Here is a 106,901-nt window from a genome sequence, read left to right as displayed (position 1 = left end):
GGCCTCATGTTTTCTGGTGCTGGTGACAACCCCCTTTTTTTTCCATTTGCCAAAATTAATAGATCGTATTAATGGTGCAGCATGTTAAAATACTGACTGCCACACACAAAGTGATGGATGTTTCATCGCCAGACCACACCCGGCACTTTGCGGCGGACAGACAGTGTCAGGCTGTTGGCAAAGCAATCAACATGCTAAATTACACTGGCTGCATTAGTCACCTAATTTATGACAATCAGACTTTCTGTTCTTAGTTACCTTTCATCCTGACTGGAATTTCCCGAATTTCTAGATAAATTAAAAATGTTTCCTTGGCAAGGATTCAAACCCGAATGTTTAACATTTACTATCAACATTATTACTGACTGAGCTACCTAGGTATGACTCAACTTCACAGCTTTAATTGTGCTAGTATCTATCTATTTATTCTGACTTCATAGTCTGCTACTTGCCGCCTCATTTCATTTAACAGTAGTATTTGGTCCTTCAAATGCCTAAGAAACTGACTTTGTGCTCCCTCTATCTTTGCCTTTAGTTTACACACATCTTCATTTTATGCAGTCTTCCTTTAAGTCAACTACTCATCTTGCAAGAACCTTGGGATTTTCAAATTTATGCAGAATCTCTGGAACAGCTGGCAATACTTCAGTTTATATGGTAGATTCCGAATTTGCTCATACTGTTACACAATCCACGAGAAAAATGAAAGCTTTCTAGCTACTCTACTCTGAATATTGGGGCAATACCACTGATGATGTATAACAGTGGCATCTGAAATAAAAGAACTATTTTGTTCTTTTTAGAATGGACGGGTGATGTACTTATGTTTCTATACACAAATTACTATCACTGGTCATTTAATTTATACTACTGTATAATGGCTGCACCATTGGCTATCCAACTCTGAAGACCTACCTTGTCAATAATTGTTACAAAAAATGACAAAACACAACTCCTTAGGTTTTTTGCCCTTCTGTATCATTCTGTCTTACAACGTGTGTTCCATTCTCACACATACTGGTGCATCTGACACACAGAAAAAAAGATGTAACTGTCATGAATTGGAAGGTTGGTTTGAACACCACAGTGCTTTACGAAGTACTGGACCTATTGGAGGAGGTATGTGCTTGCTTGACCTTTGCATTGACTTAATTAGTTAAAGGTAGACTACAAACCACGGAGGCATTTTTCATATTAATAAACCATTGCCAGAGTTGAAAGAAGCAGCAAGTGACAGAAGAAATGTTAGATCTGACAGAGGACTGAACCCCAGGTTTTTCAATCTGTAGTCCAACATTCACTCTCTCAGTCACCCATCTACACTTATGCCCCCTTTCCTCATAACTGTGCAATATTTCAGCTGTGTATTTCTCGAGTGACCTTGGAATATTACAAACTCATCTGAAGAACAATTCCTGTACATCCAGTCACATTAGGTAGTCTAGTATCGTAGACAAAACTGTATACACTCTAAGACATCCCCCCCTCCCTCCCCTCCCCCCCAAAAAAAAGTGCACCATGGAGGAGTTATGCAAATTAGTAACAAATTGATATTCATACAGGTATTGACAGATAATGCAAAATTACAGTAAAAGTGAGAGACACACCATTCATACATACACCTCACGAACACATGACCGTCAACTCCAGCATCTCTGGCCAAAATGCAACAGTCTGGAGGAGGCAGGGAAGGGGAAGGGATAGACGTGAACTGGTGGAGAGAGAGAGAGAGAGAGAGAGAGAGAGAGAGAGAGAGAGACTATCTGATGGAACGGGCAAGGACTGTAATGCCAACAGGTGCACTGTCACAAGGTTGTGGGGAAAAGGGGGCAAAAAAGGAGAGGCGCGGGGAAAGATGGGCGGATCTGTTAGCAGAGGGCGGCAAGTATACAGGGTGGGAGATGAGAATGGGGAGGAGGTAATAGGACAGAGGGGTGTGAAAACTGCTGGGTGGAGGGTGTGGCAACAGTAGTTATCGTAGCTTAAGGCCAGGATATTCCTACCTGGAGTTTCCATTGTTTAAATTATAACCATTGGCGGACAGTGGATGAATGTGTGATGCTGCAGTGCAATTTCACCATGCTGCTGGAAAGGATAGTAAATAGGGGACATGTCAATACCAGGGCATAAATTCTTTGTGAATTTCATTCAGTGTACTCATACAATGAAAACTCCAGGTAGGAATATCAACAGTGTAGGAAAAGACAGGTTGCTACTTACCATAAAGAAGATAACATTAAGTTCCAGACAGGAACACTTAAAAAAAAAACTTGCATAAAGCTTCTGGCCACGGCTGTCATCAGGAAAAGAGAAACACAGACCATTCACACATACCTCATGCACACGACCATCAAAGCCAGCATCTTGGGCATTTCAGGCTGGCCCGAGATGCTGGAGTTAGCAGTCATGTGTGCATGAGGTATTCTTGCTTGTGTGTCTTTTACTGATGAATGCTGTGGCCAAAACTTTATGCAAGTGTCTTAATTCCGTATACTCAGTTGGACAGTAACTATGTCTTGCAGACAGCTGCATGGACAGTTTACGCAGATGTCAGCATTTGAGAGGGGACGTGTAGTTGACCTCAAAGAAGCTGGTTGGAGTAATCAGCATATCGCTCAACATTTGACTAGGAGTGATGCCATATTCGATGATGCTGGCAGGAATGGGTGAACCATGGCTGAACTTAGTGTCAAGATGGAAGCAGTTTACCTAGAGAGACCACACAACGTAAGGACTGAGCGATCACCAGAGAAGCGCTCGGAGACCCAGATTCATCTTTATCATAGATTTGACATGCAACTGGTGCTTAAGTGACCACAAGGACCATTAATAGGAATCTTACAGAAAAGGGGGGGGGGGCTGAGCTCAAGCACACCCTGCACTAATTATCATTGACCTCTGCTCACCAAGCCCATTTGCAGTGGTGTCAGGCACATTTGATCTGGAGTTGAACTATCTTCCGTAATGAGTCCTGCTTCAAACTGAGCCCTGATGACCAGCAAACATGTGTCTGGAGACATCCCAGATAACAGTGGAGTGTCCGATGGCCATACGGCCCAGCAGCCACGTGTGATGGCGTAGGGTACCATTTCATTTCACAGCAGGACCCCTTTGGTTGTCATCCACGGCCAGTATACCAATGACATTTTGCACCCTGTTTTGTTGCCCATTGTGGCAGACCATCTGGAGCTTACATTTCAGCAAGATACCTGCCCCCCCCTCTCCTCCTCCTCCTCCTCCTCTGGTGAGAGTTTCTACTGCCTGCCTAACCCAGCAAGGTCACCAGACTCTCGCCAACTGAGTTACGTTTGGATCGTTATGGGCATGGCTCTTCAACCAGCTCGGGATTTTGATGATTTAACACTCATATTGGATAGAATTTAGCATTCAGTGCCAAGTCAAATAACTGCTTGCATAAAGGCCAGAGGTGAACCAATGCATTATTGACTTGCTCCATTTGTGAAAATCTTTCTGTTGAATAAATTATTCAATTTTTCTGAAATTGTAATCATTTGTTTGTCTCTACATGTATATCATATCTACTGATTTCTGTTCCATTTGGAAAATTCCTTCACAGTGAGATTTTTGTCTTAGAGCACATTTACTGTCTCAACCCATCTAGTTCAAAGTACCCGCTTTATCAATGTTGTCACTGAAATGTTTTCTGGGTTGTCCTAATTTTAAGCAGAATCTTTATTTTGTTCTGAGTAACTTTGTCCTTCCTTAATTTGATATTCGACATCTTTTTTCATACCATTCCACATTTAGTACTTGGACAGGGTGGTAGTCTTTCAGCAACTTGGCTGCTGCTTTCAACTTTTTTGAACAGTTACACAAGACTTAAAAATGCCAGATTTGCAACCATACTTTTAAGTCTTCATTTAAAATATGTTGTTTCTTTACTACTGGGCATGTTATTTGTAGGTTTTAATCATTTTATGTACATATCATATGGGGAACGGTGGTGGAATCTTGCTTTATAAAATCCTAGCTGTCACTGGCTTGTCAACACTTGGTGGTGGTGGGTAAGTCATCACACAGTGGCTACAAGCACGGGCTTTTCATGTGATCAGTAGAGCCTGAATTTTTATATAATTACCTATTGGTTTCCTTTGCTCTGACATACATAAATAGTGTAAACATTCATGAATTACACCACCACATTGATATATTTCACTTCATCATTACATATTGTCATGTCATAGTAAAAATCAAGTTCAAATCTGAGAACACAATTGTCTATGAAGTACAACACTTAGCACTGAGAGATAAAAGATATCAACATACTGCCAGTACAAAACGGAACTCTTGCACGAAGAGTGTTGCTATTTATACAAACACAGAATATTCAAAAATATGCGTGTGTTACAAACATAAGAAGTTTTGGGAACCTTCCAGAAATGATAAATACTCAGTAACAAATACATGCTAGTGATGGGGTGTGGCTACCCACAGCATGCCAGCCAGCAACACTAACCAGTACGCCCCCTTTCCTGATGATGTCAGACTCCCTATTTGGGTATATAGGTTCATCTTGTTTATTCGAGCTCCCATTACTTCTTTTTCTGTCAGATTAGTTGCTGTCCACTCCCCTAGATATTTGAGTCTCTCTGAATTCTAATTTTTCCTCCCTCTACTGTCACTCATCCACAAACTGTCTTTATTTTCATCATCACAGAGTCTTCTGGACAGAGATCTGTAGATCTGCTTCAGCTGCTTGTGTGTATAGTTGTGTGGTTTGATTAGCCTCCTGTTCTAATTATTCCAACAATATCACAGTCATCTATGAATATCAGACATTTTAATTGTACTCCTCTTTTCTAGCCTCCCATTGTATTCTAACTGTCTCCCACTGCATTCCAACCATTCCTTTGATTTCTTTTCACCATTATGATCACTTTATCAAGGATACAACAAAAAAGCCAAAGTGGGAGTCCATCCCCCAATCCGGCTCCAGTTTTGCTCTTGAAAGACTCTGGAAGCTTTCCTCTGAAATTGACATTGGATGCTTAAGGTATCTTCAACCAATTCACTGGATTTTCCATCCAAACTCGGTGTTGTTTTTCTATCTTGAAGCCTACAAATGTGAGGATGAAATTCATTCTTCTCTGTTTCTGATATGCAATTACCAGCTCCTGATTAAAGGTTTGTTGTGCACACCATCTGCCTTTCCTGAAGCCTCCTCGGTCCTCTCCAGTTTGTGGCTTTAGTTATTTTTCCACTCTCTTCAGTAACGTTTCTGAGAATATCTTTTATGAGGTGCAGTCAAGCAGTATAAGGCATTTTAATTTTTTGCAATTAGTTTCATTTATTCATCTACATAAATGTTACCTCTTTCAAAGTAGTCCCTATTAGACATTACAAGCTTATACCAGTATTTCTTCCAATCCCCAAAATGCGCTCGTGCACGCTTCCTTTTCTGAAGAAGTCTTTGGCCAAATGTGTAGGGTAGCAATTTAGCCTTTTACTTATACCACTGATATTCCAACCTGGTGTTTTTATTCTTTGAAAATGTCAAGAAATATTTTTAAAAAATGACTGGTAAACCTAGAGCATGTTTCTGAAAAATTTTACAAATCCTACAAATGGGACTAAGGTAACTATAAATTTAAAAACAAGAAATGAAGTCAAATTGCAACTTTCACTTTGTTCCATAATTTTCTGAATACAATACCAGCTTAAGTACATTTTTTTAATAATTAAAATACATGTACAATGGAAAATATTCACCAGTGACGAACATTTCGAAATTCCTTACTGAATTTACTTCTGTTATATTCCAATCAAATTTAGTTTTCCCTAAAACATGTAAAATTAAGCTAATGACACCCTTGCTATCAAGTGAGATGCTATAAATACTGTTAAATCTTCTCCAATAATACTGTATAACTTGCCTGTGAAGTTATATTTCTTGAAGTACCAATTCTTAGCTGCCATAAACAAAGTACTTTCTATTAGAAAAGCCTTTACACTGTGTTACAGTTTTGATATGTCAGATTACTTACACATACAGAAAATTATTTTTATTTTATAAAGGTCACATAGTCAGAATTTGATAATATTTTTCTCTGTATATAATTACACCTTTCAATTTGAAAGTATTCTCTGTTTGTCAGTGCACGAATTTTAAGATTGGTAGCTGACAGAATACTATTAATATGTTGCAGTCTCTAAGTGTACTTCCTGTTCAGGTGAAAAGGTAAGAATATTAGTATATCAACATAAAGGCACATGGCACCATCACCAAATTTTCATTGTGGCAAGACACTGATGGAAAAAAATTATTCTGTTCTCTTTGCTTTCAGTATTCCTAATGAAACACAAACTTACTTACATATTAAAACAAATACTGAACACTTCAAACTTAATAAACAAGCCTTTTGATGTATTAAAAACAAGCCAGTCAGTCTCCAGGAGGAGAATTGCGCAATGGAAACATAAGCAATTTTGATTGCATGAAAGAAAGATCAGGGAAAGCATTCAGCACAGCAACTGCATCTTGTGAAAGACCCTCATGTCTATTATGAGAAGAGGGCACAGGTCCAAGTGGCGCAGAAGTCAACAGGTCTTGCATTAACTGTCTTGGTGCACTTGTCATTTCTTCTTGTGTTGAACGATGACAATTTTCAGTCACACTATTTGGCTCAGCTGCTAAACCTGAAAAGGAAGAGAATAATTACAACTTAAGTTTTAATAAACTGATAATGAGATTTAGAGATAATTCCTACAGTGTTCACCAGTCAAGGTAGCCATCTGAAACTTAAAACTAGGTTTTGGTGCAGGCATGCAATGTACCTGGGGCTTTTGCAGCATTCTGTTTTTCCTCTTTTATAAATAGTGGAATAATAATCACACAGACAAATTTATGTTTTACCATGATAAAATGTACTGACCTGTATTATATACACAGGGATTTGCACAATCACTATATCTTTAAAGAAAATGCGCTTTACTTTGGTGGAGCTCTGTTTATTACTATTCTTATTATTTTTACCAGCAATATAAAAACCAAAGGCAACAAATATTCAACATATGCATGTTGCACCTTCTCCAAGTGACTCAGTGTCTGCAAATGTTGTATGAAATGAATGGAGGATACAAATTTTTGCTGCTAATATAAATATTTTTGATACTTACGTGAAATGCTACATAAAGTTACTTTTTTTAAACAGTCATGAACATTATCTCTGTCTTGTTACAACTTACATACATTATTTTTATTTCTTCTAGACACAATCACAGTAACACACTTAATTATGACTGTTTTGGCCATATATTGGCCATAAGCAGCAAACTGCAAAGAATATTTACAAAAAAATGCACTGTCATAACAATTGTAGACACAATAAAAAAAAGACAAAAAATTCACCACTTAAGTATCAGCTGTATGAAACCAAATAATGTTACTATCAAATAAAAAAAGTAACCAAAACAGTGGCAACTATTTGAAAGTCTACATCTTTGCACATGTGTGGAAACAATATGCTTCTGTGTAATATGCAGTTAGTGTGTCACTCCACCCTACATATTGCAACAATCTGGGATCCTACTCGGAGTGCTGCCTACAAGGCGGTCAAGACACTGCTGCTCAAGCCTGTCCTCCAATAGTGGCCCTCCTGTAGTCATCAAGTGTGTGAGAGGGATGCCACAAGGAGCAGAAAATTCCAACAAGTCCCAAGCATGTTCAGTCAGGTTCATCGCAGCAAGTATTGCTGTCCATTCCCTTTGGTTGTTTTATGCCACCTGAAGGAAGGTGTTCAAGAGGGGAGTGCCGTCATTCTTGTATATTACCATCTTAAAAGACAAACTCATCACCAAAATACGGACATTAGAGCTGGTCAATAGGTAGGAGGATCCTGCAGATGCACAAGTTGACATAATTAAAGTAGCTGATATAGTAGACTGTAACATCACTACAACAATAATCTCCACTGTGTTTGACACTGAAACACACAGGCTTGTTTACTTCGTGTGTCTAATCTTCTATGATGTTATATTTTGAGGCAACTCTGTTTACCCACCAAGAATATTCTCAGACTGACCTGTGGTGTCAAGTTTGCAACCTCTGCATAGGCCGTTGTTCAGACATCTCAGAATACTAATTCTGCCAACCCTACACATATGTTCAACTGCGGAATTATTTGTTGACATTACCGACTTGTTGAAAACAGACTGCAATATTTGTTCAGTGAAAGTGACTGTATGCCTGAGATGTGCATCAGTATGTTACTGCCTCCATTCTCATCAACGAAGAGGATCCACTGCTCCAATTTTCATTCCAGATGTTTCCTTGCTCATGACATTTGCATACCACTGAGCAGGGGGCTTTGTACCATAGCTCAAAGGAAGCAGAGATGCAAAACTGATCGTAAGCAGAATGTTGTGTTCTGTTTGGGTCAACCTTGTCGTCCTAGTTTCCTCCTAAAATGAATTGTCCACCACTGGGTACCCACAAGCCATAATTGAAGATAGTAATCACTAGCAGCTGGTGTTGTTGACCACAGATGATCACCCTGATGCACATTTTGTGCCTCATGAGAATGACTGAATGTCCAAATGATATCACTGTGGCATGTGTCAACTTGGTGATCGATTTCCATTGCTGAAAACCCTTTTTGCCATAAAGTAATGCAGTGTACACAAACTAAGCTAAAGTTATCCTTTGAAGTATGTTGACAAACTTAACAGTGTACTCAGGCCACTTTGTCCCTTTCTTCATTGGAAACATTGTCCTCTACTGAACTACACTGAGACTGCAGGTTACTTTTATCTCCATTACACGAGTGTCGGTGCATAGAAATATTCTGTACTTAAAAAGAGTGTTCAGAAAATCAATCTATGCGAATCATGAGTGTGGTGCAAAACTTTTTTTCTGAGCAGTCTCTAACGAAAGGATGGGTGATTATATAAACAAAAAATGGAATTAAGTCCCAAGCCATAGATCTAAACAAATGTTGAATAAACAACTCATTAAATGTTGTGCTTTAGCAACGGAGGTGGAACATAAGAAATAGCAACTCTGACACAGTACATGTCCCATTAAAAACTGATTTAAACTTCATCGGGTAGTTAGAGAGAGTACTATTAATATTTAATAAAAGTAACTGGGAAGCCATTGCATGTGGTGATTTCAACACTGATTGGATTTTGAATAGTGTTACATGGCAACACAGAGCTACCAAAGAAGGGACAGGCACAGTAAATTATCATCTTCAGTATTAATAAACAGCATCAGCTGTATTTCGTCCTTTATTTTTAAGTCGCTACCTGTTTCATGGCACTAAAAGTCACATCTTCAGGTGAATGTCTGCATAACAATAAACCAAGAAGGAATAACAACCCTGAGGCATACATTGATACAATAATTTTCTTAAATTATTTTAAGATATTTAAAATTAAAATACTATTAAAAACTTTTACATGAAAAAATTAAAATATTTGTACTCACTTAACTAAAACATTAGAGCCTAAAGGCTCAGAACTTTGTACCCAATATTCATTGCCTGTCAGAACAAAATAACAGAGATCAACAAACTAATCTATCATTGATTGGTCATTTCACTGATGTCATAGGACAATCCTTTCTCTAAAAATAATGTTTCTTTCTCATTTTAAGTAATATCAGAAAGGGTGTGCACTCTAGGACAAAACTCAAAACAGGAATCAGTGACATCCTGATGAATAATCTGGTGGATGAGTTGAATGGCTTACTCAAGAACATTCATTCAATTTACTACTCAGAACAATGAGGAGGGGACATTACCATATCTGGATCTTCAGATCACCTCATGCACCACTAAAGCCACATTTGATATTTGCAGAAACGCAAACACCACTGATTCATAACCTCCAACCACCCTATCAAGAAAAGGTCAGCCTTTAGATTGCTGTTACAGGAAGCCTTCAATAGAGATTTTCGAATTATATAGTACACAGCCTACAAAAATGGTGATAGCAGTGAGTTCATCAATGGTATTAACAGGGGTATCCCTCTGCTAAGTCCTCAAAGTTTCGTCTTGAACTTGCGTGAATCCACAACAAGTAATCAGCAGGATGATGAGATCCACGATTCGGAATCACATCACAACCACTTAGCCCAGATACAATTAGCAGCGGGCACTGTACGATGCGACCAGACTTGTCAGCAATCACCTCAATGGCAGTCTCAGTAAGACTGCATTTGCATTGCACACTCCCAACTTCAGAAATCTCAATATACGGAGGGAAGGGGAGTTTATTCCTGGTTTCTATTTTCCTTGATCTACCTGCTTCATGCAGTGGTATGCAAGTTTTTCTGCAATCTCCTTCTTACTTCAAATGGGATTTTTCTCACAACCACTTATGTTTTGTTTCAATATAGAATTAACTCCTTGGAGCTCACCCATCTAGTGATGTTTCTTTCTGATTCTTCCTTTACTCATTGATCTGCTGTCCACTCTGTTTTGTGTAATTCTAAAGTTTTGCAATCAGAGTAGATAGCATAATTTGTGTCCTTCGTATGTCTGGCCACCAACTCAACCATAATTGTCCAGCATCATGCTGGTGATCTCAACTGTATTGTCCAGCATCATGCCAGTGTCAACCCGAGCAACCATTCATTTTCTTATCATTTTTCTGTTTTAAATGCATAAATTCATTCTCAAATCGTTTTATAACCTCGGTGCTTATGTGCCATGAGTAATTTTTACACACTGTTTCAATAAATATTATTTTACCAGATCAAACTATTATTCAGTGACCATTTAAGTAAATTATTCAACTGAAATGTCCAGGTGCTCCTGCCAATGAGCAATGGGCGAGGTCCCTGACAAGTTCTGGAACTTATCAAACAACATTTTCCAATGTGCATGGCAGCTGATTTTTCAAGTAGCCTATTAGCTTCATGGGGGTAATCTATCGTTTATATTATCTGGGGTGACAGATTCAGCATCAGTCTAAACTGCACACCCATGGAACACCTGAAAAGCAAGAGGTTAAGTTCATAGCACACACGGTTCCTGGCACAGCTTTGAACAAAGAAGTACCTGGAGGAATGATTCTTCTTTGAGACACATGATCAAGTATATTTTAATGCCCAGGAAAGAATGAAAATATTTGTACAAAATGTAAAATACATAATATTATGAAAGAAATAAAGCAATATCAGAGAGAACAAAAAAAGAAAAAGTAGGCTGGACGGCAAATGAGAGAATAACTGAAACCAAACACCAATATGTATAAAAAAGGAAATTATGCTTGGGAAGCCTTAAGAAGAGGTGACTAGACCAATTCTGTCACAGCTCACTCAAATACACATGAAACATTTTGAGTCCTCTGCTTCTGTATTTTAACACACACTAAATACTGACAAAAATCAATTGCAACAAGAGGAAAGAATGTACAGGGTGACCCAAAAGTCCAATAACATTTGAAAATTCAATACTTCAATGAATAATGAAGGTAGAGGAGTAAAAATTGACGCACATACTTGAAATGACAGGAGGTTTTACTGAAACCAAAAACTGTACAAAATGGCCAACATATGGTACTTCGTATGATACAAAACAACAAATGCTCAACATACCTGTAGTCTATATATACGAAGACAGTAATTTTTTCTCGAAAGAACAGTTACTGTTGATGATCGTGCAGCTTTTCCCTGAAATAAATGATAACTAAATGAAAACCTCAGCTGCTGAGAGGTGTTGTTGATGTACCTCGATGTGGACAGCTGAAAATGTGTGCCCCGACGGACTCGAACCCGGGATCTCCTGCTTACATGGCAGATGCTCTATCCATCTGAGCCACCGAGGACACAGATGAATAGCGCGACTGCAGGGACTTATACCATGCACGTTTCCCGTGAGACTCACATTCCCAACTGTCCACAATTCTACATATGTATTGTACCTTATAGACATTTGCCCAACCACTCATTACTCATGCACGCTTTGGCGATTCCCGTAAGAGTTTTGGCAACCTGTGCGCATTCGCACAGACGAAGGTCAACGGCTAGGTAGCCTTTAACTATATATACGAAGACAATAACTTGTTCTCGAAAGAACAGTTACTGTTGATGACCGTGCAGCTTTTCCCTGGAATAAATGATAACTAACTGAAAACCTCAGCTGCTGAGAGGTGGTGTTGATATACCTCGATGTGGACAGCTGAAAATGTGTGCCTGTAGTCAATGGACAATGTTGTGAACAGCACTGTACAGCATACCAGTAGGTATGGTGAGGCATTCCCATTGGACATTGTCTTTTAGCATCCGTAATGAGGTTGGGCAACTGAGGTAGACTTTTAACTTGTGGCTAACCCACCACCTATTGACCAGTTTTTGCAATCTTTTGGTTTCAGTAAAACCCCATATAATTTCATGCATCTTGAACTTTACCTGTCTGTCTACATTATTCCATTAATTAGTGCATTTTCAAATGTTAATGAATTTTTGGGTCACCCTACATATAAGGTCAGTAGTGGCTAACCGAGGAGTGTCAATTAAAAGAAAATTAAGTGGTAAGTTATTTACATACACTGAATAACTAATTCAAAGTGAGTCATATAGATAATGTACAAGAAAACTGCCATACAAATTGGTGATTGCAAGACTGTGATTGTAGAGCAAAATGCAGAAGATAGATATCTAAGAAACTGGCAAGAGATTTTGTTCAGACACTGCTCCATTTCAGGCAGTGCATTTGAAGAATGTTACCGGTTCCTTTAATCGAATACTAATAAATTCATGAAGAACGGACAAGGATACCTCACAAGAAAGTGTACCGAAATACTGAAAAATTTCAACCGGGGGCACTAAGAGCAACGCCTAATATATCGACGCAATATACCTATAAAATTTCAGGAACTCGTTTCCAGAGGATTTACGAATAATCTTCAACTCACTGTTTATTTCTTCCATAAAGATTTAGTCTAATAATAGCTTGTACAATGCACATTTTCCATTTCTCAGGAATGGTACAAGGGAAGAGCCTCAGTGTATATCACAATGTAAGCTCTCCCCTCTACCGAGCAGTGAAAGAGTGGATTGCAGTGTGTAAACATATACTAAGAGTGCACGTCTCTCGCACAGGCCCAGACGAACAATTCAACTGTATCAGTAGCGAAGAAGGTGACACGGTGGGATCGACAGAAGAGAGAATTCTTCACTCACGAGTAAATATAACTACTGCCTTCCACAGTGACTACTGAAGACTGACACCATTAGTCCCCACCGAATAATCTTACAAAGTGTTAAGCCTACTGAACCGGACGACGGAAAACTTTCTGACACGAAAATGAGCATAGGATGTAAAAAAACAATACTGAAAGCCTCTCCTATGTGGATGTGAATCAGAGTCGAAAGACACGAGTTAAGAATAATTGTACAGAAAAGAACATCCTTCGGCAGATAAACAAAAACAAAATATTCGAGTGCAGGCTTTCTCGGCGAATTTTGTAGGTTGTCAGCCGAGAACTCTGGAGACCGGCCACACAAAGAAAGAAGACAGGCCGGATGAAGACTGGGCGACGGGCTATGCGTTCTGGCCACACGCAGCTCCTCCGACAGCCAACATCATCAGAATTCTCCACAAACATCAAGTGAAGACCGTTTTCCGCGCAGTGGGAATAATCGGAGACCTTCTCAGTTCAACGGAGGATCCACTAGTTCTGACGGCACTCGGCGTGTACGAGATCGGGTGCGAATGTGGGACGCGATATATATAGGCATCTTGCGGCGCCGCAACGAACTCGTCGGGCACGTACGCTCGGGTCGGACCGCCAAATCTGCCGTGGCGGAACGTAGTATTGACGAGAAGCGCACCTTTGATTTTGTGGACATGAAGAAAATATGCAGTACGGACAGATTTCGGGACTCGGTAATCGAAGAGTCCGTAGAAATACGGTTACACTACAATCTCATCGACTGCGACAGTGGCTACCGTCTCGGCACGGCCCGGGAGCCTGCGGACGGGAAAATCGGAGAAGGACATTCCGTCCCACCGAGGGCTGAGGACGGAGCGGATGGGGACAGACGCCGGAACGCTAACCCCGCACACGTGTCCCCCCCACCACCAGCCACTCCGAGCGCATCGGGCAATTCTGTGGGTGCGTGATTGGCCGGTGGCAGGAAGCGGAGAGTGGTCCAGCAGAGATATCGGCCCGTGAGCGACGGTATCCCAACACTTCACCTGAAGGTGGAGAAGCGTTCCGTCGAAACGCTGCTACGAGACGACGACGCTACTCGGCTGACGACCCGTGAAGACTTCATATATGAAAAACGAAATAGCAATATTACCTTCCTATCATAAATCTGCCTACTAAATGCAAAGAGTCCGTAAAACGTGGAAATGAAATGGAAAAAAGAATGATTAAATTGTTTCAAAAAGCTACAAAAAGGGTACTGCTTTAGTCGTACAGAAACATAAAAGCAGCAAGAAATGATGTGACAAATATAAACAACAAAAATGTTTATTTTTTATCAGATATAGAATATTTTAGTGATATACATTACCAAGTGAAATAGAATGGAGACAAATAACTATGTGTGGTTGTTTTTGCAATGGCATTCTGAAATATTCAGATAAGAAAATCGTACATGATACACATACATTATACAAGATGATGCTTGCAAAGATGAAAACAGCAACCAGTCACTGTCAATAACACTGTTTATTTACACAAACAACACTGTTACCAGTTGCATGCTGAGATGTTCATCTTCAGGCGGCTGTTCACGTTTAGATTACATTTGTTGTTATTTACATTAGTAGTTGGCTGTTTCCCCGTGTTACAGCAAAAGTTTCGACAAACTAGCATACATATATGCGGTATGTGGTTAATAAAAGTAAAGATCTAATTTATTTACTATTTTATACTACAATCGACCTTCTACTGTCAGATCAATTTCTTTATTTGACAAGTTGATGCATTAATAAGTATGAACACAAGTCGCAACCTTAATATTCTACTTTTATGTCTAATTATTAGAAAACAACTTCTGCAATACCACCAATAATTACTGCAGTCTAGTCTCATTTCCATAACACAATCTCTCTTTTTACCATCTCATCACACTAATTTAACAGGATCATCATACTCTCAATTGCCTACTTCCACTATAGAATCCTTCGGATGTAGATCAGTGTAAATATGGAACACATAAAACACTTCTTTTAATCTCCTGCATTCCAAGACAGAATTAAAAGCTGATTTTACATGCTGCATTAAAGAATCATGCATGGACATAACAGGAAGATCAAACAGGGTCATTGCAGTAAGCAAGCAGAACATAGCTGAAACACCAATACTCACTGCAGAACTCCCAAAGAGTGTCAGATGTGGAGGATGTTGTTAAGCTATCAAATGTGTTGAGACAGTCGAGGTCAAGCAGGGCTGACTGGCAGCCTGCTTCCATGACCAATTTAGTCAGCATAAACACAAGACAGACATCATTACCACACAATTATGGTAATAAACAAGGACAACCACTACAAATTGTTAAGATATGTTATATCTCTTACATGCAGTTCTTTATTTTTTAATGGAGCAAGAGACATACAAATCAAGCTCTAAAATTTATCAAGAGAATCACACTGCAAAGTAATTACAATTTTATGAATTTTAGCCATTCAACATAAATGATGAAAGAAGAGTGGGAAGGGGGGGAGGAAGCAGGACAATGGCAGAACAGTGCATCCTCTCCTTGCTGATTGAATTTTGCCTGTCTATAGATCACTGAGTTTTGATGCAAATGAGTACTAAATTTTCAGAAACAGACTGGACACAACAATATGGACGCAAGTTATTACACAACAACACTTATAGACAATGTTTTGAGTATGGAAACAGATTTGGGGGGGGGGTGCAAGAGGAGGGGGGAGAAACAGAGGGGAGGGTGAGGACTTCACTGAGCATACAGGATTAACAGCACAATCCAGAAGTTACACAGGATAAACTTCTCAATTACAGACAAATTAACTGACAGATTTGTAACGCGTGAATTTTTGCACACACAAGCTAAAGATGTAGGAATTTCAATACTACGTGCCCTGAGTACTATGGATCATCAGAAAGTAGTAGTTCCTTGTTGGCTTTCGATGGTCACCTTATAATTTAAAAAATTTGTATATCAAAAAACAGTGGATCCAAGCCTATGATCTTGAGAAAATGAATAATTTTCAAAATAAAATAAAGAAACCATCTATAATCATAAAGCAGTAACAGAACGGAAATCTAAACACAAAATTTATAATGTGGTTTTATTTGGCATCCTCAAATTGATGGATTGTGTGTGCACATGCACATTAAATAGGTTTCCTGCCTTTGACACCTGTGTGGCCAATACAAAAAGTGTGCAACACAGGAGAAAAATAGCATGATGGAACAAATTATGAAATGGATAGCAAATAACGCAGGAATATCCTTGCGTGGAGAGTATTTTTAACAATGGATGAAAATATAAAAAATTTCAGGCACAAGAGAAAGAACATAGATGAATTCATACAAAAAGTACCCATTTTTGCAAATGCTCCTAACTAAACTATTACATAAACTGGAGAGGGTAAAATAAAACCTCAATTTCACCACCTGAATTCAACTCCCACCAAGTTCAAAGGGCCTTATAACACCTACTCACAAATTACCCACAGCTGTGTGTCCCTGTCTTTGCAGCTCACAAGTTCGCATGCACTTGTTAGAAAATTAACTTTTCAAATTTCAATATAACAATAGACAAAAGCATCACAGCTTTATAACTTCATGAAATAATTGCTATTTGAAATTAGAAATGTCAACTGATTTTATACAAACAATGTCCATCAATATCATCATACTCAGCCATGACAAGACGATCTTCCTCTTAGTCTTTTCCCATGGACATTGTTATCATAATGTTCTTGACAGGTCCTACAGTGAGTCACTCTCTTCATATGACCAAACTGCCATATTTTCTATGGGTTGAGATTTACCCGCATGCTTTTTTCTAATGTGACAGTAGTCACATAATCTCATTCTTCATTTTATATTTCTTGTCCTTTTGAGCAAGACATTAGGAACTCCATTACTGTTTACTTGTTTGCTGCAGTAACTACAGCTGCTTCTTGACCATACATCAGTACAGATACGAGGTATTCTTTTGATGAAATATTTCAACTAGTTTCCTACTTATCTTCTTTGCCAGAAGGTAATCAGTAGGGCACTTGCCAACATGTTGCATCAAATGGTGCCTTTACTCAACTGCTAACCCAAGAACATACCATGAGTCAAATTCACAGGGAAAGGTGTCTAGTGGAGCGTGCAGAGACTAGACTGCAGACAGGAGCAGAGTCAGGAGGTTGTAGGGCAGGGAGGTGAGGGAAAAAGGAACAAACAAGGAGACGAGTAGGTAAAGATGGGCAGATGCATTGGCAGAGGGCTGCAAATAAACATATCGGAGATGAGAATGGGGAGGAGATGATAGGACAGAGGGAGTGAAAACTGTTGGGTGGAGGGTGTGGAGACAGTATGTTACCGTATGTTGAGGACAGGATAATTACGGGAGTGGAAAATGTGTTGTAAGCATAATTTCCACCTGCACAGTTCAGAAACACTGGTGGTGAACAGAAGGATCCAGATGACTTGGGTAGTGAAGTAGCAACTGAAATAGAGTGTGTTACGTTCAGCTGCACACTGTGCCACAAGGTTGTATACTTTGCTCCAGGTCACAGTTTGGCTGTGGTCATTTATACTGGCGGACAGCTGGTTGGTAGTCATACCAACATAAAAAGCTGTGAAATGATGGCAGAAGAGCTGGCAAATGACATGGAAGCTTTCACAGGTGGCCCGGCCCCTGATGGTGTCTGACAAACCTGTGACAGGACTGGAATAGGAAGTACTGGTTGTGTGGATTGGGTAGATTTTGCATCTGGATCTTCTAATTCTTATGGTAGGATGCTGTGGCTCCATCCACCCCTCTGTCCACATTGAACTCTGCAACCACCAACAGTACCTACATTTTGACAACTGTCATCCCTTTCACACCCAAAAATCCCTCCCATACAGCCTGGCTATTTGAGGACAGCATACCTGCAGTGGAAACAAAAACACCATTGCTCAGTATGCTGAGGGTCTCACCAAGGCCTTTACATACAGGCACTATCACGCAGACCTAGTCCGCAAACAGATCTCCTTGTCATTTCCCCTCACACCCCCAATCCTCCCACCACCAAAAAACAGCCACAAAGGAGTGTCCCCTTCATCACCCAGTACTATCCCAGACTGGAACAACTGAACCACACCCTTCGCCAGGGCTCTGATTACCTATCATCGTGTCCCAAAACAATGGACATCCTACCAGAGATATACTTCCCACCCCTCCTAAAGTGGTGTTCCATCACCCAACCAACCTCCACAACATCATATGCCATCCCTATGCCACTGCCAATTCCAATCCCTTGCCACAAGGATCACATCCCTGTGGAAGATCCAAAGCAAAACCAGCCCATTCCACCCAACTGGCACTTTCTATTCCAGTCCTGTCACAGATTTATCCTACCCGTCAGCGACTATGCCATCTGTGAAAGCAGCCTGTCATTTACCAGCTCTGCTGCAATCATTGCACAGCCTTTTATACTGGTATGACTACCAACCAGCTGCTCACCAGGATGAACGGCCACCTCCAAACTGTGGCCAAGAGCAAAGTATACCACACTGTGGCACAGCATGCAGCTGAACATAACACACTTTATTTCAATGGCTGCTTCACTATCCAAGCCATCCGGATACTTCCCTCTACCAATAGCTTTTCTGAATTGTGCAGATGAGAATGATTCTTCTCCACTCCTGTAATTATCCTGCCCTCAACATACAGTAACATACTGTCTCTGCACCTTCCACCCAACAGTTTCCACTCCTTCTGCTCTATCATCTCCTCCCCATTTTCTTCTGCCACACTTTATTTGCAGCCTTCTGACAGTGCATCCGCATATCTTTATCCATTCCTCTCTTTAATTATTCCTTTTGCCCACCTCCCCGCCCGACTATCTCCTGACACTGCGGTCTTCTTTATGGTAAGTAGCAAACCATCTTTTCTTACACTGTTCATATTTCTACCTGGAGTTTCCATTGTTTGATTTTTGCCGAATGCCTTTCTTCCATCCTAAAACCCTTTTATGTTTTCCTTAGTTACTCTTCTCTATAGCATTACTCGTCTCAGTGTCCATTCTCTCGGGTCTTTCCTGTGTTTATTTACCACTGCATCTACTCCCAAGCCACACTGTATCAACAACTGTCCACAAACAACACAGACTTCATGACCATGCAGATTGCTGATGCAGCATCTAATGTCCCACATTCTTTCCTCTGATAGTTAATTACATTTATTCCTATTGATCCCACTTCATCCCTCATCCTGGCATACTTTTAGAGTTTTGTTTTACACACATGCCAGGTGCCACATGAACTTTTAATCCTCGATTAAACCTCCCTCCCTCTCTCTTTGCTTATTGTGATATACACTACCATACTTCATCGTTCCTTTTCACCCACGTTTCTGTACGTTTTTAATGTATTTTTGTATAGTTTCATGTGGTTTCTTGCAGTTTCACATATTTTCACATATTTATGAATATTTTGACGTATCTGAGTATTTTGCATAGCTGTGCATGTTTCTGTGTTCTTTATGTATTTTTTACACATCTCTATGCAACTTTTAGCTTATCCAGTTCCTCTCACAACCATCAACATCTACATCTACAGAGTCCGCCAGAAAAATGTATACACACTGTCTGGCTCTATCGAGATATCAATATTGTCATTTGATTTGAGTTACGAGTGTGTTGTTGTATGGTCTTTGGTTCAACAGATGTTAGTACTTTCATCTCGGTATTGAGAAAACAAGATGGCTGTAGCACGTTTGACATCCAAGTAATGAAAATGTATTGTGAAGTGGCTTTTCAAGTTTGATAATGCCATTGAAGTGCAAAGTCAGTGGAAGTGAGAGTTTGAAACAGAACCACCTACCCGCCGAGCAATTAGTCCGCCGCTCGTGGTCTCGCTGTAGCATTCTCGCTTCCCGAGCACGGGGTCCCGGGTTCGATTCCCGGCGGGGTCAGGGATTTTCACCTGCCTTGAGATGACTGGGTGTTTGTGTTGTCCTCATCATTTCATCATCATCCAGAAACGTGGCGCAATTGGACTGAGCAAAGATTGGGTAATTGTACGGGCACTGATAACCACGCTGTTGAGCGCCCCACAAACCAAACATCATCATCATCATCATCATCATCATCATCATCATCATCATCGCAATTAAATGCATCATTGACAATTTACGTTGCTTGGAATGATTTGTGATATTCACAACGGAATATCAGGAAGACAGTATACAGCTACTAGTCCCTCTTCATCAGCTCTCATGTTAGAAACGTTTCTTAATCATCCACAGAAGTCTGCTATGCAATGTGCATGTGAAGTGGGAGTTAGCAGTAAAAGTGTATGAAGAATTCTGAAAGCTGCAAAGTGGAAAGTTTACATTCCACAAATACTGCACATGATTAATGATGATGATCCTGATTTTCGAATGCAATTTTGCAAATGTTATCAGCAAATGACAACTGATGACAAATAATTTGTGACGAAGGTAGTGTGGAGTGACGAGGCACAGTTTACACTTAACGGAACTGTGAATCGGCATTACAGTGTGTACTGGGCACCAGAAAATCTGCATGTTTATGTGGATGTAGTGGTCAATCCAACAGGGGTTCATGTGTGGTGTGGATTATCATCTAAGGGCTTCTTTGATGCTACTGTCACTGGAGAAGTGGACCTGGAAATGTTATGCACATCAATTTTACCAGGTATACATGCACTTTTTGGAGGTGATGAAGAGGTCTTCTACCAACAGGAGAGGAGGCCACCATACTACCACCTAACCGTACGAGCTTTCCTGGATGACAGTTTTCCGGGGCATTGGATTGGACAAAAAGAGGGCCCACTGAGTTCCCTCCATGGTCGCCAATCTAACACCTATGGACTTTTACTTGTGCGAAACTGTGAAAGATAACATCTACCAATGTAAGCCATGCACACTGGAGTAACTTCGCCAGGAGATTACGGCCAATGTGCAGCGATCTCCACTGTAACACTGACTGACTTAGATGCAGAAACTGCTTGCCTTTCTGTTATTTGTATAGCCACCAATGGTGAACATTTTGAACATTGAAAGTAACAATGTGCTAAACTGAAGGTTGTACAACAAGTGTGATCAATTATTAAATGTAAAATAAACAAATAAGTAATACTTTTCATTCCTTATAGTGTGTTTACATTTTTCTGTCGGACCCTATTTTGCCCATTTCTGTGTCATTCCCATTTCCTTTGCACCATTCCTGGCACAATGGACCCTTGCCCCATCTTTCTGCACCAGTCTAGAAAAATATCATTTTCTCTGACTGAAACCAAGTCCCACATCCTGTTTCCCAAATGCTCACTAAACCATGGAATCCCCCCAAATGCCCTAACTGTAAAGAGTCCTTTCTCTGGATCCCACCCCTCTTTCACCTTTTCAGATTCTGCCAATCTCTGCCCTGGCTCTCACGAACCTGGTACTGCAACCCATGGCACAGGCATCTCAGAACCGCCTCTGCTCCCTCCGCAAGATACTACTACTCTGTAATCCCCACTCCATACATCAATCTCTGAAACTGAATCCCTTGCTCTCCAGCACCTGGAAGAGCATTCCAGACACCACCTCCAAAAATTATCCAAGTTGCTGACATCCTGCTGCCGCCTCAGGGCATCACTATCCAACGTCTATCATATCCACAGTGTTCCTCCTTGTCCACCCCTCATAGCAGCTAACACCTGCCTTACTGACCTTTTCAACTTGCCACATCCCCTGAAACTCCCTAACAACCACCCACCAAATCCAGAGCCAACACAATCCCGTAACAGTGTTGTTAACCTTTCCATCAAAATCCCCAGCTCTACAAAAGTTACAATTCCATCCAGCGGCTTTACTTTTAGCCCTACACCCAAATTTAACCACGCTGGACTTGACGAAGGCCTACTTTCCTTCTCCTGATTCCTGCAATGTAAGCACTTCTTTGCCACCAACCCCTCCAGCCAAAACCACCCTAATTCCAACACTGAACCCTGCCTCTTGCAGTTTGTACCACCAGACAGTCACGATCCTCCCCCCCACCTCCCTTCCACCTTACCACCCACTGGTCACTTCCAGAAATTTCTTACCCCAAATTAGCCTCACCATCCTTCACCAGGTTCCTTCCTCAAAACACCAACCTTTCGGTAGAAAAAAGTACAGCTGTACACAACCTCAAACCAAATCCTGACCTAATCATCCTACCTGCAGACAAACGTTTTACAACTGTTGTTATGAACTGCCGGGACTATCTGGCAGAAGGCCTTCACCAATTGTCCAATTCCTCCACCTATAAACTTTGCCAGAATGATCCCATCCCATAAATCCAACACAAACTGCAACCCCTGCTTAAAGCCTTAGGCCTTTCCCAGAACATCATCCCTGAATCCATTTCCCTCATCATGCCTATGACGCCCCCAAAATCCACAAACCCAACAATCCTGGATGTCTCATTGTAGCTGGTTATTGTGTCCCAACTGAAAGAATTTCACCAGTGATTGACCAACACCTCCAATCAGTTCCCTGTGGTCTAGCCTACCACATCAAAGTCACCAACCACTTCCTTCACTGACTCTCCACCATCGGCACCCCTCTACCTCCTGGATCCCTACTCATCACTGTTGACACCACCTCCTTACACATCAACATCCCTTGTGCCCATGGTCTTACCGCTATTAACACTATCTTTCTCAACGTCCTTCAAACTCCAAACCCACTACAACATTCCTCAAACACCTTGCTAACTTCATCCTAACGTACAACTACTTCTCATTTGAAGGGAATGTATACAAAGAAATCTGCGGCACAGCCCACTGGCACCTGCATGGCATGCTCCTATGTCAACCTTTTTATGGGCCACCTAGACAAGACCTCCCTAGCCTCCCAAAACACCAAAACCTAGTCTGGTTCAGGTTCACTGATGATATCTTCATGATCTGGACTAGGGCCAAGCACCCCATCTTCGTTCCTTCACAACATCATCATCCGCTCTCACATTCGCTTCATGTGGTTCTCATCAACCCAGTCATGGTGTGTACGCGGACAAGGAAAAAAAATTCCCAGGTTTCTCTCGATTTCCCGGTTAAAAATACACTTTCTCCTGGGTGGAAACATAGTTTTTCCCTGTTAATTGACAGTATATTTTCTCTCAGAACTGTATAACTTATCAATGGTTATGGTTTTATACATGGATGTAGAATTTTCCGGCGCTTTAGAAAACGAAACTCAGAGGAAAAAACACCGTTTGGAAAGATGTTTGATGTGCAGTAACATGTACGCTGCATATTTTCGTATTACAATTTCCACCAAACACCGCATGTTACTTTTCGAACCATTGAAATTGAGATTACGATGCGTATTTGTAAGTCAATCATAGCTCATGTCACCTGATCTCGCCAGACGATGAGAGCAGATATTCAGAGCTTCGGACACGTGGTGTAATCAGCCAATAGCAACATCACTGTTAAGTACCGCGAACACACGAGCAGGAAAAGTTAATGGTTTAAATTAATATATATAATGTTGCTACAAGAAAAAGCTTTCACATATAATGTTGGTCTTTTATGTACGTATTACATTTCAAGATATATCACACAAATGTGCCAGTAAATTTTTTAATAACGACATAAAAGTGTGATCCTCTGGGATATAAATTATTCTACATTGCTCATCATCAAAGAGCTGATTTTTAAATGAGTCCCAGATTCCCAGTGAAGTAGGCATCAACCTGATATTAAGCTTTTCAATGTGGTTTCGGGATATAAATTTCCTTGGGTACCAGTACTTTATCTCATGTCTGTTTCTTTGTTATGGCATAATGCCATACGTGCTAGAAGATGAAAACGTACACTTGAAATGCACCGAACAGTTGAAACTAGTCAATAGTTTGAAATTACACCCTTTTTTTCAAATATATTGACTGCCTCAGCAGAAAAGATTAATAAAAGTCTTCACCAAACCGATAAAAAAAAACTTCATTGTTCTGTATGGCAATTAATGCTTGACTGTCAGAAAGGTGGAAATAAAATAAAATCTGAAAATAATAACATATTTTAGCCTTCCGTAATTATGTGAATGTATTTTAATTCACATGATAGCTCCCGGCCAAAGAAATCAATTTTGTTTTCATTTGACGTGAGTGCAGTAGACAAAGAGGAAACAGCAAAATCACTAAATGTAAACACGGGTACATGGAGACTATCCGCTTCCCGCTTCAAACTGCTCTGTGCATCAGATCCGTATCTACGGTATTTCCGAACCAGGGCAATAGTAGATAGTGGCGTCCCTCGAGCGTTTTGAGATAGGACGTCAAAAATTGAAAAAAAATCGAATTTTCAAAAATATGTTAATTTTGTAGCACAAATCTTTCTGAAGAGTCTGATACATAAAACACACATGTCCGAGGAATTGTAAGACATGTTATTTGATCTTAAGTGTGACAAAGTGCAGCGCCACACCTCTTCACACAGCATTCTTCTATTGCACATCACTGTATTTCGGTCTGTGGAATTGAAACATGTATATTTTGTACTGGTTGCCATCAAACTATATTCAGGACAGTTGAAATTTAAAAAAAAAAACTCTTCAGAAAATTTGCACTCTTTATCCCCTATTAGCTAACAACTTGATGCTTTGTGTGACATAAAATTAAGTATAGGATACATAAAACCAGTAAAGAGAAGAGACAAGCAAGAGAGTACACATTTCTTCAATCCTTGGCTCCTAGAATTTTTTTCTCTCTAATCTTGCTACAGCTTTACATGGTGTGCTTTCCTTTCTGCGAAAGGATCTGTTACCTCATCACAGTTCGTCAAACATTTTGCTACATGAAGAATCTAAATGTCGCTGTCTAATTCTGAAAAAGCTGTAATTACAAATAAGCCCAAGACTGGTGTGGTTTCTCGACCTGATTACCTGTATTTTGTCACTGTCTGCAAGATAAAACAAAACAGGCCTTTATAATACTGCAGCAATTGTAACAAACGCCAAATAAACGAGACTGTTTTGGCAAAATGGTCATTTTTATAACACGACAGAATATAATTCACAAAGTACCAATATCAAATGCCTATTAGGCCAACTACAATCAAAAAGCTTTACGTTAGGAAATAGTTTTACACTTCATTCATACGCTCCAGTTTCTCAAGCACGAGATCGAAAAGTAGTAGTGCGAAATTTTTATATAAATTTGGAATCGTCATATTCTTCCATAATTTAAGTGATGTCACCATTTCTTCTCCTTCCTCGTTCTAACAAACAATGTTGTCATCACTAAGTCTATATCTATTCCTGCCAGTGTCAAAGCTTATTCACCGGTTAACTTGACTAACTCTGCCAGAATCACCAGTTTAGTTATCCCGCGATTATTCTCCAGTTAGGCGTTATTACGTGTTCATACAACGCGTTTTCCGCACTACTTCGAGAATAGACCTTAAAGCGGCTGCTAGATGGAGACTGTACAACTGGCCCTTGCTAGTATATCGATCTGGCCAAAAATTTTCTGTCAAAATTTCATTTTCTTGGATACACCAAGAAGATAATGCATAATCTTTCTTACCTGTTATTCCTGCTATCCGTTTATTCGCACTCTGGTAGTCTGAATCTATGGATTTCGCTGGTAATCATAACAACGCTCATCATTTGCAAACCCAATCAGCCACATAATCGGACAGTAGTTGGCTTTCTTTCGTTCGGCTATACTCTGTTCAGCTCGTATAGCTCCTTTTGTCTGCAGGAAAGTTTACTTCTAGATGTGATGAGGATTCCACTGACAGAGACATCAGATAAACTATGCACGCATTCACAAATCAACTTATGATTCATTCAAAAATCAACTTAGAATGTGTTCAACAACGTTCAAAAACTGACAGGGACATGTTTCAAAGTCATACAAATAATCGATAGACCAACGTGCGCTGGATGCTAGGTGCTTTGTGAAACAAGGTTTTCTCCTCAGGAATATGAATTGCCCCCCCCCCCCCCCCACACACACACACACACATGCCTAGATCTAGGGCTGCTGCGCAATCTGGCAGCTTGGCCGCGCCAGTAAAATTCTTCCCGGTAGCACCTAGCTGTCCCCCCCCTTTTTTTTTTGTGGCTGCTTACACAGCCAACAGCCATGTTTCTATAGCCACAAGCGGAAGAAGATACTACTCAACTGCGCATGCGCATGATCCCACTTGTAACTGCTATACCAAATCTAATGTTAACAGTTGTGACACCATGCTCATCGGAGGCAATTCGTTGTTACGGAGCATTGCACAGTCTTCCTAAAGCCTTTGGTACATTTTGCTGTTGGCAGACGCTTGTATGAGCACTGTGTTTCGTTGCTGTATATGGCGCATTTCCTTTGCAATTTAAGTTTTACTTCAGTTTTTTCTCTTGTTCATGTTTTATTGCTGCAGTATTATTCTGCAGTAGCAGGATACAGTAATATCCTTTGTTAAGAGTATTGGTTCTTACCAGTCAAAATTACAAAAATTTATCTGAGAACAAAAACAATGAAAAATTCCCGGAATTCAAAAAAATTCCCAGGTTTTTCGCGATTTTCTCCCGGATGAAAAAATTCCCGGGTTTTTCCCGGTTGTCCCGGGTCGTAGACGCCCTGCCAGTGTGCCACTTTCCTAAATGTTGACCACCTCTTCTCTAATGGCTCCATCTGCACCTCTGTCCACATTAAACCCACCAACCTCCAACGGTAGCTGCATTTTGACAGCTATCATCCCTTTCTGGTGTGAAAGTCCCTCCCATAAAGCCTGGCTACATGGAGATAACATATCTGCAATGACAAAAACTCCTTTACTCATCATGCTGTGGGTCTCATCAAGGCCTTCACAGATAGGCACTATCATGCAGACCTAGTTTGCAAACAGATCTCCTTACCATTTCCCCTCACAACCCCAATCTTCCCATCTCCACCTAAAACCAGTCACAAAGAAGTGTCCCTTTCATCACCAAAAGTACCATCCCGGAGTGGAACAATGGAACCACAAGCTTCAACAGGACTTTGTCAAAGCATCGTGCCCTGAAATGAGGGCCATCATAACCAATGTACTTCCCACCCCTCCTTAAGGTGGTGTTCTGTAGCCCACCCCACCTCCATAACATCATAGGCCAACCCTATGCCACTCCCAATTCCAACCCCTTGTCACAAGGATCACATCCCTGTGGAAGATCCAGGTGCAAATCCTGCCCAATCCACCCACCCAGCACTTTCATTTCCAGTCCTGTCACAGATTTATTCCACCCCATCAGGAACTATGTCACCTGTGAAAGCAACCATGTCATTTACCAACTCTGCTGCAATCGTTACACAGCCTTTTATACTGGTATGACTACCAACCAGCTGCTCACCAGGATGAATGGCCACTGCCAAACTGTGGCCAAGAGCAAAGTATACCACCCTGTGGCACAGCATGCAGCTGAACATAACACACTTTATTTGAATGGCTGCTTCATTACCCAAGCCATCTAGATCCTTCCCTCCACCACTAGCTTTTCTGAACTGCACACATGGGAATGATTCTTACAATACATTCTCCACTCCTGTAATTATACTGCCCTCAACCTACGGTAACATACTGTGTCCACACCCTCAACCCAACAGTTTCCACCCCTTCTGCCCTATCATCTCCTTCCCTTTTTCTTCTCCCACCCTGTTTATTTGCAGCCTTCTGACAATGCATCCACATATCTTTATCTATTCCTCTCTTCGTTTGTTCCTTTCCCCCCACCTCCCTGCCCCACAATCTCCTGACGCTGCGCCAGTCAGCAGTCTAGTACCTGCCTGCACATTCCGCCAGACAGTGATTGTCTCTCTTCCCACCTGTACACTACTATCCCTTCCCTTCCCCACCCCTTCCAGAGTGTTGCTGCTTGCATCTCACATGGTGATGCATTCCAGCCTGAGATGCTGGAGTTGGTAGTCATGTGTGCGTGACGTGTGCTTGTTTGTTTGTTTGTTTGTTTGTGTGTGTGTGTGTGTGTGTGTGTGTGTGTGTGTGTGTGTGTGTGTGTGTGTGTATATGTGTGTGTGTTTACTGTAAACACAAAGGCTGTAGCCGACAGCTATATGTGAGTGCCTTTTAAAAAATTGGGCCTGTCTCAAACTTGATATGTCTTCTTTACGGTAACTAGCAATCTTATCTTCTCCTACATTGTTGATATTCCTACCTAGCATTTCCACAGCTTGATTACAGGGAAAGGTGATACTCTCATAAAGTTATGAAGTAGGTTTTATACAGACTGATCTACGAGGCTCAAAGTGTCTGAGATAATACATGATAGGATTATAAGCTCTTTGTATTTTCTTGTTAAACTCTTAATACACAGTATTATTAAATTAATCAATGCTATGCAAGTACTGGAAGCTGGTCAAAATATCTATATATTTGTAAGAGGGATGGCTAGAGTGTTCTAAACCAAGACCAAACCAACTGTTTCAGTTCATTTTTTACAAATTCTTCAAGCCAAAGAGCTAATTAGTTTCTCTATTTACATCTTACATCACAGGCACAAGACTTTGACTTTTTTAAATCTTTATGCATTATTATGACAAGGATGAAGAGATGTGGCAATATACAACTTCTTTGGTGGAATCCACTCTTCAATTCTAATCAATCTGGTACTCCATTCTGGGATTGTACATTGTTCCTGGTGTTCTTGAGTAACTCTTACTGTGGTGTTATGAAACCTTCTTACACAAATTCCTAATGGAAAGAAGCAGGGGATTCTAGGGTTGAATACAGTGTGTGTTCCATAACCATGATAGTAGTCACAAAGAATCTATTTTAACCTCGAAAAGTTACAGTAAATGGGTTCTATGTTACACATCAGCTCAGCAGTGGTGGCTAAAAACTCAATTTGAAGATGGATTACTAGACCTGTTGCTAAGCACTCTTCAAATAGCTACACAGAAAATATTTACAGAGCAAAGTCAGTGAAGAACAAGCTACATACAAATTAGTAAACCTGAAACTATCCTAATGACAGACGGCATAAAATTATCACTCATATAAGTTTCTTTAAAAAGTCACAATGTTTGTTAACCAATAATACTATGAATTTGATATGATAAGTAAATACTTACCGTCAAGGGGGTTAACCAGTCCACTACTTGTCCAGTCAAACTGAGCTGCAGGAACAGCATCCTGTAAAATATTACATAAATGTTTGACTGTCAGTAACTTGACACAGGCAACACTGATATATGGGTTGTCAAACAGTTTTTAATACAATAAATCATATTAGTGAATCAGAAGTTACTGTGCCTACCTCTGATTCCATTCCTAAGATTGTTATCTGTATACATATCTGATACCTCTGTGTGTGTCTTGATACTCCAATTGTGATTAAGCATCTATCCAAATGTCTTCAAATGCAACATACACCACAAGCTTCTTTTAAGCTTCTCTCTAGTCCCCACTTTTTTTCCTTTCTTGGTTCTGTTTTGATGCAGTCTGCCATGTTTTCCCCTCCTGTGCTAATTGCTTCATCTGAGAGACACATTGCTAACACCAGAGAAACTCCTCTGGCACTGCACTGCTACTTGTTCCTACTTCTCTGTGAAACTTTCATCTTCCATGTTCACCTCACCTGTTTCACAGAAGACTACTACATATCACAGTTGGACCACAGTGCCTGGAGAATATTGTGTGCAACCCCCACCCCCTCCAAATTTTAAAGATATCTACTGTGTTTAACGTATTGTTGAAGGTTAGTCTTCACTCACCTTTTAAACTCCAGTTAGAGTAATAAAATAGGCCTACTGGTGTGAACAAAAGAAATTAAGGACAAACAGAGTCTTAGAAGCAGGTGGACTTCTATATCATTTTCTCTCTTTTTTTTTAATTATGAATGAAATTCAGAACTAAGATATATTACTGATGACAATACAATAAGGCCACAGTATTTGCTGTGTCTGAGGTTAGTCTCAACAGAATGTACAATACAATATTAATTTCTGGAGGGGGCCAACAAAAGAATATGCTCTCACATTGAAACACAAGCAAGTAACTAGAATGTTTTGAAAGGAAAAGGGCGTTTTGTTGGTTGTTTGGGACAGATAAGGAATAAAACAGTGGGGTCATCATGGGACCCTCTATCAGGAATTAATGACCTCAGCCACAATTTTGATCAATTTGAAAGATGATGTAGGAGTAGTAAAATACAGGTGCTGAAAGCAATATTAATGCCAGTGATGAGGAATAATTGAATGAGGAGTAAAAGCATGTGAGTAGGATCAATCTACAGGCTACAAAGCAGACAAGCCCCCTCCCTCAGCTCATTGCAGCAACAGGCACCTTATCCACGTTTGACACCTCGCTGAACCAATGCAGAGCTAAGATGACAATGGAATAAATAATTCCTTCTAGTTAGATGGAGCAGATATGCATACAGTAAAAATTGAATAGCTAGAAACATAATGAACATCAGTAGGACCAGTAATACTAAAACAAGGCGAGAGAAATACTCACATCACATTCAGTCTAGTGTCCCCTCTGGGCTTAGCATTTGTTGGAATGTGTCCCACCCCCGATCCATTATTGTCAAACAGTTAAAGACGGGAATAGAACTCACTCTCTCTCAGAGGAAGTATAAAAACCTGTTCCTTCATCGTCAGCTATTATCAAAGATAAGGAATCCTTAAGGTTGTGCCTCTGTTGGAGTGCAATAATGAAGGGGCACTCTTAGAAAAATAAAACAGGTTGCAACAGAAGAAAAGGCTAACTGCATCTTAAAGTAATTATACAAAGAGTAAAAGACGGTGGTTGCTGGAGGGGGTATGGTTGATGGCCATCTGGGCCCAGCTTGTGGAAGGAGACATTCCAATCCCAACCACACAGACTTCACCCTGCAAGCAGTTTAAAACATTAGATGCAAGAATAAAACTAATCTCTCAGAGCAAATAAAAAACCAGTTCAAGTGTCTCTATATTGTTCACCACCATTACGCAAAGAATGTGGAGACCATGTTTGGCAAGGAGAGCACAATGAGAGGGCATTCCACCAGAATGTGAGCTACTGTCTATAAGGCTTCACAACCACAAATAGGGGGTGGTTCATTACATGAAATAAAACTGTGGCTCAGTCTGGTATAACTGATGCTAAGGTGACAGGGCAGTGAACTCCTTCCGGAAGGAATGGAAGGAGGAGTGCAAAGTAGCTGATGTTTCCTTGATAGTGCAGAGTTTTCTTTAGAGGGGACATTTGCAAGTATAGGTCTCACCTGCACCCATAAGCAACCTCAAATCATTGCCTGTGATCATCAAAGTGAATGTTGGGTGAGTAATCATTTCTCTAGCCAAATGGCTAACCAGTTCATTTCCAGTATACTCACATGTGTTGGGACCCAGTGGAAGACAACCGAACATCTAGTATGACAAAGGACATATGGAAAATTGTGAATTCCAGATATAAGAGGATGACAAGAATAACACTGATCAATAGCCTGCTGATCTCTCATTGTGTAACAACACATTAAAACTAGTTTGAGTTGGGTCTGTTTAACAAGATGTAGGACACTTTTAATGTCTCTTATCTTCACCAAAAAATCTACATCTTCCCTGTAAGAATGCTGTTGCTAACAGATGAGAGATATAAAAGCATACCCAGTCCTATCAACAACATGCAAGGACTGCGTATCCAAACACAGTTCTTGGACAGGATGAACAGCACTATGGCAACAGAAACGCGTGACTTGCATTTTCACTGGAGAAAACTAGACGCCATGGGAAAGAGTCCAAGTGGAAGTCTCCAGATAGCTCCTTGGAGAAGGTATTCAGCCAAGGCTACAGACAGAGCAATACCAAATAGAGAGGTCGTTGACATACTACTCAGGGGTAACCACTGGTCCATTACAGGTCATTAGCCCATGGACGGCAATAAGGAAAACACTTGCATGGAGCTCTGGCCAATGCTGTTCTCTTGGACTAGTGAGAACAGAGTGATGTATCCATTCCAACTCAAAACAAGTGATGCAATAAAAACTGATGAATAAAATTTGGTAGGGGGACTAGAAAGTCCCAGTCGTGGAGGAGGTGTACAATATGATGACATCAAGTGGTGGTCTTACACCTTATGAATGTCAAAAAAAACTGCAAAGAGATGCTGACATTTAGAAAAAGCCTGTAGGATTACTGTTTCCAACTTTAGCCATATAGGTGGTTGATTGCTCCCCCTGAAACCACACTGATAGGCAGCCAGAGGCTCCCACAATTCGATACCCCAGCATAATTGTCGAGCTATTATCCATTCAAGGAATTTTTGGAGGTTAATCAGTTCGTAGCTATTGATGGACATAAGCTTTTTAACTGATTTAAGTATCAGGATGATGGCAGTTTGCCTACACTGCAAACAGAAAACATCTTTGAGCCAAATGTGACTGAAGACCCTGAGTATATGGAGTCTGTGAGCCACATTCAAATGTTTGATCATCTAATTATGAAACAAATTAGGGCTTGGGGCCATATTGAATAATGAGTTGAAAGCCTGAACCAATTCCCAGTTCATTATAAAGTTCAGGGTTATGGCGGCAAGAGGGAAAGGATGCAGGGATGACTTCAACTTGTCATTTGTGTGTTAAAAGCATAGCCAGGTAAGAAGTGGACACTTATGTTGTTGGAAAGAGGGTTGTGAGGTGTTCAGCAAGAACTGATGCAGCAGTAGAAATACCACCATGAAGGAGGAGACCAGGAACAGTTGCTGATATTTTGTAGCCAAGTAGACCTTGGAGTTTGGCACTGGGGTGAAGAGAGACACTTTTCTAAGGAAGAGATGTAGCACTCCATGGATTCCTTCTTACGCATTTAATTCCATAGCGAGTCTTTGCAGAGAGTTGCTTAAAAGTGATTAGGGCAGCTTGAGGAGGATGTTGCTTGAGACATTGCAGGGTCCTTCAACAGTCCTGAACAGCTGTTGCAATGTTTTTAGCCCACTATTGTATCAGCTGCCAATGGCTGGGGCTCCCAGAAATGGGGATAAGTGTTCCAGTGCTATGAGTGACGGCACTGGAGATATCTCCAACAACCTTGTTGATACATTCTAATGAAGCTAACAGTAGATGTATACAACTACCAGTTGGCCCTTTGGACAGCCCAACAAGGCAACAGGTCTGGCAGGCAGTGACAGGATACTGGAGAGTGATCACTATCCTGAAGAAGTTGATTAATCAGAAGACTTCTACCAGATGACAGGGTAGTTCCCCATAGGATGGTGTACACTATAGTCCCCAAGTAGGAGAATGGGGGAGGGGGAATGGGGGGGGGGGGGGGACAGAATTATCAAATTAAAGTGGCCATCTCAAAGTACACTTATCCGTTGTAGGGATAGGAGCTGAAGAATATGGGCAACCTTGGGATGAGCAGTTCATGGCTCATTTAACCAATGGCTGGTGTTGGGTCACTGGTCTGTAGATTTCTAGGAAGCCGTTTCCATATGTGAGTACCACAAGTCAATACCAAAACTCGAGCTGCTGCCAATGACCTGGCCACAGAAGTGGCACTTCACTTCATTAAATGCACTATTTACAATGTTGCAATTGTACGCATGTGTTTTCTGCCACATAACACAAAACTTTTAGAATTTTGTTTCCCATTACTCAACCCACATCAAACTGCCAATAAATCTAAAATACAAACTGTTCATCTGTAACTTACATAACTGAAAACTTGAACATACCTCAGACAAAGAATTAACAGTCTCCACTGCAGATGTCTGTGGATCTGGCTTCGCAGATGGTGATACAGGTGAGCTGATACTGGAAGCTCGCACTGGCTCCAGTGGGCTGAATCCCAAATTAGCAGCAAATCTTGGTACAGAAGCATTCCAGCGTGGGCCAAAGAGCTGCAAAGATAAATAAGTCACTATTAAGACACACAAGACCTGGACATAATTTCATGTCCATATTGTTGTGTGTACTCCTATTACATCAAGTCCCCCTGTGGCCAAAATTTGCCTTGGTCAACTCCAACCATCACTTTTGCCACAGCAAATTTTTTTGAATGCTATCTTTCACTACCGCACTTAACACAAATTCAGAAAATCTGTTAATGGACATTTATAATGAAACAGTACATAATAACCTATAAACTACTTGTACAAGAGAACAGAACAACAGAATATATGAAAAAAGAAAAGAATCTAAATTCTGGCTATGAAGACATTTCTAGCAGAAATCTTTTGCTGACTTGATAGGATTATGATTAAGCTATATTTGTAAGTAATCAATGACTTGGGGCACATAGCCTGGCAGACTTAAGCATGCTTTAGTAACATGAGTCTATGAAACTGGAAATAAGCAAACTGCCTCTATAATAGACCTTGCTCACTCCTTCCACTCTTTCCACATGTGTTTGAGCGAGTTGCTTGTAACAGAATACTGACTGATTTAGCCAAAAAGAATTTGTTAACTCGCTCTGGTACTGGCTTCTGTAAAAGATTATCCACAGGGAAAGCAATACAAGACCTCACAAACAAAGCATTAGCAGAACTCGGCAAGAAAAGTTATACAGTTGGTGTATTTTGTGACCTTATCAAAGTATTTCATTGTGTTGATCACAAGATTCTACTTAGCACACTGAAGTGCCACAATATTAATGGTATCTGTCTTGCAGAGATGGAGCTTATCTTCATAACAGAATGCAGAGGATCTAATTGACAGGCTATGTCACAGTTATGAAACTAACCCGTAATGGGGGAATATAACATGTGAGGTCCCCCAAGGATTGGTACAAGGCCCACTGTTCTTGACCTACATAAATGATCCAGAATGAGATTTTCACTCTGCAGCAGTGTGTGTGTTGATATGAAACTTCCTGGTAGATTAAAACTGTATGCCGGTCCGAGACTCGAACTCAGGACCTTTGCCTTTCGCGGGCAAGTGCTCTACCAACTGAGCTACCCAAGCACGACTCGCACCCCGTCCTCACAGCTTTACTTCCGCCAGTACCTTGTCTCCTACCTTCCAAACTTAACAGAAGTTCTCCTGCGAACCTTGCAGAACTAGCACCCCTGAAAGAAAGGATATTGCGGAGACATGGCTTAGCCACAGCCTGGGGGATGTTTCCAGAATGAGGTCCCGAGTTCGAGTCTCGGTCTGGCACACAGTTTTAATCTGCCAGGAAGTTTCTATCAGCGCACAGGAAGTTTCATATCAGCGCACAGGAAGTTTCATATCAGAGCACACTCCGCTGCAGAGTGAAAATCTTATTCTGGAAACATCCCCCAGGCTGTGGCTAAGCCATGTCTCTGCAATATCCTTTCTTTCAGGAGTGCTAATTCTGCAAGGTTCGCAGGAGAACTTCTGTTAAGTTTGGAAGGTAGGAGACAAGGTACTGGCGGAAGTAAAGCTGTGAGGGCGGAGTGTGAGTCGTGCTTGGGTAGCTCAGTTGGTAGAGCACTCGCCCGCGAAAGGCAAAGGTCCTGAGTTCGAGTCTCGGACCGGCATACAGTTTTAATCTGCCAGGAAGTTTTACATAAATGATCTCCCAATGAATTTAAAGGGTGATTCATAAAACTGTAATGCTTTCTGATGACACAGAGACACTAAGACGTGACAAGATTTGTACCATGCAATTCAAACTAGCAATAATAGCCTGTTATCACCCAAAGTAGACATCAATGGTCATCCCATTAATAAAACATCATATGTAAAATTTCTTGGGGTGCAGTTGGATAATTAGTTAAAGTGGAGAGAACACAAAAATAACCAGAAGCACAGTTCAATTTACTGGTTCTTAGAAGCACCTCTCATGGTGCTGATCTAAAGACAAACAGTGCTTGTTTATTTTGCATATTTTACTAGCTGTAACCTTACAGAATTATCTTCTAGGGCACTATACCTAAAATTCATAAAATGCTTTTTCAGTAGAAGCCAACAGCAAAAGTACTTCTTGCCAGAGCCTTTTTGAGGATCTTTGAAATCTTACACTCACTTCCTAGTACATTTACTCTGCACTGGTTTTTGTTTCTGAAAAAACAATTTGTTTCAGCTAAACTGTGATATACACAATTGTAATTACAAACACAAACTTCTTTTCCTGTTGAATTTGTCTCCTCCTTTAGGATTCAGAATGGAGTTATATTTTCTTATGGGAACATATTCAACAATCTCCCATCTAACATAAAGCAGGAAATTGGCAGTCCTTACCGACTAAAAAGAAAATTAAAAATTTTATCTCACCAGCCAGTCATTGTACTAAATATCTGAAAATTTAGATTCAGCAATTGGATAGTTCTCTTAGCTATGTGGAAAGCATTAGTGTTTGTCATAATGCTGCATGACAAATAGAAATTTGCTATAAACAGGATCTAAATTTACAGATTTAGGTAAATATTTTCTTTGAAAAATACCGTTACAATCAAGTAAATATTAGCTGCCAAAAGCAGGTGAACAACAATTATTTTTTTTTATAACAGAGTATAACATTTTTTTTCTTTCTAATTTACTTGATTAAAGTTGGCAGCCCTATGAGTTCCTTGTCTCTTGTTAACATATATGCTGACACACTCCACCCCCCACCCTCTTGTAGGTTCTCCATTTTGATGGGCTCGATGGATGGATGAGTTTAAAGGCTACATTCAAATTATTCACCCTTGTTCATTCATTATTGTGACTAACCGTATCACAAAAATAAAAGTATGAAAAAGACAAGATGATATTTATGATTACTTAATAAAGTATGTAGTTATTAGCACTAACAGTCAGTGTTAAATCAGTTATACTAAGAGCAATGTTAAAAATCTATAGAACAGTGTACTTTCAAACGGAACAGTTTCATCAGTGTTGCTTTTTTGATTAGTTAAATAGTGCACTGCAATAAGCCATTTGTAAATATTGAATGATCATGTCAGACATGGTCACTGAAAATAAAATGATAACTTTGGGACTTCTTAAAACCTTCAAATATTTTTGCATTAGCCAATGAATAATTAAACTACAGAGAAAAGTTTCTCATCTACCTGAATGACTGAGACAAATATAGAGGAAAAGTTTGCTCCAAAAATTTTGATCTCTGGGTTCACAGGAGAAAATTCAAGCCACAATACACTCTGGACTTTATATCAAATCTCTCGGAACACAGTGTGTTCCCTCAGAAACTTTCTAGAGACATAAGTGATTACTGGGAAACCTCTGTTCTCAAATTGATACTTTTCAATCGTACAACAAATTTATGATCATATTCATGAGATACCAAGCAGGTGAAAACAAGACATACAGAACAAACAACATAAATCACTGTCATTAAAGATACAAGTGTTTAAATTATTTCTGTATTGAAATCCATTCAAAAACTGTTCTTAAGAATGAAATAAATTTTTAAAACCATTTGCGCTAAAATATCACATATCTGAATATGCTTATGTGTAAACATACATTTCTAAGTACAACATAGGACATACAGCAAAAAGAAAGCAAAGTGTGACAAAAATAGGAAAAAACATCCTGCAGATAGATATGACTAATTGCTTGTCAACTGAATGGATGAATGATCACTTGGATACAAATTAAAATTTGAAGAGCTTATATGCTTGTGCATAAGCTACATTTCTTCATTACTGGAATCACTAACTTTTTTGGTTCCACTACCTCTAATGAATATTGCAATCAATCTACAGTATTACTCTACATTCCAATAATTTAATTAGTTCATTCCCAGCAACAAGTGAAAATAATCCAATGAAATGCATAAAACTTTCGCTGTTATATATACTGCAGAAAAAGATGCTAACAGACAAGATCAACAGAAGTACAAGTGTCTCAGTCCTGATTACAGACAACAAATGGTTCTGAGTAATGACAGGAGATAGTAAATGGGGCCAACAGAAAATGTCTAAACAAGAAAGTGAATTGCAGTCATCATTAAAGAAAGTCGACAAATACATATTATCACCCTGTTAATGACATAGTCATTAGAGACAGACAGACTATAGTAAGAGGTGAAGAAGGAGGAAGCTGTGATGACTAAATTATAGGATTAGGTTTCTGCTGCTTTTGCAAAATGCAACTTCTTTTTAATTCCTATGACTATAGCCACAAACCAAAAACTGATTATGATGAACAACAGAAAAGAAACAAAGGCAGAAAAGTGTGAAAATAAGAGTAAGAAGAAAAATAGTGAAAACAAAAAACAATATTAATTCTATAAATCACTCGCCAACAGAGAGACAAAGCATGTATTACGAATCAAAATTAGAAAGGCTTCTGCTCGTTACTTTTTTTTAGAAAAGATAATTGACAAACTGTATTAGTGTCATGTCAAAACGTGGCAGTGACAGACGTATCAATTTAAACTTTAAGTCAGGTGAGGATTTTTGTCACAGCAAATAACTATTTGCTTGAACTGTCTATGGTATCACCAAAAAAAAAAAAAAATTATCATATCTACAGGGTTATTACAAATGATTGAAGCGATTTCACAGCTCTACAATAACTTTACTATTTGAGATATTTTCACAATGCTTTGCACACACATACAAAAACTCAAAAAGTTTTTTTAGGCATTCACAAATTTTCGATATGTGCCCCTTTAGTGATTCGGCAGACATCAAGCCGATAATCAAGTTCCTCCCACACTTGGCGCAGCATGTCCCCATCAATGAGTTCGAAATCATCGTTGATGCGAGCTCGCAGTTCTGGCACATTTCTTGGTAGAGGAGGTTTAAACACTGAATCTTTCACATAACCCCACAGAAAGAAATCGCATGGGGTTAAGTTGGGAGAGCGTGGAGGCCATGACATGAATTGCTGATCATGATCTCCACCACGACCGATCCATCGGTTTTCCAATCTCCTGTTTAAGAAATGCTGAACATCATGATGGAAGTGCGGTGGAGCACCATCCTGTTGAAAGATGAAGTCGGCGCTGTCGGTCTCCAGTTGTGGCATGAGCCAATTTTCCAGCATGTCCAGATACACGTGTCCTGTAACGTTTTTTTCGCAGAAGAAAAAGGGGTCAACCGTTTCTTCGCTCACTGCAGGCCAACCCGTTGATTTCCCCTTACAGAGGCATCCAGAAGCTTTAAACTGCGCATACCATCGCCGAATGGAGTTAGCAGTTGATGGATCTTTGTTGAACTTCGTCCTGAAGTGTCGTTGCACTGTTATGACTGACTGATGTGAGTGCATTTCAAGCACGACATACGCTTTCTCGACTCCTGTCGCCAATTTGTCTTACTGCGCTCTCGAGCGTTCTGGCGGCAGAAACTTGAAGTGCGGCTTCAGCCGAACTAAACTTTATGAGTTTTTCTACGTATCTATAGTGTGTCGTGACCATATGTCAATGAATGGAGCTACAGTGATTTTATGAAATCGCTTCAATCATTTGTAATAGCCCTGTACATCTACATGATTACTCTGCAAGTTACATCTGAATGTTCATCAGAAGGTGCACTGAACCACTTTTAGGCTCTTTCTCAGCTGTTCCACTATCTAACAACACAAGGAAAAAATGAAAAATTAAATCTTTCTGTATGGACTGTCATTTATCTTATTTTATCATGATGGTCAATTCTATTATTTTTAGAGCATTTCTCATGGAGAAACATCAGTCTGGCTGAAAGTACTTTAAAAAATGGATTAAAAACAGTCTTGGTTGCAATAAAACACTATACAATACAATGTTTACTGATTTTGATCAGAATGTTACCATCTTCAGGCCCTTTATACCATGATGGTAGGTGGTGGCAATGAATGGAGCAAGTATTATGACTCGATGAATGTTGACACCCGCTCCATTCACCACCACCACTACCTACCATCATGGTATAAACGGCCTGAAAATGATTACATTCTGACCACAACTGGTAACCATTGTAAATAAATGTTTTATTGTCATTATGACTATATTTAATCCACTTTTATAGTCATTTCTTCCTATGTAGGTGGGAGTTGACAAAATTTTTGGTATTTGGAGGAGAAATTTGGTGAACAACATTTTGTGAAAAGATTTCACCATAATGAAGAATATGATTGTTTTAATTATTACAACCCCAATTTGCTCACCATATCAAAAACACTGGATCCCCTACTTCATGACAATATAAAATGAGTTGTCCTCCTTTGAAGTTTTCTCAACGTTCTCTGTCAATCCTCCGTCCTTCATAATCATGGTATATGTATGGTGAATTTCTTGTACAAGATGAGTTTTTTATATATACACTGTTACACATTGTTTTATATGTCCAAGTAATGTATTAAACTTATATTAACAGAATCTTCCGTCGGTTCTTGGTAGAACAACATTATAATAATAAATGAAAAGCACCAGTTTGCTTTTGTTCTACAATATATTGTAGAACAAAAGCAAACTGGTATTAAACTTACTTTGTAAGTCCAGTTGTTAGCAGCATTTGGTCTTATTCTAACCTAAACGATCACATCTTCATCACTAGCATATCATTTCCTAATGATCCAATAGTATCAATATGTAACTAGTTATAATTTTCCTAAGACAGATTTTGAATGACAACATTGCTTAGAGTAAAGCTGCACACACTAAACAGCTTTGCTAATGGTCTTGTTCATCTGTTTGTGTTGAATCACTACCTCCCATCCACCACATAGCACACATAAAAAAGTACTTCCTATTGGAGCATTCCTCCAGTTTTACAATAAAACACCATGACCTGATCTCTGTAATGACACTGTTGTAATCTTGTAAAAATTCACTCACGAGTCTTGTACAAAGTTACTCGTGAAAGAACCTGTACTATTTTGACAGTCTACGTACAATTGTTCTTCGGCAAGATACCAGAACTCTAAATGGACATGTAACCTACTTCAAATGTATAACTCAATGGATACCTACTGTATTGCTATACTTCATTGGTTGGAATCATCTGAAAATGAATTACGTACAACAACAATGGATATCCTGCCTTCAAACACACGCAACAAATGTACAAAATGTTTATTACAACAATAGACACAGTGGTGACTCACCAACCATATCTATCAGTTTTATCTTCTGAAATTTCAGAAATCTATGGCCAAGCTATTTACAATGCCTGATTCTTTTACATACATGAACCGGAATAATTATAAGTGCTGAAACAACTATAGTTTCTTCTAAGTGCTAGCTGTAACATTTTCTAACTCTTGTTGCCCCATCTGATCCCTCTATATAATCCACCAAAAACTCTTTTATTGCTGCTTTTCCTTTCTCCCTGGTGAATACAAATTAGGCACAATGTTGTCACCTTTCCTCAATTTTCTGTATTTACTCCCACTTGCTAATTTGCTGATTCTCTTTCAAAAGCACCGAGAAAAACATTGTTTTGACCTTCGAATGACTTACTTCTCTGAGGTATCTGTACGTCAAATTCCAGGTGCAACCTGACTTTTAATAATATATTTCAACAGGAACCAACACTTTTCCTTTCTGTTTTAATTAATAATGCTCCTAAAGTCTCCATAAATACTATGTTTTGTATTTATTATCATAATCAACAACCTGATTAATCAGCAAAGAAACTACTATTTTCAGACAGTTAACAAACCAGTGATTGCAGTACAGTATTTTCAAAACATTATTTTTGGCAGCTGTAAGGACATTCTTCTCACTACTTAGTGATCTGACAATTTTATAAGAACAAACCTTAAAATTTTATGAATACTTGTGCCATTACCACTGTGAACTACCATTGATGAAACCTGAATAACGATCTATTTTACAGATTGCACACTTAAATAAATACATCACAACACTAACCACTTTGATTATAACTTCCACATATAACTGCATTCTGTCATCTTCTTATATCTGTTGATGTGTGCCAACAAACTTAATGCTGCACTTATAGGAAACTGAAAAGGCTTCTTATGAAACAGTCCAGTTGTGCGCAGACTAAGAATCACCATTCCACTATTTCAACCATGATCAAGCTGGGGTTCTGGGCCTTCAAGCGCATTATGCTGCAATGGAAGAAAATCAGGGACTGTAGATGCTTTTTGGTTTTAAGATCGCCAGATTGACTAAAATAAATGAATTATAGCTATCCCATATTGTATTACAGTAGTTTATCTTGGAAACCTGTGGTAGGAAATAATAGATTTGGAGCAAATGAGCTCTATTACAATGTGAAAGAGTTCTGATGATATCAATGAACCTACAAAAACTGAAGTGTGCAAAGAAAAACTGCGACCATGGCAAGCTAGAGCCTGTGATTCTACAATGAAAATGAACTATTTCTCTGTTGGGCCCAAAACTTGTATAAGATCACTATATTACATATTCTTTATACTTTTGACAAAATTAGCTGCAGATTGTTCATTTCTTGTTGATTACCTAAGTTCACGACAAGCATGTTTTGGCATATGTATCATCATCAAATGTTTCTGTTGGTATTATATTTATACATCATTTTATTCTACATCTACGTAATAGTACTATGAGGTTTTACATTATGTTATAATTATGTCTAGATAGGGTGATGTCCATAAATCATCTTGCAACATAAGTAATATGTTGTTATCGTATGTCATCCATTTGCTTTCTACTGAAGAATAATAGTGAAACTTTGTGTTATTTTTTGACAGTAGTAAAATGACAGATTGTTGTAGTGATGCTTTATGTTTATCAGTAAATTATATCTCAGGTAGTCGGAGATGTTTTTTGCCAGAGATATTGTTCTTTATGTAGATTGGTGATCTTAATGTGGTCTATTGTTTTTTGTATATCACGTTGTGTTTATTGCTCTTCTTTTTCTATTATGTCAAAATTATCTGGAAAACTTTATTGACATAAAAGAAACCAAATGAGAAAAAAAACCACCATGATAAACAAAAAACAACACACAACATTACAACTGTATATCTACATAATGCACAATATCTCTCACATAAAAACTCTTCTGAATACCTAAGATATAATTTATTTTTAAATATAAAGCATCACTAGAACGATATATCATTTTACAACTGCCAAAAATTTACTCATAATTTCACTAATATTCTTCTATAGAAAGTAAATACATGACTTATGTCAACAATACAGTACATAAAAGGGCTTATGTTTCATGATGATTTATGGACCTTACACCATCTAGATGTAGGTATAATAAAAGACAAAATTTCATAAAACTACTTCATAGTTGTAGAATAAAATGGTATATACACATAATGCCGACAGGAACACTTGATAATGGCACATATGACAATAGGAGCTTGTCGTGAACTTATGTAATCATCAAGAAATAAACACCTTTTAGCTAATTTTGTCAAAAGTTTAAAGAAAATTAAAATTAAGTTTTTTACACTGCTGACACATCACAAAACAAGCATTACTTTATGCTGTTTTGTGTTTCGTTATGCCACACACATATTTTTATGTTGAAAGCTCATTTTTAATTTTTGCTAGCCCAGTATGCTTACAATGAAATGACAAACACTCATGAAAGGACAAATGTAGAGGTCGTATGATACTGATACATGCTCCAGCTCAGCAACCTAAACTGGAAAGGCATTCTTTATTCACACCCATTAGCCACCTTTCATTTGTAAAGTGTGAGTGTTGTTTTCTAGTTTAAGTGGTGATGAGTGTGTGTAAAGCATACTATCACGTTTGTGTTCTTGATGGTGATGAGAGAGAAGGGAGAGGGGTAAAAGTGGTGCTGGCACAAAAGCTACCCCTCTCAAATAATGCCAAGAGAATCACCCAGTTTAATTTTGCCATCCAACACGTAGATAACCATAAAGTTCCATGTGCCACCATGAGACACATCAAAGATATTTGGAATTTAATCCAGAAGACAGGTGCAAAGTCTAGAGAACATAAATTTTATGCCACTACTTCTCCTACTCGTGCTGACTAAATACTAGCAGTGAAAACTACTTCTTTTATGAGGATTTAAAACACCTATGTGCACTTCAGGCAACACTGCACAAGGATACATTAGCAATCTCTGCCGCCCGCGAAGTGAAAAACAAATGATAATTCCAATTATTTTCACTGCAAAGGCACTATTTAGTAATTCCATATAATTCTCCTGAAAATAGGCCAAAATGCGAATGCGCAGTTCAAAAGTAGTAGTACGTACTTCTCAGCAGTGTTGCTAGCACACAGCAACTAAATGCAATTGATGGTCTACATTATCATAATAGATGATTTTTGTGTTTGTTCAGTACTGAACTTTGATAAAATCTATAAATTGATATTATGAATTAAAGTAATTCAAAAACAAAATAAGAGATGACAAGGGTACAAGTGCACTTTAAAACTGACTAAATACCAAACAAGCTAACCATACTGTAATATATGGTAATGTTGGTCTTCACAGAAAAAACATCTCAACCATTAGTCTGCTAATGAATAAATAACTAAAACAAATGAGGTGAATGCGCCTAAAGAACACCTCAACCATTAGTCTGCTAGTGAATAAATAACTAAACAAATAAGGTGAATGTATGATATGCAGCTCAAGATTTTGGATGTGAACAACAACCACCAACATGTCCATTCCTGAGAAAGGTTGATATTTGACTGACAAGTACTCTCAGTGTCAATATATTTTTTTATGTTATCATTATAACATTTTTAAGATTGTTGCAAGAAATTTTCATTACTGTGTTACTCAAAATTATTTCAGTACTTTGAAATATTATAGAAATATTGTACTTATGTACACAAGTAGTACAGCAACAGGCTGACTGTGACATCTGTTGCAGAAAATTATTTATATTACACAGGCTCATTGCCAATATTTTCCAGTACAAGACAGATTAGCGTGACATTGGTCATGCACATATGTAATACATAAAATAGTCTCACAGAAACTGAGTTCGTAAAATGCATGTCCTCACAACCAAGATTTTTTTAACAGGAAAAAAAAGTCAACCAATAAATTTCTTGTTAACCACATTGCAAAAAAAAAAAAAAAAAAAAAAAAAAAAAAAGCCATAATCAATAAAAGTATATTAATAAGATTGCAGATATGTAAACATATATAACAGAAGTAACTCTGGTAAGCACAGACATGAAAGTTTTGACTTATGCTTACTTCAAGTAAAGATCTTGCTGTAAGAAGGAAGGTTACACTTAACATTTCGTTAGTGCTTGATATGGTCATTAAATATTAAGTGCTACATCAGACTGAATCCAAGTGGAGCTAATATATTTTGGTCTTTCCAAGAAACCACCTTGCATTCATCTGTGACAATTTAAAAAAACCTCATAATGAGGGGGGTCTGATTCCTTCTCTCTCTGAAAGCACATATTAAACACTGAACTTCTGAAATAATTCATTCTGCACATGAATAAAAAACACAAGAAGTCTTGAGTAACTGACTAAAGGAAAAGCATACTCAATGTCAGAAGTCCAAAACTGCTCAATACATAAGAGAACATGGAATATGTTTGCTTCCCTACACCCTACACATTTATGTTGAAAACACTATTCTAAAATCTCCTGATTGTTTATTCATTTATCACTGTGCCTATAGGCCAAATATTGGTGTAAATGTCTGTGAAACAATACCTGGTGTTAGAAAGTGGACACCTATTAAAGTTATAGCATGAAAAAGAGACAGGAAGCAATACACTTAACACTGAAATTAAAATCAGCAATAACAAGCAATTATAAAATGCACAGTACTTCAACGCAGAATGCAAATGAAGAACCAATGGTGATTTTTTTATAAGAGCATTTAGGCCATGGTCTAAAGCATATTTCTGTGTTGAATAATGCTTCTAATGCTGGCAACAATGTCAGATTCTATAAAGAGGCAAATAGTTAACTTTCAGACTGAAACAATCTCAACGAAGTGCTCAACAGTCAGGTCGTGATGTCATTTCATCACTGCCTGAGATCATGGAGTTGAGTGTTATGGAGTTTTTAGCAAAGAAAAGTTGGCACTGTTTGTTTTGTTTAGTACTATACTTCAGTTAAAATAACAGTTTGATTGACATTTCAGTGAGTTGAGTTATGGGGGCAACGCATCAGCCAATTACAGCTGTTTCTTGGGCTCCATAGCTTTTCTATGTTGCCTGCCCACAGACATTAGCAGCAGTGCCTTGCCAGCAACACAGGCTCCAAGGTTCAAATGATTCAAATGGCTCTGAGCACTATGGGATTTAACATCTATGGTCATCAGTCCCCTAGAACTTAGAACTACTTAAACCTAACTAACCTAAGGACAGCACACAACACCCAGTCATCACGAGGCAGAGAAAATCCCTGACCCCGCCGGGAATCGAACCCGGGAACCCGGGCGTGGGAAGCGAGAACGCTACCGCCCGACCACGAGCTGCGGACCAGGCTCCAAGGGATGGGAAGGACCCAGACAAGACAGATGAGGGACCACATTTTTGATGGAAATCACTGATAAAGGATTGTTATTCCTTTAGTCAACTGGATGCCTCTGGAGCAAGCAGGCTCGTACCAGATGCATTCAAATGCAAACCAAGTGACGAAGTGAAGAGTAATACATTATTACATTTGTGTGTTAATTTTCCTCTCCCCTGAGAAATTCTCCAATCTCTGCTCTAACACATTTGACAGAACACTTCTTCCATGATATCCATCACAGGAACGTGCTTTCAAAATCTTCTGATCAAGGTTACTTAATGCTATCAAGACAAAATATCATGAGGCGTTATTGCTCCACAACTGCACATACACAGACGCTGCTTCTTTGGCCTACCAGATATTTCCCTTCCCCACATTCTCCTCAATGGCACTTAGTAACTTATTCCTTCTTCGTTGGATGAAGAAACCATTGTTTGGCAGGCATTTCCAGCACAAGATGATGATAAATGTGAACACTTTCTCGAACAGCCTAAATGCTGATACCTACAACCAAGTTCTGCGCTGACTCAGCCACCACTGAGAATAACATGTGTCATTTTGAACGGTGAATATGCGCAGAAGGAACTACACATCACCAGTTTCATGGTCACAGATTGATTTCTTGAGGTGATAATTAAAACTTTATGATAACAGCTAGTGGCATCTGTTAGATTCTTAAGATGCAGAAGAAAATTGTTAGATACATGTGTACTGCTCGGCTAAAAGTATCTTGTTACCCATGATTTCAACAGAAATTTAAACCTGACTTATCCATATACAGATATGCAACTATAATCTTCTTACACAACGTATAAATTATTTTGGTCACATGTACAACTCAAAAAGAACGATAATTTAATGCTTCCCACATACCTACTGAAACTGTATGCTTAGACATCTAACTACAAGGGGACAAATTTTATAATAAACCAACACGCCAAACCTTACCCAGTAGAAACTATAGGGAATTTTGTGGAACAAATTCTAATATTCACTAGCAGAATTCATGCAAGATGAACTGATAATTTGAGCAAAGTGTACCTTGGTACTAGAATTAATGATTAACCTTTTTGGCCCTAATAGGAGATTATATTAAAATTAGGCTAACGTTAGCATTTCTTATACTCTGAGTGTGGTAAAACTATAACACAAATTTTAGATGGGTCTCTTGTACCTGAAATTAATGATTTAAAAATATTTATAATGTGAATAATAAATCATAATTCACAACTCTTCAACATTTGTTCATCAAATATGTCCAGACATATTTCTATTTTGCACTTCCTTTTTTTATACCGTGTTCTTACAGATAATTATTTTAACTGATTCGAATCGTAAATTTGACCAGAACTATGAATCAGAGCTTTTGTAGGCAATGCTCTGCTGGCCAAGGAGGACTCAAAGTGACTTCAAGCTCAAATTTACCATTTCCCCCTATAATTTTCCAACCCCACAAAGAAACTCTAGGACTAAAAAGCCATCAACTCTAGAGGTGCGTTTAGATGGTCTGCATTTAATGGCAATATTTGGCCGCAATAGTGTTGCCAGCAACAATGCTGAAATGTGACTGCAATAGATGGTAATCATGCAGTATGGCTTCGCTATACTGCTGATGCTGCAGGCTGTTGCCAACATATTGCTGAGGGATTGCCAGTGCTGTCCAGCAAGAGTGGAGAGTATTTCATATTGCAAGGCAATATCTATCTCTGTCCTTTTGTGTAAATGCTTCTCTCTCACTTTCACCTTTGATTCCCACTTCTCTCACAATCTAGTGTCTCAATGAAAACAAAATTGTTTCACTTTTCTTCGATTATTTGTGCATGTACATATAGCCACATATTTTGTAGCTGTTCATTGTCAGGAATTTGTTATAGACAGCAAGGGAACAAATGAGAGAACTATAAATTTTTGCAAATGAGATTTATCTCTGACTCACACTTGATGAAAGATATAAAAAATTCTGAAGACCTCGAATCTGTGCCAAATGCAAGGCAACGAAGTTACATAGGAAGTGCGGAAGCACTTGTGGTCTGCATTTGATGTCATGAGTTTCAGATTATTTCAAGAGGTACCTGAAGTAGGAATTGATAGTGTTAAACAGTAGTGTATGCCAGTTAACAAAAATAAAATAAAACTATTTTTATTTAAAACTTCCTATGGTAAAATCTTTCAGGCCTTCTATCAAAGCATTGCATGTTTCTTGTACCATGAGACTTATTGACAAATAGTGAAGTTTAAAGAGGTATATTATACTCCTGTCAGAATCACCAGTTGCTAAAACCTGAAGGCTGATCACCAACCAGGTTGTAACTGATAATATATACTCTCTCATATTTGTATTGGTTTTAGCCATTCTTGGACCAATTGTTTGTATTAGATATTCAAAATGGTGTTTTGACATTCTAGTAAAATTTGGAACAGGCATGTATCCAGTATCAGTTCACTAGTTAAACTTTCTGAAGCACTGAGCTTACTTACAAAAAGTATGCATCCCCGAAGCCAAATTTATCTTGTTACATCTAACTTGATTCCTTGTGTGACAGAAATGCAGTGGATCCACACTTATTTCCACTAGATTATATGCATACCTTTTATGAAAATATGCAATAGTGTGGCCACTTGTAAACATTTCTGGGCTGCTGCCAGGCAGTAGTGACTGGCAGTTTAGTACACGTGCCTGCAATTCGTGTGGCCACGATATTGCCTTATATAAATCTGATGTTTATTTTATGAGTGAAAATTAATTTACAATTCTTTTTCCTTATAGATTGCAATAGCGTCTAACAGGACTCAAACTCTTGTAATTGTTGGTGTGAGGCATATTTGCTCTTGATGGTTCAAATATATTTGGCTGTTACTCATCAAATAATTATTTTGATTTACATGTTTTCATTTTGCTGGTAACACATTTATTGAAAATAAATTGTGTTTTAACCTACTATACCGTTTCATTACATAGCGTTGCTGCATTTTCTGTGTTTGAGAATAAGGGGGTAACAGCTTAGGCTTGATGTTTGGTTTTACATCATTAGTCCACATCACACTGGAAATGTCGATTTCTTTAAAAATTGTGGTGAGCTGCAACTGCATTGCCAAACATAACAGGAATTTACAGTATAACAGAGTCATAATGACATAACAATGAGTTTGCAGAATCAGCAGAAACTACCAACAGGACACCCCCCCCCATACCCCCCCCCCTGTCCCCCCCACAAACTTGTAATTTTTGAAACATGTCAATAAAATTGCTTTGATTTTAACTATAAATAGATTTTAGTGTTAAAATAGTAGTACTGTGAAGACTGATTGCATGTTGTAATGGGTAGGGTAATGTGTCAACATGCAGTGGTTCTTTGGTTCGAATCACTTAGGTTCTTTAAACTTTTTTTATTTTTTAATCTTTATTGAAATGACTCATCATTATTTGTACCCAGTTAATTGGTTTCAATGTAATTTCCTATTTCTATTCCTTAGTCACATTGTTTTAAACATTGTACGAACTTCTTTAATTGTTCTCCTTTTTTCTTTACATCATTGTTTCTCCACTAAGAATTTTCATAAATGTGAATTTTATTACATTTAAATATAAGAAAATGTCAATCTATTGGTAAAAATAAAAGCCAAAATGATCTATTTATATCAACTTTGCAACGGTGTCAAAAATGTATTTTTCATTACAATAAGTGTATTTTTCTGGATGGTAATCATCGTACAAAGATTTACAACATAGCCTAAATTCCTATTGATGTTGTTGTGGTCTTCAGTCCTGAGACTGGTTTGATGCAGCTCTCCGTGCTACTCTATCCTGGGCAAGCTTCTTCAACTCCCAGTACTTACTGCAACCTACATCCTTATGAATCTGCTTAGTGTATTCATCTCTTGGTCTCCCTCCACGATTTTTACCCTCCACGCTGCCTTCCAATGCTAAATTTGTGATCCCTTGATGCCTCAAAACATGTCCCACCAACCGGTCCCTTCTTCTTGTCAAGTTGTGCCACATACTCCTCTTCTCCCCAATTCTATTCAATACCTCCTCATTAGTTACGTGATCTACCCATCTAATCTTCAGCATTCTTCTGTAGCACCACATTTTGAAAGCTTCTATTCTCTTCTTGTCCAAACTATTTATCGTCCATTTTTCACTCCCATACATGGCTACACTCCATACAAATACTTTCAGAAACGACTTCCTGACACTTAAATCTATACTTGATGTTAGCAAATTTCTCTTCTTCAAAAACACTTTCCTTGCCATTGCCAGTCTACATTTTATATCCTCTATACTTCAACCATTATCAATTATTTTGTTCCCCAAATAGCAAAACTCATTTACTACTTCAAGTAACTCATTTCCTAATCTAATTCCCTCAGCATCTCCCGACTTAATTCAACTACATTCCATTATCCTCGTTTTGCTTTTGTTGATGTTCATCTTATATCCTCCTTTAAAGACACTGTCCATTCCGTTCAACTGCTCTTCCAAGTCCTCTGCTGTGTCTGAGAGAATTACAATGTCATCGGCGAACCTCAAAGTTTTTATTTCTTCTCCATGGATTTTAATACCTACTCTGAATTTTTCTTTTGTTTCCTTTACTGCTTGCTCAAAAAAATTCCTATTGTAGTACAGACAAAATAACGCAGATGAATATTCAAACAAAAGAAGAGGTTATAAGCAAAATAAAATTAAAGCAAAACAAAGAATAGAAATAGCAAATGCAACAACATGGGTAAAAAAATAGGATAAAAATATCAAAATTAATACATAAAATTAATTAAAAGCACGTGAACAAAGACTTCAAGCAGAAAAAGAATGACAGAAAGAAAAATGAGAGCAAATGAAGTTTATATGATGATTAAAATTATGTGACAAGAAATACAAATAAAAATACATTTAATTCAATTCATTGAATAAAATAAGATGAAAGTATTTTGATAAAGATTTACAAATAAAAAAATTTAAAGCACCTGATGAGATTCGAAGCCATGACTTTCTGCACGTCAAAGTCTTACTCTATCCATTACACCATGCAACCAATCCATACAATAAAACTTTTAAAGGTTATTTTTGAGCATCATGCAAAATATCGATTTTTTTTTCCATCAATTAATCGAACAAAACCCCATCAGGGTAAATGGCTGCAGGGTTTGATGCCTGAGATCTTAATCTACATCATCTTATAGATGGTTTCAAAAAGTTGATCCCACTTTTGGGTACTTCTCCTTTTTAGTTAACCAAATTTCTGTCCGAGAAATTCTTGACTATGTTAGTTTATGCTTTGACCTTCCAGCCTCTAGCAAATGTGTCCATTTCACACAGTCAACAGCAATTAATCCGAAACTTCAGGACAGATTAAAACAAACTCTTTGCCTCCAATGCAGAACCTCACCTTTCACAACTGGAGCTGTGAGAGCATACTGAGGGTCATGCCTGCACAGCTCAGGAGTTTATAGCATTATCTGCAGGTTCGAGTATTTTCTGACACATGGTTTTAATCTACTGGGAAGTTTCAGATGGACTACTATTCATACTGGAATGGCACATAGTTTTAATCTATCAGGAAGTTTCAAAAACCCCATACTCAATGGTAGAGTGAAAGACTCATTCTGGAACAATTTATTCTAGTAATAACAGTATCATAAATGATTACCTAATTGGGTGCAGTAATCAAACTTTGTATTAATGTATATATGTGGTGTCTGTTTTTTTTTTTTTTTTTTTTTTTGACATGTCCAAAAGAACAGACACCATTTTGATCCAGCAGCCACTATGAATTAAGACGCAAAGGCAATACAGTCAATGGCCTCTTCAGTGCAGACACACACCAGGGTCAAACTCTTGTGGGAATTGGCAAAATACCAAGGGTAATGAGGATAATGCACAAGGGGCACTACATTTGTAGTGTGTGGATAAGTTGAGAATTTCACAGTTGCGATGACCACTGTGTCCGGATGGTGCGTCTACCTAGTAAGCAGAAGACATGCATTCGAAGTGCAGTCCAGCACAAATTTTCAACTTTCACCACTGATTTAAAGTAATCCCTTTCCCACCCAGTGTCTGTAATTCCTTTGGGTCTTTGTACTAATGCCTGAAATATGTTGAAACAACTGTGTAAAAAGCCTATAGAAAACAAGATATTTATACTAACTTGCAGGAAAAGGGATGAGTCAGCTTGATGTCCCATTAGTAGCACACTATCGGGATATTACTGTAACTGCACACTAGATAAGAACAAGTGAAATGAGTAGCTGCTGGAGCAATCACCTAACATTCACCTGATGTGAACTAAGGTAGTTTAAATAATTATCACCTATAGCATTTGAGTACTAGTGTTCCCAAATAAAAGTTTAGTGTCTCAACTGCTGCTACCACATAAATGTGTTCTATTCTATATGCTGTGAACCACAAGTGGCAATGGAACATATGTGAGTGTATTGTATCCCCACTAATGAGAGAAGCACAAGATAAAAAAGAAAGCGCTACAAATTTACTTAGAAGTAGCATTACTGTTTGTTGTTGTTGTTGTTGTTGTGGTCTTCAGTCCTGAGACTGGTTTGATGCAGCTCTCCATGCTACTCTATCCTGTGCAAGCTACTTCAACTCCCAGTACCTACTGCAACATACATCCTTCTGAATCTGCTTAGTGTATTCATCTCTTGGTCTCCCTCTACGATTTTTACCCTCCACGCTGCCCTCCAATACTAAATTGGTGATCCCTTGATGCCTCAGAACATGTCCTACCAACCGATCCCTTCTTCTGGTCAAGTTGTGCCACAAACTTCTCTTCTCCCCAATCCTATTCAATACTTCCTCATTAGTTACGTGATCTACCCATCTAATCTTCAGCATTCTTCTGTAGCACCACATTTCGAAAGCTTTTATTCTCTTCTTGTCCAAACTATTTACCGTCCATGTTTCGCTTCCATACATGGCTACACTCCATACAAATACTTTCAGAAATGACTTCCTGACACTTAAATCTATACTCGATGTTAACAAATTTCTCTTCTTCAGAAACGCTTTCCTTGCCATTGCCAGTCTACATTTTATATCCTCTCTACTTCGACCATCATCAGTTATTTTGCCCCAAATAGCAAAACTCCTTTACTACTTTAAGTGTCATTTCCTAATCTAATACCCTCAACATCACCCAACTTAATTCGACTACATTCCATTATCCTCGTTTTGCTTTTGTTGATGTTCATCTTATATCCTCCCTTCAAGACACCATCCATTCCGTTCAACTGCTCTTCCAAGTCCTTTGCTGTCTCTGACAGAATTACAATGTCATTGGCGAACCTCAAAGTTTTTATTTCTTCTCCATGGATTTTAATACCTACTCCGAATTTTTGCTTTGTTTCCTTTACTGCTTGCTCAATATAAAGTATGAATAACATCGGGGAGAGGCTACAACCCTGTCTTACTCCCTTCCCAACCACTGCTATCCTTTCATGTCCCTCGACTCTTATAACTGCCATCTGGTTTCTGTACAAATTGTAAATAGCCTTTCGCTCCCTGTATTTTACCCCTGCCACCTTTAGAATTTGATAGAGAGCTTTCCAGTCAACATTGTCAAAAGCTTTCTCTAAGTCTACAAATGCTAGAAACGTAGGTTTGCCTTTCCTTAATCTTTCTTCTAAGACAAGTCGTAAGGTCAGTATTGCCTCACGTGTTCCAGTATTTCTACGGAATCCAAACTGATCTTCCCTGAGGTCGGCTTCTACTAGTTTTTCCATTCGTCTGTAAAGAATTCGTGTTAGTATTTTGCAGCTGTGGCTTATTAAACTGATTGTTCGGTAATTTTCACATCTGTCAACATCTGCTTTCTTTGGGATTGGAATTATTATATTCTTCTTGAAGTCTGAGGGTATTTCGCCGGTTTCATACATCTTGCTCACCAGATGGTAGAGTTTTGTCAGGACTGGCTCTCCCAAGGCCGTCAGTAGTTCCAATGGAATGTTGTCTACTCCGGGGGCCTTGTTTCGACTCAGGTCTTTCAGTGCTCTGTCAAACTCTTCACGCAGTATCGTATCTCCCATTTCATCTTCATCTACATCCTCTTCCATTTCCATAATATTGTCCTCAAGTACATCGCCCTTGTATAGACCCTCTATATACTCCTCCCACCTTTCTGCCTTTCCTTCTTTGCTTAGAACTGGGTTTCCATCTGAGCTCTTGATGTTCATACAAGTGGTTCTCTTATCTCCAAAGGTCTCTTTAATTTTCCTGTAGGCAGTATCTATCTTACCCCTAGTGATATAAGCCTCTACATCCTTGCATTTGTCCTCTAGCCATCCCTGCTTAGCCATTTTGCACTTCCTGTCGATCTCATTTTTGAGACGTTTGTATTCCTTTTTGCCTGCTTCATTTACTGCATTTTTATATTTTCTCCTTTCATCAATTAAATTCAACATTTCTTCTGTTACCCACGGATTTCTACTAGCCCTCGTCTTTTTACCTACTTGATCCTCTGCTGCCTTCACTACTTCATCCGTCAAAGCTACCCATTCTTCTTCTACTGTATTTCTTTCCCCCATTCCTGTCAATTGTTCCCTTATGCTCTCCCTGAAACTCTGTACAACCTCTGGTTCTTTCAGTTTATCCAGGTCCCATCTCCTTAAATTCCCACCTTTTTGCAGTTTCTTCAGTTTCAATCTACAGGCCATAACCAATAGATTGTGGTCAGAGTCCACATCTGCCCCTGGAAATGTCTTACAATTTAAAACCTGGTTCCTAAATCTCTGTCTTACCATTATATAACCTATCTGATACCTTTTAGTATCTCCAGGGTTCTTCCATGTATACAACCTTCTATCATGATTCTTAAACCAAGCGTTAGCTATGATTACGTTGTGCTCTGTGCAAAATTCTACCAGGCGGCTTCCTCTTTCATTTCTTAGCCCCAATCCATATTCACCTACTACGTTTCCTTCTCTCCCTTTTCCTACACTCGAATTCCAGTCACCCATGACTATTAAATTTTCGTCTCCCTTCACTATCTGAATAATTTCTTTTATTTCGTCATACATTTCTTCAATTTCTTCGTCATCTGCAGAGCTAGTTGGCATATAAACTTGTACTACTGTAGTAGGTGTGGGCTTCGTATCTATCTTGGCCACAATAATGCGTTCACTATGCTGTTTGTAGTAGCTTACCCGCATTCCTATTTTCCTATTCATTATTAAACCTACTCCTGCATTACCCCTATTTGACTTTGTGTTTATAACCCTGTAGTCACCTGACCAGAAGTCTTGTTCCTCCTGCCACCGAGCTTCACTAATTCCCACTATATCTAACTTTAACCTATCCATTTCCCTTTTTAAATTTTCTAACCTGCCTGCCTGCCTGCCCGATTACTGTTTATGAAGTAAATTTCTGAAAGGTCCCACTAGGTATTAACCAGATCTTTTCTTCCATTAGTTATTAGACATCAAAGCTGAAATACAGTTCTTTATAAACTTTTGTTTGCTATTAGATAAGTGAGAAGAGCTCACACTCGCAGACCATAAACAACAATTACACGATTTCTTTTAAAATTATACTTACAAGGTTTCGTGAATCTATACCAAGAGCAGACAGCAGCAATTTATTTGAAGTTGACCCTGCCCATTGGTAAGACAACGCATGCGTAGTTTCTATATTTTTCAGATGAGCCCAGATACTTTGGGAGGCTTCTAAGTAATTTGTTAGAGGAAGCCATGTCTGTTCAGTATGCTCCTCAGTGGGAGTGTCTTTGCAGCTGCGAAACAATGCTAGGATCTTGCTTTCCAATGACAGTACCACCTGGAAGAGTCAACAACGACATATTACCAAATTATGTGAATACACATGTAACTGCAAACGACAAGTACAGATACACACATGTAGAGATATGAGAGAGAGAGAGAGAGAGAGGGGTAGTTTTTTTTTTGTTTTTTTTTTTTTGGGGGGGGGGGGGGGTGGGGGGGCATCGATACATCACAGACAGGAAGCATATAAAGAACACTAGGTGATGAATAATATTACGTTTCACAAATAAAACTGTAACAGTTTTGAACACATCAGCAGCTCATACACCGTACACCACTCAGTTCATACATTCAAAGAGATAGAGGGGCTGGCCAGTACTTACCTCAGCTCAGTACAGCCGATAGACACACAAAAAACAGAGCCAAAAATTTTCGTTCCTAGCTTTCGGAACTTTGATCCTTCATCAAGGAGGAGAGAGGGGAAAGAAAGGGAAGAAGGGAGAGTGGATTCAATTACTCACAACCCAGGTTATGAAGCAACAGGGAAAGGAAAACAGGGAGGGTAGCAAGGATGGAGGCATGGTTGTAAATTTTCGGTTCTGTTTTTTGTGTGTCTATCGGCTGTACTGAGCTGAGGTAAGTACTGGCCAGCCCTTCTATCTCTTTGTTAGTATTTGTTTCACATCTTTATAAGAGATTTTCCATTTATCATTCAGTTCATACATTGTTGGCCATTAAAATTGCAACATCATGAAAGTGGCAAGAAATAAATGTCAAACTGGCATAAAGTGTAGTACAAACCCGGAATGCACCACAGCACAAATTATAAGGGGCAATCAAATGAAATTGACAAAGATGGGAAAAAGTAAGTAAACTGATTTTTATTTCAAAAGTAATCATAGTAACTGTTAATAATTTATCCCATTGTCAGGCAAGTTGGTCAATGCCTTTGTGGAAAAATCTTTACTACTACCTACAGAAACATGACTGTATCCAGGAATGCCCCTCTTTCTCTGAAGCAAAACAAGACCATGATTATCTTCAGGGGAAAAAAGGGAAAATCACATGGGGAGGTATTGGGACTATGTGGAGTATGTGCAAGGGCTTCCCAACAAATCGTCTGTAGCACAGTCTAAACAGCTTTGGCAACATGTGGGCCCCTCACAGAATCTTCGCTGGGAAACCCTTATACATCCCCCTATACAGTCCCAATCTCTCTCCATGTGATTTCCATATTTTTGGCCCACTGAAGGAAATCAATTGTGGCTGTAAATTTGATTCATATGAAGAGGTACCCACATGAATACCATGGTTCCATAGGCAACTGCAAACATTTTTCCATGAAGGCACTGACCACTTCATTTCACAGTGGAATAAATGAATTAAAATTATGGTTACCACTTTTGAAGTAATAAACAGTTAACCCACTTTTTCCCATATGTCTTTTCATTTCATTGCTCTTTATCCAAGTAACACCAATATAGAAAGATTATGTAGCAGGTTTATCATTTTGAAAACCATTTGAAAGTCAGTTGTTTATGAGAAGATAGTGTTATATTTCAAGTAAGAAGCAGAAGTGCCAGCACCTGTCAGAATTCGACAGCAGTAGGATTGTGGCCTATGGAGACTGCAGTTCATCATTACATGATATTGCTGCTCACACTGCCCCAAGACTCTCCTGCAAATACGTAATCGATGGATTCAAGATGAGCATGTCATGCAGGTTCTCAACAGCCCCATGCAACTAGTGTGCAAGAGGACAGACATACCATTAACTTGGCTGTGCAGGGTCATAATGCCATGTCATGTACCTTCAGTCAAGAAATAGGTTCACTCACAGTAAGACAAGCAACCACGTGGAGAACCATGTCTGCAGCATCACAGACTGTCTGCATTATGACCACTGTTGCAGCTTTCATTTGATACAGCAGTAGAGGTACGCATGCTGACAATGGTGTATCCGCAATTGACACTGGAAACAGGCGCCATGACATCTTTACAGAAGAGTCCCTGTTCTGCGTATAGCATAACAATGGTGGCTTCAGGTATAACTAATGTTGCCAGATTGCATTTGGTATTGTTGTATATGGGACCAGACCTGGTGTGATGGTTTTAGGGTGTCACTGGGTACACAACAGTATCAGCTCCAGTTCACATAGCCAGTAATTTGGACATCAGCTTTTACATTTCTGAAATGTTGAAGCTGATGGTCATGCTTATCTTCAAGGTCAGCATGACAATTATCTATTGACAAGACTACAATAGACTACGCCAGCTGGACTGTCTTGGCCTTCAACAATAAAGGGTGTTCAGCTGCTGCCATAATCAGCACATCATCCAAGTCTCCCAGCCATTAAAAATATGGTCAGGGGTTGCAGAGAGGCTGGCATGACACCACTCACCAGCCATTACAATAGATTAATTCTGACATAGATCTGAAGCAGCATGAAATGACACACCAATATCTGTCATACAAGCTCAGTTCTATTCATTCCCAGCCAGGGTAGACTTCTTGTTGCTGCCAAAGGTGGCAGCTGCATATACTTAGCTTCACACCCTGTATACCCAAAATCACTGACACATTAAAGCATATATTCTTCCTACAATACTGTACAAGCACAAAAGTAAAATTTCATTATTTGCTATCCTTCCCAATGTTTTAATTTTAATGACCCACAGTGTCAGTGGGAAAACTATGGCTATTTGCTTAAGGTACGAAGAGAAAGGTTGTCTATAATGTTAGTTGCTCAACATACCCATTGCTAATGATCCTCCAGTAAATATTATATCTGTTTGTAGAGATTACAAATGACTTGCATTTTATCTCCTATAGCAATTTAAGTTGTATAGCACTACAGAAAACCTCCAATGTGTAGTGGATGCCAGTGAAGACACAAACCTTTAGTATAAACACAAAAGAATTTAGCAATAAGCATTTTACATCTGGTCAGGAGTGATTAGTTTGTTCAGAGTTTGAGACAGGCAAACCACTAACAATGCTATGATTTACAGACTGTTACAGGATATATAAAAAGGAGTGCAGAATTTGGCCAGAGTTGGTCAGCAGCAGATGATGGTGCTTTGGGGCTCATCTCTGGTGACAAATGAAATCTCTCCATCTATCCCTCCCCACTGCTACTTTCATGCCGAGATGTGATATGTGTACATCAGGGATGTAGTAAGCAACATCCTTCTAAACATATGAATGGGAAAAGAGGGCTGAGATGCTCAGAACACCGATGAATCTTATGATTGGAAGTAATTACAGAATATTATAAATGTGATGCAAAATTGGGATGGCATGTAGGTCAGAGGCAGAGAGGGAACCTTGGAGGCTCCTCTGCATTCCTTACATCACAAGCCTGATGCTCAGCCAACTCAAGATTGTTTAGCACAGTGGTGTAATAAACAATCCCCTTCTAAACAGACAAAAGGGAGATCAAGGTGAGTAAAATATGGTAAAAAGATAAGAACAAAAATTATATTGTAAGTGAACATTTTATCCATACTAATATTATACATGTGAAAGTAACTCTGCCTGTTAAGTTCTAACAACCAAAACGCTGAATCAATTATGATAAAATTGTTTATTTAAATAGCTTGAACCCTGACGAAGAATACAAGCTGTTTTAGAAAGCGTGTAGTACAAGATGCTTATTGATTTGAAGAATATTATGTGAATTAGGGAAACATGTACTCTCTAAACAAGAGATTTTCTCTTTAACTTTCGATCTTTATCATATTTGTGAAAATGATTTTATTGGTTGATATGTGCTACGTGATACAACTCAAAGTAACGAATACAATCCAGAATGAAATTTTCACTCTGCAGCGGAGTGTGCACTGATATGAAACTTCCTGGCAGGTTAAAACTATGTGCCGGACTGAGACTCAAACTTGGACCTTTGCCTTTCACGGGCAAGTGCTCTACCAACTGAGCTACCCACGCATGACTCATGCCCCGTCCTCACAGCTTTACTTCTGCCAGTACCTTGTTTCCTACCTTCCAAACTTTGCAAAAGCTCTCCTGTGAACCTTGCAGAACTAGCACTCCTGAAAGAAAGGATATTGTGAAGACATGGCTTAGCCACAGCCTTGGGGATGTTTCCAGAATGAGATGTAAAGCTGTGAGGACGGGGCGCGAGTCACGCTGGGGTAGATCAGATGGTAGAGCACATGCCCGCGAAAGGCAAAGGTCCCGAGTTCGAGTCTCGGTCCGGCACACAGTTTTTAATCTGCCAGGAAGTTTCATAAAGAATACAATGCTTGTACAATCCTTAATGTATTTAATCCATACTTTTACACTATTTGTTGCATAATGTACACCTTGTATAATAGGGTCCCATAGCTACTTCAATAGCACAACGCATAAATGCGTACTCCTGCCCATTCCACTCTATAGATGCTACTCAGCAGTGATGCTATGCATGCTGCCGCATCGTGCTCTGGGAAGCTCGGGAGGGGGGAGAACGGGGAACACATCATGAGCTATGCCATCCAAACATGTGAGGCAGCTGATGTTACTGCAGGTACAGTAATCACCATCACTCAACATAACAAAACTACTGATATGTAAGTGCAACCACGGGTAACAGATAATACTGATTATAAGGAGTCCTCAAGATCCTTCATTTGTTAGAGTGTTGTAAGGCGGGGGACACTTCACAAGTACGTGAGACACAATCAGCAAAGAACAGCAGTTATGCTTGGGAAGGGGAGGTGTGTCACTGCATACGATAAGGCCATGGATCAAGGCGAGTAAGACCAATACAAAGCTCACATAAGTGGATTCTTTCCAGGCCACACAACAGTAGTCTCCTCGGTAGTGCACAGTTTATTGGAGGGAGCAGTAGTTCACCATTCCATGCTGCAGCCGTGATAGATAAAGTGTCTCCTCTGTGCTTCCAAATCAGTGCTTTGTATGTCCATTACAAACATTGATTGTGTGGTTACTTCCCTGGCTAAGTGATCACCTAGTTCATTCCCAAAGATTTCTGTATGACTCAGGATCCAGAAGAAAATGACTCAGCGCACGGTACAGCTGAAATCATAAAGAAGGCCATGGACAGTGGACAATACTGAATGGTGAAGGTAGCATAAGTCAAGATACTGCTGAAAGCTCACTGAGTCATTAAATACCAAAAGTCAATTACACCCACCTGAGAGCATCAGAAGTGATAAAATATTCTAATTTATCAATTCTAAAAAAGCACAAGCTGTTTAATACATATGACAGATCAGAAGCTTACTAACTTGATTCTATCATCAACCATTCCAACACAGAAGAAGATAATCGAAGTTCAAGTCATTTAATGCCATTTCTTGAGTCCCTTTGGTTATTATAATCACTGAGTGACAATGCAGGCATTATTACCATATAAGAAGGAAGAAAGGAAAATTAGGATTAAATGTTCCATCAATGCAATGGTCGTTAAATGAGATGGAGAGCTTGCTCAGGCTGTAGAAGAAAACAGGCCATGTCCTTTTCAAAGATACACTTCTGGTAATCCTATAAGACCTTTGCCTGTTAACCTACTACTACTACTCTGCCTAGGGTGGAGTTATTAGATAGCTAATGAAGGCATTATTGGAGCTCCATGCTCTGTTAGTTGTTAATGTTAATTTTCAAAACCAGTTCTCCCAATTCTTTTTCAATTAGGTAATTAATAGTGTGCTCTGCTCCAGATTGTCCTGCAAGGTAACTTGCTTGTGACAATACAAGACAAGTTGACTGTCTGCCATGTAGGTAAACAAATGATACAGTTTAGATGCACAAAAGTGTACATCTGTGACAAGCTGTATGCCAGACCGGAGTTGAAACCCAAATCCCTGTCTTTCATGTAAATTGCTCTAGCATCTAAAAATCTGAGCACATCCCACAGACTGACTTAAAAGCTGCAATTTGCTACTAGTTCCTCACCACACCTTCCAAACTAATCAATAAAAATGTTGTTGAGCTGCTCAAGTAACTGAAATGGGAACCACAGAGAAAAAGATTACATTCTTGTATTTAATTCCTGGTAAATTTAAAAGACCAATATTTTGGACACATGGTTTAGCAGTTTACTGCCTTCATTTCACTTTTGTTCCAAAAAAGGAAGGAAGGAAGGAAGGAAGGAAGGAAGAGCAGAGTTTTAAACTGTACAATGACGACAGAATGAGTGTAAACTCAGAACAAAGGAACCACCTCTGCATTCATTCTAACTCATTTAGGGAAACCATGAAAAACCCAAACACAAACAGCTAGATGGCAATTTGAACCCCACCCCTCTCAAATACAGGTTCTGTGTCTTAGCCACTTAACTATCTCACTCGGTTTTGAGTAACGACCACAGGGAAAAAATATGAGCATATAATTATGGCCCAAAAGACTGTTTTGCTTATTCCATCCACAAATAAAACAGACAAAGGACCAGCTAGTAATAGTAAGAGATATCCTCTCACAAGGTGATGCACAGTGAGAATATGAAGACAAATTAGTAAATCTATTGAAACTCTATGAAAAAATGTGAAATTTTCTTAAGGGGCTGAATTTTTACCAAATACGGTGCCAGTAATGGTTGTGTTCAGAGTTTCAAACAGATGTAATGTGAGACTGGCATTACATTTTTCATGGGAATGGACAATGATTAGTATCAGACAGCAATATTATGCTACACATAAAATAAAATGGATTGCGATTGAGATGCAGTCCAAGTTGACAAAAGCTAACAAATCCTGCCGCAGATTCAAGACCTTTTATAATTGTGTGAATGAAGTAAACACAGATGTAGGAGCAGTGCAGATTTGGTACATTATGGTCATACAATTGAGGTTTCTTCTGAAAAAGCAGTGGATACAATGCATGATATTGTGGTTGTAGATTATTGCCTTTAAATTTATATTACTGTCACGACAATTGGCATCTCATATACAGAGTTACATAAGATTCTGGTGACAGCAACTGCAGTAATGGAATTTTCATAATTTCATGATAATTTACTGCAAAAAGAGTGCATCATCATTAGCTCCTACACTGGAACAATAATGACTTGTTCACAAAATGAGTTGGTCAGGAAGTGTGCTTTCACCTGCTCACACATTTGCCATTGTGAAGGGCAGGAGTTTCAAGACAGTTCCACATGCATCCTCTGTCACAAGTGACTTCTGTTTTCTAATCCCAAAATTATGCAGCATTAGAAGCAAAATTCTGTTCTGATCGAACAAAAACATCTGAATTACACTGGGTCAAATTCATTTATCTCATACAGAAAAATAATTTTTTCTAAAAAAAATTTATTTATTAATAAACATAGCAATCCATTCTTCTACATAACATACTGTATAGTTGTGTTAATAATATCATAATGGTTGCAGTTTGCTCTTGTTTCTTTCTATGTCATCCTTTACTACTGATTACATTTTTTCTACACCTACAATACTACACCTAATTTACCGCACAAAACACCTAGGTTTTGTTCTAGTAGAATATAATATCCTATCAACACTGAAATCACAAAGTACTGAATGCAAGCTTTGACTGAACAAGGATAGGGAAGGAGATCAGCTGTAGACCTGTTTATGGGACCAGTATTAACCTCAAGTGATTAACATAAATCTATCTGGCCAGGCAAGAATTTGAATTTCACTCCTTGAAAATATGAATCCTGTGTCTTTACCAATGCATCTCCTCACTTGTCATATGGAGTGTAAGTACAGACAAAAATGTGCACACACTTTGTTAAATATATTCGTCAAATGCAGTGTCTCCCTATTAACGATGCAAAGCATCATATACAGGCTGTCTTATCTTCATCAGTCCACATGAAGAATTAAATGTTTTCAGCACCTAACTTGAAACTGGTATTCAATATGGAAACACCATATTAAAAAAGGGTGAGTAGAAAATAACTTCCACTTCACTTCTGCGAGAAAAACATAAGAAAAGTCCCATAAATGATAGGTTGTCTGACACAGAGCACAAACTTGGAGTGGGTAAAGATGGGAAAGAAAATCAAAATCAACCCTTCCCTTCTGAAGAAAAAACACGCCAGCACTTGGTTTGACAGATTTATAAGAAACTGTGGAAAGCATGAATCAGAATGATGGCCTGACATGGATGTGTATTAAAAAACAAGATTTACCAAATTATGCCAGCAATCATTTCACAAATGCAACAACTTCATTAATCCTGAAATTTACAAATCAAGAAAAACCAGGAAATTCAAAATCTGCTTATAGCATGAGGGTAGAACCAACAAACAAACATGAAGTGTTAAAAAGCCTGAAACCTAAAATGTCAACAGGAGTACATGAGGTGCCAGGTCCTTCATAACAGTGACAGCACCACAGATGACAAGGCCTTTGGCATAGATAACCAACTTACCATTTAGTGGAGAAGTGTTTCTAGGAAGATCGGTAATCTAAAAAATGAAGCCATTATTTAAAAATGGCAATCTCTCCAAAGCATTTTCTACTGCTAATCATCATATTCTTTATGTACAACTGGAACCATTTGTTATTCAAGAGATAGGAAAAAAGTGATTTGAATCACACCTACTAAACACAACGCAGATTATAAGACTAATGTCAGCTTACGCCATGCACAAAATCAGTTTACTATCAGGTGCAAAAAAATTTGAAATAGGAGTATTACAAGACAGTATTCTGGGTACCATACTGTTTCCTGTTTATATAAATGACATTCACACCTCAGACATACAGCCAACGACATACTATTCACAGATGATACTAGTGTGGTAATGCTCTTATAATTATTGCAAATGTTTGTATTTCATAGGGTGTCAAGATAGCATATTTTGGTTAGTTTCAGTCTCCTACAACACAGAGAACAATATTTTGGGTTCCAGAGCTTGCTGCCTAAATGGATTATTATTATTATTTTAATAGAAGGCTATTCAAATAATAACACAATAGTTCTCTACACACACACACTGCAAATCAATTTTCAAAAAGCTGAAAATACTAATAATACCTTCATTATATCTACACAAACATGTTGTGTGTGTCAGAGTCCATCTTGCAGATTTTCAGATAAATGCCAACTTTCATACCTAAAATACCCAAAATGTGCAGCACTCCATACTCAGTGAACAAAAAGAAGAAACACACAAAGGCATGTGAACCATATTGGTACAAAACTTAACAACTGACTGCCAGTCAACAATAGGTAGTTGGAAGATGAGAATCAATTTAAAACAGAATTTAAAAAAAAATCAGCCCAAACAATGTTTTTACTTGTTAAGTGACTATATAGGCCAATAAGATTTCCTGATAATGCTTATAAAAAAGTAAAATTGAAAATATTGTCTTATGTCCCTAGACCTTTTTGTTATATGGTCAAAGGAGAACAATCATGTGATGTAAAATCTTTACTGAATTACTGTAGTGTGTGTAAGATCTTGCTGTTTAGGGAGAGCAAAAGTAAAGCCCTACAAAAAACCAACTATGCATTATTACAACATATAGAACTGTGTTACTATGCACTGAATGACCTTTTCTCATTTTGTTTGTAATTTGTGTACATATTTATATGTTCCATTTCCTTTAAGTGCTTTCTCTTAAATTTAGATGTGCATTTGGACAACATTCATACGATATTCATTATCAATGGGCTGATAAATATGATAATATAAATAAATTTGAACCAAAAGGGAAACCAGTTGTGATGAAGCAAGCTGAGATATTTTTACTTCTTGTTCTGCCATCTGCCTCCTTAAAATTATTTTTTTTTACTTTTAACTAATTACCATTAACATACATGAGTATAACATGCATCATCATTAAAGAGAAATGTTGGCCCTCAGTTTTAATGAATATAACACAAGATCGAATTTGTGGTTAGTTTTATGCATGTAGTTGATTTTCTAATTTCTTTTGACTATTCCTAATTAATACTGATAAACATTTGGATGAACAACTAATGGTATTATTAAAGGATCTATTTGGCTCTATTCAAAAACTTGTTAGCAGAGCCAACTCTTAATTAATTCCAAAGAAAGTCACAGTTTTGTCAAAAGTATTGTTTGCATAATGATATGTTAATTTCATAATTTAAACAAATAATTTCACCTTACCCTTGCAACAGAAGAAATTGTTAAAAGGAACAAAATTTTGGATGTATTCAGTTGATTTAATGAGTTAAGCTTTAATTGTAATTTCTGTAAAACTTCAAACAATGTGTAGTTTCAGTACCTATTATTGTGAGGATATATATGGGCCCAATTTTCCGTCCTGAGACAGTCAGTCCACGGCCGAGTTTCAGACAAGAAACCTGTGTTGATTAGAATGACAACAATGCATCAACTTAACCATGGAATAAGTGTTACACCAACAGGCCGTGTGTTAAAGCAATGACAACGTCTCTTCAATTTATCTGAAAGATTGTGAAATGTGTGGTTAGATTTTTACTGCTAGTAGATGTTCAACAGTAAACTATTGTAGCAGTATGTGGATGTTTGCCCACAAACTATTAATGAGGCTTATCAAAAGTTAAACAATAGTTCACTGCCCATATAACTGTGTATTACTGGGGGATTGTGAACAGTGAAAGTAAAGAACAGTGAAACACTACAGTGCGCCTGTCGGCTACATTATTTACAGTAGCCAGTGCCGAAATTACAAACCCCATTTTTCAGCCATTCAGCCAGTGTAGCAACGCAGTATGTCATCACTGAGGGCTATCAGCAAAGAAACAAAGCAGGCGAATGCCACCCAGTGTCTTCAGCACTACTCCATCTTGCTTGGGAAGAAAAAGAGATTGTCTATGTCCATTGTCAATATTGGTAAATCACATTTTTTTTTTGGGGGGGGGGGGGGGGAGATATAAGATTGAAGTGAATGGTGAGTGGGGCAGGTGGGGTCTGGACCCAGTCAATAGATATTCATCTTCTAATAGGTGCACATTAAATCACTTTCAGCAATAGGGTATTTTTGCATATTTCATATAATTGATGTTCTACAGCTGTATAAATAATATTATTGCAACTGGTAAATGTAAATAATATTATTGCAACTGGCAAATGAAAGTTTTAATATCAAATTACGATCAGTCTTCGAGAATGAAATTTTCACTCTGCAGCAGAGTGTGCACTGATATGAAACTTCCTGGCAGATTAAAACTATGTGCCGGACTGAGACTCGAACTTGGGACCTTAGCCTTCTGCGGGAAAGTGCTCTACCAACTGAGCTACCCAAGCATGACACACGCCCCGTCCTCACAGCTTTAATTCCGCCAGTACCACGCCTCCTACCTTCCAAACTTCGCAGAGGCTCTCTGCATACCTAAGGTCCTGAGTTCGAGTCTCGGCCTGGCACACAGTTTTGATCTGTCAGGAAGTTTCATGATCAATCTTGTTCTTTCTGTCTGTCTGTATCTCCTATACCTACATAATAAAAAGAAGGAAGGAGAAGGAAATTAGTTGTATCCTACCTAAAGGTACACAACTCTGTCTTATAATTTAAGTAATTTGTATCACCATCGAAAACCTAAATCTGCATGGGCTCATGAGAATTTGAAATTCTAGCATTCAATAAGCGTGTCAGTTTTGGTAACCATCAGACCACTTTGCTTAGTATAATTCAACAGTTAAATATAGCATTTGTACATGAGTTAAGGAATATCAGTGCTATTGGAAAATATAATTCTAGAAGTTCCTCATCACAGTCTCTGTTCATTGGCAAAATCAAAGACTGTGGTACCACCAGCCAGCTTTGGTCCATGAAGTTTACTCTGTTCGGCAATCCTGACTTAGGTTTTCGTGAATCATTTCAGGCAAATGCTGGAGCAGTTCCTCATACAATTATAGTGTTTCTGTGTGTACATATATTTTGAGCTATTTATTTCCACTGTATTACAATGACAAATCCTAAATCATTCTGAGACTATTCCTGGATGAATAAATGCATAAATAAAATAACTGATTCAATGCTAGAGTAACATCAGTTTTTTTTTTCCTGGCATACCTCTGCACTGTTGCAATGATTGGCGTATGACAAAAAATGATAAGCCATATCTTGGTTTGATCTCACATCACAATGACATGATAAAAGTCATGTTGGAAGTCCCCTGCAGAAATATTGAACCATGATGCCTCTATAGCACTCCATAATTGCAAAAGTGTTGCAGGTGCAGAATTTTTTTGCACGAACTGACCTTTTGATTATGCCCCATAAATGTTTATTGGAATTCATGTCAGGAAAGAATGTTCTTCAACCCAATCGTGAACAATTGAGGCCCGGTGACATAGCATATTCTCACCCACAAAAGTTCCATCATTGCTTGAAACATTAAGTCCATGAATGATTGCAAATGATCACCAAGTAGTTCACCTGTGCCAGAGGACACAGACCGTTCTATGTAAACATGACCTACACCATTATGGAGCCTTCACCAACATGCACAGTGCCTTACTGACAACTTCCGTTCATGGCTTTGTGGAGCCTTTGTCACATTCTAACCCCACCATCAGCTCTTACCAATTTAAATTGGGACTCACCAGACCAAATCACAGTGCTCCAGTCGTCTAGAGCCCAATCGATACAATCACGAGTCCAGCAGAGTCACTGCAGGCAATGTCGTGCAGCAAGCAAAGGTATTCGTGTCAGTCATCTACTGCCATAGCCCACCAACACCAAATTTCGCTGCACTATCCTAATGGATACATTCGTTACATGACCCACATAGATTTCTGTGGTTATTTCACACAATGCTGCCTGCCTGTTAGCACTGACACCTCTCCGCAAACGCCACTGCTTTTGGTCATTAAGTGACCTGGTCGTCGGCTGCTGTGTTGTCTGTAGTGAGAGGTAATTCTTGAAATGTGGTGTTCTCGACACTGCGTATTACAGATTATTGAATTCCCTAATGATTTCTGAATTGCAAGGTTCCATGCGTATAGCTCCAATTACTTTCCCGCATTCAATGTCTGTTAATTCCCGTTGTGCAGCCATAATAATGTCCGAAATCTTTTCACATGAATCACCTGTGTACAACTGACAGCTCTGACAATGCACTGCCCTGCTGCACCTTGTGTGCATGATATTACCACCATTGGTACATAAACTTATAGCTATCCCATGACTTTTGTGTAAACTGTATGCTAATCTTTACCAACTTGGGTTGACCGCATTTGAGGTAAGAAGGTGCAAAGCATATGCTATGTTTAATAGGATGATGATAAGTAAATAAACCAAACTTCAATTAAACTACTGCTTCCTTCTCGTAAAGAAAGTGTAGGCTGTAAAAAGCAGAGCAAACACAAAGTCTATCTCCCTAAAATGTGTTGACCTTAAAGATAAGCATCTGACACATTGATAAAATGGAAGTGACATACAATATGATGTTCAATATGATGTTTACAAAGAAAGACAATCACTCCTACAACTGTTAAACTAACAACAGTGATGGCAATTATGTTCATATGTGCTTCTTCCATCCTGGGCAAGACTCATTTCAGTTTGGCAACACGAGATAAAAATGATTTGCTCATCATAGGAAAATATACCATAAATTATAAGCCACTATTTCAGATACCTGTGTACTATCTTCTTTGGGTTTAACACTGGATGAGAACTCTACTGCTTCAAAATCTCCAAAATCATCATCAGCCAGCATGGAATCTGGGATCACATCATGTAATTGGGTAGCTGAAGCATCAACCCAGTCTGTCCTTCCACTTTCTTCACTTTGTGCTTCCGGGAAGAAAGAAGATTCTTCACGCACTGATGGTCTCTCTGTTGATGCCGCATTACCTCTATTTGGTCTTTCACTGTCACTACTGTTTCCAGATTCAATATAAGCCACTTTTTCAAATTTTAGGTCCTCCAGTTCTTCCTCTGGCAATTCAGTTACATTATGGAAAACACCAAACTCATCAGAACTGCTGTCATGGTAGGAAATATCTTCCAACTTCTCAATTTCAGACGCTACTAGTCCAGAAAAATTTTCACTTTCACAACTTAAGTTTGTAGTGTCTTTCACAGACTCACTAAGGTCCAATTTCAGAGGCAATGGTTTGATGAGTGTGTCACCCTCAACCACTACTGAAAAGTCAGAGGAAGTAAATAAACTATCTTGTGATTCACACTCTTCAGGAGTTGGTCCACCTGCTGATGTCACAAAATCATCGTTGTACTTAATACTTTCACTTACAGGTTCTTCAGTCACAGTACTTGCCACAGGGAATTCTGTGACTACACTGCTTTTTGTATCTGAACCTGTTATTTCTGAAAGCAATGTGCCCCCTTCAATGTTCAGAGCTGACTGTCCGGGAATGGAAGACTTTGAATTAGCAACCTCATTAGGAGTAGAGTGTGATGTATCTCCTAGTGAATTTACATCATCTGCACCATTTCTATCATTTAGTTCTTGCTGACTTTTACTGTATGCTTCTTTAAGGTCTGTTTCATGTCGTGAAACAGAATTAACAATAGATATATCCTGATGACCATTGCAGCTTTGAGTTATGCTGGTATAAGATTCCACTTGTTTATCAATTTGTTTCATATCAGGGGCTTCTGTTTCTTGCATTATTGTAGGAATTCTGGTTTGTGCAGTAACACTTTCTCTGCATGTTACATTACCATCAGTCTGTTGATTTCCAGTAGCACCTGAAAAGTTCAACACGATCTATTAATACAGAAGCAGCAATATTATCAATATTATTAGCTCTGTATATAGTACTTACAAAGCTAGAACATTATGATATAATAGGTAGCAGCATACTACAGTGGCTTTGATTTTTGAAACCTGACATCAGATCAACAATACTTATATTACACCATTTTGTCTAAATCCCGTCTGAAGTACGTGTTTATCAGCCATAGAAATATGTACAACTGGTGTGTACAACACAAATTAGTATGTATGCACTTATGCATTTATACAAAATTAAATGTTGTCCACCAATTTCATGGTGGTTTGTGTGGCATAATGATATATACAGATAGCTTGCCCGTAATTTCATCTGAATAGTGCATAGTGGCATATGTGGGTGATTGTCATGTTTGCTTGGGCAGTGCAGGGTTTATGGTTTTATAAAAATGAAGCATAAGAGCAAAATATAATGTTCATATGTAGCTTGTACCTCTCAAATGCCACCAAAGGAACTGGGAAACTGAAAACATCACTTTAGACAGACTGACTGGAATCAGCTTCTTTACCCAAGATAGTATGAAGAATTTTACAGCAATCACTTCCCAACAACCAAAATCAATAGTTTCACTTGTAATATCGTTTATTTCAAATGGAATTTAACCCACACGTAGTTTACTAAGACTGACAGTACAACATCAGTTCATTTTTAACATTACCCCTTTCAAAAGCTGAAGTTCGTTAGCTGTCACTCTGTTGATCCCTCCACGTACACTACATTGGTAAACAATAAACGAAATGATTATATGTGAAGAATAATGTTCCATCATAATTTCTGCTACTTGAGTTACCTGTGGCGTTAAATGACAAATCTCCCATCGAAAAATCACCAAAGTCGTCGTCGTCATCATCATCATCTTCATCAGGATTGTCATCCAAAGGCGGAGGTGATGATGACACCATTGGTGGTATTATGTTTGACATGGTTATGTACTTACACAAAACTTAAGTTCAGTGTAAAGTATCCATCTGAAATCTAATTGATGGTACCACATAAGTTCATGGAACGTGGAACACGTAAAAGACAATTCGGCATATGCCAAGGTAAGCCCTTCATTTACACACACAAACGAACGTCACATGACATTACATAGAAAATTTGCAAGTTCCGCATGCCAACATAAAACAGAAGTCAAGAAGCTTTAAATATTTTTCTTCAGAAGCCTTGTGGCGCTTACCTCAAAGGTATTGGAATCTAGATTAATACTGACTGCGAACAGAAAATAGAACATGTATCTAAATTATGACATTACACACTTTCTATCGATTCACCACATTACACATATCCTACATTATCTGTCGTAAACACAGCAGGCATATGACATTTCTCAATCGCATTCCATTCGATCAAACTTGGGGAGATCGATGTCGATGAAAATCAATGTCGACATAAACTGGAGACTTTTCATGAATCTTTATTGCAATATTACTATCGGGATTAGGAAAGATAACGCAGCTGTTGTTCTTGACATATCATATAATCAATTACAGTTCACAAATAGTTCTCTTCATTCTATATGTATTACCAACTGCGCAGACAAGTCATACCGCATGAACTCTTATTTTTAGCGGATATGAGACGTGCGCAACCGTGGAAGTTTGAGTCGCAAGTCTGGGAAAAATTGTTCAAATCTGCTTGCGCGAATCACACATGCGTATACAAAGCTTAGCATGTGGAATGGTAATAGTCGTAAATCTGGCGCACGAGACATGTCTTAGTTGTTTGTTCAGTATACTCTGTAAGTGCTCACTGAATTCTAAAACGCCTTATACATGTATGTGCTGTAGACATTGTACTTTCATTGAAATGTTTAGAAGACACAAATTTTTGTGGACAGTTAAGAGCAAGCAATAAAGCCATCGGATTAGAAGGCAGTTATAGCAGACAGATGAAAAGTAACAAAAAAAAATGTTTGTGGACTGTTCAGGCTATCGTTGTGGCCGATCCATAGCCCCCGGCTACTCCCCAGCTGCTCGGCGACAGAGGATCGCCGCGCCCAGGAAGTAGCTGTGGCCAGCCGGACAGCCGGACCTAGCAACAACACAATGCAGACGTTCAGCGAGATGCACGAAATCAGCATAAAGAAATTTTTCAACAAAATAGCTCTCATACTCAAAGAGACTGACGACGAGAGAAAAGATATCAACATGTAATGGCAAAAGCCGACAAAAACTGAAAGAAAAGGCGTCATGAAGGGCCAAGAAAACCCGTAACGGATGGATACATCTGCTGCAGAAGCGTTAGACACACCAGCCTCAAAAACGAAAACGCCCACCAGCAAACCCGAGGACGTGGACGTCGTCCTATCGCCGGACTGGCTACAGCACACATCTGCCCCGCCCCCGCAACGTGCGTGACGCCCACCACTGTGAATGCAAGGTAAAACAATGCACAAATCCTCTCATGCAATGTGAACAGAATGAGTTCCTCGGTGAAATTAGACGCGCTTTCAGATCTCTTGCAGCATAGAACTGCAGGCATAGTTCTTCTACAAGAGGTGGTAATGACGCAATAGAAGAGGTAGAATGACACCGAGTTTTCAGCAACACTGCGCAGTGGTTAGCACACTGGACTCGAATTCGGGAGGACGACGGTTCAATGCCATCCTGATTTAGGTTTTCCGTGATTTCCCTAAATTGCTCCAGGTAAATGCCGGGATGGATCCTCTGAAAGGGCACAACCGACTTCCATCCCCGTTCTTCCCTGATCCGATGAGACCGATGACTACACTGTTTGGTCTCTTCCCCCCAAACAACCAAACCCAACCCAGCAACACTGACTCTGAAACCCGATGAAGGATGTCTATTATGGTCAGAGAAGAAATAGAAACAGGAGAACCGAAACTAATGGTAGATGGAAGCAACATAACAGTAGTAATAGCAGGAACGCTGTTCATAAACATATATGCACCGTCGGGGACAAGAACAAGAGTGGGAGAAATCAGTTCTTCAACGAGCGCATTTGCGAACTCCACCCACACAATAATACCAATCTTGTGCTAGGGGGAGATTTTAATTGCGTTGCCGCCCCAGAAGACCAGATCCCAGTACTGAATCTATTTGCAGATCTGCAAGATCTGATAAGGCGTCTAAAACTCGACAACTCATGGCGTTTGCACAACAAAGAAAACACGGAGTTCACCTTCCACTACAACAGGGGGGAAAGCAGACTAGATAGGGTGTACATACGCAAAAAATTAGTCGCCCCTGTATCACACATAGAAGTCTGCCCAGTGATCTTATCTGATCACTGTGCATACGAGAGCAAAATTCACCTACCAAGAAAAAGTATCCCTGGTCAGAAAGCGAGACGGAAAATAAAAGGAGACGTTAGGAAAATGTTCAGAAAGGCGACACTCATACAATTCCACTATAGAGTGGTGGGCAGAACTTGCCAAGGCAGCAATCAGAAGATCACTGATCACATACAGTGCGGGAAAAGCTTTCTGGAAGAACAGCATGGCAGACTTCTACGCACTCTGTCTAAAAGACGCACTGAACGTCCCTTCAGACGACCCACATTACCTGACATGCGTGAGTAGTTTGGAAGCACGTCTCCTAAACATCAAATGGCAGCGAATAAAAGGCTTTATCGCTCGTAGCCAAGCAAACGGTATCCTCAAGAATGAACCTGTCACACTTAGTCAGGGAAAGGCTAAGGTCCAACAGCAAGGTCAACACTGAACTCCGTGACAGTGTGGAAACAAACTGACGACTAAGCGAGAAATCCTACACCACGTAGAATATCATTTCAGAGAACTCTTCAGAAGCGGAGAGACGGACGACGCCGAAACGACAGACATCCTACTAGAAACACGTCGGAGCATGAGCAATGAAGGCAACAACCTGACCGAAAAAGTTACTGAGCCATCCTCAAAAACAGCACAAATGGCACCGACGGGATCCCCAAGGAATTCTACAGCCACCTCTGGGACATAGTAAGCGGATTCCTACCCGAAATGGCAAACGAAATTTTAAATGGGGCAGCAGTACCAGCCTCCCTCGTGGAAGGGACAGTATGCTCTCAAAGAAATAGGAATCGCAACAGATCGAGGAGTTTAGAACCATACTGCTGATGAATGCAGACTACGAGATTGCCGCAAAATGCCTTGCAGACAACATCAATGTTGGAATTGTGTGAACAATATACAGGGTGTTTCAAAAATGACCGGTATATTTGAAACGGCAATAAAAACTAAACGAGCAGTGATAGAAATACACCGTTTGTTGCAGTATGCTTGGGACAACAGTACATTTTCAGGCGGACAAACTTTCGAAATTACAGTAGTTACAATTTTCAACAACAGATAGCGCTGCAAGTGATGTGAAAGATATAGAAGACAACGCAGTCTGTGGGTGCGCCATTCTGTACGTCGTCTTTCTGCTGTAAGCGTGTGCTGTTCACAAAGTGCAAGTGTGCTGTAGACAACATGGTTTATTCCTTAGAACAGAGGATTTTTCTGGTCTTGGAATTCCACTGCCTAGAACACAGTGTTGTTGCAACAAGACGAAGTTTTCAACGGAGGTTTAATGTAACCAAAGGACCGAAAAGCGATACAATAAAGGATCTGTTTGAAAAATTTCAACGGACTGGGAACGTGACGGATGAACATGCTGGAAAGGTAGGGCGACCGCGTACCGCAACCACAGAAGGCAACGTGCAGCTAGTGCAGCAGGTGATCCAACAGCGGCCTCGGGTTTCCGTTCGCCGTGTTGCAGCTGCGGTCCAAATGACGCCAACGTCCACGTATCGTCTCATGCGCCAGAGTTTACACCTCTATCCATACAAAATTCAAACGCGGCAACCCCTCAGCGCCGCTACCATTGCTGCACGAGAGACATTCGCTAACGATATAGTGCACAGGATTGATGACGGCGATATGCATGTGGGCAGCATTTGGTTTACTGACGAAGCTTATTTTTACCTGGATGGCTTCATCAATAAACAGAACTGACGCATATGGGTAACCGAAAAGCCCCATGTTGCAGTCCCATCGTCCCTGCATCCTCAAAAAGTACTGGTCTGGGCCGCCATTTCTTCCAAAGGAATCATTGGCCTATTTTTCAGATCCGAAACGATTACTGCATCACGCCATCTGGACATTCTTCGTGAATTTGTGGCGGTACAAACTGCCTTAGACGACACTGCGAACACCTCGTGGTTTATGCAAGATGGTGCCCGGCCACATCGCACGGCCGACGTCTTTAATTTCCTGAATGAATATTTCGATGATCGTGTGATTGCTTTGGGCTATCCGAAACATACAGGAGGCGGCGTGGATTGGCCTCCCTATTCGCCAGACATGAACCCCTGTGACTTCTTTCTGTGGGGACACTTGAAAGACCAGGTGTACCGCCAGAATCCGGAAACAATTGAACAGCTGAAGCAGTACATCTCATCTGCATGTGAAGCCATTCCGCCAGACACGTTGTCAAAGGTTTCGGGTAATTTTATTCAGAGACTACGCCATATTATTGCTACGCATGGTGGATATGTGGAAAATATCGTACTATAGAGTTTCCCAGACCGCAGCGCCATCTGTTGTTGAAAATTGTAACTACTGTAATTTCGAAAGTTTGTCTGCCTGAAAATGTACTGTTGTCCCAAGCATATTGCAACAAACGCTGTATTTCTATCGCTGCTCGTTTAGTTTTTACTGCCGTTTCAAATATACCGGTCATTTTTGAAACACCCTGTATTTCGTGTGAGACGGTGGCGAAACCTCTCTAGTGCTATTGTACGCTCTGAGTTTTATGTGTCTAATATAATGTTCCTTGGTTGTTGTCTTTGATGGAAGTGCAAATATAGTTACTGGCACTAAATTTCTTTTCCTCACTATTACTTATTCAACTGTGTCGACTCTAATAGGTTATTGGCCCAGCGATGTATTTGGAATAAGTACAGCCATGATATAGTAATGAGAAAGTATTAGAAAAGTTCCAAGTAGTGCACTTGCATGAAGTGTGAGTTACCCTTACAAGACGAACGCAACTCTTTTAGTATTATTCTTTACACTAAAAAAGATCAAAGTTACTATTAAAATGAGCGCAACACAAATTCTGCAATTGAAAGACTTACGAGTTGCGAAAACTATGCAATGTGGAAATTGGCAGTAGAAGCGTACAAGGGGCATTTGAAAAGTCCATGCAAAAATAAAAACTACTTACATGTTTGTTACAAACCGTTTTTATTTTTCGACATAGTCTCCTTTTAGACTTATACACTTCGTCCAACGCTGTTCTAATTTGTTGATCCCTTCCGAATAATAGGAATTGTCCAAGTCTGCAAAATAACTATTAGTTACTGCAATCACCTCATCATTTGAATAAAATCGTTGTCCCGCCAGCCATTTCTTCAAATTGGGGAACAAATAGTAGTCGGAGGGAGCCAAGTCTGGAGAATAGTGGGGGTGTGAAACGAGTTGGAATCCTGTTTCCATTAATATTGCGACCAAAACTGCTGAGGTGTGTGCTGGTGCATTGTTGTGATGGAAAAGGACTTTTTGCTGTCCAATCGCTGGCGTTTTTCTTGCAGCTAAGTTTTCAAACGGTCCAATAACGATGAATAATATGCACCTGTAATAGTTTTACCCTTTTGCAGATAGTCTATGAGGATTACCCCTTGTGAATCCTAAAAGGCAGTCGCCATAACTTTTCCGGCCGAAGGAATGGTCTTCGCCGTTTTCGGTGCAGATTCTTCCTTGGTAACCCATTGTTTAGATCGTTCTTTGGTCTCAGGAGTATAGTAATGTATCCATGTTTCATCCACGGTGACGAAACGACGCTTAAAGTCCTACGGATTTTTCCTGAACAGCTCGAAACCATCCTTGCAACACTTCACACGATTCTGATTTTGGTCAAGCATGAGCAATCGTGGAACCAATCTTGCGAATAGCTTTCTCACGTCCAGATGTTTATGCAAAATATTATGCAAACGTTTATTCGAGATGCCCACAGCACTAGCAATCTCAAGCACGTTAACTCTTCTGTCATCTATCACCATATCATGGATTTTATCAATGATTTCTGGAGTCGTAAACTCCACAGGGCGTCCAGAACGTTCAGCATCACTTGTGTCCATATGGCCACTCCGAAAATTTTGAAACCACCTTTAAACTGTTCTAATTGAAGGTGCAAGGTCACCATAATGTCTATCAAGCTTCTCTTTAGTCTCCTGAGACGAGACATTTTGTCTTTTATAAAGTAATGTTTAATCACCACATGAATTTCTTTTTCGTCCATTTTTTGACAATCACTCAACTTCCTTGATTCATAAGAATGCCAAACACAAACAAATAGACCAATATGGCTGAAACTTGGTGTGCATTCTTTCCAGAGGTGCTACTAACTGAACATGACCTCGATACGAGCCGCCGTTGCCATCTCTCGAATGTTGCACAGACTTTTCAAACACCCCTTGTATTTACATTGGACGACCTATTGGATGTGGTGGATGGGACAATGAAATCCACAGACCAGAATTATGCAAGTAAGGATATCAAGGCAAAATCAAAGTTGTTACTACCGGTTGATTCAGTGGATTTGTTCACATTGAAAAAGCTGCAACAGCGAAAGAAGTCTGGGACAAATTAAAAAGTTCATTTGAGGATGGAGGTCTTACGAGGAAAGTAGGATTATTACGAGAGTTAATTACCACTCGGCTGGACAAATGCAAGAGTGAAGACGAATACATCAACAAAATAATAGCACGTCGAACCGACTAAGAAACATAGGGTTTGAGATAGCTGGCAAATGGATAGGGACACACTGTTGCCAGGACTGCCATAAAGATATGCGACCATGATTATAGGTCTGGAAAGCTGAGGTATACCGATCATGCGCGACGGTGTTAAAATGAAAATCCTGCAGGATGTAAAGAGTACTTCAAGCTGTCATGTACTGGAGAAGGAAACTACATCTGCTCTTCATTCAAAAAACAAAAGGACGAAATCAGTGAGGTGCTATAGGTGTCAGAAGAAGGGGCAATTGCATCTCAGCGCAGAGAAAAAGTAAACCCAATGTCAGACATGCAGCGAAAGAGGCATGTTGCTGATAGCCCAGAGAGAGGGATCAATAATAAAGGTAAGGCAATCTCATGTTTTCATTCTTTTGGAGATGTGGGTAATTGTCAACTGGAATGGATTTTAGACTCAGGTGCATCTGTGCATAGTGTTAAACACAAATATCTTCTTTATGATGTTAAAAATAAGACTCATATGGAATATCTACTGTTGATGGCAGCAAGCCCCAATGTCGTTTGGCTGGGAAACTAGACCTACATGTAAGTGTAAATGGTGAATCTGGTATGCTTACAGCACATGATGTTCATTATGTAAAAAATGTAGTGACTAACCTATTGTCTGTAGGGGAAAATGTCAAGAAGGTAAATACAGTCACTTTTGACAGGCAGGGAGCAAGAGAAATCAACGAAAATGGTGAAGTTATAACTACAGCAAGCAAAGAAAGGGGTATTTTTAAGTTGGAGACCATTGACAGTAATCATAGAAATGTTGGTCATTCAGTATACTCAGCGGAAAGTTTTTTATTGCACCACAGACTTGGACACCTAAATAGAAAGAAGATGTATGTAGCCTGATGGAGTGTGAATCCATGGGTGAGAATTATAATTTTCTTACATTTATTGATGATTACTCACGATATACTTATGTTTAATTTCTTAGTTCCAAAGACCAAGTGAGTGACACTTTTGAGGAATATCGTAATATGGTCGAAAGGTGGACAACAAAGGAGAGTAAGATCATCAGGTCTGATAATGGGAGAGATTATATTAACCATGAAAATCAGATCAAACTACCATACAGTACAGCCGCTTCTCAAAATGCGTTGCAGAGAGGGCTAATAGCACCATTGTCGAAAAAGCAAGGAGCATGATAACTGAAGCTGGATTATCAAAATATTTTTAGGCAGTGACAGTATCAATGGCAGTATATTTGAACAGTATATCACCTACGAAGCATTAAGGAATACGACCTCCTACGAGATATGGATAGGAAGGAAACCTGACCTAAGCAATATAAGGGTTTTTGGGTGTGATGCAATGGCGCACATTTCAAAACGGCTGAGAGGAAAATGGGACCCAAAAGCTAAATAGTATATTTCAAAGGGCTGCCGATTAATGGATCCATTGACTAAAAGGATAGCTACAATCAAAGATGTAGTATTCTTTGAAAATAGAAAGGTCTCTGAAGAGGGCAATACTACTAAGTTAACTGCACCTAGTTCCAAGGGTGAAACCTTATGTGAAGAAGGAAGAAATTAAGAACAGAAAGAGCATAGTCAAAGGCAAATTGAGACTATTTATGATGACAATGAGTCTGAGGGAGTACAAAATGAAGAGAACAATGTAAGGCGTTCTTCTCGCTTACCAAAACCGTAAGAATATCCGGATTTTGAGATGTATGCAGCCCAGTCTTTTAATGATGAGCCAGCAACAGCAGAAGAAGCAATGGGCGGCCTGAACTCTCAAGAATGGAAAGAAGCGCTGTAGAGGGAATTGGAATCTTTATCTCAGAACGTAACCTTTGAATGGGTAAATACGCCAGCAGATAAGAAACCATTACAGGCAAGATGGGTATTCACTTTGAAGCGCCTCGAAAATTCATCTGCAAGATATAAAGCATGTTGTTGTTGTTGTGGTCTTCAGTCCTGTGACTGGTTTGATGCAGCTTTCCATGCTACCCTATGCTGGGCAAGCTTCTTCATCTCCCAGTACTTACTGCAACCTATGTCCTTCTGAATCTGCTTCGTGTATTCATTTCTTGGTCTCCCTCTACAATTTTTACTCTCCATCGCTAAATTTGTGATCCCTTGATGCCTCAGAACACGTCTTACCAACCGGTCTCTTCTTATTGTCAAGTTGTGCCACAAATTCCTCTTCTCCCCAATTCTGTTCAATAAAGCATGACTTGTAATAAAAGAATATTCACAAAAACGAGGGGTAGATTACAATGAAACTTTTTCACCTGTAGTCAAGTATGCCTTATTGAGATATCTTTTAGCCTTGGCAGCAAAACGAAATTTAACAGTTCATCATATGGATGTAAGAACAGCACATTTAAATGGGGAATTGGAGGAGGAGAATGTTTATGGACTTAAGCGGAGTGTAAATTGCTGGAATCGATGTGTAAATAAAACTCTAATAAATAAGAATATGAAGCACTTTAAGGCAGAGCCCAGTATACACCATAAAAGGGGAAGAGAAGGGATAATGATAATGGCAATATGGGTGGACGACTTTTTTATCCTGACTGAAAACGAAAGCCAAATGCGAATTTTAAAGATACAGTTTCAAACCAAGTTTAAGGTGCATGATTTGGGAGAAGTTAAACGTTATCTAGGTATCTAGATCACTAAGGATGAAGAATGACAAGAACTGTGCGTAAATCAATCATCATATACAGAAAAAAATCTTAAACAAATTTGGCATGAGTGATTGTAAAGTTAAATATAAATGAGAGATGAAGAATGTGATACAAATGTTCCATATTTAGAAGCAGTGGGGAGTCTGTTATGTTTGTCTCAAATGTCATGACCTGACATTGCTTTTGCCACCAACACAGTGAACAGATTTTGCACAGACCCAAAGGAGAAGCACTGGAAAGCTGTGAAAAGGATATTCCGATATCTAAGAGGAACTTAAAGCCACGAATTAAGGTACTGTATAGAAGGTTTTGCAAAATTAGAAGCCTACAGTGATGTGGACTGGGGGAGTGAATTGGGAGATGGGCACTCTACTACTGGCTGCTGCTTGAAGTTAATGAGAGGCTTCATTTCATAGTCCTGTCAAAGGCAAAAAACTGTTGCATTGAGCACCAAAGAGGCCGAGTATACGGCGCTATCTTACACCACACAGGAAGCATTGTGACTAAGAACATTAATATATAAAACAGAACCCAATTTAATCGTGGAACCCATAACGATCTTCTGTGACAATAAAGGAGCGTTTTACCTAGCTAAAAATAATGTCACTAGTGCTAGGACAAAACATATTGATATAAGGCACTATTTTATTTGGGACGACATAGAGCGACAGATCATCCTGTGGACTACCAGCGCACAGAGGACATGTTGCCTCTGGACAACCTTTGGACAAAGAGAAGTTTCAAAAGATTGTGGAGCTATTTGGTTTATCTTGTGAAGTGGTGTGTCGGAATTGTGTGAACAATATATTTCGTGTGAGACGGCGGCAAAGCGTATCATGTGAAATATAATAGACCTCTCTGGTGCTATTGTATGCTCCGATTTTTATATGTGTAATATAATGTTTCTTGGTTGTTGTGTTCAATATATTTTACCTTGAAGTGCCAATATAGTTACTGGCACTAAATGTCTTTTACTCACTATTACTTATTCAACTGTGTCGAGTCTAATAATTAAGACAGCATTAATGAAGCCCATTAGGCTGTGGCAAACGTGTGCAGTGGTTAGAAGAAGCATACAGAGACGTGATTTGGCACACTGCAACTGACAGAACGACCACTGCAATAATTTCTCTTGATTTTCACAAGGCTTTCAACAGGAACAGCCACTGGTACCTACTGCAAACGTTGACGAGACTCGGATTCGGCCGCACATTTACTCAAATCATAAGAAACTTCTAAACGAACGCCATATCACTAACAACCATAAGTGGATGGCCAACAAGAAGAATTAATCTAGGGAAGCCAGTGAGACAAGGCTACCCACTGTCTGTGGCCCTTTTCATGGCTGCACTTGACCCACTCCTACAGAAACGGCAGCCAGGTTAAATGGTTACCAAATGATGTGGAAATTTTTGTCAGCAATGAGCAGGACATCGAGAAAATAGAGCCAGTCATAAGAACTTTCTAAAACGCATCAGGAACAAAAGTGAATCCTAGGAAAACAGTGCTGGCACCGGGAGTCTGACAACCAACAGGCACCGAATAACTGACATTCATAAAACACTAGGGATAGAAACACAAAAATGTCGACTAAGGATGCTGGCACAAAACTGCGAACAACATTACACACAATAAGAGGCCAGGACTGATGTGAACTGAAACCTAACGTTGGGACAAAGAGTGGAATTCACCGACACTACGATGCTGTCGAAAGCCTGGTATATGGCACAGACACTACGTGCAACAACAGAAATTGCACGAGTGCTACGAGGGTCTGTCTATTACTTGTTGTGGAGGTGGGAGATATTAAAGGTGTCACAGGCGACGTACTCACTGAGGTTTGAGAGCTTTTATTAGTTGACGTGAAGATGAAGTGTGCAGCAGTGTTGCTCCACAGAGCAATCCAAATGGAGAACAAGAATGGAGAGAGCATCACGGCCTGTCTAATAAATACCTACAGGCCTCAGTCAGAGGAAGCGCCAGTAGACACTAACCATATCTCTTTCAAGATGCGGCACATGACGCAACTGACACTTGACAAGAGCAACACACTCCCCATTTTGGCTAACCCACAACTACAGACTGCAAAATACATCTACGGCGCACTAAAAGGACAAACGAAGAAAAAAGGAACCGCGATAAAATTTCCAGAGCACAATTGACCAATAGTCTGGAAAAGCAACTCAGAACCAGCAATATTGGAGCATGGCAGATCTACGTGGTACAACGTAGTGTACAACGCCATACCAACTAACGAGAGGCTGGCCCTGATTCATGAAAAGGAATCACCCAACTGCGAAATTTGCAACTAAAAGGATACCACAGGACACTGGTTCCTATGCAGGGCAAGCAGCAATATATGGGCGGCATGCAGAAGAATGGTAGCCCACATAAACAGGAGCGACCCACGCAACATACAAATCACGGCACTCACCATCCCTAACGCGAAACCGTTCCACATACCGAAACGCAGTGCCACGATGTGGACACTAGCCGTGACTGTACATGCAGTTAAAATACCACATAATTTTAAATGCTGAAACAGTTCTTATCATATAGTGGAAACCAGGAAATATCCTACATCCCTGTGCTAACAAATCCGATAGGAATTACCTGCTCACTATTCCATTTATATAGACCTCAGAGTAGAAATCACACACAACAGAAAATATCACTACAGCTAAAGTAGTATTAAGTGAAAATACTGTATTATTGTTATTATTTTTCCTTTCTTTAGTATAATTTAGCTCCTTATTGCATTAAGTGTTTTCCGATTTCCTTCTATTTAAATGTATAAATGTAGTGCATCTGGCTTTACAAAAAAGCTAAATTAATATATAAACGTCATAGGTAAGCACTAACGAACTCAGTTTGAGAGACACTCACAAAATACAGAGACCCATGGAAACAATGACCTGAACAATACCAAAAGAAATGAGAACAGTCACCTTACTAAATAGTGTAAGCTGTTAGGTGTTTTGTAAAAAGTAATTTGTTATCTTGTAAATAAAATTCTATAGTAAAAGTCTATAATAAAACGGAAACAAAGCTGTGGTGTAGAGGGTAACGGTTAACAGTGGTGGGTGAGGAAGGTGGTAGTTTTGGTTTGCATCCTGCCATCTGCAAAAAATCTGTTATCCGTCTTCATATTTCTGACAGCTTCTGTGACTCGTAATTGTCAGTCATTTACAAATTAAGCATGAAATACGGAAGTGAGAATGAATATTCAAAACACATTGGTTATCTGGTAAAATCAGCATACCACTCATTGCCGAATAAAAAACATAAACAAGTCTGCCGCACTTCAGAAAGAATTAAAAGGTGACTTAATCTCACCGGCAGCAGCCTACACCTATAAAACAAAATTTATGAGTGGGTTATTTTAGGAAAGTCATAAATATGCACATATGCGGACGAAATAGACACATCGAGAAAAGTTTTGCATCACCCCAGTTCCAAGGACTCATGAAGATAGATGTTGAATGTGGATATTGTATAACATGGCACAGCCCCTATGACTGTTCAGAGATGTCACTAAACCTGCCCAAAGATGTAAACAACCATGCATGGACAGTGCCTATTAGACAGAGGGGGTCCGATAGCAGTTCCAGTCATTCCACCAGGAAGGAGGTATACAGCTCTTGTTGTCTGTAGTTCAACCACTCCTAGACGGCCAATACCGCGGTTTTATCTCGTGCGCATTGTTACTTTGTGCCAGGAACGTCTCCCAGCAATGGAAGTGTCCATGGGTCTTGGAGTGAACAACAGTGATGTTGTTCGGACATGAAGGAGATACAGAGAGACAGGAACTGTCGATGAAATGTCTCGCTCAGGCTGCCCAAGGGCTACTACTGCAGTGGAGGACTGCTACCTACGAATTATGGCTCGGAGGAATCCTGACAGCAACGCCACCATGTGCTTTTTGTCCTGCCACAGGACGTCGTGTTACGACTCAAATTGGTGCGCAATAGGCTATATGTTGCGCAGCTTCACTTCCGACGTCCATGGCGAGGTCCATCTTCGCAACCACGACACCATGCAGCACGGTACAGGTGGCGCCAACAACATGCTGAATGGCCCACTCAGGATTGGCGTCTCGTTCTCTTCACCGATAAGTGTCGCATATCCCTTCAACCAGACAATTGTTGGAGATGTGTTTGGAGGCAACCTGGTCATGCTGAACGCCTTAGACACACTGTCCAGCGAGTGCAGCGAAGTGGAGGTTCCCTGCTGTTTTGGAGTGGCATTATGTGGGGCCAATGTACGCCGCTGTTGGTCATGGACTGCGCCGCAATGGCTATACGATACGTGAATGCCATCCTCCGGCCGATAGTGCAACCATAACGGCAGCATATTGGCGAGGCATTCGTCTTCATGGGCGAAGATTCGCACCCCCATCGTGTACATCTTGTGAATGACTTCCTTCAGGATAACGACGTCGGTCGACTAGAGTGGTCAGCGTCTTCTCCAGACATATAACCTATCCAAAATGCTTGAGATAGATTGAAAAGGGCTGTTTATGGACGACATGACCCACCAACCACTCTGAAGGATCTACGCCGAATCGCCGTTGAGGAGTGGGACAATCTGGACCAACAGGGCCTTGATGAACTTGTGGATATAATGCCACGACGAATATGGGCATACATCAATGCAAGAGGACGTGATACTGGGTATGATAGGTACCGGTCGGTACACCAATCAGGACCATCACCTCTGAAGGTCTCGCTGTATGGTGGTACAAGACGCAATGTGTGATTTTCATGAGCAATAAGAAGGGTGGAAACGATGTTTATGTTGATCTCTATTCTAATTTTCTGTACTCGTTCCAGAACTCTCGCAACCGAGGTGATGCAAAACTTTTTTTGATGTGTGTATATTCTGGTAATGGCGCAGGCGTATTTAAGCTGGAGTTTTTTTCTAGTTGTTTCAGTTACTTTCAAGAGCAAAGAAAGAAGTTTACTTTACTGGCAATGAATTGTAATTTTTCCAGCACATTAGAGCTTTCTTCACAGAAAAAGCACATTTTTTTAGCATTGGGGGACCTTCTCCTAAACTACATTTTAAAATACATATCACTACATAAATAATTAGTATGTAGTTGACAGGCTCTCCCTTTAAAAGAAAGAAAATACAACAATATTTGTAATTTTTGGACAAATTGGAACACATTTCACACGACCAGCACGCTTATTTAGCGTTAGAGGAGCTTCATACTATTCGTAATACATAAGGCTGTGTAAATAACGAGTATGAAATGGGCATATTGTCGCTTTTAAAGAAAGATAAGACTGTTGTGGACTGACAAGACAGCCAGTCCACAGTGACGGGTAATCGAAATGCACGCATACACACACGCCGGCTGGCGTGAGGTCTGAAACAGGATACTTAATGAATGCTATAAAGAAAAGTACGTAGCTGCTGTAATACTTATCTTTAATCCATCATTGTGGTACATCGCTCTTGACGATACAAATGAGATTCTTTAAATACAAGCACTGTAAGGCTAATGGCGCCTTGCTAGGTCGTAGCCATGGACTTAGCTGAAGGCTATTCTAACTATCTCTCGGCAAATGAGAGAAAGGCTTCGTCAGTGTAGTCGCTAGCAAAGTTGTCGTACAACTGGGGCGAGTGGTAGTACGTCTCTCTAGACCTGCCGTGTGGCGGCGCCCAGTCCGCAACTACTGACAGTGGCGACACGCGGGTCCGACATGTACTAATGGACCGCGGCCGATTTAAAGCTACCACCTACAAGTGTGGTGTCTGGCGGTGACACTACAAAGACAGCAATAGTTTTCAGATTTGCAATGACTGAACCAGCTGAACACATAAAGGGCTTCTGCTTTAATTCTTCTGCTAGAATGGCTACCGCAATCATGGCAGCTCTCATGGCTACATACAAATAAACGCACGTCGCCTTCTATAGCAGTGAACATGTGCTCAAACGACTCAATCACTAGTACCTTCTACTTACACTAGAGCAGCATGGTGATTATATATTTCTGACAAAATTTCTGGTTTGGTTTTCTTGATCGACAGTGGCCCAGAGGTCAGCATACTCTCTTCCTCGTGTAGAACTTATGTGAAATCTAATGAAACTCTTCATTAAATGGCTGTAAATAACTCTATTATTTGCACTCATGGCCACAAAACTCTAACGATTACTATAGATTTTACTTCGCATTTCAAGTGGAAAATTGTGACCACCAATATCACTCAGCCTATCTCAGGTACTGATTTTCTTTCAAATTTCACGTTTACTGTGGACTTGACGAAAGCTCGCCTAATAAACAAGACAGATGTCGCAAAGTGTCGCTCTGTTGTTGGTGAAAGAATCGACATTATAAATACACAATTCTCCCAGAACATTGTGCATGATGTGGAGTTTCCGTAGGTGACAGAGGTTGATGTAATTTGTTTTTTACTTCTGTGTCTATACCTACATCTATACTCTGCAAACCAACGTGAGTTGTATGGCAGAGGGTACATCCCATTATACCAGTAATTAGGGTTTCTTCCTGTTCCATTCAAGTATGGAGTGTGGGAAGAATGATAATTTGAACGCCTCTGTGCATTCAATAATTATCCTACTCTACAAACTCGTAAAGTCCGTATCGCACAAAAGCGATATTAGGGCTAATTTGTTGAGTATTCAAGTTTTGAATTTTGATATTATTTTAAGTGCATTACGTTACTATATTTACAGTGTACACCTATATTAGTGTCCAAGATAACTTCAGTGACTTTTGTGATCTGTCATTGGTAGAATATTACTATTATTGTCTAGATAAACATTGTAAAAAGAGTGTAAACAATCATGAGCAAGAAGTTTTTGAGCTGCCGTGGGAAGTTAGTTCTAGGGTTCTATGCAGCTGTAGTGACAGATGGTTACATTGGGGGGAGGGGATGAAGTGGTATGGGTATTGGGGACGTAAATGGGTTTCTCCCATGGCATTGCAAAGTATGTTCAAGAAATAGTAATAAGTTGAACAGGAAGGGAAGATTAGAGCCCACTAGGCCGAACTGGATAGTGCTAGGAAGAGACTGATGAGGTTAAGGGGGGAGAAGATTTCAGACAGGTGGGAAGTGGTAGCGAGGAACAGGGACCAAAGAAAGAGAACAGTACCTGACAGTTTCATCATTGGCACAAACAATAGATTGTAGATGTAAGTGTAATTAACGCTGTGCAGACATCACCAGGAAACTAACTGTTTTTAAAAAAGTAGAAAGTAGGAGAAAAGTGCTGTTGTTAGGTAGCAGCCATGTAAAAGGTGTGAGTCAGATCTCACAGGAAAAATTAAATGGCAGGTACCAGGTCATAAGATTTTTCAAACTCAGTGCACATCTTAGCCAAGTGATAGAGTATTTAGGATCATTGTGCAACGGTTTTCAAGCTCAGTGCACGTCTTAGCCAACTGATAGTTTCAAAAAATGGTTCAAAAAATGGCTCTGAGCACTATGGGACTTAACATCTGAGGTCATCAGTCCCCTAGAACGTAGAACTACTTAAACCCAACTAACCTAAGGACATCATACATATCCATGCCCGAGGCAGGATTCGAACCTGCGACCGTAGCGGTCGCACGGTTCCAGACTGAAGTGCCTTTAACCGCGTGGCCACACTGGCCGGCCAACTGATAGTTTATTTAGGATCATTGTGCAACGGTTTTACTGAGAAAGGTCATGTTGTATTAGTGGTGGAGCAGGAAACAGTATTGATAGGGATCAGGGTTACAATATTGAGTGTGATCTGGTAAAATAGCATCTGCAACAAACGAAACAGATGTTGGCTTGGTTCCTGCTTTCATGCAATATGATCGGCCCCAATTGAACAGCTCTGTCAGTAGGCCCAATATGGTGCTTGATCAGCTGTTTGGGCAGCTAATTTGTCAGGCATAGGTTTGGTTTCTTTGATACTATTTGTAGGTGGGACTTCACAAGGCACAGCCTACATCTCAGTACGAGAGAGAGGGCTAAATTGGCTCAGAATTAGCAAAATATTTAAGGCGGGCACTATAACTCTTGGGAGTACCACTTTTTTTAGCCTATGATCAGTCTCCAATGATTCAACATGAAATTAAGCTTAATGAGGAGCTCAGACAGTCAGGTACTAGAGCTGATCACAAGATTCTCATAAATTAAAGTAAAAAATAATGTTAGTTTTTCACAAGATTATCATAAAAGCACAGTGAAAAATAATGTTATAATAAGCATCAGAATATCAGGTGATTAGAAAACAAAGTAGATGTGCTTCTTGTTTACTTAGAAGATTTAGAAACTGAGGGTGGTGCAGATGTACAATACCTGTGTGAATATCATATAGTCACAAACATGCAGAAGGTAAATGTAGGTGGATCCCAGTTTTCAGCACATGTAAATAGAGACACTATGGAAAGAGGATAAGTTGCCATATATGTTAAAACTGATCCTAGTGTAAAAAATTTAAAAACTAAAAAAAATTGTGTAGGGCAACATATAGAAGTACGTGCATGTGATCTTAAACTAAATGATGGTATTTTTATAAGTGTACCTGTGTATAGGTCCCCATTGGGAAATTTTCAGCTATTTATAAAAAACTTGGATTCTTTGTTGTGCTGTCTGTCAGACAGAGGGAAGCCAATTTTTGTTTATGGCGATTTCAATGTAGATTTTCTGAAAGAGTCCAATAGAAAGCTTGACCTTGATGTATTATTGTTTCTTTCAATTTGCCATCAGTTATTGATTTTCCTACTTGGGTACTATAGGAAAGCAGCACACTGATAGATAATATTTTTATATGGCAAGATATATTTAATCGAACAAAAACGTTTACTTTTAGGAATGGTCTGTCTGATGATGATGCACAGCTATTTACAGTATATGACATAGATCAATACAGTAATGCAAAACAGTTCTCCAAAATAATGCATTCTATTAAACAATTCCAAGTTTTAGAGAAAGCTTGCAACAGTTGGACTGGGATGGGGTGTACAGGGCACCTGCTGCTAATTTCAAATTTAACCTAGTTCATGATACCTTTGTAAGTATATTTGAAAACAGTTTCCCTAACACAACAGTGAAATATTATTGTAAGAAACCATCTAAAAAGCCATGGCTTACTAAAGGCATAAAATATCTTGCAAATAGAAAAGGTAAATGTCTCTTATAGCTAGCAGGAGTAATGATCCATAAAGAGTCAAACATTACAAAAATTACTGCACTGTATTAAGAAAAGTTATTAAAAAGTCCAGAAATATGCGGATTATGTCTGAGATTAGCACCTCTAATAATAAAATTAAAGCAATTTTGAATATTGTTAAAAGGGAAACAGGACAACCAAGAGCACAGCATGACTGTATTTCTATCAAACTGAATGAAAGGCCAGTTAACAAAAAGGCAAAAGTAGAAAATATTTTTAATAATCGATTTTAAGTGTCATAGAGAAAACAGGAACAAACTATTCATTAGCAGATGCAAGGCTGTATATGGAAGAGGCAATACCTATGCAATTTGGTAAAATTGAAATTCAGCCCACATTTCCTACTGAAATTAGAAAAATAACAAATTCACTCCAAAGTAAAAGCTCATTTCCAACAGAATATTAAAGGCTTGTTACCAACAGATTAGTAGGTTTTTCAGCCACATATGTAGTAGCTTATTGAAACAGGATATTTTCCCAAATAGACCGAAATATGCTATTGTTAAACCATTGCATAAAAAAGGGAAACTAACATAAAAAGGGAAGCTAACAACTACCACCCAATAGCACTTCTGACAGCTGTATCCAAAATTCATGAAGAAGTAATGTATTTGACACTGCTTCACATGTTTGTCGAAATGAAGTACTAACAAAATGTCAGTTTGGTTTTCAGAAAGTCTTTTGAACAGAAAATGCTATAACCGCTTTCACTGAACAAATATTAAATGCTCTAATCAACTGAGCATCACCCATATAATTTGAGATCTCTCAAAGGCTTTTGACTGTGTGAATCATGAAATTGGGACAGTGCACTAATGGTTTAATTCATGTTCAACTGCAAGATTGTAGAAGGGTGAAATTAACAGTACAGATCGTCTGCAGAAATGAACAGAGTCCTCTAAATGGGGAGGTATCAAGAATGGTGTCCCACAGGGTTCAATCTTGGGTCCTTCATTGTTTTTAATACATATTAATGACTTGCCACTTTTCGTTCATGAAGATGCAAAGCTAGTTCTTTTTGCTGATGATACAAGTATAGGAATCATACCCAACAAACAAGAATTTTTGCTGATGATACAAGTATAGGAATCATACCCAACAAACAAGAATTAACTGAGGAAACTGTAAATAATATTTTTCAGATAATTATTAAGTGCTCCATTAAGTTTCAGGAATGCAGCCAGATGAATTCTGCTTCTTCTTCTAATATTTCGGCTGTATACCTTTCAGCCATCTTCAGAGAGAGCCGTACGACTGACGCTCCAGCGCTCGCTCCATCCTTTTAAACTCGCGGACCGCGCCACTGCGCATGCGGCCACAGATAAACAAGGCGCCAGTGATGTTGATCGGCGGCAAAGACGTACAATATGCATGAGTTACGTCTGTGGCTGCACATTCGATCCATGCTGGGAGGCCCATTTCATACTCGTTATTTACACAGCCTTATGTATTACGAATAGTATGAAGTTCCTCTAACGCTAACGAGGCTTTATGGACTCCCAAAGATCCATAAGAAAGACGTTCCTATACGTCCTATCGTGAGCAATATTGGTTCTCCCAACTATGATTGAACCAAGCACCTGGCGTCACTATTGAGGCCGCTTGTGGGAAAATGTGATCATCATATAAGGAACTCTGCAGATTTCATTGTCAAATTAAAATCTTTGAAACTGAACACCTCTGATCTATTAGTCAGCTTTGATGTAGTGTCGCTATTTACTAAGGTACCTCTCTCTGAATCTTTAGATCTCATTGGAAAAAGTTTTGATAAGGAGATTTTAGCTTTGTTTCACCATGTGATGACCTCCACATACTTTTTATTTAATAACGACTTTTTTTAACAGACTGACGGTGTTGCCATGGGTAGTCCTTTGTCATCCTTGGTGGCCAATTTATTTATGGAGGACTTCGAGGAGAAGGCCCTGGACTCTGCTAGTTTGAAGCCTACAGTTTTTTGGAGGTACGTTGATGACACCTTTGTAGTGTGGCCCCATGGCGAGGACAAATTGCAGGACTTCTTAAACCATCTGAATTCCATCCATGGACAAATTCAGTTTACAATGGAAGTGGAAAAGGAGGGATGTCTTCCATTTTCGGATGTCTTGGTTCGGCGCAAAGAAGATGGCACTTTGGGTCATGCAGTATATCGGAAACCGACCCATACGGACTTATATTTACATGCAAATAGCTGTCACCATCCTTTGCAGACGAGTAGTGTTCTAAGAACTTTGGTACACCGAGCACACGTCATATCTGATGAAAGTAGTTTAAAAGACGAACTTTTACATCTGAAGAGAGTTTTCGAGGACAACGGGTATTCTCCACAACAGATACGTAAGACACTACAAATAAAACCTAAGGTGTCCGTAAGGAATGCAGAAGATGACGAGGAAACATTTAAATCCATGGCTTTCCTGCCGTATGTGGGAAGCCTTTCATCCAAAATAGGACGGATCCTCACTAAACATAAAGTAAAAGTGATTTTTCGTCCACCGGCGAAGACGGCTGCACTCTTGGGTTCCGTTAAAGATGACTTACTACTCCGCAAGCCTGGAGTTTACAAGATACCATGTGAATGTGGCCTTTCATATATCGGACGAACGAATCGTACAGTCCAAGAGAGGTGTACGGAACATCGCAGGTACACTCGGCTGTGGCAGAGCATTGTATTGATTCTGGTCACTCTATGGTATATGAAAATGTCGAAATTCTGACTTCTGTTTCATCTTTCTGGGACTCCGTAGTAAAAGAGGCCATTGAAATCCGCTTGACGAAGAATTTAATTAATAGAGACAGCGGTTTGACATTAGATAAATCATGGAATCCGGCACTTTCAATATTGAACTTACAAAGACGTCGCTACAGTTCAGCTCCCAGTAATACATCGACCTCCCAGCATGGATCGAATGTGCAGCCACAGACGTAACTCATGCATATTGTACGTCTTTGCCGCCGATCAACATCACTGGCGCCTTGTTTATCTGTGGCCGCATGCGCAGTGGCGCGGTCCGCGAGTTTAAAAGGATGGAGCGAGCGCTGGAGCGTCAGTCGTACGGCTCTCTCTGAAGATGGCTGAAAGGTATACAGCCGAAATATTAGAAGAAGAAGCAGAATTCATCTGGCTGCATTCCCGAAACTTAATGGAGCAGTCTTTGCGCCGCGAAAACCTGAAGATTCACAATTATTAAGTGGTTCTCTGTACATGGAGTCTCACCAGATTTTGAGAAAACACAGTATATACAATTCTGTACAGTAAATGGCATAACACCACTGATAAATATAGACTTTCAACAGAAGTCTGTTGCTAAGGCAGAATTTTCAAAATTCCTGGATGCATGCATTGATGAGAAATTGAGTTGAAAGAAATACATTGACGATCTCCTGAAACAGTTAGGTTCAGCTACTTATGCTATTAGGGTTATTACAAACAGTGGTGATAAACATATCAGTTAATTAGCCAGCTATGCCTATTTTCACTCACTGCTTTCACTGCTTCATGTGTTTTGGGTAATTCATCATTAAGAGAGAAAGTATGCATTGCACAAAAGCATGTAATCAGAATAATAGCTGGAGCCCACCCAAAATCAACTTGCAGACATTTGTTTAAGGAACTTGGTATATTCATAGTACTTCAGTAAAACATATATTCACTCACAATTTGTTATTAATAACACATCCCAGTTCAAAAATAATAGCAAAGTGCATAGCTACAACACTAGAAGATAGGAAGATCTTCATTATTCCAGATTAAATCTGACTTTGTCACAGAGAGGTGTGAACTATGCTGCCAGAAAAATCTTTAGGCATCTGCTAAATAGCATTAACAGTCTGATGGGTAGCAACCATTACTAAACTAATTAAAATAATTTCTGAATGACGGCTCCTTCGACTCCATAGATGAAATTATATTTGGTGCACTGAAGATGACCACACAGGGACTGAAATCCGGATTTGCAATAAATATTATTTGTGACTGATTTCTATACTCTTCACGAAGATAAATGCATCAGTGCACTGACAAAAGTGACGTAACTTTCTTAGGCCACAGTGTCTTGGCTGATTGTATCTACCTGTTATTGGAGATGTTATCCATTTCACATAACCTTCTGAAGTCAATAGACTGACAACATCTGCAATGTTTTCTCAGCATAATCTATTTTCGTAGCTATCATCTTCTGGCATCAGCATCTATTCAAGTACCTTTATTGAATGCACATTCTGGTCACAATACAAAGGGCAAATGAGTACTCATGTGGATTAAGGAAATGGACAGGCCTGTCAGTGACCTACAGGTAAGTATTGTGGAGGCAATGACATCCCCCTCTAGGGGTCTGCAGCTATGTTGTGTTGTCTAACTGAAGAAGAATGATTTGAAGCATTCATAGACTTTGTATTTACAGTGTTCGTTGTGTTTGTAGTGAATGGAAGTCTATCTTGTTTGTGTTGGAGATTTGACTGTACTCCATTAAAATGTCCCAAAAGTGTTTTACACTAAATTCCAGAGGCAAATACGACGATGGTCATAAAGCCAGTATGTTTTATTTTTCACCTGAGGAAAATTTGAGGCATAAATGGATATCAGCTGTTTACGGACAAAACTGGATACTGAATAAACGTTCTGTGGTAAGTGTCACTGTGTTTTGGCTGATTATTGTTTTGTAGGTACTGGTACTTAAAACACACTTCAGCTGAACTGAATACAGTAAACATAAGAATTCATTTATAATCTTACATTAATTTAGTTTTGATTACATATTTCAAACTGAACTGTATGCTTATTTGTCGATATGTGAACTGCATTTAAACAAAGAGCAGTACCAGTAGGTAAGACCTAAAAACTTGTTGTACTTCGAGAATTTCTGTGTAAATTCTAGAACCACTCGGCCTTCCACCATCTCCAACACCCAATATTTTAGTTGTGAATGGGAGAAAGGAACCCTGTTTACTCCACATCACCTGTCTGTGTGCGAAGGTTTGAAGTTTATCATGAGACGACTGTAGGTGTGGCGATCGATGGAAGCCATAGTGAAAGAACAAGTGGCTGTGCTGTTTTATAACTTTGACTATTGTAGTGGAAAAAATAAGAACAGTTGAAATACTGTTAAAGATTGCTCGTTTTGGACTTGGAAAGAATAAGACGTGTATTCAGATTCAGAATGAAAAAGGACTTGGTTTATTAAGCCAACTTTGTTTTATGTGTAAATGAACTCTGTTTCTAACCTTTGGATATGCGAAGAGACATACTTGACAGTGCTTATTTATGTGGAGAATGACATTTGTAAAAGTTTTGATATTTGAATATAGATCGTTAGGAGAAGCAAAAGAAACTGCATAAGTCTACTTATTATTTTTTACATAAGTAGAAAGAGTCTTGAGAAATTCCTGTTCCTAGCAAATATACTTCGGAGAAGAAGAGAAAAGGAGGTTGCAGCAGCAATCTAACCAGCAAGAAAAATAGTCTGAAAATCTCAAGTAAGTCGTATCGTTAAAGAAGTGGGAGTTTACACACACATTTCATCACTTTAAGTCATCCAAAGTGTTAGAAACTGGTACACTGTTCAAGCACCATTGAACTGTTGCTGCTTGAAAATGATGAGTCAAGGAAGAGCAACACAGCCTATGTAAACTACAGTGCCATAAGCAACAAGTATATTTTGTTTGTATTCTGTGAAATTAGTTTCTCATTTTCAGATTATGTCCGATAAAGGTTTTCAGGTGTTCATCATACTTGTCTATTTATCAAACATCAGCATGAGAGAAACCCAAAAGCCACAGGGAGCGTTTAGAACATAGTGTTCTTCAAGTTGCTGTCTAGGAAAGAGTCTACATCATCATCATCATCATCATCATCATCATCATTTAAGACTGATTATGCCTTTCAGCGTTCAGTCTGGAGCATAGCCCCCCTTATACAGTTCCTCCATGATCCCCTATTCAGTGCTAACATTGGTGCCTCTTCTGATGTTAAACCTGTTACTTCAAAATCATTCTTAACCGAATCCAGGTACCTTCTCCTCGGTCTGCCCCGACTCCTCCTACCCTCTACTGCTGAATCCATGAGTCTCTTGGGTAACCTTGCTTCTCCCATGTGTGTAACATGACCCCACCATCTAAGCCTGTTCGCCCTGATTGCTACATCTATAGAGTTCATTCCCAGTTTTTCTTTGATTTCCTGATTGTGGACACCCTCCTGCCATTGTTCCCATCTGCTAGTACCTGCAATCATCCTAGCTACTTTCATATCTGTAACCTCAACCTTGTTGATAAGGTAACCTGAATCCACCCAGCTTTCGCTCCCATACAACAAAGTTGGTCGAAAGATTGAACGGTGCACAGATAACTTGGTACTGACTTCCTTCTTGCAGAATTCCATAATTTAAAACTGAAAACTAGGCTGAGTGCATGTGAAAAGCAAAAAGACTCTGTAGTGGTATATCTAAGCAATTCAAATGAAATCTTTAAGCTTTTCACAATGCAGTTTGTGTCATCATACAGAAATACATTAAATTCAGTACATAAAAACAAATAGATAGAAAACACATGGACGTTTTATACAAAGAATGCCGACTGAAATATGTTAGTTACAATATTTGCAAATCAGAACTGCAGGACTTTAACATTCTCACAGATAAGAGAGTCAGTAAATAAGGTTATCTTTTTAGCATATATAAAACTCTTCTAGTGTATAAAAGCTTAATCTTTTAACCATTTCTGTAACATTTTAAAAGCAAGTAATCGAACATCATATGCCTGTAGAGGCAATGATTCAAAAACTGTAACTCCTAAATACTGGTAACTGTTAATTCTCCTATGAAGCCCAGGTGCAGGTATCGCTATCTTTTATTTCATGTAAGTGAGTCGTTTTTCTTAAGGCATATTTGTGTTATTTTCTTTTATGCATAGTTAACAACTTAATATAAATAATGACAGGACAGACAGTATTTTCAGCTTTTTAAAGTGCACTCTGCAATAAGCTCTACTGGCAGAAATTACTAAGATGCACCTCATGGCCTTTTTTGCCAAAGATTTCCTTTGCTCCTTGTGAGTAACAGCATAGCAATACTCCATATGTCAGATGTTTGCAGAAGAAGGCATGATTGAAGTAAGTAAAATATTATCACTAACATTAGTTCAAAGATTACCCAATAAATAAGTGACTCTCGCTGGCTTTGTGCATATTAAATTCATATGTGCCTCCCACGTTAATCCTGAGTTGAGGTAAACAACCTGGAGCTTCACTGACTTATTGTCTGTTGCTATATTATATGCATTGTTTTGTTGTGATTGATTCTTAACTCATTGACTTCAAACCATTCATTAGCTGCTCTTGATTGTCCTTCACTTTGTGTTTTTAATGTGTCTGTGTCTCTCCCTGGTATTATAGAATTAGTATCAGCTGCATAAAGAACTGATTTAAATTTTACCACACTCGGAAGATCACTTACATAAATGATAAACAACAAAGGACTCGATATACACTCCTGGAAATGGAAAAAAGAACACTTTGACACCGGTGTGTCAGACCCACCATACTTGCTCCAGACACTGCGAGAGGGCTGTACAAGCAATGTTCACACGCACGGCACAGCGGACACACCAGGAACCGCGGTGTTGGCCGTCGAATGGCGCTAGCTGCGCAGCATTTGTGCACCGCCGCCGTCAGTGTCAGCCAGTTTGCCGTGGCATACGGAGCTCCATCGCAGTCTTTAACACTGGTAGCATGCCGCGACAGCGTGGACGTGAACCGTATGTGCAGTTGACGGACTTTGAGCGAGGGCGTATAGTGGGCATGCGGGAGGCCGGGTGGACGTACCGCCGAATTGCTCAACACGTGGGGCGTGAGGTCTCCACAGTACATCGATGTTGTCGCCAGTGGTCGGCGGAAGGTGCACGTGCCCGTCGACCTGGGACCGGACCGCAGCGACGCACGGATGCACGCCAAGACCGTAGGATCCTACGCAGTGCCGTAGGGGACCGCACCGCCACTTCCCAGCAAATTAGGGACACTGTTGCTGCTGGGGTATCGGCGAGGACCATTCGCAACCGTCTCCATGATGCTGGGCTACGGTCCCGCACACCGTTAGGCCGTCTTCCGCTCACGCCCCAACATCGTGCAGCCCGCCTCCAGTGGTGTCGCGACAGGCGTGAATGGAGGGACGAATGGAGACGTGTCGTCTTCAGCGATGAGAGTCACTTCTGCCTTGGTGCCAATGATGGTCGTATGCATGTTTGGCGCCGTGCAGGTGAGCGCCACAATCAGGACTGCTTACGACCGAGGCACACAGGGCCACACCCGGCATCATGGTGTGGGGAGCGATCTCCTACACTGGCCGTACACCACTGGTGATCGTCGAGGGGACACTGAATAGTGCACGGTACATCCAAACCGTCATCGAACCCATCGTTCTACCATTCCTAGACCGGCAAGGGAACTTGCTGTTCCAACAGGACAATGCACGTCCGCATGTGTCCCGTGCCACCCAACGTGCTCTAGAAGGTGTAAGTCAACTACCCTGGCCAGCAAGATCTCCGGATCTGTCCCCCATTGAGCATGTTTGGGACTGGATGAAGCGTCGTCTCACGCGGTCTGAACGTCCAGCACGAACGCTGGTCCAACTGAGGCGCCAGGTGGAAATGGCATGGCAAGCCGTTCCACAGGACTACATCCAGCATCTCTACGATCGTCTCCATGGGAGAATAGCAGCCTGCATTGCTGCAAAAGGTGGATATACACTGTACTAGTGCCGACATTGTGCATGCTCTGTTGCCTGTGTCTATGTGCCTGTGGTTTTGTCAGTGTGATCATGTGATGTATCTGACCCCAGGAATGTGTCAATAAAGTTTCCCCTTCCTGGGACAATGAATTCACGGTGTTCTTATTTCAATTTCCAGGAGTGTAGATCGCTGTAGAACACCTCTTGAGATATTTAGAGCATATGATCTTAAATTGTTGAAGTCTATCATCTGCTTTTTTTAACATTCAAGTAAGATTCAGTGAGAGAACGTACTTTATGCTCATGTCATACTGCCATAGCATTTGTAATAAGTTTCTGTGATTACTAAGATCTTCAAGTGTAGCACATGGAGGTAATTATATTGAGATTAGTTTAATATAAATGATACAATATTTCTGACTATCTTAATTGTAGACAGGCCAGCCTGAATCTGTATTGGGATTCTGATAAAAATCCATGTCACGCTAAATGCACAGAAATTTCTAAAAGCATACAGTATTCCATTATTTTTGGTGGTACTGGTACAAGGGATATAGGATGGAAATTATTAGGGCTTAACTTGTCACCTTTCTTGTGTAAGGGCGAAATCACTGTTATTTTTAAGTGTGGCAGAAAGTCAGATAGTGTAAGCCTACTGTTACTAAATTACAATCTTTACCCAAGAGCTGTTTGTTACACAGTTACAAGCAGTGATTCATTACTCAATGTGTTCATTAATGACGATGAAGTGAAATATGTTGGAAACATGGAGTTCACCATTGAAGTATCCACTTCCTCCAAATTAACAATGTAAGTGTAGACCAGATGTGGTTTGAATTCTAAGAAATAGTATCGACAACAATTAGGAGTATATACCAAATAAATTAACAAACAACGGAGCTGATCTCCCTTGGTACACAAAATGGGTTTGAATGGTATTGCAGAAACAACGAAAGAAGCATGTCAAATTTAAACCAATGAAAAATCTCCAAGATTGTCGATCTTTTACAGAAGCTCCAAATTTTCTGTGGAGTTCAATGAGAGATGCTTGTAACTGTTTCCACAACGAGACTATATCTCGATACCTGGCAGAAAATCCGAGGTGATTCTAATTCTAGTTAGAGTATGCTTGTGGCAAGACAGTCAGTGCCTTCTCTGTGCGACAGCAATGGGAATACTATCGACGACAGTGCTTCCAAAACAGAGTTACCAAACCCAGTCTTCCGAAATTTTTACAGCAGAGAAGACGAACTAAATATTTCAGAATTCGCATCAATAACAGCCGCCAAAATGAGAGACTTAGAAGTAGATATCCTCAGAGTAACGAAGCAACTTAAATCAATTAATAAAAGTAGACCAATTACGTTCCTTTCAGACTATACGGATGTAATAGCTCTATACTTAATAATCATATACAGCTGATCACTCGACGAAAGATCCGTACCCAAAGACTGGAAAGTTGCACTGGTCACACTTACATTCAAGAATGGTAGCACAAGTAATCCATTAAATTACAGGACTATATAATTAACGTCGATATGCAGTTGGATTTTGGAGTATATACTGTTTTTGAACATTGTGAATTACCACAAAGAGAACGCTCTATTGACACACAGTCAACGTTTTAGAAAACACGACTAGCTCTTTACTTGCACGTAGTGTTGAGTGGTGTTGACGATGGACTTCAAATTGATTCCGTATTTCTGGATTTCTAGAATCCTTTTGACACTGTACTACATAAGTGGGTTGTAGTGAAATTGCGTGCTTAAGGAATATCGTCTCAGTCATGTGACTGGATTCGTGATTTCCTGTCAGGGTTGGTGACAGTTTGCAGGAATGGACAGGAAGTCATCGATTAAAATAGAAGTGATCTCTGGCGTTCCCCAAGGTAGTGCTGCAGGCTCTCTGCTGTTACTTATCTGACTAAAAGATTTAGGAGACAATCTTAGGCTGTTTGCAGATGATGCTGTCGCTTATCGTCTAGTAAAATCATTAGAAGATCAAAACAAATTGCAAAACGATTTAGAAAAGATATATGTATACAGTATATATTTTCACTTTTCAGCAAGATGGCAAACAAACCATTCATGTTGGCACTGATAACACCACAAGGTGGTAATGAATCGGCAATTTTATGAAAATGAGGACACATATCTAAAATGAATCACTGTTTTAACATGACATAATAAAAAAAATTAAAATTTTAATTGTCATTTCAATCAGCAATAATGTAGCAAGCACAAAAGACAGTCATTGTGGCACTGACAATGTCGCAAGAATCACTTTCTTCAGTTATTATGATTATAATGTTACGATGGATACACGTATTGTAATAGTTTGTTACCATTATGGCTCAGCGTGGGCCAATGATTGTGACCATCAAATGCTGTCAGTGTATAAACATGAATGGCATGCAACATACAAGGTCTGTTCAAAAAATTCCGGAACTCTGTCAACAAAATTTTTCTATGCTTAACTTTTACTTATTGTGCACGGTCTCCTATGAAATACTCTCCTCCACAATTGATACACCGCTCCCAACTGCCACTTCCAGAGGCAGTTTTGGTATGCAATTTGATGGATCGTGCAAAGCACCGTCTACGAATTTCCTTTTATCTCGTCTACTGTTGTAAATCTTCGTCCTTTCAACGAGGTTTTCAACTTTGTAAATGAAAAAAGTACGCAGGAGCCAGATCTGGAGAGCACAGATGATGAGGCAACACAGTGATTTAGTTTTTTATGCAATAGTCACGCATCAACAGGGCTGAAAGTGCGGGAGCGTTATCGTGATACAAGAACATGGATTGTCTCGCAACATTTCAGGCCGTTATGCCACATTTTCTCGCAAGTGTCGCAACACGTCCCAATAGCACCATCTATTAACAGTTGGTCCATGTGGCAAGAACAAATGATGAACCAATCCTTCAAAGTCAAAGAGAACTATCAGCCTGGCTTTGACATTTGACCTGAATGACAGTTATCTTTATTGTCTCATGCATAAATAAAACTTTAAATGTGAAATCGATTAGCTTTGTAAAGTCTGGGGTGTCCCTCTCAGATATAAGAAAACTAGTTTTTTCTGAAGAAATAAAAAAGGCTATCTTCAACTAGTTATTTCTGAAGAAATAAAAAAGCTATCTTCAAAAGATTTTGTAGTCCTCTTTGGTGGGGTCTAATGACATTCACCAAACTGATACATCTAAAGCCTGCTGCGAATTACGGAAGTGTTTATCTGAACTAAGTCATACAAATGTTATCCTCATAAATATATCACAAAGGTACGACTTGATACCCTTGTCGTGTATAAACAAGGATATTAGTGCTGCCAATGAACTTTTTTCCAGTATATGCAAGCAATATATAAATGTTTTTTATTGTTAATATTAATACCATTGGATGCAGATTCAACACTACTCATGGACTGCACTTAAATGGCCTTGGAAAGCAACTTGCTACATTTAAGCTAATGGAAATTATTAAGAGACTGCAACACTTACCAACATCATCAGGGGTACCGGTATCGTCAGCACAGAAAGTATTTCCAGGAATGACTAATGCAGAATCAGATTCAGTAACAGAAAATGCAGCAGAAGTACCTAAAGCAGCAATACTAACAGCATAGAATCAACAGCAGCGGTCAGAAGAACCAGTATCAGTAACAGCAGAAGCAACTCCACCAGCAGTAGAACCAGTTCCTACAGCAGCAGCACCATCTCCCATACCAGCAGTAGCAGAACCAACTCCTTTTCCAGTAACAGCAGAAACTAATTCTCAACCAGCAGCAACTAAACCAACTTCCCCACCAGCAGAAACAGAACCAGCTTATCCTCCATCATCTTCTGGGGTAGAAGAAAAGAATAGATCAGTCACAGTAAGTAAAGTATCATCTTTGTCTCATGATGAAGTGGTACCAAATGATTTGGGAAAACAAGTTATAAAACTTGTTGACAGTGAAGTGAAACATACTTCCAACCATGTTTCAATTAGACGCAAAAAATTACCAAAGAGAAATGAAGCTTTCTTATGGATTATTCCAAGGAAGTCCAACCACCACCTAACACAGATTCCAGGGCTGGAAAAACAATTAAGTGTTCTCCATTGCCACATAAAACTGTACTCCTCCCCTCCTGTGACAAAAACTCTATCTTATTTATGCACTTAAATGGTAGGTCTCTGTAAAGTAAAGCTGATGAGCTTGGTATACTATTAAAAAGTAACAAAAGAAGGATTTTATGTGTAAACAAACATTGGTTAAAGGTTCAAAAAATGGCTCTGAGCACTATGGGACTCAACTTCTGAGGTCATTAGTCCCCTAGAACTTAGAACTAGTTAAACCTAACTAACCTAAGAACATCACACACATCCATGCCTGTGGCAGGATTCGAACCTGCGAGCGTAGCGGTCTCACGGTTCCAGACTGCAGCTCCTAGAACCGCGTTGCCACTTCGGTCGGCATTGGTTAAAGGAAAAAGATGTAAAACTGTATGTACCATCAGGTTTCAAATCAGCTACATTCTACTGCAGTCCGAGTGAATCTTATGGGGGTTCATCCATATATGTTAGCAATGATCTAGACTTAAAGTTTTCTGTTCTTGAAGTAAGTGAGTTATGTATTAAAGATGGTTTTGAAGCAGCTGCTTTGATTATACTTAGTATACAGCTCATAACGTTATCTTTATAATCACACTCATGAAAGTAATGTAGAACAATTTATAGAATGTTTTGAAAAACTTGCAATAAGTATACAAAAGTATGCTAAATACAAAATTTTAATATTTGGGATCCAAACACAGACATTAGGAAAATGACAGCCAAAAATGTTAATTTAGTAAATCTGTTAAGATCCCATAATCTCTTTTGTGCTAATGAAAGTCCTACAAGGCATTTCTTCTGTCTTGACAATCTAATGACAAATGTATATAAATGTGATTTTGAGGTAGGGTTATTTAATGTCGATTACCTGTCAGACCATAGAGGTATATGGGTGAAACTAATTACTGAAAAACGAAAACAAGACCAGGATGAAACTCAGTGTGTGAGACTATTTACAGATAGAAATATTAGCAAGTATAGAGAATAACTTAAGTCTATAGATTGGAATACTGTTACTCATTCCTTCAGAAATGTTGGTGAAGCCTTCAGCACATTCCTCAAAATCATTTCTGAAGTCTTCCATACATGCTGTCCACTGGTTAAAAAACAAAAATCAAGAAAGTCAGAAAACCTAACCACTCAGCCTTACAGAAGTGGTTCCCACCTCAATTGCAAAAACTGAGGCTATTGGTAATTACTTGTCACAATAAGGTCAAAAAGTGAGAAGTAGATAAAGAGACTTACAAAAACCTGAAAAGAAAATACAGATCTGAAATTAAAATAGCCAAGTGTAAGGCAAATGGTGATTTGATTAAAAAATCACACAATAAATGTAAGGCTGCATGGAAAGTAGTAAAAGCAGAGCTAGGAGTGGATATAAACTATAAGGACAACACAAACGCTGCTAACATCACTGCTGATGATTTCAATCACTTTTTTGTCAACTGTGCCAAACTTAGCCTCTCAACTCAGGGAAACCAGAATTCCAGTTCTACACATACACTTATTTCTCACCCCACATCTGGCAGAAATTTTCAACAAAACATTACAAACATAGTGCCAGCTTGTAAATGGAGAGAAGTATAAGTAATTGATATAATTAAAGCAACCTTTAAATTAGGATACTCCAGAACTGAAGATGTTTATGGCCTGTCAAACTTCGTAATTAAAAAAAATTGTACATCTCATATCATCTTTGCATATTGATAAACTGGATGCTCTCTAGTGGACACTTTCCAGAATGTCTCAAAACGACAGTTGTCATGCCATTTTACAAAAAGGGTGACAAGTCCTGTATGAATAATTATAGACCAATTTCACTTGTGCCTATTCTCTCAAAAATAATAGAATATTGCATACTGCAGAAAATATGCTTACACCTATCAGACAATAATATATGAAATGATTATCAGTATTGATTTAGGTCAAATTTATCATCAGTCAAAGCAGTTACCTTATCTCTTTTGTACTAAGGTCATTCGAGTCAGAATTATCTGCTGAAGCCATTTTAATTGACTTGAGTAAGGTTTTTCACTCCGTTAACCACGAATTATTGTTAGACAACTGGGTTGCTATCGAATCAAACACTTAGAACTCTCACTAACTGAATCATACCTCAGCAATAGAAAACACATTGTGAAGCATAATGGCTAAAAGTCACAGACTCTAAGTATGAAATGAGGTTTTCCTCAGAGCTCAGTGCTTGGTCCTTTACTATTTATATTATTAGTGAATGATTTTCCAAGGAACTTACCCTGTAAATCTATCCTCTATGCTGATGACATGATATTAGCTAATTCCAGAAAGGATATAAACAAACTGAAGGGGGAAAGTGAAGAATATCTCAAAATATCTAACATCTGGTTTAAAGCTAATGAGTTAAGTATGAACCACGAAAAGACTGTCAAGATAATCTTCAGTCTATCAAACAGTAACACTGTGTTATCATCTGTTAAACTACTAGGAATACACATTGACTCCAAATTAACGTGGGACACACATACAGATTATGTATGTGGAAAGTTATCACGAGTTATCTACCTAATAGGCAAACTATACACATGTGTTACACAAGATTTATTACTTCATTCATACGCTTTCTTTCACTGCCATCTACAATATGGCATTCTTTTATGGGGTAACTCCCTGGGAGCCAAAAAATTTTCACTTGGCAGAAAAAAGCAATTAGACGGCTTTATAGAATCACTGACAACAAGACCTCATGTAGACCTTATTTTAAAGACTTAAAAATTCTCACAGTCCCATCTCTTTACATATATTTTTGTCTACTAAACATAAAAGAAAACTTAAACCACTACACTATAAGGAAATCTGTTCATCAACACAATACTCGACAAACAAATATGATTGATATACCCACAACCAGGCTTAAGAAAACCCAGTCTAGCTATGAATATATAGTCATAAAATCATTCAACACTTTACCTGTAGAGGCTCAACTGGTTTCACTGGATGAAGGAAAATCCCTTTTATAATATAGAAGAATTTCAGATTAGTTGTAAAGATGACCTAATTTATTGATAAATTAAGGCTTACTGTCATGTATAGATATGGGTGTTGAGGCAGCTATAAGCTAATAGGGTACAACACTGCTGTATTTTTTACCACATAATATTTTGTTGTATGAAACATGATGTACAAATAGCTATAATTCTTCTGACAGCATCGATTGCATGTTAATACTGATAAGTTAAGGCTTACTGTTATGTATAAATATGGGTGTAGAGCCAGTCATAAGCTAACAGGGTACAACACTGCTATATTTTTACCATGTAATACTTTGTTATGTAAAAGATAATGTACAAACAGCTGTAATTCTTCTGACGACATTGATTGCATGTTAATGCTAAAAGATGGATAAAATAAATAAATAAATGACTAAATAACTTCTGCCCAGCCATTTTTAACCATGTGAACCATTTGTATCACTGAGTATAGCTTAGGCACTCATTACTGTAGCCTTCCTGCCTCATTTGTTGTGTCTCGGTAAAGAGTTCCTTGACTTTCATGCAAAATTTAATGCAGACACATTGCTCCTCTAGTTCTGCCACTTCGAAATTTCCAAACTGCACGACACAGCGTTCTACTCAATACAGCACTGAATGATAACTAACAGACACACAACAATGAAACTTCCGGCAGTTATACATTAAACACAAGCATGTGCATTTCACTCCAACACACCATTGGCACGAAATTACCAATGTTCCTCAATTTTTGGAAGTGACCTCTTA

General features: G+C 39.3%; 1 protein-coding gene across 3 annotated transcripts; it reads right to left on the bottom strand.

Moving 5' to 3' along the window:
- Positions 1 to 5,622: 5,622 nt before the first annotated feature.
- LOC126175153 (aftiphilin) lies at positions 5,623 to 72,279 on the bottom strand. Of its 3 annotated transcripts, none has more exons than XM_049921734.1 (8): positions 71,959 to 72,279; positions 71,572 to 71,756; positions 69,662 to 70,737; positions 55,946 to 56,182; positions 33,796 to 33,960; positions 29,208 to 29,268; positions 15,292 to 15,384; positions 5,623 to 6,657 (listed from the first exon to the last, which is right to left on the bottom strand). In XM_049921734.1, the coding sequence occupies exons 2-8, from the start codon at positions 71,702 to 71,704 to the stop codon at positions 6,404 to 6,406; spliced, it is 2,019 nt and encodes a 672-aa protein (XP_049777691.1). In that variant the 5' UTR covers positions 71,705 to 71,756; positions 71,959 to 72,279; the 3' UTR covers positions 5,623 to 6,403. The 3 variants fall into 3 exon arrangements, with proteins under 3 accessions (XP_049777691.1, XP_049777700.1, XP_049777709.1); XM_049921752.1 differs by lacking the exon at positions 15,292 to 15,384 and adding an exon at positions 11,564 to 11,638 and having other exon boundaries at positions 6,526 to 6,657; positions 71,959 to 72,277; XM_049921743.1 differs by lacking the exon at positions 15,292 to 15,384 and having other exon boundaries at positions 71,959 to 72,274.
- Positions 72,280 to 106,901: the final 34,622 nt, after the last annotated feature.

This window comes from Schistocerca cancellata, chromosome 1, assembly GCF_023864275.1.
Source record: "Schistocerca cancellata isolate TAMUIC-IGC-003103 chromosome 1, iqSchCanc2.1, whole genome shotgun sequence".
Taxonomy (NCBI): Eukaryota; Metazoa; Arthropoda; class Insecta; order Orthoptera; family Acrididae; genus Schistocerca; species Schistocerca cancellata.
The sequence above is the reverse complement of the archived record's forward strand: the minus strand, read 5'-3'. Positions and strand labels throughout refer to the sequence as shown.

What these genes read in the sequence shown, in the direction of transcription:
- LOC126175153 (XM_049921734.1), bottom strand. Translation starts at nt 71,704, where the DNA reads ATGTCAAACATAATACCACCAATGGTGTCATCATCACCTCCGCCTTTG. An exon ending in CCAAAGAAGATAGTACACAG is followed by an intron (nt 56,183 to 69,661) that starts GTATCTGAAATA and finishes TGACTCTTCCAG; the next exon opens with GTGGTACTGTCATTGGAAAG. An exon ending in CACTCTTTGGGAGTTCTGCA is followed by an intron (nt 6,658 to 15,291) that starts GTGAGTATTGGT and finishes CTTCCTTTTCAG; the next exon opens with GTTTAGCAGCTGAGCCAAAT.